Genomic DNA, 144,179 nt, shown 5'->3' with positions numbered 1-144,179 from the left:
AACCCATCTTTTCTTATTCAGATGGGGCTTGTGTGCAACTCCATGCCAAAGCTAGAAACCAGTTACCACTAGGGGCTTTTCGTATTTCAGGACAGGTTTTGATCTTCCCTTTTTATATATTCATGGAGCTCTCCAAATCATTGGAATGACTACTGAACAGCATACTTCCCCATATCCCTGTGAGATTTTCTGATGTATAGTAGATTTCTCATCCTCTAAGATGAAAATTTAACTGTAAAACACATATTTCCTATAGGACCTCACAAATCCTTCTTCTTGAAGATTTTCACTTTTTCTCACTGTCTGAGAGACAAGCAAATCTCTAACACCCCTTGTCCTCCAATGGTCAAGCTTCCTTCAGAGACTTCTGGAAATAATTATCTTTGTACTTCAGAGATGAAAGCTGAGTTAAATATGTGAAAGACCAAGCAGATGTGGCAGAACATCTTACGCTGCACATCGTCTTGTGTCACAGCTGTGTAGCTGATGAAGAGCTTGCCTAAGATGGTGTCATTTAGAGATGTTAGGAATGATGGCTGTTTAGCAAAGAAAATTAGCATCACTCTTATTACATGATCTAGCCATAAAATCTAGGATACTGCGTCCAAAGGATATGGATCCATTTTTAAAATAAACAGTAATATGTAACAACACTGTCCACAACTACATCTCATCTTATTTTTATTATTGGGCCTATTGTATAACTTTTTTTTTTTTTTTTTTTTGAGTCAGAGTTTCACTCTTGTGGCCCAGGCTGGAGTGCAATGGTGCAGGCCTGGTTCACTGCAACCTCAGCCTCCTGGATTTAAGCAATTCTTCTTACTCAGCCTCTCGAGTAGCTGGGATTACAGGTGCCCGCCACCACACCCAGCTAATTTTTGTATTTTTAGTAGAGATGAGGTTTTGCCATGTTGGCCAGGCTGGTCTTGAACTTCTGACCTCTCCTGACCTCAGGTGATCTGCCCACCTCGGCCTCCCAAAGTGCTGGGATTACAGGCGTGAGCCACTGCGCCTGGCCTTTTTAAAAAATTAATTGATTAGTTTATTTTTTGAGACGGTGTTGCCAGGCTGGAATGCGGTGGCACGATCTCGGCTCACTGCAACCTCCGCCTCCTGGGTTCAAGCAATTCTCCTGCCTCAGCCTCCCGAGTAGCTGGGACTACAAGTGTGTGCCACCGAGCCCAGCTAATTTTTGTATTTTTAGTAGAGATGGGGTTTTACCATGTTGGCCAGGATGGTCTCGATCTCTTGACCTCATGATCCGCCTGTCTTGGCCTCCCAAAGTGCTGGGATTACAGGCATGAGCCACCGTGCCCGGCCTATATAACATTTTTATACATGATTTGAGAAGTTCTTTTGAGGAGAACTTTTTATTTTTAAAATAATTCTACAAGTTAGAGTAGTAATAATGTACACTTAGATAGTACTTTACATTATTAAAATAATATCATGCCTACAGTATTACAAAATGCTTTAAAAATATTTTTTAACATGTGACACACAGTAAGGAAGAGTTCCATATGCACCTCTCATGTCCCATAGCACACATTAATCCTGCACTCTCATTCATAATTCACTGATGACTGAGGCGAAATCTTTTACTTTTTCAAGGCTAAAAAGAAGAAGGAGGAAACACAAATTTTTTGATATTTAGATGAGAAGTCTCATTGTGTGGCTTGGGAAACTGGTGGCCTCTGTTTTAGAGGACACCAAAACTTTGATTAAAATGGGCCTTCAGATGTTTGATAGAAGGCAGCCAAAGCTCCATTTTGATGGAAGATCAAGTTGTGGCAGACTTCCTGTAGTCATGGGAAAAGCTGTTCCTAAAAAATAAGAAGGAAAAAGAAGAGAAAGAAAAAGATAGAAAACCTGCATGTTTGTGCGTTTGTGTGTCTGTGTCTATGAAAAATGAGGAACGTAGGCATTACTATATTAGTCTATTCTCACATTGCTATAAAGAAAGGCTGGATGCAGTGGCTCATGCCTGTAATCCCAGCACTTTGGGAGGTTGAGGTGGGTGAATCACTTGAGGTCAGGAGTTCGAGACCAGCCTGGCCAAAATAGTGAAACCCTGTCTCTACTAAAAATACAAAAATTAGCTGGGCGTGGTGGCACGTGCCTATAATCTCATCTACCTGGGAGGCTGAGGCAGGAGAATCGCTTGAACCAGTGGGTCAGAGCTTGCAGTGAGCCAAGATCCCCCACTGTACTCCAACCTGGGTGACAAAGCGAGACTCCATCTGAAAAAAAAAAAAAAAGAAAGACTGGGTAATTTATAATATAAGAAAAGAGGTTGAATTGGCTTATAGTTCCACAGGCAATACAGGAAGCATGGTAGCGTCTGTTTCTGGGGAGGACTCAGGGAGTTTTACTCATGGCAAAAGCAAAGCAGAAGCAGGAACATCCCACATGGTGGGAGCAGAAGGAAGACAGAGTGGGAGGTGCCACACACTTTAAAACAACCGGGTCTCATGAGAACTCATTCACTCACTGTCATGAGAACAGCACCAGCACTGAGAGGATGGTGCTAAACCATTAATGAAGGACCATCCCCGTGGTCCAATCACCTCCCACCAGGCCCTGCCTCTGGCATTGGGGATTACATTTCAGCATGAGATTTGGTTGAGGACACAGATCCAAACCATATCAATTACTTTTCAACATGTCGCATAGTGTGTATTCATATAGAATGTTGTTATCAAATGATACACTTTTTGACAGTGTTCAGTGTTCATTCCTTTTTTTTTTTTCTGTTTCCTTTAATTGACCCCAACAAACTTGGGAATATAATGAAGAAGGTTTATCATCTCTGTTCTCTAGTGGAGACCCAGAGGTCAAGTAACTGACCTTGAGTCACTCAGCAAATGAATGGCAGAATTCATATTGGAATCGGGTCTACTGACTCTAGTCCAACTTACTGTGTACACATGAAAATGAATACAAATTTTAAAGTAAAATTTAGAAAAAATTTGTGTTTTATAAACTTTTATTTTAAAATGACTATGTTGGGTGCTCACATATTTAATTTGCATTTTAGACAGGACCTCCCTTGCCTCAATATTTGCAGGATTTGTCAGTATTTGAGGATTCTGAGATTTAGGGCATTTTGCATTTTCTAGCTGAATACTTTCTCATTCATTCTGTCTCCTTTTCAGTTCTCTTTGCTGGAAGGTGTCCCACTTTGCTTCACTTGATCACACATCCTGACCATCCTTGGAGGCCCAGCTGAATGGGCACCTGCATTATAAAATCATCCCTTTACCCTTCAGGCAAAAACCATGTTTTTTTTTGAGCTCATGTGACACTTTGTCTTTACTACCCTTTATCCAATCTATCTCTTAAAATGTTCCTTCATATTTTATTTTCTTTACATATTTTAAATTACTGTATGTTTTTATATCCTCCTACAGAGTTTATTGCGACTTTAGTAAGTGATTAACACATATTTGTTCCCTAGATATAGGAGAGAGATAATTGTTAACGTCCTTTAAAGAATTAGTCTTCTCTTTGCTATTACTGTAAAAAATTATAAGGTGATTAATAATCCATAACAATAATAGCTAAATTGTTTTGGGAATTTAAAAACATTTTTGGAAGTGTTTAAATATAGGATCAATAGTTACCTACTTTTTACAAGTATAAATGAGTATTAATTAAGCCAGATTTCCCATGGAAGTTTCCTGATTGGCATAGAAAGTTGTATATTCTTTGAAAGACTTTTTAGCACTGAGACATTTAACGTATGCTGCCAGTAAACAATTCCATTTGGGCTAAATCTTTCTATGTTTTACTATGAAGGATACTAATGTCAGCTGTTTCTTTGGCTTGTGAGTTATCAGCAGTTTGGAATATACCTTTCTGGAATCCTAGACCCTCTCTGTCACCCTCTTTCAAAGAAGAGGAAGAATATTTATAGGCATATCTATCGACCAAAATAAACTTTCCTTGACATAATTTACTTTAGCTTGAGGCACAAAGCCAGTTTAAATTGTTGGACTGAAAATACTTTTCCTTCTTACAACTTATTTTTATGATCAATTTGGAAATTCCTCCAAACATTGGAAAGTTTTATAAAGAATAAGGAAAAGATGATGCTTTGTTTTCAATAGAGATGTACTAAAGTGATGGTATGCAAAATGTTTTTATTTTTTTTGAGACGGAGTTTCAGTCTTGTCACCCAGGCAGGAGTGCAGTGGCCCAGTCCCGGCTCACTGCAACCTCCCTCTCCCAGGTTCAAGCGATTCTCCTGCCTTAGCCTCCTGAGTAGCTGAGATTACAGGGGCGCACCACCATGCCTGGCTAATTTTTGTATTTTTAGTGGAGGTGGGGTTTTATCATATTGGCCAGGCTGTTCTGCAGAATGTTTTAAATGGGTAATATTAGGATCAAAAAGTTGAGATAAAATTAGTTGGCCTTACTTTTCTACATAAAGATGCATTTCTAATTACTATGATTAATCTATAAATTGCTATAGTTAACCTAAGTAATGGCTGGACATGAGAGCATCAAGGCATAAAATCCGTTTGGGGTTTGAAGTCTGTTTTGAAACCTTTTACTAAGAATAACAAAAACAGAAATAAGTTATTCAAGAGCTAAAGGAGTCATATTATATTGATAATTGTCATGGAAGTAATTTAGTGTGTGGGAGATAGATTTTCAATAATGTTAAAACTGGATGTTAAGGTTATGAGATTCATTCACAACTCTAATCAGTACAACAAATACAAATTTCTTTATGGCATCAAATTTCAATCATCAGAGTAGAAAGATATAATTTCAGCAACACTTTGCAGATAATAGTGTACTAAAAACCTTACTGATAAGTGTTCAAAATAATATTCTTTAAAAAATTAAAACAAGCAATAGAGTGATTAAAATTCACTTATGTGACATCTCACCAATGTACATAAAGATCAACAGATTTAGAAAGAGATGAAAAATAACATTCTTACCTTAATGCTAAAATGTGCAAAAAACTTATAATGAAGCTACTTTGTCCTTGATTGTTTAATATAAGTCCATAACATCTTCAAATTATATTAAGCAAGAGAGGAATTAGAATGAGAGAGGCTGAAATTCTAGTTTTTTAAACATATTTCAGACTCATGTGCACAAGAGTTTTAGTGATGCCACTTAAAATCTGGTTGTGAGTATCTTATAATCCCTTCCTCGTTTTTGCTGTTGTGCCAACTGAAAACATTTCTAGCTGCGTCTGGAAGATGTAGGAAAGGTTTAGCCATTTGATTTATGAACTCTACAAGTGGAGTGTCTAGGGCAGGGTCTTTTAGTCCCCAGTAAAGTCTCTGAATTCATAAACATCTTGCAAAATCCTATTCACATACACAGAAAATGTATTTCATCAACATTGTGCAGGAACCAGAGCACAGCAAAAGCAGCTACTGAATAGTTAGGGCTCAAATACTCAGGACTGGGGAATGTTGTGAGCTTGTGGTCTATTTCCAGTATTTTCCTATCTGAACTTTCTTTTGATTGAATTTCCCTATTTTAGCTACAAAGGCAAAAGTTTAAGTTTGCCAAAGAGTTTCTTGGGAAATGAAATCTTATGGTCCTAATGACTGTCCAGCAAATTCTGAAGCTTAACTCACCATGATTTTTGTGTTTTATGAAGGTGTGTTTTGCTTGGTGAAAAGTGCTATTGCCATCAGGTGCCCCAGATGTGTCTAAGTGTTGGCAGGTGTCTGAGTCAGCAGGTGAACAAACACATTTATGCCAGTTGGAAGTTATTCTGTGGATGGGGTCAGCTGGTGGCTGCTTAGTTAGAATACTCCTAGGACATTTTAAATACAGTTGGATGGGGATGGGGCAGCTAGGATGGCAAGAAAGGGAATCATTTAGTGGCTGGGAATCAAGTAAGGATGTTCATACACGTGTGGAATCTGACATAAGTCCTATATTAGGATGGCGAATAGGAGATAGAGTGGTTTGATGGGAGTTAACTCTACCAATTTCTAGATGGTTAGTTTGGTCTTCAGGGTCATTTCCTATGCCTCTTTTTCCCTTTGCATTTTGTTGCTTTGTTCTCTATCTTGTTTGAGTGCCCACACTAGCATAAAGCCTTGTTTATTCATCTTTATTAATTAGAAATTTCACTTCCTTGATTTATCTGTCTTGGGGTACAGTGTAATGATAATGGACCCACAATCTAGAAGAAGGTGGATCAGAATTGATGTATGGTTTAATTACTCCTTTTCTGTGAGAACTTGGCCAAGTTATCTAACCTCTCTGAACCTCAATTCCTCAACAGTAAATTGGGGATAATACTAATATCTACCCCCTATGCCACTAAAGAGGTTAAATATCATAAAACATGTGGAACTTTTAATTCTGTAGGGTGTCTGGAACAAGAAGATTGGTCAATTAATGATACTATTTATTTCTTCTTTTTCATCCCCAAGGTGAATCATGTGCTTCCATCTCTCAAGCACCTTTTATTCTGTCTTCCTTCTCTGGTCCAGCAGTGATTTTCCTGAATGATTTTTCTTCTCAGCACTTCCCTCCTGTCCTTTTAGCAGCCCACCCCTTGCCTGATAACTTCACAGTCCTAGATTACTTTGTACCTTATCTAGGTAACCGACCCTGATTTGAATTTAGATAACTGGGTAGTCTGCAAGGAACTACGGTGAGAAGCACTGGTATAGAGAACCTTGGCTATCTTGGGAAGTTGAGGAGAGAAAGAGAGAGTGGAACTGAAAAGACAGGAGCAAAGAAAAGTAGATTTTAAGGGGTGATGGATTAATCTGCTAGGGCGGCTATAACAAATACTACAGGCTGGGCAGCTTCCACAGCAGAAATTAATTTCTCACAGTTCTGGAAGCTGGCAGTCCAAGGTCAAAGTGTTGTCAGAGGCATTTGAACCACAGCAACTCCATCTTGAACAGGGGTAGGGTAAAATAAGGCTGAGACATATTGGGCTGCATTCCCAGGAGGTTAGGTGTTCTTAGTCACAGAATGAGATATGAGGTTGACACAAGACAAAGGTCACAAAGACCCTGCTGATAGAACAGGATGTGGTATGTTCTCACTCCCAAGTGGGAGTTGGACAATGAGAACACATGGACTCAGGGAGGAGAACATCACACACCGGGCCCTATGGGGGGCGGAGGGCTTGGGGAGGGATAACATTAGGAGAAATACCTAATGTAGGTGATGGGTTGATGGGTGCAGCAAACCACCACAGCACATGTATACCTATGTAACAAAACTGCACATTCTGCACATGTAACCCAGAACTTAAAGTATTAAAAAAAAAAAAAAAAAAAGGACAGGATGCGGTAAAGAAGCCAGCCAAACCCAAGATGGTGATGAAAGTGACCTCTGGTCATCCTCCCTGCTCATTATATGCTAGTTATAATGATTAGCATGCTAAAAGACACTCCCACCCGCGCCATGCCAGTTTACAAATGCCATGGCAATATCTGGAAGTTACCCTATATGGTCTAAAAAGGGGAGGAACCCTCAGTCCCTGGAATTGCCCACCTCTTTCACGGAAAATTCATGAATAATCCACCCCTTGTTTTGCATATAATTAAGAAGTAACTGCAAGTATGCTCAGTTGAGCAGCCTATGCCACTGCTCTGCCTATGGAGTAACCATTTTTTATTCCTTGACTTTCTTTTTCTTCCCTCCCAGCTTTTGTTGCCCAGGCTGGAGTGCAATGGTGTGATGTCAGCTCACTGCAACTTCCACCTCCCGGGTTCAAGCGATTCTCCTGCCTCAGCCTCCTGAGTAGCTGGAATTACAGGTGCCCGCCACCACACCCTGCTAATTTTTTGTATTTTTAGTAGAGATGGGGTTTCACCTGTTGGCCAGGCTGGTCTCGAACTTCTGACCTCAGATGATCCATCTGCCTTGGCCTCCCAGGAGTGAGCCACCGGGCCTGGCCCCTTAACTTTCTTAATAAACTTACTTTCACTTTATTTACTCTATGGAGTCACCCTGAATTCTTTCTTGAGTGAGGTCCTAGAACCCTCTCTTGGGGTCTGGATGGAGACCTCTTTTTAGTAACAGTGTCCACCGGTCGTTTTCTTCTGAGAACCTCCGTGACTTGTAAATGGCCGTCTTCTGGGTTCTTCACAGGGCCTTCCCTCTGTGTGTGTCTGTACCTAATCTCTTCTTGAAAGGATACCAGTCATACTGGGTTAGGGCCCACTTCATCTAAACTTAACTCTTTAACGATTCTCTCTCCACAGTGACATTCTGAGGTACTAGGTTTTAGGACTCCAACATATGAATTTTGGAGGGACAGAATTCAGCTCATCACCCTGGACAAAACATAGAGGAAAGGAGAGGACTGAGTGTCACTTTAGAAAAGGTAAAAGCCTCAAGTGAAAGGCTGGTCAAACAAACTTAACCTGAAGATAGAAGACAATCTCTGCAGATTATCCCAGCGAAGGAAATCACAGTTCAGCAGGCAAAATAAGTGAAAAGTTAAAGCCTTCAAGAAATTGCCAAAGTGAGTTACACGTACAAAAGGTAATTTTTTTTGTTTTTGAGACAGAGTCTCGCTCTGTCACCCAGGCTGGAGGGCAATGGCGCAATCTTGGCTCATTGCAAACTCTGCCTCCCAGTTCAAGCTATTCTCCTGCCTCAGCCTCCCTAGTAGTTGGGATTACAGGCGCCCACCACCATGCCTGGCTAATTTTTGTATTTTTAGTAGAGATGGGGTTTCGCCATCTTGGTCAGTCTGGTCTCAAACTCCTGACCTCAGGTGATCCACCCGCCTTAGCCTCCTAAAGTACTGGGATTACAGGCGTGAGCCACTGCGCCGGGCATGAAAGATATTTTAAACTCTCCTTTTCCACCTCCCAATCTTCCTCCTGCAAGGTAGTTTCCCTCCATATTCTCTCCTCTTCCACTCCAAATTCCCTCAAACTCTACCTTAATATGACCAATACTATTACTATATAATATCACTAATACTATATATTAGTGAATATATAGATTTCTCTCTACCTCAATAGATGTTAGTATCCTTGAGTTTGATAATAGGATGGGTATATTTTTAATGGACAAATTGAATTACAACAATAAAGTGTCCATTGGATGCTAATTTCTTAACATAGTAGTAACTGAAAATGTAGGGATAAGGCAGCATGTCAGGTTTTGACAATGTGCTGAATATTGTAATATACTGAATATCATAACTCCAGATTTTTAATAAAATGTAAATATTATATATTAGTGATATTAAAATACCATAGCATGTAATATTATTATAATATAATAGTATATATACTAATACCAATCCCAGGTCTGTTTGTTTTTCCTCAGGTCTCTCACTGAGGCTGTTGGCCTATTTTCTTCCTGTAGTAACTCTTGGCCATTTTCAATGTAATCAATGTGCTCTCTAAACCTTCTCCGGTTCTCTCTTGATCAGCATAATAAATAAGCTCAAGAACCAAATGTGCTAAGTATGTAGGGAGAGAATGAGACTTAAGACTTCTGCCCTCCCTCCCCCCAACATAAGAGACTGAGCAAATGTTATTTGATATTATTGATAAACAACAGTTTCAACAACTGTTTGTGAATATTTGTGGTTGATGTTGACTTGCTTGATAAATCTTCCCCTGGGAGAGTCTGTCTCTGGATATAATCAAACTTATAACTACTGTAAAAGCCATTCCCATGTTCAAAGAAAAAACAGCTGTACTCGCTCCTCATTTGACTTCTTAGAAGAGGAAAATCTTAACATTTAAGTGAAAACAATTTAAGAAGGAAAATGATGCTTTCAGTTCAAACTATTGTTTTCTTTTAAAATTTTTATTAATGTACAAATTGTTTTGCCACTAAATATAAATTGGGGACTTTGAATATTACTTTCATCACCCCACTCTGGCTTTCTTTCAAACAGACATAAAAGCCACACAAATTATAGGTTTTCATCAGTGTTTAGAGATTTCTATTGGGTGCTTTTGACTGAATTACTAAGTGACTATCTAATTTTTATGTTGACCCATCCCATGTTCACTGAGAATATTTTTGCTAAATCTTGTGTACTTTATTTAATGCTCATTTTATTATCTAGTAGAGTCTTGGTCAAAAAACTGAACAGAATTAAAAAAATTAAAACCATTGTTGGGTAGTCAATGGGTAATTTACTTATTATTCTTATTTTGATATTCACTAAAAACATGCTATTATATCGATGTGACTAGTACAAAGTTCAGTGCTTCTAAAATGTTATATATAAACTGTATTTGAAAGCAAACACAATTTTTTGGTTGCTCGTGATTAAAGAAAATATTTATTAAGAGGTATATAAACACATTTTACTGGAGCTGGCATTATTTTATACACAACCAGAAAACACAACTAGTAGCATTTTATAAGATGTCTTTTTTCCTTAAGAGATGTCAGTATCCTTTAGTTTGATAATATATGGGTATATTTTAAATGAACAAATTTATTTACAACTATAAAATGTGCATTGGATGCTAATTTCTTATTAACATAGTAGTTACTGAAAATGTAGTGATAAGGCAGCAAGTCAGGTTTTGATAATGTACCGAATATCATAATTCTAGAATTTTAATAATGTTGACACTGATTATTTTGTTTATATGAGCAATATCTATGACTTATCTTCTTGACAAAATGATGCATGAGACTGTCAGCATTAATTTGCTCTTAAAGTTTTTATATTTAATTAAATTCAGATACTTGAGTGGTTGGCATAGTATTGTGATTTCTCATATATGTTGTTTTTCTCAAAGCTCAACTTATTTTATATAGATTTTTATTTCTTTATCAAAGAACTTATAAGGATGATAAAGAGTAAGTATATTTTTAGGAAATGAATCAAAATATTTGGGTAAAAAATACATAGTGACTCAAAAAAATGGTAAGCATAATCTTTTTGGTATATATCTTATTGTGCTCAGGATGTAGAGAAGATGGTACACGTGATTTGATGATATTTATTGCTTTGTCTGGCCATTAATCACTCTTTGATTCTTTATACATGGTTTGGTTTTCTGAATTTTCATTCATGTAAATGCTGGATATCCATTAGATATAGCAACTTGATCATATTTGTTCATCATTATAGAAAGAAACCCTTGAAATTATGTTTTTCACATATATATAGAAGGAAGAATTTTCTTTTTTATTAGAACTTTTATTCAACTAATAAATGTACAATCTTATAAAGTGTAAGGCAGTAAATGCTCTTTGACATGCAAATTGCTTAAATTACCTTAAATCTTTAAGGTAATTTTAAATCTTAGTATTCAATGAAGAAACTTCAATTTTTTTCATTAGATATTTAGAACTACAGTATATGCCTTTCTGTTTTGGGGTGATTGTTCCCAAACTCTTTTCATCCTGTGCTCTTGAAGGGATGGAAGGAACAAGAGAAAAGAAACTATAGTATCTACTGAGGGATGATCCATCTTTGTGTGCCGTGCTGCAACTGCGTTAAACTCCAGGAGACGCTGCATGTGAGGTGCACTAAATTATAACTGTGGGTCCATGCGATGCCTTTAGCTTTTGTTCTCCTCAGCTTAATTCTCCGTAATTTATTCATTTCTGCTTGTTTAGTGTCTTATGGGCCTGAAATGTAACTGGGATCTTATTTTCCCCACCTTGCCCCAGTCCATTTGCCAAGCTTACTCCAATACTTTCTCCCATTTCTCAACTACTTCTTCACAAATCGTAATTCTGTGTCTGTTACTCTTCAACACTCAGGTCTTTAGAACAAATGTTAGTTTTCTTTTATTCATATTTTGAACTGAAGTTAAGGAGTAAAGAGAATGTTAGTTGATTCTGTAGATTCTCTTGAGCTCCTGTCTTTTCATTTTATCCCCTTGTTTAAGCCTAAAAGTAAAAAGATCCAAGGCACACATGTATTGTTTGGTCAAAGAATTACGGCAAGTGAAACTTTACTCTCTGCATGTGCCAATGAATTGTCCTGACATTTGTGGTCCTTGTCAGATGCTGGGATTCCTAGTTTTGCCACTGGATGTGGAACACATAACAGTAAAAGTTATTGAAGATGATGAGATACAAATCTGCAGCTGAAATACAAATCTAGATCAATTAGATGAAAGTAATTCACTGAAAGTCTTTTAATGGACAGCAACAGTCATGCAGTTTCTACTTGTGTAGCTTAGGAAAACACAACAAACAAATTTTAAAACAGAAAGGTATAAAATGATAAATAGAGATAGAGGTGCGCATCTGGGAGTGTGCGTGTGTGTGTTGCCCAAACTCATCTAGTTCAAACGCAATATTTGTCCTAGGTGTATGCCTTATTTTAAGACCTTGGAAGCATCAGCTCATTTCCCAGGGTGAAATCCCTCTCCCTGTGTGGCAGTTTCAGACAGACCCAGAGAAATTGTAGAGCCAGACTGCAGTTTGACTGGTTGATTTTTAAAGAGGATCAATAATCCTGTCTTATAAAAAGGCAAAGAGCACCTCCACATTGTAGTGGCCCTTTTAAGGACCTCCCACTTGGCTGCTCCAACTGACAGGTCTGACATCCTCAATATTACCATAGCATTCCAGCTAATTACATAGAAACAGATAGACCCACTCGAGGCCAACCAATAAATAGGAATGTATGTGAAGAGATCTCATCCTGGGATTCTCAAGGAAACAACATAGATATGGAAAAAAAGAGGCAAAAATAGTAATTGATGGTTTTTCTTCCGACTATCTTCCTTCTTCCTTCCCTGCCTCTCTGTGCTGATCTTCAGTGTTTCACAACAAATGGACACTCTGTGAAAGAACGTTATTGTATACTGCCTGTATAGGCATTTGATTTCTTTCCTTTTTTTTTTTTTTTTTTTTTTTTTTGAGACAGAGTTCCACTCTTGTTGCCTAGGCTGGAGTGCAGTGGTGCGATGCCTAGGCTGGAGTCCAATGGCACGAATTCGGCTCACTGCAACCTCCATCACCCGGGTTCAAGTGATTCTCCTGTCTCAGCCTCCTGAGTAGCTGGGATTACAGGTTTGTGCCGCCACATCTGGCTACTTTTTTTGTCTTTTTAGTAGAGACAGGGTTTCACCATGTTGGTCAGCCTGGTCTTGAACTCCTGACCTCAGATGATCCGCCCGCCTCGGCCTCCCAAAGTGCTGGGATTACAGGTGTGAGCCACTGCGCTCGTCCAGGTATTCGGCTTTATTAAATGAAAAACTTTATCAGAAACTAAAACACTGTAATTTTAATAGGCATTATCTTGGAATGATATGTATACTATTGGAATGACTTTGGAAAAATTAAAAATCTTGATTGTAGGCAGTTGGTTAGGAAAAGATCTTATGAAGTCTGTGGATTTCAAGGCTTTTTAACATGAAAGTTTAAGCAAATTAATCTTTCTCTTTTTTGTGCCTTAAGAAATTATCTCCTGTCTAGATGTGTCATAAATCTTATAATAGCTTCTAGAATTTTGAGCTTTAATTTTTTACATTTACATAGTCAAAATCTAGAATTTATGTTTGTGTATGGAGTGAGATAGTGTTATTTTAATTTTTTCAATAAAGTAATGTATATTTTTACTATCAAAAATGATGTTATCTGCATCTTTGCTTTAATGATTTGTTATGGCAAAGCCGCATGTCATGAGTGATGCCTCCATGGATGTGTGGTTCTATTTCTGAGCTATTATGTACCTAGTTATAAACCTGAAGTCAGGCAACCAGGATTCACATTTTGGCACTGCCACTCACAGGTGGTGTAATCTGCTGGATTGCTAGATTGTGGCAATTTTCAGGGTCCTCTAGTAGAGAGGATCACAAATAGAATCTTATGTACTGCACTTACAGGCTGAGTGCGGCTGGTGAAACTGACTGGGGTCTGATCTGATGCCTTCTGTCCTCTCAAGAACAAGTGCACCCTGGCCGGGGCACGGTGGCTCACACCTGTAATCCCAGCACTTTGGGACGCTGAAGCGGGTGGGTCACTTGAGGTCAGGAGTTTGAGACCAGCCTGGCCAAAATGACAAAACCCTGTCTCTACTAAAAATACAAAAATTAACTGAGTGTGGTGCTGAGCACATGTAGTCACAGCTACTGGGGAGGCTGAGGCAGGAGAATCACTTGAACCCGGGAGGCAGAGGTTGCAGTGAGCCGAGATTGCACCACTGCACTCCAGCCTGGGCAACAGTGTTGGGCTCCATCCAAAAAAAAAAAAAAAAACAAAAAGAGAGAGAGCAGGCGCGCACCCTTTGAGTGTTTGAGTGTCAGTGAGTATCAGTTAGGACCCTTGCTGGCGTTAACCCACAGAGACCTCGTGAGGATCTTCAGCTCTGGAAGGACTATCTCCCAGGCTGCTGAGATCTAGTCTCTACTACTTCAATTACAAAGATACTGCATATTCCTGGCATCTTCTTCCCTAAATTTATGTTTAAATTTCTCCATCCCCCCAAAATATTTTGTATAGTTGTTTTTATTTTTATATTTTAATTACACATTGTATGTCTCTGTCTTTTAAAATATAGAACAGTCTCTCATGATTTTGGAGGTCAAAATGAATTTGCTCTATTCTTACCTGTCAGAGTTCACGTTTAAGACAACATCTCTCATTTCAAGGTTGCCATCTCTAAATTGAACCATGTTTGTATTTACACCAGGGAAAACGAATATACTGTCATTAAAATAGAACTCTCTATCCTACCAACAAACCAAAACCAAAAAACAAATAAAATACCCCCAAAAAAGACACAAGTGAGATTGATTTCTACCATTACAAAAATTCTTCAGACAGATAAGTATTCTAATATTTGTGGTCATTTTGCTTATTCAAATTTTATTAATTTTATATTTGCGTACTTCTATCAAAGTGTGCAAATCCTGGATGATTTTAAAGATTGCACAATAATAACTTTTTTTTTTTGTTCTGCAGTTGGAAGGGGCTGAGTGGCTCACTGTTGATGACATTTGTCAGTTTCCACCTATATGCCATAGCATATGGAAAAATATCAGAAAATAGTAAATATAGTCATTCTCCATCACAACTTTTGCTAGCTTTAGTCTATTTGCTCACCTATTTAAGAGCTTGAGGTAATTACATATCTTGTATTGTTTTGGGGATAATTACTGATCTTCTCTGGATATTAGTTTCTCTGTCACTAAAATAGTGACAATAATGACTTCGCAGTGTTCCAAAAGATTCAGTGTTTTACTGTATAAAGATTTAACAGTACCAGAATTGCCAATTCTGCCAATTGGCTAAAATTTGAAAACGTTATTAGTATTATAGTTTCCCACTTTGTTGCAAATAGTAGGGTTTGAAACATTTGTGTGTTATATTCTTTATATTTCCATTAGATGTTTATTTAATGAGAAATATTTATAAATGCCATATACACATTTCAATATTTTAAATTATTAAACATTAGGAGTTCAAAATCTCTGTTAGTCGTGTTTCTTCTACTAAGTACATTATTCAAGTTACTAATCATGATATTGAGTTTTTGAAGAGAACAGGCAAATTGCCTTGTAGAATGGCTTGACTTTTCAATCACTGAAAATGACTAAAGAATTTCATACAATAAGTTAGAATAGGGTGGGTTGAATGGCAAAGTTTGAAGAAAGAATAAAGTAGTGTTCTGTTTTCTGTTTACCCCTTCCTGATTCCAGCTCTTTTGATAAATTGTGTCCAATGATATCTCACAAAAATATATTATTTACTTAATTTCTATAAGGTATTTAGCAAGTAATTATTCTTATATACGGTTAAGGAGATAAATTTACAATTAACCCTCACTCAATTTGAGCGTTTTGTGCTTGCTGATTTTACAGAAGGCAAGTATGAAGCTCTTTCCAGAAGTATACTTTAGGCCACATCGATTCAACCTTCTCCTCTGAAACAGAACTTGAGTATCATCTTGTAATAGGGTGGAACCGGATTGAGGTCAGAAGGAGGGAAGAAGATAAACTTACTCAAGGATAAATTTTTCATTGAGATGAAAAGATGAGCATGAGGTTTTTTAAAATTTCAAAGAAATGTAACTTTTTAGTGAAGATACTTGGGGAGCATGGAAAGATGGCAACATCTCAGAAGCTGTAGAGTGAGTCTAAGTCCTAGGCCTTGTGGAAAATTGGAATAATCTTAATTTTGCATTCACTAGAAGCTCTAGTGACCCAGACATTTTGTCTTTCTGTAGCTTTCTACTACTGTCCTTTTAGGCTCCTGTGTGAATCTTATGTTTATACTCCACTATGACAAAGGACTTTCAAAGGGAAAGAAAAGAGAAAAAGGGAAGCAAGTAACTTCCATAGCACAGACAAAAATATTCAAATATGATTTTACATTATACTTCCCTTTGAAAAGGCAAAGGTGGAGAAAAAACTTTAATGGAAAAGAACACATTGAAAGGTAAAATCATGTGGTGAAAATCAAGTCCTCGTGAAACCAAAGCTTGAAGAGACTGAAAATAACTAGGTTACCATGAATATGTGGTTGATGAGGTAGCAAAAGAAAAATTGAGGAGAAAAGTGTGGAAGAATTATGGGCAAGGTCTGATGGAAATGAAATATCTAGATGCCATAAAGTAATACGATTGGGTTAGCTTGTTCTATCAAAGTGGGCAGAGCACTTCATGAAGACACCATTTTGACCACTAAACTTTCTATGTTCAGCCTCTTCAGGGCTATGTTTTAGATGAGCCAGTCCTTTGTCAGATTAACAAGGTAACAGTTAATACAGCACGAGGAATGATATCTTTATGTGAGCATTATCCAAAGAATGAGGTTGTAAATAAGACACTTAGAATTTCATGGATTATCCAGAACAGCTATAGTATCACTCAGAGATAACTGCAATCAATTGAGTTTAAAACACATTCAATGAGGCAACCAGGCTGCTGAAAAAAAGAAATAAAATAGCATTAAAAGAGACATCAGACTGAAGGCTGAATTTGATTTGAGCTAAGCCAAAGAGACAGAAAGCTGTGCTGAAAAAGTATTAGATAAACTTCCTTTCTTTTGTGGTAATTCCTTCCAAATTTCTATTGGTATCATCTGGAAAGGAGCTCAGTATATTAGACATTAGTCTGACACAAATATCTGTATGAAAAAAATAATAAAATGTTTCTTAGGAGAAAGTCAAGGAACAAAGGGAAGCAAGAATCTTTTGCAGCAGAGACAAAAATATTCAAATAAGATTTTTTTTTTTTTTTTGAGATGGAGTCTCGCTGTGTCGCCCAGGATGGAGTGCAGTGGCACGATCTCTGCTCACTGCAGCTTCCACCTCCCAGGTTCAAGAGATTCTCCTGCCTCAGCCTCCTGGGTAGCTGGAATTACAGGTGCATGCCCAGCTGATTTTTGTATTTTCAGTAGAGACAGAGTTTCACCATGTTGGTCAGGGTGGTCTTGAGCTCCTGACTTCGTGATCTGCCTGCCTCGGCCTCCCAAAGTACTGGGATTACAGCCATGAGCCACCGCGCCCGGCCCTTAGATAAGATTTTACATCAGTTTTCTCCACTCTGAAAGACAGAGAAGGACAAAAACATAAAGGTAACATTGGATGGAGAAATCAAGTCCCTTTCAATGCCAAAGGCTGAAGAATTGGCAATAACTTAAGTAATTATCATACGGTTGGAAATGAAGCGAGAGAAATATTGGGGAGAAAAAGGGTAGAAGAGTTTTGAGCAACGTCTGAAGGAAAGAAATAGCCAGATGTCATTAATTTTAATAAATACTCAGTGTCTTCAGCCAGTGTCAATTAAATTTTTGAATATATATTTTTTCCTTAAGAAAAATATAGCAAATTAAAAAATAAGTCCTTCCTTCCAGTTTGGACAGCTTCTACTATAGTTATGAGAAAACTTGCCATTACTTTGTTCTGTACATTGTCATTTAAGATATTTATTTAAAAAACCTTTTTAATGCTGACCTCTACAAATATCTTAGGTGCAGGCTTTTTTTTTTTTCTTTTTTTAATGAGAAAAGTCATGTTGTTGAACATGCACAACCACTTTCTAATGTTCTTTAACCTCATACCATTTAGGCTTGCCTCTCCAAAGAGATATATTTCAGTAAGTGGCCCATTAACATTACATAGAGGAAGAGCTTCATTTTTTTTCATAACCACTGAATCCCTTGTTAGACATCCCTGGAGTTTGTACTGATAGAACAATCCGAAGCTCTTTAGCAAATGGTAACTTCAAATCAGTGCCAGTTCCAACGCTCAATCATGCAACCCAAGCTCACAGAAGACATTGTTTACACAATGGTAATCAACAGAGTAAATTTAGAATATCCTAGAATAAATTATGATAAATGTTCTGCTTTAGGATGATAACTTAATGGATCAGACACTGACTATCTCCTACAGGGAGAGTGAATTGATGAGCTCTCTTTTCAGCGAGCAATTATGATCCAACTTTCTGAAGCTGTAAAATTCAAATTGGATATTTTCAACTAGTTTTCCTTTAACTCAAAGCTTATATTTTAAAAGTTAAGAATAATTGTGGTCTTTTGTGGATCAAGGAATAAACTGCTTACAGCAAAAGAGTAGCAAGGTCTTCCTGGCAAGATGATGCCTTTCTGGTGTTCTTCCTACCAACCGAGTAAATTCCTGATCTCTAGAAGGAATCCTGAAGCATGTGCCAGAGACACAGTTCCTAAAGTCTTTTTTTCTCTATGGTTAGAGTGACTGGCCAACATCCCCACAAATCTATTAAAGCAGTTTTTTTTTTTTTAATGTGTCTTGTTCCTTGAGATTTCATTTCCACATGTGAGCCTGAGTAGTCTGTACGGAATCCATGGTTCACCTTTGACTCAAAATCTGCTGCCTCTAGTAAACAAAAACAGCATCCTAACAGATAGATCTAGTTCATTTCAATTTCCATGCATCTCTGACCCTTTTCAATTCTCATCACTTCAGCTTAACAACTTCATTTTTCACTCTCATGCCTTTATCCATTTGATTATAGATTGCGTTTCTCAAAGTGGACTTTTTCCACAGCTGAGTTTTTTTTTTAAGACTGAAATCATGGAGCAAGGCTTTTCTTATTTTCAGTTCTTAGTTCCCCAAATCTGAGTTGTTGGAGCAGAAACCGAAAGGGATAAAGTCAGTATTAATTAAACATATCTGCTGTGATAACATATGTATTCATCCAGTTTGAAAAGTACATTACTACCATTGGTGTTTCTTTAAGGAGTTCCATGAGCATGATGTGTTTCTTATTTGTTTGTTTTTGCTTTTGTGACTGAGACAGCAGTTGAACATATTGGTTAAACAGTCTGTTTCTAGACTCAGGTAGAACTGAGTTTTTGTTACAACTCTACCACTTAACAATCTTGGTTGAGTTACATAATATCTTTAAACTGTGTCTGCAGATAGAATCAATAACATTGACTTTGAACAAATGCTAGCAGTATAAATGAGAATCAGAAACTTAAGGAATTTGGTGTTAGTGGGCAGTTAATAAATATTAAATATATTGATTATTCTTCTGTTTTTAATCCATGATGACCATGTTCCTCTGAGATTCATGTTTCTTAAACTGTTCCCAATAATTGTGAGTTGGTTATAAGAAAAGTTTGGTATGAGAAAGCAAAAGGGTACAAGACAGGGGTTTCTAATGTGAAAGGCCTTGTAAACCATAAAGCACTATATAAATATTATAAAAATGAGAATGTATGTTTTCTTACCAAATAATAAAGGCAGTAGCCCATCTTGAAATGTACATGACATGCAGCAGCAACCCGGCACCTCCTACAGTGATAGGAGGAGTAGTAATGTCAGAATGGAAGTGGCAAAATGATCCCAGAAGAAAAATGAACATAGGCCAGTGTAGCAGGTTTGCTCTTTTGCTTGCAAATGACAGAAATCTAACTCACAGGGACTTTTTGATGCTCTGATTCACCAGGACTGGTCAAATATTCACTCCCGAAGTAAGGGGTAGAATCAGCTTCACCAGAACTACATAGGTTGTGTGTTTTTTTTTTTTAGATGGGGTTCTCCCCGTGTTTCCCAGGCTGGCTTCAAACTCCTGGGGTCTAGTGATCCTCCCACCTTGGCCTCTCAAGTCGCTGGGGCTACAAGAATGTGCAACCATGCTAACCAGAACTACATAGATTGACAGTAGAATAGCAATGCTTTCCCAGGGAAGATTGGGGTGCCCTTACTCAAAAAAGGAGGAATGGAAGACCCTCCAAAGATCCTTCCATTTCATAGAGGGTCCTTAGAATCAACAGTAGTATCCTTCAACAGCAAAACATTTCTATGGTTCAAGATCTTCTTTATTCTGTAAAACAGTATGGTGCTGCATTCAGGCATGACAAGCCTGCTTGCAACATCAATCTGTTTTATTTATTTAAAAACTGACAATAATAAAACATTTTCAGGTTTAAAAATCACTGTTCAGATACTGAATAAATACATTAAGAAAATTAGCATGTTAGGAGTTGCTAATGAAGAAAATTAGGATTATATTTCACATTTATATGGAAAGATGCAACCTCTAATTGATGAAAAAAATCTTATTGCTAAAATGGAAACTTCTTCCTTCAATGGAATATAATATATGCTCCAACTTGTTGGGTCAGAAAACTTGTTAAATGCAAATTGTTTTATATAGGGAGCTTCAATCACCATAGAAATTTTATAAATATTTGTCGACATTCGTTGTTACTCATATTTACCAAGTACCATTATTTCACAACTCACAGGATAATTATCATGTATTTATAAATCACACTCATTATTTAGCTTTCTTTCAAATTATATATACATTTTAAATTTAATTGAATTTTAACTACATATTCACATTGAATTTTAACATATACCTTGAATTTACAGCTTTCTCACTCTTTCCCTGAGACCACTTTCTGTATTACATATGTTTAGTATGTAACTACAGCTCTTTAAAAACATCAGAATGGTTTTCCCAAACAGATCCTGATCTGTAAGCTATTTATGTGGATAATTGTGAATTGTTGTGAGATGGTATTGACGAATAAAACATGGCCTCCATTGAAGTGTAATGCCATGGTGCTATTTGCTGGGAGGGCCGTGTATTGTCTGGCAGAACTACGTAGATTGAAAATAGGATATAGAATAGAGTCTTGGGCCAGGCCTATGGCAGTAGTTCTTAATATTTTGGGTATTACAAACTCTTTTGAAAATCTAACGACAACTATGAATCTTTACTTTTAAAATATTCGCATGCACACACCTTTACAAATACTTGCTTAGAATTTTGAGACCACATGAAGCTATTTATGTACCTTGAGGAGCCCCTAGGATCTGACAAGACTTGAGCCCCTCTAGGGTTTACCTCTGTATTCTGGAGAAGGTCTGTGAGACTTTCACAAACCCAAGAAATTTTACAGTTTTGGGCTAAGTCCTAGTCACTCATCTGTTTTATTCATTTATTTATCTATTCACTTAGTCATTTATTTATTCTGCAAGTTGATGAATGACACTGCTCTGAAAAGTGCTGTAGTAAAGCATAGCATGTTCAGGAAGAGCCATTCGTTCAATAATAAGCATTTACTATAGTCATACACTCAAATGTCACTGTTTTGGAGGAGAACTAAATGAATACCAGCCTTCCTCAGGAAATGACACAGAAAGGAAGAAAACCTAATAAACAGCAATAAGCTATCAGATGAGGTCCTAGGTAACTTACCTACATTTTCTCTTTTGATTCTACAACAACTTTGGAAGCTCAACATTATTTTCACCACTTATCAATGAGTAAATTTAGTTTAATGGAGTTTTAATAACCTGCTTAAGGTCATAAGTAGCAGGGTTAGGGTATTAATCCAATCAACTGCATTTCCAAATCCTAGGATACTCTGCTGTCTTCCTAGGGTAGCATACATTCAGATTTGCTAACATGGCAGAGTCAAGTCAGAACTCCTTGCCTGGTGGTATGTAATGCATCCATTTCATTGAAAAATACTATGCATATCACCTACCTTCTGAAACATAGGAAAAAAAATAAAAAATACTACATATATTATGCAGAGACAGCCTGCCCAGGGAAAAATATATTTGGCCCACCAACCAGAGGACTTTGAATTAAGTTTTTTCATTGGCTATTTGCATTTATGTGACTTTGATTAGTAACTGACCCTCCAACGGTTTTAGTATCTGAATCTTTCAGGTCTTTTGAGCTTTAGGCTTTTGTGATAGCTGCACTCAGATTATCCAACTATTAATGAAGTTCAATAATTTAAAGATTGATTGGTAGATTATATCTGTGCACATATTTTTCATCAACCTAATTAAAAAGAGAACTATTTATATCAGTGGACCTTAACATATCAAAAACACTGGAGACAAATAAAAGGCAGAGAGACTACTCACATATAATCTATCAATTTCACGAAGAATTCACTACTTAAGTGCCCTTCATTTCTCTCTTTACAAATGAAAAGATCAAATGTTGAAGAGAAAGAAAGACTTGCCCAAACTTACAATCTAGTTAGTGACCCTTATATGAAACTGAAACCCAAAATTCTGCTTTTTCAATATCACATAGCAGGAGCTCTTTCCTAGGCCACTACCCAGGGCCAGATCCTTCCTTTCACTCCAGTATATTTCTTCCCTGGTGATATGGTTTGGCTGTGTGCCCACCCAAATCCCACCTTGAATTATAATAATCCCCACATGTCAAAGGCAGGGCCAGGGGGAGAGAATTGAATCATGGGGGTGGTTTCCTCCATGCTGTTCTCATGGTAGTGGATAAGTCTCACGAAATCTAATGGTTTTATAGATGTGAGTTCCCCTGCACAAGCTCTCTTTTTTGCCACCATGTAAGGTATGACTTTGCTTCTCCTTTGCCTTCTGCCATGATTGTGAGGCCTCCCCAGCCATGTAGAACTGTGAGTCCATTAAACCTCTTTCCTTTAAAATTACCCAGTCTCAAGTATGTCTTTATTAGCAGCATGAGAACGGAATAATACACCTGATTTGCCTGAAGGAAGGCTCTCCAACAAATTTATTCTGCTCCTCGGCACCCAATTACCATCCAGAAAACCTAACTTCCATACCTCTACTCTACTGCTTTACATCTCTAACACCCCTCACTGAACACAGAAGATCATTTAAGCCCATTTTATTATATTTAAAGCCCATTGAGTCTGGCTCTATCTCTCTCTTTTGGGCCATCTCTCCCTTTTGGGACATCACTCCATCTTCAATCCCACACGAGTTTCAGTCCCGACAATCGTGCCTCCTCCTCTGTTGAGTTTTCCTTATTTCTCCTAGCTTGAGGAGCATCTCTGTGCTTGGAGTTTTCTAACATTATAACTCTCATACAGCAACTCTTCTCCTTTACCCAGTGCTGTAGTTATTGGTATGCTTTGTGTTTGTTTCACTACAGACTTCCGGAGTAGGAACTCTAGGGCAAAGTGATTAGCATGGGGTCTGGTGCTTTGAAGAGAGCCATAAGCATGAATTCTCCTTCTCAAACATTTTCTTCCCTCACACCTCTTCCCACAGTGTCTCTCAGACAGAAAGAACTCACTAGGTGTTTATTTTTGGAACAGGTGGGTGTAGTTGGTCAGTTCTGGAATTGAGGCCATCTCTGAACCCCATCCTCTGTGCCTGCCTGTCCTGACTTTCCTACTGACACCCACTGGTGTATGTCCCAATGTCTCTTCAAGGTCAGCCTGGATGCTGACTCCTTTCCATCCATACTGCTATTCCCGCCGCTGTTTCTCCTCCTTCTGAACTCTGTCAGTGTAGATGGTCTGTTTTAGTGAATTGGCATTCAATCCTGCATTATTTCTGCTTTTATAAAGTTTTCATTTGTCCGGTTTCTCCAGCTTTAGGACATGAGACCTTCCTTGTATGTACCTTTCAATATATTTTCACACATGGAATTAGTCAAAATTAGATAATTCAGAGAATTTTAATAATACTTTTGAACCTACTGGCACACAATATTTTATAAACTTACTAATACTCTGGTCTCCAGAAATAGTTACTGAAGCTTCCCAAAGTTGCTTGATTTCTCTTTGTACACAAAGCATTTGAAAAATTTTTTTCCTCCTCAGTGTTAAGTCCCAACATATTTCCCTTAAAATAAAGGACACTGGGATGTAAAGCCACCACCTAATTAAGGGAAACAAACATGAATTACCATTGCTGGACCTCCCTTCTCCCTGCTTTTCCACAGCTGTGGCCCGTTGGGATCTCCTAACAATGTGAAAAAGAGACCGATTGATATTACTCATAGAAACATGGAGAATTTTGTTGCTATCATGACACATGGCTGGACACCACAAAATTTGGGCATGAACCTTTTCACCTGGTTCCAAATACTCTTTAAGTCTCTGTCCCCTTCTCTGACTAGAATAGCCACAGTTATAAAGAAGCGTGTAGCCTTCCATGGTCACTCGTATCCCTAATGGTGATCTATTTTGCCTAGAAAGTCTCCCAGCAGCCTGTAATGAATTTAACGTTAGTGCCCCCTGCCCGCAATTCAAGTGTTGAAATCCTAACTCCCAATGTGCTGTTATTAGGAGGTGGGGACTTTGGGAGGTCATTAGGTCATGAGAGTGGATCCGTCATGAATGGTAGTGCCCTTATAAAAGAGACCCGAGAGCTCTCTCACTCTCTTTCTACACTGTGAAGATACAGCAAGAAATAAGACCATCCACAACCTGCATGAGGGCCCTCACCACAACCCAGTCATGCTGGTAACCTGGTCTCAGACTTCCAGCCTCCAGAACTGTGAGAAAATGAATTTCTCTTGTTTAAGCCTCCCAAGTCTAGGGTAATTTAAGAACCCTAACTAAGACAGAGCTTGTCCCTTGTATGGATTTTCAAGCCTAAAACTACTGACTTTGAGAGAAGTGATGAAAGGAAAATAGCTTTCTGTATGGTTTGGGAGACTGGGGACATATGGGTGATGTTGGTGAGTTAGTGACTGCAGGGATCTGTGTGTGGTGAGGTGCTTGACGAAAAAACTTGGAAAAGAATTGCTTTGTTACTAAATAGAACTGAGACAACACAATTTTTAGGTATAATTATGAAGCTTAATTATTACCAGGAAATCCTAGCTACAATGTTTTATTCCGGCCTTTAAGAACATATTTGTAGATATTTTCTTTTCCCCTTTTTGAGTGAAGAATTAGCATGGGTCAAATTTTCTTCAGTTTCATCTTTCAGTAACCCCTTTTTTTTTTCATTTTTCTGCTAGTATTTTCATGCACTTATTAAAAAGTCACCTAGTCCATTGTATTGTCATATTTTAATCAGTGCCTTTGTAATATGAACACACATGGCCAAAGGAGCAACGACTCAAATATGAGTTTGTGAATAATTGATCATTTAGGAGGAAAACACCCTCAAGAACAGGCGCTCCATGTAAAGATAGAAAATGATAAAATATGTGGCTTATGTGATTGCAAGTTAGTCTCAAGAAAATAAATACCATCTTTTGTATTTTTAAACGCTCTGATTCTCACTTTGCATGACTGATTGAAAAAACTAAAGAGAATTTACTCATTCGCAGAGAGTTAACATTATTCATACACATATGTATTTTGCTCTATAAAATAGTCTCAAACTCTCCTGTTGCTATTTTTTTCCATTCCACAGACCTCATTACACTAAGTAAAAAAATAAATGGAGTAAGCATGTACGTGAGGGAGAACTTTACAAGCAGATAAGTCTTCCACCGTTGAAACTCTGCCAAAGTCAAACTGTGCAGTTTATTTTCAAAGAAAGAGTGGTTATCACTTGCATACACCACTCCAGCTTGCCTCATGCCAGATAAAATTAATGGCTAAAGACTTCAACTTGACTTTAAAACAAAACCTTAAATACTAAAACCTGATCTTTATCAGGCTGTTATAGGAGAAGATGACATCTCTATGCCAACCGCAGATATCTATTTATAAAAGAAAGGAGTTGTACTTTGGCAATCATATTGCAGACCAATAAAACAATCTAAACCACTCCTCAGACACTGTAATCTACATGACTGCATTATGCTCACAACATGAAAAGGATGAAAAATAACTGACTATTCAAATATGTATTGATTTGGATCATCAGATTACAGTTATGTTGGTGCATATCTCCAGTAACTTTTCACTACCATGTTTTCATTGCACAGTTGAAGCTAGTTAAATCTGCTCCATTGATTTCTTATTTCAGTGAACTGCTGGACATTTTTGCGGGGAGGGAGATTAAGTAGTTTATACAGTGACACAATAAACAATTCAATTTCTAAAATTAGAATCTAATTATCAGGTGGCAAAAGCCTTGAGGACATAAAATGTGTTAGCCAAACTAAATAGATTGCTTTATATAAAGTAAAAAAAAAAGTCAAAAAAATTCATAGTAATATTTTAAGTAAATATCAATGGAGTAAGTGTGACAGATACTATTTCTTGTTTCATCAGGAATTATTCTTTCTAAATAGTTATACTGATCCAAAATAATAATGGAATTAATTTCAAATGTACATATATATATCATGATATATGCACAAATCACCATCTTCATAAATATCACCCTTTAATATGTGAACTTTTTGGTATTTTTATATATACACCAGTTATACAGTGACAGGAGGTTGACCATAAGAAAAAAAGACTGAAATTCTTTGACTGGAAAGTGCCGTAATTACCTTTCCCGTTTCAGAGTCTGTTTCACATTGCGTGACTGCTGTCATGTTCAAAAATAAGTCCATTATAAAGTTAGACACTAGGTGGCAATAGAAACCCCCCCTTTGCTGCCTTTGTCCATTACCCTTGCATTTGAATTCCACTCTCTCTCATTGACTTTTAAGTTCCACATAAAAATCAAAAACAGGAAAACAGCCACATTTTTATCACTCCTCTCTCATCATAATATTCCCTTTCTTATGATGAAAGATTATGTTTCAGGTGAACCAAAGTATTTCATGTGCCTATGATGCAGGATTTAGAAAATAAGTTCATTACATTTGTTACATTTGTTACATTTGTCATTTGCATATTTAGCACTGAAGATGGTACATTTGTTTATAAATGCTAAACAATGTATTAACATGTTATTGAACCAAAATAAGTTGTATGCTTTAATGCAAGCATCTGAGTATGATACATCAAATTCAATTCATGAAATATCGTAATATTGATGATTTAGGTACCTTTTTAGCACTGCATTTCTAATAAAGATTTTCTCCTAAAGAGAATAACAAGAAGCGAGCTTATTGCCAATAAAGATTAAAGATGTGCTTTTCCTAAAATAATGTAAACTGGGAGGAAGAGAAGTATTCAGAGAAGGAACAGAAATTTAATATGATAGTATTCATTAGTATTATCCGTAAAACCACTGTCAGAATATGTTTAAATTTTTATATAAAATGGCATTGAGGGTTTCAGGGGGAAGGAAGGGCAGAGTATTTGAATAGTGAAGTATCAGTCAAAATGAACATATATTTTGTTGGCTGGCTCTACTGTATTGCTAGCACATTTACCTTGTTGTACTACACAAAGTAGGCTGACCACCAATTCAATTCAAACTGCTGATCTTGATGAATGGGGTTTGTATGGTTTAAGCCCCTGGTTACTTTCAAGTTTGCTTCTCTTGTTCTTTACCTTGCCGAGGTTTACGTGGGTTGAATTTGGAAGGAATTTTTTTTCCAGTGAAATGATTATAGATTTTTTTTTAAAGTTTGGTATATGGCCAGGTTTCTAAGATTGTCTTCCTGATTATTTGCTGACAGTATTAATTGATGATACTCTAGAGACTGAGTAATTTTGAAAATATGCATTTTCAGTGTATCAAATTAAAAACTCATTCCAGATTAAAGGAGTCGAAAGAGACAACCAAATTCACTGCGTAATTTTTTATTGGATCCTGGATCAGAAACAATAAAGCATTGAGGAACGACTGTCTACTAGATAATACGTTTCTTGGGTATGTTATATTATGGTTTCGTAGGAGAATATTCTTGTTCTTAAGGTGATATATGCTAAAGTATTTAGGGCTACAATGTTATGTTGACTGCAACTAACTTTCAAGTGGATAAGCACAAAAAAGTATACACAGAGATGAAGAAAGAAAAAAGCAAATGAAGCAAGTTGTTAAAAAAAGGATGACCCTAAGATATGTTGATGTTCATTGTATAATTCTTCACATCTTTCAAAATAAAAAACTGGGAAAAAAATCAATCAACTTTATCTCTAGAAGTACACAATAGAAAATATGTATTACTATTCTTTTATTTCCTACTTGTCCAGAATGAATCTACCATTTTCTCTAGATGAACTGTACTCCAGATATTCTAAGGTCAATATTTACTTGATTTTTTGTGGCTGACAAAAATTTTGTCTTAAGGGTAAGATAAGAATGATATTTGTTTCTTTAACAGATTGTAAGGCATGAAGAAGGAAAAAACCCACTTGTTTTTTATAAGAAAATCTGTTCCTTCTTCTATAATCCCAACTGTCCCAAGCTGAATCACTAGGCATTGGATACACAGTGTGCTATCGGAGGCTGAGTCATCCCTGCTGCAAATCGAAACTGTGGATCTAAAAAGAATTTTCTCATCTAAACCAGAGCTTCAGTCTCCCAGGTGATGTAGTTTTTATGGTGTTATCAGTTTAAAAAATTTCCTCATATAATGTATGTTCATAATAATCTAAATGCCAGTAAATAATTTGACAGAAAAAGCATTTGGAAATATGGAATAGGAATTTTGATGACCACGTTTTGCTATATAGAAAGTTAAACCAGCTCCTGGGGGGAGAATGTTAATGAAGAAAGCTGTTAACTGTTATATTTTTATTCAGCAAAACAGCCGTTAAATATTGTTTGTTTATAGTACTCCACCTTATTCAAAAAAGAATTTGAGGCCAAACACATAGTAAAAGAGCATTTAAGATATGAATGGTTTGAAAAAGGAAATTATATTTATCACATTAGCACAGCGTAGGGACATAAAAAATATCAAAATCCATGTGTCAGGCTTTTAATAAACAAATAGAAATTCAGTTTCCAGATGTATCACATGTCTTCTGAATGGAATCCTAGAAATAAAATATGCATTTTGCTTTCTTTGTTGAAATAGAAAAGTTTAAGTTATATGGTTAAAAATAATAAATATATCTCATTTACATATAAAATACATGCAATATAATATACATAACATATAATTATTATATGTAGATATATAATTATATTACATATAAATATTGTACTATATTTAATTTGTGTATAATATATATTTTAAATAATATATTTAATAATATAATTAATATATTAGTATATTTTCATTACTCATTTACTTATCATATATCTACAAATGTAGCATTTTTAAATTAATTTGGCTTATAAACATATTTATAACTATTTAAATAATGTAGGACTTTATTTTAGATAAAATATTAATTTTTCCAGAGTGACCTTATACAACTGCCATTCTCAAACCCTGATATGTGTGCTTATAACTTTTTTCATGACTTTATAATTTTTTCATTAGGTTTCTTAAAAATTGAATGTAGCTCCCCTGTTTCAAAGTATGGCCACATCAGGGGGTCTCCTGGGCTCTAAATCACTTTCTGAATGTGGATGGGGTGTGTCTACTTATTCGTAGTTGGATCTATCTGAGAAAAACCTTTGTAGGAGCAAAACATACATATATATTTTACATACCATATACTGATGATCATATTACATAGGACACGTGATAAATTAGTAAAGAGAACAAAACTTTAAGACAAAAGTTTAAATAATCTTAAGAACATATTTCAGTCATATTTAAAAGCTTTCAGTCATATTTAAAAGTCATATTTAAAAGCTGGCATAGAAGTGACTGAGTAAAAAAACATGAATATTTTACAAACCACAATGTATATCTTACATCATCATGCTTATTCTTGAAGACAGTTCCACTATGCATAAGTGACAGTGAGAAAGGGGGGAAATATCATATTACCTCTAAGGAGGGAAAACCCTCTATATTATAGTTAGCTGTTTGTTAAGCAAAGAGAGGAGGTTACAATTTATATCTTCCTAATGGAAAGATAAACTCAAGATTCCAAGGGAAAGAAGCTGAATTTTTTATTCTTTTACATCTTGAAACTACATGTTGGAAGAAGTGCAGTGGGTTTTTTATTTTCTTCTGTTTTTGTTTTCTCCAATTTTAAGCAGGCTGTCTTCAGTGGCCAAAGATCTATGCCCCCAGCCATTATTCCCAGGCTCCAATTGCTGCTTCCTGCTAGGTTTGCTATAAAACCAGAAGGACGGACAAGTAGAATTGGCAGCACCCTGGTGTCCTCTTGTTGCTCCTCTATCTGGGGCTGAGCCACATTATTCTTAGAGACTTCCTACAGGAGATGCTCAAAATTTTAGGAGAGCCAAGACATCCACACATAACTCTGCCCTCTATTTTGATTATATAGAATTTGTTTTCTGAACTTCAGAACCTAGTTCAAGAGATTGCTCAAAGTCATGCATGTAAAGGCTGAATTCTCTTCATAAAAGCCTTTTCAGTTTTTCTTTGTGAAGCTTTAGGCTAGGGATCGCCATTCAGGCCACACTCTCTCTCTCCATGTGCTCATTTTTCCTACTCACAGAGCAGAAGCATATTTTCCTGCATTAAGAGCAGAAAAGAAAACAAGATTTTGGAGAGTCTGACTTATTAAAATCTTGAACTCTTTTCAAACTGTCTCTTTTGAATTGCTCATCAGGCTGAAAAACAGTGATTATGGATAAGAAAATCAAAAGAGGAAACTGGAGCTTGAGGGCTAGTTTTGAGGAGTGTGGTTTGGGCAAGGCTATGCCCATTTTAGCATTTCATTTTCACCTTCAGCACTTGCCTTGTTTCTAAGCTTGCCACTTCTGTGGGTCAACATTTATTGTGCAGTTACTATGTGCACATTTATATGACATTCTGGGCACAAGTTTTGTCAAGCAGCAATCTGTCTGACCTTTCCTTAATCCTTTACACTGCCAAAGTTTTTCTATATTAAATGCCTACTGTGGATTGCTCCTCAAGCAAAAAAGTATTTTGATAAACATGATCATTTTCATGAGGACTGTGGTACCGTAAACCAAAGGAATGATCCAAATGGTAGAAGTTTATGATATTAAGGGTGACAACTAATTTAAGCTAAGTCAAACTTCAGCTTTTTTCCTGTTGAAATACTCAGAGAACTTTCAATCAAGCCCCTCTTGATTTTGGCCAAGGAAAGTACAAATTATTAACCAGTCAAAGAACACTGGGTCTTTGTCCCATGTTCCTAGTTATTCCTTGGTTAAGGTATCCTCTTCGATCATTGTTATCAATTGGACAGGAAGGTAACATTTAAAAAAATGGTGTCTTTAATAAAATTAATTAAATTAATCCTTATGCTAGTGCTTCTCCAACTTGAGGTGAAAATCTATCCCAAAGTTCTGATGCCCTTTATAGCACACCAGAAAATATTACATCATATGAAGTAGGAACATTTTTATCACAGCAGAAGTCTGACTGTATATGAGTTATACATCTATAGCCTTAAACGTATGAGTCCATGGTAACAAATATTCTTGTGCTAAGTTTTTAAGTTAATGTCTTTCCACTGGTTATTTATTTTGTCCTTTACTAGCAGTTGCTGGCAGCCAGGCAGTTGCACGTTCCACAGGTTAAAGAAAAATTTATATGAGTAAAATTTAAAATTGAAAACATATTATCCATGGATGATATGTCTTTCCTGAGAAATAGAAAAAGACGGCAGCTATTTTATCAGTAGGAAACCTGTGTCACCCTTGGGATGCTCGTGTCCTGCAGCGGCTTTCTTGAGAGTTACTCACCCAGCTGGTTGTTAGACTGTGGAAAAGAAGCAGATGTGAGTGACACAGAGGTGACAGCTCTGTGCTGCTTCTCAATGTATCTTGATCTTTGTTTATTTTTTTCGCATTAATTGTTTTCAAGTTTTTTTTTTTTTTTTTTTTTTTTTTTTTTTTGCAGTGGGAGAAATCAGTAATTCCTTTTCCCATTATGCCTCTTCCTATATTATTACTTTAAATATTTTAAATTTTGTTTTATATTTTATTTACAACAACCCTGGCATCCCACATTAAAGAAATGAAAAATCACATTTTCAAAAGATGAGAAATGAGGTAAAATGAGCAACTAAATGTATCTCAGCTATGTATTTATATATTTTTCTTTTATATTCATTTAAATGACTTTTAATTTCACTCTCTATTCTTCCACGCATTTATTTTACTTTTTTGTATAATTTTTCTTTTTCCAGTTTCATCCCAGTAACCCACCCCACTCCTGTCCAAATCCTATTGGTTATCACAAGCTAGTGCAGTTAAAAGAATTGCACTGTAGAACTTTCAGTTAACTGACATTAAGTGCCTGTTCCTCTATGTCATAACCAATGGTCATTTGTATCTTTCTAAAGGAAGAAAAATGGGTGTTTCAGCAAAACTGAATAAAAAGTCTGACATGTTCAATGGATGGCCAAGCTCAATTTCTATCTTTCACCTCTTGTTCAGGAAAGAAATATTGAGTGCATTGAGGGACCAGTTTAGGCTTCAAACAAAATGCAAAAATGTCACAGATCTTGTTTGCAAAGTTTCTATTGAAAGCAGTAAGTGGGCTGTTGCCAGTGTAATGAACTCTGATCAAAAAGTATTCAAGAAGGTTTAAAAAATGAGCTTCACTTTAAAAGACAATAAAAGTAAGATAGATGGAGGTTGCACGGTGAGGGAGGAAATGGGCGAGAAAGGAAAATATTTCAACTTTTATGCCTTTTGATCCTTTGCTTTACCTTACCCATCATTGTATCGGTATTTGGAAGTGAGAGAAAGCTGTCACTCAGATTTTTGCCATGTTTTCTCCTTTTGTTTTATTAGGAATGTTCTGCTGTTACACACTGGAAATATTTATAGTAGAAAAACATTCCGACGTGTAATTTGAAGTATAAATAGAATTAAAATAAAAGAGTAAAATCTAACGTATGTCCTGGTTGAACACAGATTTACCTTTCACTTACTTTTCATCCTATCATTTTTTGGGTTTGCTTTATCTTTTTTGTATTGTCTTTTAATGTTATAAAGGCCCTGTCCTTCACACCCACCTTTCCAGTTTATTCTGTAACAAACTGATAATATTCCATTAGAACTAGTTATTATAAGAAAATGACTTTCATAGGCTTTAAATTTTAGTTTTTTTTCCACCCAGAGAGAGAAAAAAACAAACGAACTCTATTCATTAATGGAATTCTAATTTGTTCATCTGTCTGGTAATGAAAAGCAGTTGTTTTGTTTGTCTTTGTATCCCTCCAAGAGATTTTCTTTCTCTGTCATTGAAAATGTTGCTTACATTCCGGGTTCAGAGACTGCCTGCAGGATCTGTGTGGTATCTTAACCATCCCTAAGCAGCAAGTACAGACGTTTTTGGTGGAGCTGATTTCCATAATGTGCAACTGGAGAAGTGCTTTTGAAAAATAGTTGCAATGAGTGGTTGAGTGTTTGTTGTCTTGTGGGCATGGACAGATTTCTGTCACTTGCATCTCGGCCTGCTCTAGGACGTGAGGAATAGATCTCTTGTTTCTACCTCTAAGATCTCACATTTGACCATTGGATGAAGTTTCAAGAGAGTTTAAAAATAAGTAAATTTTACAAAAAGTTTATATTATAAAAAAGATAAAAATAAAATGATGGTCCCCCAGAGAGGCCCTTAACAGAAGTGATGGCTCAGATTTATTTTGATGTAAGTTCGCTATTAAATAAAAAATAATTAAAAGAAGGGTTTGTGGCCAAGAAAGCATGACATGTCATTCAGATTATGACTCTTGATGGCTGTAGTTTACAGCTGCATTTATTGTCAAATAAAGCAGATGATTCTCCAGTGTATTATCAGGAACGATCAACAAAATAAATTTAAAATATACTATTTAAATGTTAATAGAAAGCATCCCCACTTACTAGATAAAGAATAGCCCAGAGAAGAAAGGCAGTGTTTATGTGGTCACTACAGTTTGAAACAAGCTTGTTGGATTTTGATCAAGTGAACTTTCCAAATATCACTTTGGATATAGGAACCATAAATTTTTATCTGAGCAGAACATACTTGTTTGAGTTTTGCATTATAGTTCATTTTCCACTGGACTAAAATGAGATACAGTTATAACGTTAGCATACATAGCTCAAATCATGAGGAATTTTACTTAGTCTTTACAAGCACAGAAGAAACAACTTAATAGTATTTTTCCAGTTTCCCTGTAGAAAATATATTTTCCAGTTTCCCTATAGAAAATAATAATATTTCATCTCCTTCCCTGTGAAATCCTTATCAATTTAGGCATTCCCTGGAGATATTTAGCCATTGATAAGATAAATATCTCCATTCCCTGGAGATATTTAGCCATTGATAAGACCTTCAGTGAAAGTTTGGAAAACTTATATTGTAGATCTCAGGTACATATAATACTTTCAATAATTTTTTTAAGTACCTTTTTTTTTTTAGATTTATAAAATCTACGTTTATAGCATGCTTCTGTAGTCCAGCTGCTTCTGAATAGCACAGTATCAGCCTATGTGACATCCTAACATACGTTAAATGAATCACCCTGAAGTGGCAGTATTTGTCAATCTGAAATATAGATTTTATTTTTGTCTTAAAAAATAGATAAACTAGCATGAGAGTATCAGAACATCATGGAACCCATTTTCTGAGGAGCAATGTAGTTGGATGAAGCCAATCTTTGATATTTGTCTTTGAGGTATCCCCCAAAATGTGATTTGCCAAAGAGCTCTGTGAATGAATGGCGTGAATTTATTTATTTCGCTTAATGTGCAAAATAAAAAGCAGTGACACAAGATAGGAAGAAGAATGGTTAAAAAATTCCTCACTCAAATCTATTAACAATATTTTAATATTCAAATCAAAATGGTAGTATAAACGAATACATAAAACCTGCTATTTGTTAGTCATTTCAGAAAATAAATGCCATGTTGAACTAAGTCCATCATTGTCCAATAAATGTGCAAGAAAGAATCAACTGACAGTATTTTAATTAGTGAAAAATGTATACTACTTATTGCTTTGTTTGTAACTTAAAAAAATGACCAAAGCAGGGAAACTCTATAAAAGAAAATGCTAAAAATATTTTTTAAAAAGCACAGGGCAAAAGCTGACATCTCAGATTCAAAAGAAAGTTACATTTGGCAAGAGTCCTACTCCCATGATGTGTTAGTTATATTTAACTCTTTTTTTTTTTTTTTTTTAACAGATGACTAAACCTGGACCCTGCATTGCTTGGGCCAAGACATCATCTTTTATGACACATTTCTACACAAACGTACTCCCACCAAGGTCATCACTCACCTTCTTAAACACCAGGGGAGCACAAGCCAACATTTTAATTTACAGAGCAAATTTATACATGGGACTAAAAGATATGGTGCTCCTATTGAGGGCTGCCACTGAGCACCAGGAACATATGGAGTGGCTCAAGGCAGTTTGGAAATTCTTTGTATTCTGCCCATGCGCTTTACACTCTCATTCTCACTCTCTGTTAACCTCTTCTCTTTCTGTAATTGTTGTAACCAGTGCTGGCACTTTACTTGAAAAAGTACAAGGAGTTTAGTTCAAAAATAAACTAGTGGAATAGTGGGTTCTTGCTGTATATGAAGCAAAAAGAGAAAACCTGCATAAGGAATATGAACAAATGAATTAGTTTTAATTGGTGTACTCCACCAACAGTCTATTCTGGGCCACGTGTAGATGTAGGGCCCTATGAAATTAGGAAGAAGACAACATTTACAGCTGCTAGTTTAAAACGTTCCATGACTTAAGAATATTGCTGGGTGTAACTTTATGCCACACACCATTTTTTTGCTTCTAATGTTCATCTGAAAAGCTCTTTTACCAGAAATATCTTTGATCAATTTCCCGCTTTTCCGATTGCTTTCTTTCTCTTCTCTTTTAAAAACCTCCAACCCTACCTTTAAGGGCATCTTAGTAAGAAAACACAGGCCAAGTTGAGAAATAACCAGAATAGATCATGGAGAAAAACAGAGTAGGAGGCAGAGAACAAAAGATTTGTGAAGAAATGAAGAAACAGAAGAGTATTAGAAAACAATTATTCATGAGCCAAATTATCAATTGTTTTTTCCCATTTCCCTTTCTCTTCTACCAACCTTGTGGTCCAACACAAACTTGAGATATTTGTGGCTGGATAATTCAAAATCATATCCAAAGCTCCCCATGTGGTGTATGTTCTCTTGCTTCCAGAGATTTCTGTTTCATAGAAATGGATAGTGAAAATACTCAAATGTTTCCTTTGGGAGAGTAAGAAAATTTCTTTGAAGGATGCCAGGGATTGTGTGTGTGTGTGTGTGTGCACATGCATGTGTGATCTTTATTCTCAAGGGTCTGCTTCTTGGTTCTGCACCAGTGTCTCCTTAGCCACACAATCCTCCTTCCTCTTACTCTGGGTAAACAACCTTTTAAATGTTTTTTTTGCCTAAGTAACAATATTAATAGAGACACTAACATTTTGAGGTCTTTTGTCACTTCTTCCTCCTTCCTTTCTGTAATTTTGATTCCACACAGGATGAGAAAAAGAATAGAGCAATGCATTTTCTTTGAACAGAATAACTGGCTTGTATTCACTCATCATTTAATATATATCCATTGACTTTCTATGACGTGTGGGTCTAGCTACTGGCTTGTGAAAGCTACATTGTAAGTGTCTCTATTAAAATGCTGTTCTTTGGTGTCTAGATTCCTCTTGATAGTTTGACATTTGTGTTAACTTGTTCTCAACTTTTATGTGCTTCCTCATGGTGTCTGGTCTTTTTTTTGAAAAGGCAGAATTTTCTAAACCATGGTCTATTGAAGGCCATTAGCTTGTGAGATGTTAATGGGTAAAATAAAAAAAAAATCCTGTAGTAAAATAAACTTGGCACTGTAGCATACCCTCTAATCCTCAAGGAAATATATGACAATATTAGAATATTCAAAGTTCTGAGAAGTTATGCAGCAGAGCAACCAATTTAACATTGTCTAATCCAGCATTTATCAAATATTTTTTGACCTCAGAACTGAGTTTTGGAGAACATCTATGATATATCCAGTTGGATTCCCAGTTTCAAAAATGCTACTTTAGATCCTTATAGCTAACAAGTGCCAGTGGGTTCACACTCAGCATAACACAAAGTATGATACTTATGATCAGGTGTCCTTAGAAAGAAAGGACATAGGTAGATAGATAGGTAGATAGACAGATAGATGCCATGCACTAAGTTGAGGGTGCCACAGCTATCAGTGCTTTTACTTAGTTTTAGTACATTTCAGATGTAGAAATTATGCAAAGCCAGATTTGGTAATGACCAAAAGCATGTAAAAGGCAAAATCTTTTAAAATTATTTTTTGAGCCACTGCTATGCCTGGTTGTCAAGAAACTTATATTTGATCTTATTTTCTCATTTTTGAAGTGAGAAGTAATACCCGGGGAGAATCATACCCAACTCATAGAGTCTTTGGAAGATTAAATGGCAAAATTTATTTTAAAAACATCAGTACAGTGCTCAGATTATTGGAACTATTCAATAAAAGATCATTTCTTTTCTTCCTTCTAGCCTGCTTTCCTGCATGAAACACAAATCTCTACGGCATAGTATTTTCTCCTAAGAAAACATTGTTAAGAAAAGAAATCCAAATATGAAAACTAAATTACAAAACAAAATAGATTTATTTTTTTCCACAAATATTTACATTGTTCTTATTATGTGCTAGGCATTGTTCTAAGAATTTTAGAAAAATTAGCTCATTTAACTCTTGCAGCAACCCTGTGAAGAAGGGATTATTATCATTCCCATTTTAAAGATGAGGAAACTGATGAATATTATTTGCTTGAGACTGCACCAGAGATTTCACAAGAAAAAAAATGTTATTGTGGGGAACATAAAGCGTAGCTTAAAAGAGCAAGCATCAAATATGGAAGCAGATATATACTGCTAAAAATTTTAATGGAGGATCAAACTATAAACAAGCTTGGACTTTAAATATCTCTACACAGGGCAGGAAGTTAGGAGAGCAGGTGGCATACTGCATATTCATGCGTGTGTGTGTTTGTGTGTGTAAAATCCTTCAATGTGTAATGCACTTAACACATGGCAACCACTTTATACATATTATCCAATATTATTTCATTATCTGTGTGTCCTGGTTTGTCAATAGATGCTACCTGGGGAAATTTGGGAAGATTTGTTAAGCAAGAGGCTTTCTCTTTTCCCCTTCCATTTGAATATATCTTATTTCTCTCCCCACAATTTCCTGCAACTCTCCAAAGATTATTCTTACATTGAAAGTGATCCTTGAATGGTTAATTGTCCATAATCACCCAGCTAGAAAGAGGCAGACCGAGGATTGTATATCCAGATCCACATGACTAAAAAGCAAAACTAGCAAATCACCCCCCTTCATTACACTTGCTGTTTCATGTTCAGGACTTTTTTCTCCCCAGGTCCTTACCCTAGCATGCTTCCCCCAAATTCGAAACAATAGGACTATCTATTGGAAGAGATAGGGCTTTTCATTGAAAGAGATACAATGTCTATCCTCCTCATTTATGGCTAAAGGCGCAGACATGAGAGAGGTGAAATCTCATGAGGACTAGAAGTCATTATATCTTTCCAAGTTCAGGGCAATTCATTCCTCATTGTTGTGAGCTTTGGATTAGTTAAATTAAAATAAATAGTACAATGTTTCAACAACACAGTATAAACCTCATAGAATGTTTACCACATGAATGTGTGTATATTTTTAAAAGCCAGAAAAGCCATTAAGCAACTTAAAATTCTGGCCTCCAATTTTGATAATTTGTCTCTTGGGTACTGACCGTGTCTCTGTGCATCTTGCAGAATTCAGAATGCTCTGTTGGCTCCACAAATGGAACTGTTTTGCTCTATCTTGATAGTAAGCTGGGAGACCAGTTTGAATCATGTTCAAAGTAGACAGCACAATTATTACAATAATGTGCATAATAAAATTCTATAACTAGGTAATCTCTTAACAGACCATCATATATCTGGCCTGTCAACTGTTTCCACTCATATGACATGACAGATTTCCTTTCTGCCTTTTCTCTGTTTCTCAATTTCAACATTGTCTAACTGAAAGAAGGTCTTATGTGTTTGAAATGTACGAAAAGACCCAAGAAACCTAGATGAACAATTTAATTCTATTCAATTGAATTCATCAGAAGAAGTGTGCGGGTAAAATGTGAAGCTGAAGCTTTGTGTTGCTAACTTTAACTTAGTGATGTAGAAATGTCAAATGCAGTAATTACTCAAACGTCTGTGGAAAGGATTAGTAATAGTGTAAGTAGATATGGCTAAGGACCCCTTGGTTTTGATTGTAGTAATTCTATTCTGTGATTTTATGAGTTGCCTGGCTGAGACCTTACTATCATGTATAATGTGTCTTCTTTCCTTAGTAGGGTTATTAATTGTACTAAGGACCTGTGAGAATAAATGCAAATATACTTGTCACGTTTTTTCTTTTAAATATTCTTTAGTATATATCATTGGTTAGTCCTTTGCTCCTGACAGCGTTGCCTAGATTCAATATTCCAAGTGGAAAGATGATCAACTTAAAGAAAACGTTGGGTTTAAATTCTAGCTCTGGAAATTATGAGCTGTGTTACCTTGGATTAGTGATTCACCCTCTCTGAGACTCAGTATTCTCGCCGACAGATGAAGAAGGGTAAGTAAGTGAGGCCTATCTGATAGAGGTGTGAGGACTGAGTGAGCAATATGTGGTTTGGCACAGGACCCTTCTGAGTTGGTTCTACAGATATAAATTTTTTACCTTAAAGGAGAGAAAGGTGAACTAATTTCAGCAAAACTAAACTATGAAAAGACTAGAACAAATATGTCACAAAGGAGGCTATTCAAATGGACAATCTACCTGTGAAGAGCTATACAACCTCATTAATCACTGCAAAAAACCCGCAATGGTATAACACTATATACCCATTAAAACAGCTAAAATGAGAAATACAAATTCAAGTACTAGTAAAGATGTGAAGCAAACTGCTGGTGGGAGTATCATTTGTTGTGACAACTTTAAAAACTTTTTAGTATTGTTTATTAAAGTTGAAGATATGTATCTTTCATGACCTAAAAACTCTACTTGTGTGTATACCTGTAACAGAAATGCTTCCAAATGTGCACCAAAATACAAGCATAATTGTATTTAGAACAATATTGTTTGCAATAGTATAAAACTGGAAATTACCCATGTGTTTGACAGCAGTAGAATGGATATGTTGTGGTATCCATTATATAATATTCATTATATTGAATATTGTATAACAATGAAAAAGAATGAAGATCTTTGACATGCAACAACCTAGACAAATGTCACAAATGTAATGTTGGGCAAAGGAAGACAAAGGTAAAAGAGTGTATATTGTATAATTGCACTTATAAAAGTTTCCAGAATAAGCAATTTATGCTCTTTGAAGTTAAGCTACTAATTATTTTGTGATGAGGATGAGGTTGTGACTTGGAGGGCTCATGGGGGTGTCATCTAAGTTACAGGTAATTGTCTATTTCTTGATTTGAATGTGTTACTTAAGTGTATTTATGCTGTAAAAATTTATTGTGCTGTGTATTTATAATTTGCATTGTTTATGTATGTTATAATTCCAGAAAAGAGCTTAATTAAAAAAAAACCCATGATCTAAATCCTGCTAATGACCTCCAAATTCTACTAGGTGGAGTTACTAATTATGACTGAGTTCACCAGTGGTCAGTAGACTATCAATATTGATTTCACTTCCTTCATTGTTTACATTCTCAATAAAAGAGTACTTTTTCTATTGTTTATTGTAAAAAGACTTTTTTTGTGATGTTATGTTCATCCATAATAGATTTCTAATATTCCCAGGATCTCTTTTTCTTCTTTCTGTAATTATGTTTTGTAAGATTAACCAGTCCTTATCAAAGGTAATGCAGTGAGGCTTCTGTGGTGGATATTACTGGCACCCAGGAAGAGTTTAGATGTTTTGGAAGCAAAACCTGCTGCACTGTGTGATTTACAGGCCCTGTTTTTGGAAAGCAGTTTGTTTTATTCTTTATATCATTCTATTATTTATATATGGCTGCAGAACAAGTGAAACGTATAGTCTGGTTATTGTCAGGATATGAAGGAAGCCAAAACAGTGTGGAAATGTAATTTTGTAAATTCTTTCATGTGACAGTTGTAAGCATCATTTTTTCAGAGTATGTATACAGTGTGCTTGGATATCCTGTCTTGGAGAAGAGGCGCTGTCACCTTCTAAAGGAAGAAGAAATAAAATCAGCTCTGGAATTACGCCAAATTATGTTAGGTCCACCTCTTGGTAGTGCCAATTTATTCAGTTTACAATCTCCAGTGATTCTTAAGACAAAATGTCAGGAAATTTGACCCTGGTGTTCTGAAAGATAATTCCACTTGCAGAAAATTCATGATTTATTTTCCCTCTTTGATTATTAGTTATGTATTTCATAACACAGTAGAAAATATGGATTTTACCAGGCCAGTTTGCCAATGTGTCAGCCAGTCAAACACACAACCAATTCTAAAATACTCCAAGTTCAAAAACCTCTTTGGAAATTGGCATTCTTAATTAAATTAAACGTTAAATTTAAATTGTAGTTCATTAGACAGGTGCTTTAGGAACAACTTATAGCTAGTAATATTTAACTTTATTAATATTCCTTGTCATATTCTAAACAACTATCTTTCCAAAAACATTTTTAACAAGACAGTATTTCATTACATAGAAACATTACAATCACAGAAATCTAAAACAAGCTAGAAAAATTAGTTTGTGCATTGACTTAGTCTCAAAATTCCATGCAGGCATAAAAAAGACTCAGATTGTGAGAATACTGAAGTTGAAAACAAAACTCCCTCCACACAGCCTGGCAAAAGTGCAGCATTGTGTTTTTTTTCCCTGTTGCCAGATGAACCATGGCTATGGGCTTAATGTAAACATTCAGTTTCCTTACAAAAATCATTTCATCATATCGTCAATGTTCCCAATAGATGTAATGCGTTTCCATTTCGTTGTGAATTCTAAATAATGAGCGCAGGTAAACCTTTGAGGTTCAGCTTGGCTTGAACCAGGATACACATGATTAAATGCTTATTCAAAACTCTTTCATCTGGAAGTCTTACAAGAAGGCTTGTTTTTGTTTTACTGCCTTTCTTAAAGTGTTTCAGTATTTCCAGTTTGACTTCCATCTCATACCAGAAGGTGAAAAGACATTGGAAATGATTGCTCTTTTAGTGAATTTCAAAAGAAGTTCTGGGTTTGATTTTGGGTAAACATTTGGCTTTGTTTTCAATTTTCTGACCTGGATGGCTCAGCCTTTTGAGGTATCTTTATAATAGATATAATTTTATTATTCTGATGGTGACTATATTTGCAAAATAAATTAGAGAATTGAGCCAATTATCCACATAGTTCAAGCTGGAAGGTCATTTCGTCTTAATATTGCATGAAATTGAGCATTTGGGGAGGACATTTCTTTTAATGATTGCTTGAATTCTTCACTTTGTATGAAAACAACTTTCGTTGCTGATAAAATTATTTCATATAGTTTTACTTTCTCATATATGGACTGAAGTCATTATGTATAAAAAAGCTTAGAAAATCTCAAGCAATGAACCATTCTTCTACTTTAATATATTTCTCCCTCAGAGATCATTAAAATGTTGGAGAAGGTTATCATTAACTCGTTTCTTTCTTTTAGGTGGAATGATTTCATATAGCTTTTTTTTTTTTAACATGAAGTAAGAACATTCTAAGGAGTGATCTATATGCTATGAATAAAAGCATGTATTGTAACAAATGAGGTGTCTCAGGTGATCAATTGCATAGCAATAGATAATGGTGAAACACGTAATTTTTTTTTTTTTTTTTTAGACGGAGTCTTGCTCTGTGCCCAGGCTGGAGTGCAGTGGCGCGATCTCGGTTGACTGCAAGTTCCGTCTCCCGGGTTCACGCCATTCTCCTGCCTCAGTCTCCCGAGTAGCTGGGACTACAGGCTCCTGCCACCATGCCCGGCTAATTTTTTGTATTTTTGGTAGAGACGGGGTTTCACCATGTTAACCAGGATGGTCTGGATCTCCCGACCTCGTGATCCGCCCTCCTCGGCCTCCTAAAGTGCCGGGATTACAGGCGTGAACCACCGCACCCGGCGGAAACAAGTAATTTCTTACAAGTTTCAGAAACCTCTCACCAGCAAGAAATTTCAGCATTTACTATTCATTTGGAATTGTCGATTATTAAGGAATCACCCCTTAACTCTTGGAAATGGTAACACATGAAAACATAGACTCATACAGTATTTAAACTAGATAGTCCCTTAACCACCTCATCAGCTAGTCACACTAATGAATGAACTGTCAGATACTTTTCCAGGCAGTGGTGAGCAGCTTTCAGTAGTAAGATTCACAGGGAATATATTCTAGTGGAGGGAGCTCTGCCCTGGGTAGTGTGCTGCAGAGCATCAGAGGATAAAATGGGGTTGCCACACACCAGGGGACACACATGACCGAAAATAAAGAGGAGGGATTAGAGGAAGTCGTGGGTACCAGGTATGGTAACTTCTTAGCTGGCTCTACATCAAAGAATGTAAATCTAGCTTTACTTGAAGTAGTTCGATCATCCAAAATAAAATTACCCCAATGATAATGCCCCGGTATGCTTCTTTTATGTGTTTCTATGCTGTTATAATGTGTATATTGATTATACTACATGGATAACTTTTGGAGTGTTACACAAGCTTTATCAATACTCCTTTAGAAATACCTCAATCAATATTCCCCCTTAAAAGGACATGAAATAGAATTTATTCAAATCAATACTAACATGCTCTTATTTTAGGGAGACTTTTTTCCTTTTCTGGTTATTTCATTGGGTGTCTTTTAAATTAAGTTTTTGCCAATTATTATTTGTCATAGTATATATTATTATTTTGGGTTTCAGGAGCTCGAATACATGCTTTGTTAATATTTCAGTTGTCCATAATTTTCCCCGTTCAGTACTTAGGCCTCTGATATTTCAATATTTCAAAATACTGCCTTCAACTTTGTGCAACGTTGGCTATAAAAATACACAAAATAATATAACTTTATTTCCAAAAAAGTATTTGATGCTAATAAAATATTATTTCAAGGAAAATAACTAAGAGAAATGTCTTGATTAATAATATGAAGAAAAGATGAAGAATAAATGTTTGCATCACGTAACATTTAAAATAGAATTCTTAGTGTGGTTCTGAGAAGTCCAGTCATAAAATGCTTGCATGTATTTCCTTAGTGTTGAAACCCAGCTATTTTCACTCTGATGGAAAAAATTCCACTGGTGATATGAATTCCTGAGCTTAAGGATAAACTATTAGATATGAAACCTCTAGAGATGATGAACTAGTTAGGCTTTTAGACTAAATAAATACTTTCATGACGGTTTGTGGAATGCAGCAATCAAAGGATTTCCATTGCTTTCCTTGGGAGATGGGTATCTTTTTAGGAATTCTGAAGGCAGCCTCTTACAACTTCATATCTATCAACCAAAAAGTAAATTTTTCTTCTTTTCCAATTTTGGTTTCTAATAGTTATTTATTATTTTGAAGTCATATCTATTTTTGTTCAGGAAAGCAACAAGAGCTGTCTTTTTAGGGTGAATGCCAACTAGAGATATGGAATAATAATATCACCCTATAATTAATGATCTTTATTTTGTAGCTTTAATGCTATTCTCTCACAGACCTGAATGCTATTTATGGTGAGGTGATAATAATAATATGTTATGCTTATTGAGCAATTACTATATGCTAAGTACTGTGCTAAGCACCCTTTACATGCTTCCTCATTTAATTCTCACAGCAATCCTACAGGCAAGTATTTAAGTACTTGTATTAGAGAACTTAAGTAACATCTCAATGGCACACCCTTAGACAGTGGCTAAGCCAGGATTGGAATTCGGGCAGTGCATGTGATTCTAGCATCCATGCTTTCAATTGCCGAGTTATACTGCCTCATAACTGTACCATTTATGGCTGTCTGAAAACTCAAGAATTAAGTGGGTCATCAAATTAAGAATTTTATCAAGAGGGCTGAATGCTTGGAGAAAAAGGAAAGGGGAGAAAACAGAAGAAAAAAAAAAACAAGAAGTAGTTTCCAGATCTCCTGAGCTGGGTTAGAGACTCCTATTCATCCATTGCTGTGCTGTGGTAGCATGGTCTTCAGGTAGAAGTCCTTTTGAACTTTCCTTACAGCACTTATGAAACGTGTCAGCACCTGAAATACGGACAGAGGCAGAAGTTTCCTCCTGCACTGGAAGGCGTGAAGGTGGCATAGCTGTGATTTGCAGATCTTTCCTACATCTTTCTATAGTTAGGCCATGGGGTTGGTTGGGGTAGGAGGTTCCAGACCCCATTTACTCTTAGAAGGAGACTCAATGGCACCTGCCTTTCCTGGCAGTTGGCACTCTTTCTAATGGGAGTGGAAAAAAAGAGGTGCTCATCCATCTGGCGTCTTTCATTTCTTCTATTCTGTATTTCTTCATGTTTTGGGTTTTCATTTATAAAACCTATCTGGATGATGAAAAACAACGAAAATTAAGTGAATCTCTCCAATAAACATTAAACTCCTTCACCACTGTCTGTATAATATAAATTCTAACTGAAAAAGTTTAATTTAGCAGAGAGGACTTTCTTAAGATTCTATAGAGTTATAAAATGCTATCTTCTATTATATATTTTAAGTAAGAAAATTATAATCTACATTAATTTTTTTCTGTCTACCTCTCTAACAAATAATGTAAGAGATTATATAAAATGTTGATAGCAAGAGATACTGGAATTATAGGACCAAAGTAAATATTTTTTAATTCTTATCTAATACTGTAGCAAAGTAACTTATTAAAACTTTAAAAATTATTTTGTGTTGTTGCATTCAGTAATCAGCACAAAATGGGTAATGACTCATAATGAACTATCAACAAAGGTGAACTACTCAAAATCAATAAAAATATTATACAGTATGAACATCTTCTATAATCACTTGCATTATTAATGATATTATTTTGAACCAAATTTAACTAAGCAAAGCCATTGCATTAGTTGATTATAATTCAATGTAGCAGAAATAGTACCTATATCTACTTAATTGTACCTACTTATTACATACATTTTTGAAGTGATGATCATTGATTAACTTTATATGTTGTAGCTTAATATTCTTTTGTATACAACTAAAGTGATAAACTGGATAAAGGTCCTGGATCATTATCTTTTTTAAAGAATTAGCTTTTAGGGGGAAAAATGCCTTTGTAGTTTTTCTCGAGGTTAAGTAAGATGAGGGTTACAGCTGTCATGAGACCAAAACAAAGGTAAAAGATATAGGGCACATGGGTCTACACTTTAAAGAGGAACAGAGAAAGCATGACGAAATATCAGGTGGTTAATAACAACCAATAAGACGATAACACAGGCCTTGCGTCTTGTACAAACCACAAAATGATGTAGTGAATGGAGACTTTATATTTTTTAGCCTAAAGTATTTGGATAATTTATGTAAAGTCTTGTTTTGATCTATTTTGTTTTGTTGCTTAAATTATCTGTATAATTGATAAAATTATTAGCTCAGCTTTTGTGGGAAGATGCAGTCCATAAGCTGAGACAGAAATGCTAATTTGGGACACTAAATTAGAAATAAAAGTTCCAAGTTGAAAAATATTGAAGTACACGCAACATTAAGAAGTTTATATTTTGGCAGAGGGACCTGGTTGTAATCTGTTTTAAAATAAATAGATTGTGTACAGCTGTCCCTATATCCCTGGCGAAATGATGATTTAATGTTGATTAAGAGAGAAAGCCTTTGAAGTGAGTGAGGCAGCAGCCCCGAGTATGTCTTTAGTGATCATTATCAGTCTTTTCCTGAAGGATGACTTGGTGCCAAAAGCTCTTTTCTCGCAACTGGTTAAGGTGGATTCAGGAGCGAAGGCTTTGTAAGTCTGAAAAGGCCCTCTTATTCACAGGCCTCTGGTGTCTTATTCCTTTAGGATCGTGAATGTCTGAGAATAAGCAGATGCAGCCCTTTTCACAGAAGGGCAAGGTCCGCAGCTCCTCGGCATCATGGCATTATTTATTCATCATGAGAGCCGCGAGTGAACATGTACCCTGCAGAAAAATCAAATCAGTGTTCGGTTTCTCGAGCAGCTGCGTTTGGCAGAGAAAAAGCATTTGGATCTAACTTTGGTAACTGGACAATTATAGGCGTTATTAAATTGGAGATGCAAATGAGTAACTATGTTTTCTTCCGAGTTTGTTCTATTTCACTTGTAGTGTTTAAATTAAAACCAGCTCAGCATTTGTAAAAGCTGATTCCTGAAAGCTTAGAAAAGTTCTGTGCTTGTCTATATACCAGTAGTTTCACTAAAAACATTTACATATTAGCTAACCTCAAAGGACCAAATCTGCATTTATTCATGTTTACAGGTTTAAATGGTCTTAGCCCTAAAGTCATTGTGTTCTTAGATACCTAACACTGACGATTTGCTCACAAGTGGAGATTCAGATAGAACAAAACACACAAGCTTAGAAATGTTAATGTGTCTCTATGTATTATAAAAATACCTACCGATAATTTAAAGCCTGAGTAATTTGTATATATATTTCCTGATTTGTGGAATAGACTAATATTACATCATAGTCCGAGAACTTTTTATAAATTGCCTAGTTTTTAATTTCAATTCTTCCATTTACAAACTCTGGGACCTTGAACAAATTATTTTACCTCAGTCTCCTCACTATAAAATGGAGACAATAACAGTGGTACCTCTTAAATTGTTGAAGGCATTAAACAAATTAGTATATGTTAAATAAATTAATATATATGCTTAGGATAATGCCTGATAGTAATTGGAATTCTGTAGATGTGTGTGTATATGTATAGATTGAATGTAGTTTTATCAAACAGTAAATTAGCATATCATAATAATCCCTCATTATCTGTCTACCTTTCCCTCCATATTTCAGTTCAATAAAATTATAGTTTTATTCACTTTGTAGTCCACAACGCTTATCAATTTGTGTTGATGCAACATGCTAATGTACATTTTATAATAAATATTGTAGCTTTTAGACTGTTCACTGTCTATCCTGACTTGATGTGTCCAAAATTCAAAGCTTGCGAATTTTTTGGCTAGTATTTTATCCACACATCTTCATTATTGGAAGTCTACTACAATGCATGAAAAACAATAAAAAATTACTTAATGTAGGTGAAATCATAGCAAAGTAAAACTGCCAAGCCAGACAGCAGGAGAGCAGCCCCAGGCTTCCTGTCTTCTGCCATGGACATCCACCATCACACACGCCACACATGCCACACACGCCATCTTCACCAAATTCAAATAATCAATCCCCACTAAATTCCTTGAAGTGATTGGCTCTTTTATTCAGGCTCTGTCCATGGGGCATAAATCTCTCCTATACATTTTAAGTATTTTTCAATGTCTTTACTTTTATATAGTTTATTTCTTGTCCACAACAACTAACCTCACTACTTAATTTTTTCCCATTTGCAGCATTTTTGGCCTCCTCTCTAAATTTGTCGTGACTCCATTTTACTTTCACTTTGAGATTAAGCTTGAAGCATATTACTATGTAAAATTCCATCCAAGAAAGTGTATATTGCTGAGCTGTCTACAAGACGTGCTTAAATCGTGGAATGCCAAGCATTTTCTTATGTACAAATGGAAACATTTCAGAATTACACACAAATTAAAATATTAGCGCATCTGGAGTCCCTTTGTGGGCAAGTGAAGAGAGGCTGCAGTTTAAATCTGTGTGGCACTGGTCGCAAATGTGATGTTCTATGAACAGCTCTTAAAATTGCTGTCTGTAATATTATTAACATTTTGTATGATTCTTGGATTTCTCAGTGACTTCTCTTAATGATATCACATACTTTTGTGTTTTCATATGCGCCTCATAAAATTTGATTTCATTTGATTTGTTATATTTAGCATTTTAAAAATTAATTTAAAATGGAAGCTATTTTATCCTTATTAACCCCTTTTACATTTTTATATGTTCTAAAGAAAACCCAAATTATTATTTAAAAAATACATGCAATGTGGAATTGAGGCTTATTACCTCAACAAATACATTTTATTTAAGAGATATACATTGGAAGATGATTCAGACCTTCTTTGTTTCAACTAGATATAAAGGATAAATGATTTTTTAATTATCCAATGATTTAAAAAAAAAAGTTCAGCAATACAAATTCCACATCTGCTTCAACTGCAGACATATAAAACCAGTGTGACAAAAAAAGGATCATTAAACAATCTGATTTTCTTGTTGGGAGGGTTTAATGCTGTTGGGCATAGTATTAAAATGTAGAATTTGATAGCATGTCTTAAACTTTTAATGATGTGTTCATGAATATAAAACATGCTTCTCCCAGTGACTTTATGGCTTCTTCTCTGCATAATTAGTGGTATCTGTTTTATGAGCTTACTGTTGTTTCCTTGATCCCATGAAAATGTGAAACCACTGTAATGATTTACACCATTCCAGAGCTTTAAAGATACGAGCTGTTTCTTAAAATAAATAACAAAAAAAAATCCAAAAATATAATCCTAGAATTAAAGTCGTAGTGGGATCTTTGAATGTTAAAAAACAAACAAAGAGGATTTGTACATAAATACATTTTCAACATTTTGTTTGGTAATATCTGATTTTCAATAAACACTAATATAGAATATGTTCACCATTTATTACCTACACAAAGCTCTCCTCTTATTATATATATATATATTTTTTCTTCCTCATGGTTGAAACATTTGGGAAAAGTCTCTTTGGAAAAATGTATGAATAATTGTTTGGATCATTTGCAATTTTGGGGAGTTACTAATTGAAGTAACAAAGAGACATTCATTGCTAAACATTAAAGATCCACAAAATTCCAAGTAAATTATATTATTAATTCTTTTAAAGTTGTCATTAGTAGAAGCACAAAAGAGTGTTTGTACTGTTGACTTTTAGACTTAAACTGATTATTTTACTTGTCATAATACAGTGTATATTATTTAACCAAATATAACTTTGTCATATTGCCTCAATAACTGAAATAACCTTGATCTTTTTTATTATTTCCATTATTTGGTATCCTGAAATGTAACTTTCTCAATGATCCTCAATTATTTTATGTTTTTTTTCTTAGTTTGATTACTGGTAGGAAAATTTTATACACAAATAAATTATATGTTATATATTCATGTAAAAATTGTATCCAAAACAGGAAAATAACAAATAATTGGCATAAGTTGCATATATGTCTGGATTATTGCTAAGCTTTTTCTGTTGCTGTTGAAATGGAGCTGTGGATGTATGTCTCAGAAGAGTGTCTATAATCAACCAGGTTTCCCACTGTAAAACAATTGGTTTGGATTCTCTTCTTTAATTGGATTGACTTTTAAAGTATAAATTGATCAGTTATTTGATGGCTCATGCAACCTATTTAAGCTTAAAAAAGTTTTTGTGGCTAAGTTAAGTAGCTATTTCTTAAGGTAACACTGAGTTAGTAAGATGATACCTAAAGAACAGACTTAAAATGTTGTATTTTCATTATATCCACTAAATAAATATAGCATTCTAATTATTAAATTTTAAAATAGAGACATTTCAACATCAGTGATTCTTATAATTTGAGGACTTGCATTACTTTCCTTCAGTTTTAGTAAATAATTTGTTTTAAAGTTATCTTGAAGTTGTTTGGTAGAAACAATCACAATTGTTAAGAAGTGGAGCAGACGTCACTTTAAATAACACAAGCGTGTTAATGACTGTAAAGCAAATATTGGAAATGCGAATCCATTTTCTATTTGGATTCTAGTGAAGATGATTTCCAGTGGAAAAAATCATTTCCAATAAATTGAGTTAAAAACTTTTTGATATACAGGCTATTAAGATAGAAGTATGGCCCACCCATTCTAGCTGTCTATTCCTGGAAGCATTTTAAAACATTTTTTGCAACATTTCTCTAGTTTTTGTGCTGTATCAACCGAAGGCAATATTCCAGTGCCTGAAGCCAAAAAGATGTCTTGCTTTTACACTAACAGCTTGATTTCCACCCATCATTTATTTGGAGTTTTACTATAATAGCACATTTACTAATAACACATCTGAAAGTTTCCCCTTTGAAATTTAAAGAGATTAGTGTCCTACATTTATTTAAAGGAAACATACTCCAAATTTAGTGATATTAAGATCAAACAAATTTGTATGAGCTTTTATTTTTTGGCTCCAACCTACAAGAATTTATTTTACTACTCTTTGACCCCTTTCTATATGAACATTTAGTAGTCATTTTTCACATTCACTGTAATACTCCTTCAACCAATCCAGTTCCTGACCTTAGATCCTAAATGAGCAGTTTTAACTGTGATTTGAGAATCAATAAGGAGAAAGAGAAATGCATCGCAAGTGAAATTTGGGTTCAGTTGTAGTTGAAGTGGTAGACTTCTATAATAAAAAATTATCTTCAGATCACTCACACCTTGGGTTCAAATGCAAATTTAAATGATAGAAATGACTTACATTTAGTACCTTATGAGGTTTTCATTTTAGCCGGTCCTTTTTTTTTTTTCTTTTTCTGAGACAGAGTTTCACTCTTTTTGCCCAGGCTGGAGTGCAACGGTGCAATCTCGGCTCTCTGCAGCTTCTGCCTCTCAGGTTAAGTATTCTCCTGCCTCAGCCTCCCGAGCAGCTGGAATTACAGGCATGCAACACCATGCCTGGCTAATTTTTTTTGTATTTTCAGTAGAGACAGGGTTTCACCATGTGGTCAGGCTGGCCTCGAACTCCTGAACTCAGGTGATCCGCCCACGTCAGCCTCCCAAAGTGCTGAGATTACAGGCATGAGCCACCGTGCCCTAGCCAGTCTTTTCATGTTAAGCTACCATATTATCTCATTTTCTAATACGTACCAGTTTCCTCTCATACAAAGTTCATATGTATTAAAAACATACTCTTCCATCACACATATGCTTTTCAACTTTTCTAATCCAGTAATTATTTTTGGAACAGCTCTTACATTCAATTTTTTAAGCACTGAAAAGTATGTTGAAAAAAATTACAAAAGTTAACTTCTTGTCAACACTGATATGGGTCATAAACCTGAGCTTGGACCTCCTGTTCCCCAAGCAGCAGCCTAATGAACAATGCACCAAAATGTCCCAATAGTAAGTCAGAGAAGTAGAACCATGTCTTATTCAGCATCTATTGTAGTGTCTGGCACATGGTACATTTTCTTTTTTTTTTAGATGGAGTCTTGTTCTGCAGCCCAGGCTGGAGTGCGGTGGTGCCATCTTGGCTCACTGCAACCTCCACCTCCCGGGTTCAAACGATTCTCCTGCCTCAGCCTCCTGAGTAGCTGGGATTACAGGTGTGCACCACCACGCCTGGCTAGATGGAGTCTCGTTCTGCAGCCCAGGCTGGAGTGCGGTGGTGCCATCTTGGCTCACTGCAACCTCCACCTCCTGGGTTCAAACGATTCTCCTGCCTCAGCCTCCTGAGTAGCTGGGATTACAGGTGTGCACCACCCCTGGCTAATTTTTGTATTTTTAGTAGAGACCATCATGTTGGTCAGGTTGGTCTCAAACTCCTGACCTCGTGATCTGCCTGCATCAGCCTCCCAAAGTGCTGGGATTACAGACGAGCCACCACGCCCGGCCACATGGTACATTTTCAATATATTTCTGGCTCATTAGTGTATGAATAACATAATTTGTTCATCTTTGTATTCCTTGAATGAGCTTAGTGCCCATAAGGGCTTATGTGAGGTAATCAATACACCCACCTGATAGACCCACAGAACTATATGCAGTTCTGTTGGACCTCACGCTGTCCTACTTTTGTGCATTTTAACCCTCCTACCTGGAAGAAAGCACCTTTCCATGCCACCTTAACTTTTAAACATTATCCTACTCTCTCCTTCAGAAATTACCCCCAAATTCACACTTTTTGAAACCTTACATTTTATTTGAAGAAAAATTAGAAAACTACGCTTATTAATTGAGAAAATCTTCCTAGACTGAGAATCACATGAAAGCATAGACAAACCATTCAAATGGCCATTAGAGGTGGTGGCTCATGGCACTGCTAGCCCACCATGGGATGGCTGTGGTTGATCCATCCTTGCAGAGACACTCTACTCTCCAGCTGCAAAGAATGAAGATCTCACTCACATCCCTCAAAACCCATGATGGGAACCAGAGGTTGATGGTAGACTCCTATGAGCACCTAATATTTGATGAATGAGAAGAATATACATCAGAAAAGAGGCCATGATACATGAAAATGGCCCATACTCCCCTAGACTTGGCATCTAGTGAACCCCAAAAGCCCTACATCATTAGAACCTCTTGAATTCTGCATGTTTTCTCATTTATCTAGTCTTTCCTCTCTTAACTGTGTGACCTGTCTTATAGGACTGTTTCCCGATTGCTGCTTCAGCACCTTTGGTTGGTGCCTGGCTAGGGCCAAAGGCACACCACATGGATGATGGGCTTTGAGTGAGGAAGGACAATTAAGAGGAAGGTATTTCATTTGCTGAAGGAAGAGATAAAAGCCCAAGGACATTAGTGGGAATGGAGAGAAGTGGACAGATTTGAGAGCATTTAGGAAGTGGTATCTACCTGGCACGGTGTATTTTAGACCCAAATACACTGGTGTTAACTGCAACTTTAAAAAGTCAGTATTTCTTTTACAAAATTTTTATTTTGAAATATTTTCAACTGAAGACAAAAGTAGAGAGAGTAGAACAATGAATCACATTTAATACCTTTTCCGGATTATGCAGTTAAGATTTTGCTACATTTGTTTTATCTATTTTTTTTAGCTGATGTTTAAAAAGAACTCAGTAATTATATCACTTTATCCCTCCATACTAACGCATATGGGTATAAGCACAATCTAACCAAATAAAATGAACAGTAACATCATATCTTCTAATATGCAGTCCATAACCAAATTAACCTGTCTGAAAAATGGCTGGAAATATAATTCATACAAGAACTGTGCAAAGATAATTTATACATTTAAGTCAGCTTAAATCTTGATTTTCATATTTTAACAGTGAAGATTTGGTGTTCTAGTTATTTCCTATGCTGCCTACAGGTTGTTTTGAGTTGTTTGGTTTTTCATTTATTTGCAGTATTACAGAAACATAAACTTTTAAAACGCATATGTATTCAATGTGTATTAACTGATTTCATTTACTTTTTTGATGCCCATGTTGTCCCAATTTTGGCCAATGGAAGCAGTTTTTCTTAATTAATGCTTATTATCTGAATATTTTCCTTTAATACAGATTGTGTGAATGTAAAATACATGGCATTGTATACGACTACCATAGAACTTGGTTAAAGAAGAAACAGTGGGCCGGGTGCGGTGGCTCACGGCTGTAATCCCAGTGCTTTGGAAGGCCGAGGCAGGCAGATCATGAGGTCAGGAGTTCAAAACCAGCCTGGCCAGCATGGTGAAACCCCATCTCTACTAAAAATATAAAAATTAGCTGGGCATGATGGCACATGCCTGTAGTCCCAGCTACTCAGGGGGCTGAGGCAGGAAAATCGCTTGAACCTGGGAGGCGGAGGTTGTGGAGAGCCGAGATGGTGCCACTGCACTTCAGCCTGGGTGAAAGAGCGAGATTCCATCTCAAAAAAAAATAAAAAAATAAAAAGAAGATGAAACAAGAAACAGTATGTTCCCCATGATCCACACATGATCCCAAACAATTTGTGATCATTATTTCAGCTTCAAAACTTTGTTAAGATTTTGATTAAAATTAAATAATTTGGGCAGATAAAATAACCAATTTGGAATACTTTTGGATATCGTTACATTTGACAGTTCTAAGCTTTGTTAAGTAAATTTCCTACAAGATCTGATGTTCAATTTTTCCTAAAAAAAATGGTGAGCTTCTATGTCTACAATCATGTCAGATGTTCTATACCAATCCCTTCTTTTGACCAAAGCTGCTAGTCTAGATATTCATTTTAGATAATCATTGTTTGATAAATCTATAAGAAGTAGAACGTGAAACAAAATTAAGCACAAAGGTCTGTGTAACTGGAGCCTCACCTTTCACTCTAAAAGTATAATTCATTTATTCCAAACAGTCCTGCTAATGCAAATATGCAAGATCCCCACTATGTAAGTAACAGAAAGTTCAAAATCCAGTCAAATCCCATCCCAGTTTCCAAGCCTTCCCTGTTACCTGCCGAGTTCCATCGTAACTCTGATTGCCGATGGCAGTAGAAGGTAAAGGGTAGCTTAGTGGAGGTGTGTCTAAATCATGAGAGCTGGGTGTGGCTCCCAACTCTCCACATTGCCAGCATTCTGCCCATCCCTGTAGAAACTCATCTTCAGAAGGTGATGCTCATTTCTTAATCTGATGTTCCATGAAAGGGATGCTAGGTTATGAGGCTAGGGCCCTGTGATGTAAAGCTTTTTCAATTTCCTCTTGGCTGACAGTACAGATTTTGATGGGGGCAGGCCGGTGGCCCTAGGCACTGAAATGCCTTTCTTGGTAGAAAGGATCACCTCCGCAGTTGTGGGGCTCCTCAGAGATCAGCGGCAGCTGAGTCTCTCCAGCAGGAGGTGTGGGTTACAGGAAGGTGGAAGGAGTGCTGCCAGCAGGGCAGCGTGTTCTCTGAGGTTTGGGAATGGAACTGTAGAGGCTGGGGGTGAGAGTGGACTGTGCTGGCTCTCTGATCTCTCTGCTCCTGATGGAACCAGAACAGCCCCAATTGCCATGGGTCTTCCAATAAGGTTATTTCCTTAGTTGCAATTTCAGGTGAAGGGCTAATGCTTTCTGTGAGGCATGAATCCAAAAGGTTACAACTCCTGGTGATCAGCTTAAATTCACGACCATATTTCAGGTCACAAACTGGCCTCAGGGGTGCAGTGACTCCATAGACTAATCTACGTCAGTCCCTCACAGACTCAAAGCCAACATCCCTGATGTCTCCTTGCTATTAACTTAAAAAGTGATGAGGAAGCATTGATTTTAAATGAGCATGATATAAAGTAGCTTGTTACACACTGCTTGAGGCTACTTGCCTTATACCTATTCTTCTAAGGAAGGTGAACCATCACTACTGCAAACTGGAAAAACAGAACTATGAAAATTAAACTTCAAGGCAACATATTACAGCTATAATGCATGGTCTTCCCTTCACTACTTGAAATTTGACAAGCAACAGCAGATTTAGGGGGTAGATAGTGTTGCCTTTGTAACATTCTTTTGTATCATTTCAGAGAATCATAAAGACTAAAGGTTAAAATGGAGAATTTAAAGGTTCTTTTCCATTTAAAATACTGGGGCAAAATGATATTTGTTCTTCAGGTCTAACATACACTCCATTTTATTTATTCAAAAATTAAAAATAGCTTTTCTAAATCAGGTAGTTGAATCATATGAAATTGCTGTTTTTATAAGGCAAAAATAGTTAAATTGTGGCAATTTCATACAGTTCAATTCACATATGGATACCATATTTATTTACTAGCCCAAAAGTTATGAATACATGGTTTGATGCCATCTTTTTCTTAATAAAGCTTACTTGAATTTATTTAATTAAATGAAAGTTTAAAATAAAACATTTTATTAAAGGATGACATTATATAAAAATAAAAGAAAAATACATCTGATATATATCAGCCATAATAGGTGACTCATTTTGGTGCTGTTGAAATTGATGGCCTATTGTGCTGTTTTTCATTATTTGGAGGACTCAGCAGCTCAGTGAAGCTCCATTCTTTTCAGTGATTTCAAATATTTCTTGGCATGTCTCTGCAAAACTCATTTTTACAGTTCTATCAGGCCCTGGTGACTTTTTGACCCTTCTCACTACCTCTGATTGTAAAATTAATGAGCAATTACTTTTGATCACTGGATTCTTAACAGGCCATGAAAGGGAAAGATGTGTCTATTTTTTCATGTTTGGGATCTTGATTTTCTCTCAATGAAAATTGTTGATTATCTTCAACCATATCAACCATAGATGATTATACTTCGTTTCATTCAGAAAACAATTTTTCATGATGTCATGATTTGGAGGAGCAGCATTTCTTGAAAAGGGTGTTGTATGGCTAGGGTTTCCAAAGTGTCTATTCCTTCTCTCAATCACTCCATTCAAGGCTGTTTTTTTCGTAACTGAATCTAGGCCAGGAGGTATTGTGGTCAGTTTTATAGAGCACTAGATGAGTGTTGCCCAATGTAGCTGTGTGCGGTGATGAAAATGTTCTTCATCTTTGCTGCCCAGTACAGTAGCCATGAGCCACATGTGGCTACTGAGTACTTGAAATATGGCTTGAGTGAATGAGGAACTAAATTTTTCATTTCATTTCATTAATTTAAATTTATATTCATATAGTCACATGTAACACAGCAAAATGCACAGGACAAAAAAAGTGAGGATCCCTCTAAGTGCAATCAACTACGTCCACTGGCTTCAGAATTGACTGTATGTGAAAAAATACAGTGGGAGAAGTAAGTACCCTCTGATCTATTGTCAGAGGGGCTTATGCTCCCTGTTTTCTACTCAGGTTATTTACCTTCAAAACATTTCTGACTATGAAGGATTCATTTTAATATCTGGTCAGAAAAGGGCACGATTCATTTGACTGGAACATGTGAAACTCAACAGAATGTAAGAGTGTAAATTGTAAAGGAGTAGTACTGACTTAGAAAAGAGATGTTATGCATATCATAGGCCTTGATTTCATTATCTAAAATGCAATGGTTGGCTTAAATGGCTTTTAATGTTTCTTCTAACTGTAAGATATAGTGTATTAGAATGAGATAGTAGAGTCAGTTACCTGCCTGTTCTCTTCCTTAGTATACTCTCTGCATGCTCCAGCACCTCTACCCCAAACAGAGAATAGATGGAAAGGATCTATTCCTTTCAAGCCTGGAGGCAAGAGGACCATCTAAGGTGCGGGGCAATAACATGTGTGAAAGAATTTTGGCGATAAGGGCGTTGAACTAGGAAACTGTGGCAAAGGGGATGGTATTAAGTGGAAAGACTCAAAATGTTTAGGAGATGGGTAAGCAGGACTTGTGAAGGGTTTGGTGTTTAGGCAGGGATGGGAAGAGTAAAGAGGAGAGATAAATATGCCACTATGTTTCTGGCTTGTTCAATTTTATGAATGGTAATGCCATTTAAATATTGGAGGAAGTGCACATTCTGAGGAGGAAAATAATAAAATTTTGCTTTAGAGATCTTAATTTTTGGGTATCTGTTGAAGATAGAGAGAGAGAGAAAATTCTAGGATGGAGACACAGATTTAGGATTTATTAGCATGTTAAGATGGTATGTAAAGCATTAAGCATCAGTGGACTTACATAAGGAGAGAAGAGAGAGACAAGAGAGAAGAAAGCTGAGTGCAGGAACACTAGCATGGAAGAGACACATGCAGAGGGAAACTCCTAAAAAGGAGCTGAGGAGGAGGGGATGGAGAAATAGGAGGCAGAAAAGTCAGATTGGTGAGGAGTCTATCATAGTCAGGAGTTAAATAACATTCTCAAGCTTCTGTCTTGGAGGATTCATTTTTGTTCCCCCAACCAAGATTAAGAATAAGGAGGAGAGGAAGGGGACATGGATGGGATGAAGAAAATTAGTGCTTTGTTTTGGACTCATCAAGCTCCAGGTTTTTGAGACATACAAATAGAGCTATGTAATAAGCCATTGAATATTTGGATCCCCAGATAAAATGAATCTTGGTTCTATAGTAAAAAATATGGCAAAATATACCCTTGATTTAAAAATATTTTGTTGGGACCTTACCATGGCATTGTTTACATTGGAATATCGTATCTATCTCTATTGTCACATTTCTTAAGTTATCTTGAGTAAAACTACAATCCCTCTCACATAAACAGATACACATACTAACAAACAAACAACCAAAACACACTCCTGGGGAAGCACAGAAAATGTTTTTCTTTGTAGAAGCTGAAATCAGGAACTCGGGGTCTGACAGATCCAGGTTTGAGTACCGGCTCTGCCACTTACATACAGAATGACCTTGGGCAAGTCAGTCCCTCCAATCCAGGCTAGTAATATTCAATATTATAAGGTGTTTGTGAGAATGAAATTAGGTGACATATGAAAATGATCTAGCATGGTAATTTGCACTTAATCAATGCTCGGTAAATAGTGACTATTATTATTATTTAAAAATCATCAGGCACAAAATTTTAATTCTTCACGCTTGCCTTAATTACCTCCACATTTCATCATGACAGTTATATTTTCTCCCACCCTGCTGCACTCTTTAAACTCCTTCCAGTATTAGCATCGTTCTGTGCACAACAAACTCAAGAGTTTATCCACATATAGAATTTGTTTTGGGGAGAAATACTATTTGTGGATGACACTGGAAGGTTAAGATTGCAGAGGAGATAGAAGGAAACAACAAATATCACCATGTCTTCAGCTTGTCTTCAAGCTGTGGACAATCCACTTGAGGAATCAACAAGCGCTCTTTCCTTTAAAGTTCTAAAAATATTTGACAAAGCAATGCATCCACAAGAAAACTAATGTCAGACAAGCTGGCTACTAGTTGGATAGAAAAGTGTGAAATGGCTCCCTTCCTTCCATATTAAACTTGCTGATGCCTTAATAAACACCACCCCCCAGATTGCTGTTCATTCAGTTTTGTCTAGAAATCCAGTGACTGTAATCACTTCATTATTTCCTCCAACATCTGGAAGGATATGTGGATATAGACCATTATCAGAAAGATGATTTTACTGGAAAATAATCTTAATGTTTGCTTATTATAAAGATGCATAGAATCTGGAAAGTGCTGCCAAGTATTTTTCCATCACAGCACATTTTAGTTCAGAGAGTTCACTTCAAACAGAAGTCAAGGGGCCATTCTCCTGTTTTTTGTACCCATCTGCCCACCCCATCCCCTGCTCCAAGGTCCTGGCTTCTGTTTAGTAACATGCTAAAGTCAAAGGCTCTGAGACTTTTATTCTTGGCTCCATTTATAGGAATAGATAAATTCATTCTAGGAACAAGCTCAGGTTGTCTTTGGAGATTTTTCCAGAGTGAACTATTCGAACAGTAAAAATATCAACGACAATAAAACAAACATCTTTCTCTAAATTTTACCATGTCTAATTGTTTAATTTCAGTGTGTTATTATGCTAAAAGTTCTTCTCCTTATTATGGGTGAAGAGGGGAAGGAATGAAGCGTTTGAAGGAAATTTAAAATTTTGTCCTGCCATATAATATGCTGGAAATGAAGGGAATAACATCCTCTGATTCTTGCCTCTGGCCTCACTGAAGAGACTTCCTAGCTGTTGCCCAGCTATCAGAAGTGTTTCATAACAGTATGAAAAGAAATTTGCTGTCCATACTCTAAAAAAAGCATGAGGAAAGCAATGTTTTGTAATAGTTCCAAATGAAGTAGAGGCTGCTCCCTTTGTGACACTCTACTACTGAGAATCCACAGCTCCTTAGCAATGAGACATAGGAGGAAGATAGACTCATCTGGTCCCAGTATTAATAATGCACTCTGTTTAAATTAACACAGTATATTCAGTTCAATCAAGGGTGTCAAAGTGCCTACTATATGCTAGTCATAGTAGTAAGTCCTAAGTTTAACAAAGAAAAGGTCCCTGCCTGCTGTAATTAACAGTCTAGTGAGATAGAAAGACAAGTAAACATATCATTTAGAGTTAAAGGCTTAAATAGAGGTGTTATAAGGTACTGCATGAAAAAATGAAGTGTTTGGATATGTTTGTATGCATGTCTTTGGGGGAGGTTGGAGGCTTAAAGGATGTCTGGACAATGTTAAGAAGGGAGTTGAAAAAAGAAACAAATACATTGATAAGCATGTTCTAGAAAATACTCTCTCTTATATTTGTGAGTTTGCATCAGGGGAATGTCAGCAATATTCACCATGAATCTAATTGCCAGTCCCTCTGTGTGTTCATAGAGTGCTAATGTATGTACTATCTCATTCCTATGCTTGACCCATTTATTTTCTAATCTCCAGTTTGGAGAAGGAAATACTAATTTTACCCCATGCATAATTTCATCTGTGACACACTGTGTTGTCAACAGTGAAGACGCAATCTGGGTAGAGAATATAACCTTAAGACAGTTTCTTAGAGCAAATAAACATGTTCTTGCATTAACCACTTATTCTCTTTGGAGAGCTAATTACTCTTCCCTCAGCTGACTGGGGCGGAGGGTGAGGGGCAAGGCTTTGCTGCAGAGAAAGTCAAATATCTGACTAAAAAGACTTTTCATCTATGTATCTGATACTTTTTAAACAATTGCATCAGCTAAGTGTTATGGGTTTTCCATCACATTTGGAATAATGAAAATATCATGGCCGGGCACGGTGGCTTACACCTGTAATCCCAGCACTTTTGGAGGCTGAGGTGGGTGGATCACGAGGTCAGGAGTTCGAGACCAGCCTGGCCAACATGGTGAAACCCGGTCTCTACTAAAAATACAAAAAATTAGCCAGGCGTGGTGGCGGGCACCTGTAATTCCAGCTACTTGGGAGGCTGAGGCAGGAGAATCACTTGAACCCAGGAGGCAGAGGTGGCAGTGAGCCAAGACCGCACCATTGCACTCCAGCCTAGGCAACAGTGTGAGACTCCATCTCAAAAAATAAATAAATAAATACATAAAATAAAATAAATAAAAAAGAAAAGAAAATCTTACATTTTAAGAAAATTTTATTTTTTTTTGAATTAAAACAAAATGTTCACACTTTTGTCTCTAAGTTACAAGGACAGATTAGTTAGTAGGAGATTATGTATTCTGGATAGCCCAGATTAATTGTTGCTTTTAATGCCTTTTCTAAATCTGATTCACAGATGTAGATCATTATGGATGTATATTATTAGTGAGAGTGGGAGAAAGGGGCAGTTATACTTCACAATGTCTGAAAAATATTGCTACATAATTCCGAACTATTTCTTTTTCTCTTGGAGGAATACTTTACTTGATTTCAAAGGGGAATTTGTGGACATTCAGGTAAATTAGAAAAATACATTACAAATATGCACCATTGTAGTTCACAGAAGTTAAGAATTGTAATCTAGGGACTCTCAGCAGCAGGCATCCAATAATGCAAAGCAGTAATAAAGAAAGGCTTGCTATGAAGCATGAACTGTGTAAAATGTGACTGGAATGAGGCTGAAAGAGTAGAAGGCATGTTATGTCATCTGGCGTTTAGTCAGTGAAGATGGTGGCCTGACTTTGTCACAAGGAACTGCATTAGATAAGAGTACCCTGATTATGTGGTCTATTGCATACTTTGAAACATGGAATTGAAGAGCTAAGAGTTCATCTATTCTGGCCCTTTATGGAGGAAACTGAGCTCCGGGGTGGTAAAGTGACCTGGTAGAAAGAGAAGGAAAGATATCCTGCTTCTGACTTCAGGGCTCTTTAAAGTTCACCATATTTGTTAATGCCATTGGTGGATGAAAAATTAAAACATAGGCCTGGTATTTACATTTTAACTACTGTGTAGTTTGCCAAATCAAGATTCCACTACGTGAATGAATTCATCTGATTTTCTAATGAAAGGCAAAGTTGCTTTGTTGGGTTAAAAGGAATCAACTTAATCTCTGCCACTAGGTGGCATGATGCATTTTTTTCCCCCTCTGGACACTTCCTGAAAAGGAATCTATCCCTCTCCCTACACCACACACACACACGCATGCACGCGCACACACGCACGCACGCGCACAGACACACGCGCACACACACACGCACGCACGCACACGCACACGCACGAGCGCGCGCGCACACACACGCACACGCCCGCGCACACACACTCACACACACACGCACGCGCGCGCACAGAGAGAGAGCGATTGGAGAGAGAGAGGAGAGACATACGTTTTCATCTATCCTTTGTGGACTTCTGTTGTTTTTACTGCTGTGAAATTTGACTTGGGATATCTGCTTGTAAAACATCATCAAATCCAAATTCATTATATTCCACTTTTTCTATTACATGGTTTCTGCTTCACTGATTCATATCTGTTTTACCTATTCTGTAAGGGAGGAGAAGCTGAGTTAGGTTTCATCTCTTGTTTAAGTTCAGTTTAATAAATAGTAGATAATGTCTCTTCTTTTTTCCTTTTGAAGAGCAGAAAAAGGAAAGAATTGTAGTTGATTCTCATGTAGCAACTTATTCATTCATTCAGTAGCTATAGAAGTGAATTATTTTGTAGGTAGTTATTAACGATGCTTTGGATAATTCCCTAGCTAACTATTCCTTCTTTTCCATCCCAAAAAGCAATGAAGAGAAAAGCTGAAGTCATAGTGATTAGGAGTGTCTGTGTAAGTAAAAGCAACAGGCAATCACTGAGTGTGGTGTGAGAGGCACGGAAAGATTGGGAATTCAGCAGGAAAAGGAATTGAAGTCAAACCTCACCTACTTCCCAGAGTCTTCCGGATTTTCTGAATCGTCAGAAGCTTCAGTATCTGAGGTAAAGAAAAGAAACTGCAGGACTTACAGAATATACCCTTTTCTTTCCATCCTCTGTATTACTTAATAGGTAGGTATTTTGCTTTGTTTTCATTTTTTCATTCCTCCTCTTATCTTCTGCCTTAATTTTCAACTCCATATTACTAAGTGGCATGGTTTTCAAGTTTTCTGTACAGTGTTTTACTGTTTTAAATAAAAAAAATTTTTATGTTTTAAATTGATTTATTTTTCTTTTAAAATTTTAGATTCAGGGGCTACACATGCAGGTTTCTGACATTGAACCCATCACCCAAATAGTGAACATAGTACCCAAAGGAAGTTTTGCAACCCTTGCCCTCTTCCTCCCTCCACACTTTTGAAGTCCCCAGAGTCTACTAAGAAACATCTTTTAGAAAGTAAACAAGCAAATACTTTTGTGGAAGAGCCAGACACTTCAAATGAATTTTGTTCTCAATCCCATCAACAAGGACTGTTAAAAACACTAATACACAGAATCACTCCTGACCAATGGGTTCATCATCTCTGGGGCTGAAGGAGGGGCAATTGTATCTTTTCAAAGCTCTCCGAAATATCTTGATGTACCCTGAGAATGGAGACTTTCTGAAATGCAGCAATATGCCATGCATCATTTTTTTTTCCTTTAACCAGCATCCTGGTCTTGCGCCATTTTCCTAGTGACTCATGCTTGAAACACAGCCATCCTTGGTTCTCCCCTCTGTTGTTCTTGTGTGTAATTAGTTCCTAAGTTCCGCATCTTTCATCTCACTAATGTTTTATATCTTTCCACTTTGTCACATCACCATTACCATCACCCTAATTCAAAGTTTCCCACCTTTCTCTTTTCAACACAGATGTATTCGACTTCTTTTTCCGATATTTAAATTTACAATTTTTGTTACACTTTGGAACCGCAAAATAACAAGAGAAAAAACATTAGGAGAGGAGAAAGTGATGTTATCATGAATAATAAAACTCTTGTTACATGTGTAACATAAATGAAAATCACCTCCAAATCTTTTTCTTCAAAAGGAAGGAAAATTAGCATCTGAGAGGGTTGAAAAATAAGTTCATTTTTTTTCCCTTGAAAAGTTACTGAATTGCCATCTGCTGGTTTTACCATAAGGGTAAGAGCTATGTATCTCTTGTTCATCATTGTATCCCTGGGAAAAGCAAAATGTCTTGTTTTATTAATTAACATTTTATTAGTTGCAAGTAACAGAAGCCATCCTGACATAGCTTACACAAAACAGGTAATGTATAGTTAAGCTATAGAGCACAATGGTAGAATTCAGGCTGGTCTAAGGAAATAATTGCATACAGGCCATGGAGAGCCTTCAGGGTTTTACTTTTTGGGGGTGCTTATTTTATTTTTCTTCTTTGCTCCATACGTTTTTGGGCTTCTCAGATCAATGTGGCATTACATAGCTGCCACTGCTTTCAAGTAGATAGAGTACAATTTCAGTCATGAGCTAGGATTAACTAGCTATTTCCCAGCAACTTGCCTGGGGACGGGATCTAACTGGCCTAGCTTGAGTGAGATAACGTACTCTGGTCAAGTCAGCCACAAGCTTATGCACTGAGACTATAGTCGAAGTTCACTCTTTACGAGTGGGGAGTTAATGTGAGCTGGGAAGGTATCCCAAAAGTGTCTAACGCACTGACAAGTGGCAAAGATGCAACAGATATTTTGGATAAATACACGAATAAAATAATAAATGAATGAACCAAGAGACTGTTAGTTTTGGGTAGCATAATAAACTCAGATTGACAGATAAAGGGCAATTTATTAGGTATCTGCTTATTACCAGAGGCTGTAAGGAATAAAAGCTGAAAAAAAAAAAGAGGAGTTCCTGACTTTAAGGAAGTTTTCAGAAGAGGTATCATTAACAAATAAGGAGAATATAGACAGTGGCAAGAAAAACACAAAATATTATGTATATTCTGTCAACTGAGAGATCATAGTTTTGCTTACATTAGTTAAGATATTGTCAGCTGCTGAGAAACGGAGACATCTCAGTGGATAAACACAGTATAATATTTTATGCTATGTAAAGTTCAATAGGAAGGAGGGCTGGGTTTGGGGTTGGGGGTGAACAGGAGGCAGGCTCTACTTCATGGAGCCATCAGGAACCCCAGAACTACCACCTCCAGCACGGACTTCCGCCACGATCATACTGCCAATCAAATGCAGCCAGCACAGTGAAAGGAAATACCCATACAGAGGGTATTACTACTTCTGTGGACAGCCCATTGGTCAGTCTACTTTCACATGGCCATAACTTACTAAAAAAGAAAACCGGGAACTGTAACCTTGCCGCATCCAGGGAGAAAGGCAGTAATGTTTTGGGAATTTCTAGCCAGTGACTGCTATAGCAGTATTGTAGTTATGGCAGAGTGGGTGGGGGGGGAATAATTTTTAAAAAATTATGGAAGAAATGCTATAGTTAGACCATCTTTGAGGTGTAGATCTTAACTGTTGGAAAGAGAACAGCAATTTTTGAAAGAAAAAAGTAATGTGGGCAAAGATCTGGAGTTGGGGAATAACTATGTTTGAGGAGTGGTGAATATGAAATAGTTGTCTTGAAAGTATAATAAGAACTGAAAAGGTAGTTATCTTTATTTGGCTATTTCTTTTGAACGCATCTTTCTATTAACTTCAGCACATCAGTTTATTTTTCCAGGAAGTGGATTTTGGTTAAAAATTATGCTGATAAATAAATAATGAGGAGAAAAAAAAGTTTAGAGGAAAAGTAATAAAAATTTGATATAAGTATCTATACTATTTCTTGTCTTCCTATTCTGATCTTCTGCATTCTAAATTGAAACAACCACTCTAATTTTCTTTGTAAAATATCAAGTTGGCTTGAAAATTGTGTGTAACAGCAATACAAATGTGTTTTTCAAAAGGAGGATTTAAATCAATAAATATTAATATATTTTTATTTTTATTCCCTGCATCTTTCTTAAATCATATATATTCAGACTAATGTATTCATATGTTAATATTATTTTTTTCTGGGATGGCATTAATTTCAAGTAAATATCTTAAGAGAGTAATGGGAGGGTTTTTTCCTTCTTGTTCAGAATTTCTTTTAAATCAGACATCTGGTATTTGGCACTTGACTTTTACTAGACCAATCGAGCACTTTTAAAGGGGAATAAATCATATGACTTTCATTTTAATTTTTACTGTAATGGTTTAACGCAGCCAACATATGCTGAGTAATTGTATTAAAATAAAATCAGTAAATGAGGGATTAAAATTTGCCTGAGTTCAGTTTTGCAAAGACACTAATTAGAGAAAGGTTTTTCAGATCAGAATTGGATAAGCCAGCAATTTTTTAAAATCATAATAATATAATGAGAAATATTTGGGTTTGAGCATGCTGTTATTGAGAAGGAAAAATTACAAGGGAAATTAACACCTTTGCTCTAATGCGAGGCTGTGGGGAGAATCTGGGAACTCTTGCATGCCCGTTTCTCCACTGCCAGAAAGCATCCAGACAAACACTGAAAACCAATCCACACTTACTTATTTTAAACAGAGATACTAACTTGAAAACTGGAAATATTTGTGTTGGATTAAGCAGGAAGGAGATTTCTTAACATCATAAGGAGCATTCATTTAAATTTCTCATTTCAGAAACTTGAATACTAGAAAGACTTTCTATCCCACGCCTTACTTTTTGGCAGCCAGCCAGTTATTTTCTATGGTTCTAGTTACTGGGGTACGGAACAGTTTGCAGAATTAAGTTAAGAGTTTTATTTATAGCTTTGAAACGTCTAGCTAAATGTTCCTAAATATGGTAAACAAATAAAACCGAAATTATTTCTACATCAAAATTGAGCAAGGAGAAAATTAATGGGCAATATTTAGCAGTTTCTTTAAATTTCCTTCAGTTATGAATAGCATAAATAAGAAAATTAAATGGGTTAGTCTTACTACAGAGACCTTAATTCTAAATACTTTGGGTTCATATATATGACCAATTTAATTAAAGGAGGTTTTGACCAGCAACCTAAAACACGCCATATCATACTATAAGAAATGGGTTTTCTGACTTGTTAGATAATCTGGAAAGGTGTTGTTCTGATTAAAAGGATAAAAGGCTTTTCTGTTCTGTGAGGTATAAAAAGGAATTCTTTCAATATCATGAATAGAACCACTCATGTCACGTTCACTTAGTGGTTTTCAATAAATAAGAAACATGATTGGTTGCACTTTGCTATTTTTAGACATTCACTGTAGTCATAATTTCTTTATATTACAGAAATCCAGAACAGGATAAATCAAATCACTGGTTCAGTGTGCTAAATTAGCATATTCAGCTCTTGAAGAATTTATGGAAAACGGCTTTCAAAATGCAAGCATATCTTTGTTCTCTTATATTTCTTCAAACCAGTCTCTCATTCTTTTCCAAATATCTAACATTTCAGATTCATTTTTGCTTTCATTTTTTGCTCTCTCCTTTTCTAGACAATGCCAAACAGACTGGGTAATATAGGGAGAAATCTCAAGAAGTACCATGAAGTAATGCTCATCTCAAGGCCTCTGCTGTTTGCCAATTTTATTTCTTTTCTTCTTATTGAGATAGTAATTCCCACTATGAGATTCATTAGAAATCAGGCATTAAGGTTGGAGTCTTTCCTTAAAAGATATTAATATACACAATAAGAAAGGAGGTATTGAGGCTGGTGTGTTTCTTCTGTTTTTCAACTTCTTTTTTTTGTTTTGTTTTGTTTTTTGAGACAGGATCTCACTCTGTCTTCCAGGTTGGAGTGCAGTGGCCCAATCTTGGCTCACTGCAACATCCTCCTCTCAGGCTCAAGCAATCCTCCCATCTCAGCCTCCCAAGTAGCTGAGACCACAGGCCTGCGCCACCACACCTGGCTACATTTTTTGTATTTTTGGTAGAGACGGGGTTTCACCATGTTGCCCAGGCTGGTCTCAAACTCCTGAGCTCAAGTGATCCACCTGCCTTGGCCTCCCAAAGTGCTGGGTGTCTTTCAACTTTTGTATTACTTTTTGTTTGTATATTACTCTTGGTGAAACAAAAAAAAAATTGTAAATTGTAATATATGTTATTTGTCCTCAGGAGTTTATCATGAAACAATCTAGGAACAAACTAAAGCTAATAGTAAGTAAAGAAATTAAATAAAACCACCTAAAATAAATGTGATACAGATACTAGCCAGGACAAGGGGGCTCTGATGGGCAGAAGTTTGTAAGACCAATTTATGTGTAGAAGTGACTTGAGTTGGGCCTTGGCTTATAATATAAATCAAGAGTGGGTATCTTGAGATGTAATTGAATGGATGTAACAGAGGTAAAATTTCAAGTACAGTAATGACTAATTTGGCAGTGATAAACTTTGGGGAGGCTAGCGTACCACCTTAAGTGCGCCAAGTCATGAAGGAAATGCTTAAGTTTACTTAGCATCTTTCTGAGACTCATACAAGGAGGATTTGGAAAGATGTGTAATACAACCAAAAGAGGAGCATCAAAAGATCAACAATGATTGCTTTAAAATGTTGGCTTCTGCCAGTGTTGCCCCAAGTATATTTATCCCTCTTCCTTTCTACTCCCCAATTTTCAGACACTTTGATGAAACAGAATAAAACTGGACTTTTTTTTTTAGATATTCCTATGCATTCTACTGCTTTAATCGTACCTAAGTAGAGATGTCCACAACAGAGAGAATGGAGCTGTCACATCGTTTCAACTGCCCAGGTAGTTCCTACTGGCTGAGTGGGATTGTCACCTTCACACCTGCCAGAGGCTTGGAGCATGCAACAGTTTTATTAAATGGCTTCACGTTTCTTATGAAAATGCAACCACTAGTACTCTTCCAATAAAAGCTTTTCTCAAGTGTGAGTATACACTTGGCTTGGAATATTTTAGCTATTTTCTCTCTCAGGACTCATGTTTTATTACGTAGCATTTAGTCTCAACATATTTGGATACATATTTTCTGTCTAATAGTTATTATCCTTTTGTTTCTTAATATCTGTTTTATTCTTGATTTGAAAAAATTAATTTCAGAGAAACCTCTAGACTACATGCAGGCCAGTGCAGGCATTTGATATCATGAAGCTATGAGAATTCCCAGTTATGGGAAGCCATGATGTCATAAGACAATTAGACCAGCTTAGCTCAGAACAGTTTCAATGAAATACATTCATTTCACACTGTATTAATATAATCCTTGTGTTACTTCTTTTTATCAGTCTCACAAGTCTTAATTTTTCCAGTCAGATATAAATAAGACACAATGCAAAAGAAAGCTTAAAGAGGGAGAGGCGAGGAGATTCCTTGAGGCCAGGAGTTCTAGACCAGCATGGGCAATATAGTGAGACTCTGTCTCTTAAAAAAAAAAGTAAAAATAACAAGAAAGCTTAAAGAATGGTAAATGTCCCTTTAACGTACATTTTTTCCTATGTCAGTCTCCAGATTTTCTATCCTAGTTGTCACTGATTAACTCAGAGTGTTCATATTTGTGTTAAATTGAGGAAAGGTGAAATTCATTCTGAGAATAACTATTCAGACATTGATAAAAAGATTTGCTCTCTCTGTGCAACATTCTAGGTCAGTGAATTTAGCATTAAATAAGATGTTATTTTGTATTCAAATAACAGCTGTATCTGGTTTACCCCTTGTGGCGCAGTGATGAAAATTAGGCAATGTGTAAACATAATTTTTGTTATTTACTATGCTACATATTCAATTAGCTTGAAAACAAAAAACAAACACCAAACCACTGATTCCACCATATAGCCCAGAGCTACTACTTCCCTCTCTAAGGGGAAGAGAACCTAAGCATTGGCTAGGAGCAGCTGCAATTAGAATTTCTTTCATAGACTTTCCTGAAAACCCAATAAAAGAAGTAGAAAGGAGAGGCTGGGCCTATTACATTTATTGGAGGCCCACAGCCTGGTTTCTATTAAGTTTGACAGTATTTATTTTTGAAGCTAGAATCATGTACTTACCTATGATTGCAAACATTGTTTTCAAAATATCAAATAACGAATGTGCAAAAACTGAATAATAATGTAATGGATGGAAAGTGACAAAACGGAAATTCTTCTCCCCCACAGCAAAGGCTCAAAAATTCCAGAGGGTGGACAAACATGAATACTTCCTGTCTCACTGTAAAGGTTTTTGGTGCTTAAATTTTAAGTCTCCATTTCCAGTCTGTGATTGTCTATCAATTATATTTAATTAATGTTTTTATTACAATAATATTGTGCCATCAGTTACAAAATATTTTATTAAAAAATGCATATTTGTATTATTGCCTTTCAAGAAAATTCCAGAAAATTCATAGGGATATTCCCCTCAAATTTTAATGTTATAACATTTCCTGTGTAATAATATGTCTTAAAAAGTTGCCACTTACAAAATAGTTTTCCCATAAGACATATCCAAATTCTGGGTCTTGTCCAAACCTTTATGTTTCTATCCTACAACATTTTCTCTTTTGATAGTTGGTCATGTGAAAAAAACATGTTATGTTTTCATGTTATGTTTCTCTAAGTAGAAAGATTTTTCCAATGAACAAAATCTTAGCTCAATGTTCCCAGCAAGAGTCTGAACAAGTAATCTTGGTATGTTGTAGAACTTCAAGTTCTGTTATGAACAAAATTTCCTCACAAATATAGCAAAATTATTGCTCTTACTTTTCAGTTTTTCTTGTCTTTTTCTTTTTAATGAAGGACTTGAAACGACCAAATCTTATTTTCTTTCTTATGGATTCTATTAATTATAATGCATATTTGAAAATTGAAGCTTTGTAGTTATTAAACTACCTATTACTTCTGATGTTACCTTTCGGACAAATGGTATTCATTTAAATTTGGGTTCTGTGAATTTTTGATTTTACAAGAACCCTTTGGCTTTAGAAAGAGAATGAGAACATCTCTGGATTCTTTCACCCCTTTTTAACGGTGGGGCTCCGTGTACTTTCCACTGAAGGAGTGAGCATTGTCAAATAGTTAACACAAGCTATTGGAAAAATCCCTGAATTTTGTATGGGAAGAATAATTGCACACAAATGCACTCAGGAATCCTATGGAAAATATAGTGCTGTTAACTGGCATGGTTACAGCACAATTTAGCAAGTATGTTAGAACAAATTACCCCCTTTAACCATAAGCCATTCTGTTTCACGCTTTTTAATGAAGGTCTGTGCCACACACTAGAATACTTCTCACCTCATTACTACTCATAAAAAGCAATGATCCATTCAAAGTCTCCTCATATCTCCCATATGAGTGGTAAAGAGCTTCGCCTCTCATTCTGGCAGGAGGACAGGGAGGCTTCTTCCCAGCCTGCCTTTGAAGTGGGTCATTAGAATGCTTACTAGATAAAAGGACTCAAAAATTTATCTGCGTAATCTCACTGTTGTCATGTGTTAATGTTCTATCCTTCCTTTAAAAACAAAACAAAACAAAGCAAACAAACCCCAAAGACATTTCTGTCCCTGTTTAGAGAATACAGGAGATTTGTAAGGCTTGGTGCAATTTTTCTCCTGCAGTATTCACAAAATATTTTCAAAGAAACTCTAAAAAGCAGGAAGAATTTAATGGGCCACTGAAATACAAAGTATGGATTCAATAAAAAGGCAGGAAGAGAAGCAAGCTGATAGGTCAGTTAAGAAGAAACAGTCCAATTTTTGAATTAAACAGCTTTTTCTCTCCACAGAGTGTCATCAAAAGGAAAATAAAGTTGAGTGTCCTTGGAAATAACATTATATCAGTTACTAATGAACACGATTTTCATCTAGACTGAAATATTTTTCCTCTATTAATTTCAGGGACAATATATGATACTACTTAAGATACATTGTGCGTGCTCAATAAAATTTGAGCTGAATGCATGCTTTTTAGATGATGATGATAAGTGGAGAAGGAGGAATTTTTTCATAATTTTTTTGAAGACATTCTAGGTCTAATCCAACTATAAAAGTATGTGTGTATATGCATGTGTGCATATATATATATATACATGTGCACATATTTTAACATCTGACTGTATAATAAGAATGAAAAAGCCTATAGAAGAGTAAACATATCTGAAAATACTATTTAACAACATCAGAGTATTTCAATTAGCAGGAGAAATATTTGTCATCTCCATGACATACGAATTTCCATTTTGGCTATTAGCTTAATAGTATCCAAAAGAATAGCAATGTTTGCAATTCAAGAAAAAGCCCATACTAGGTACCAAAACAGTTTGAAAACAGGGTACTAACATCTAACTTCTGTAATGCAATAAAACACTGAAATCTGGCACAGATTATAAATTTAAATGGTGTTTAAAATCAATTTCTTTGTAGGAAAACTACGCTTAATATAAACTCTCTGACGACATTTCCAACTTCTCTTTGTGGTGTCTCTGAAAATTTATCTCATCACCTGATGCAACACCGTCAAACCCTACCCAACACTTACGCTGAGCAGTTTCTAAATTAAATTGGTATTCTCCAGGCGCTTTCCCAGAAACGCAAGCTCAGGTCAGATCATACTCACAATGCTACAAGAGGGAAATGCTGGTACTGTATGTTAATAGGCCAGAGGAAGCACGTGCTCCTAGAGAGCAGTCGACTCCTGCAATAATAACTGCACAGCTTTGTTTCATTTGAAAACATAAATCTGTACACACATACTTACTCAGACATATATATCCATGTGTACAGAAAAAAGTTCAGCTAATAACAAAAGAAAGGATGAACATTGGCACTGTAGATGTTGACAGCATTATGCAAACTTTTCAATATTCCCTTGGATGCTCAACTTTAACTTTTGTTTATAAATTCCACTTAGACATAATTTACAACTTCTGTTAACTTAAGCTGGGTTCTGTAAATCTGTCTAAAAAAATCAGGGCAGAGTGCTTTGAGATGTTACAAATATATCTAGATATCAAACATGGAGCTGCACAAATTATATCCACTTTGGAAACTCTAAGTTTGTATTTATGTCCACAATATATTTTAGTTCTGATGTTTTTAAAATGATGAGGCAAGTCTTACTCTTTTTTTCACCCTGCCTTTTCCAATCCTTGCTGAAATATCTATGAAAGAGACTTACGAGCCCAAGACAAATAAAATAAGAAATTCTGGAGGTTGTCATGATTTAAAAACACTTTGTAAGGTGATTTGAGGAGAAAAAAATACAAAGGTCAGGCAAAACTTCTTGCTAACTACCTGAAATTTGTAACTGTATTCTAGTATAGTTTAAAAACTTCAATACATAAAAATGTTATAAAGCTTTGTATCTGTTATTTCACCCTTGTAGAGCTGTTGCAGAGATCTTACCTTCTCATCTTTCTTTAGAAATAGTTGAAAATGTCAGAAAAATCTGGATTAAAAGAAAAGGATAAATCCCACCTCTTTAGTAATTCTTCCTATTTAAATTGCTTTTGAGATCAAAGACAGAAATTGAAGCTTTTCCGAGAGTTTGAATTTTAAAATAACAGAAAAACAAAACACTTGGCTTCAGTTTTTTTCATTTTTTTTTTCACTTTCCTTGAAAGAAGCAGCTGTACTTTTCACTCTACAGTTTTGGGAAGAATGGAGAGTCCTGACTGATACCCCTTCAACCTGAAAAGAGAACACTTAGCCAGTAGCATACATTTACAATAGGCTTTGGTTGGAGTGAATTACTCTAATTTGGGGCAGGAATTAAAAAGATTAAGTGAAAAGCAAAATAATGGAGAATAAAATAACTTGATATACTTTAATAAAATGGTAGTTTTTAACTATGAATATATGGTTGTAAATCAAGTATTAATATTAAAAAGGGGGGCAATTCCATATCAAAATGCAGTTGGATATGCACGTGGAGACTTTCTTAAAGAGAGTGTCAGATTCAATTGCGTTATTTTCCAGTGGTGGAAGATAGCAGTTGATAAAAAGGTATAAATTAACAGGTAATTTTATTGAGAAGTAAACTTATGCTTCTATCAGATTTAAATTGCTTAGCAACAACCAGAATAATTTCGACTGATAAGGTTATTGTCTTTTCTTCTGCTGGTATGTTGCTGTCTCTCATATTTCAGTGATAATTCTCCAGTTCACAGCTGTACATGTGGATGATCAAAGAGAAGCATTTTAGCTCATGTATGGTACAGCTTCCTTTAAAAGTTTGCTCCAGCATTGTCCAAGCCCTCTTTCGTGACCTAAATACCCTCCTAGGCCAGATTACTCATTTCCATGGCTTCAACTACTATCTGTCCTACCTACGTTTTCCAAACTATATTTCTAGATCACATATGTCCCCCAAGCTCTAGCCCCTCTTCCTGCCTGAATGCCTTATAGGTGTCCCAAATTAAACTTCTGTTCTTCAACCCCTCCTTTCTTACTTGGAACCCTGTATTGGTTCATGGCCTTAGCACCCACCTACTTGCTCCGGTGAAATCTATGAGTTGTCCTTGTTCCTCCCCTTTCCTTCCATTTCCAACTTAATCCATCACAAATTCTTCAGACTTTATATACTAAATAACTGCTACACATCACCCCAGTCCAGGTCACCACCTTCTCTCACCTAGACTAGGGCAAAAGCCTCCTGATCTTACAACAGCAGCATAACAATGAGATGCTGCTGGCAACCATGAGGTGGAGGTGATTGCAAGCTCCTTTGAGTTTTTCCCAAGTATGCAGATCACCCCAGCAGGAGCTCTTCACCCTAATAGCAGTGGGCTCCAGCCTCCCTTCCAAAACCCAAAACAGCCTCACTGTGTCCCTGCAGATACCATCAGGATCTGCTAGCCAGAGTCCCTTGCTCTGAGGCCTAGGTTCCAGCTCTGGCCCCTCCTCCAAACTTCTAGGTTCAAGTAACCCTATTCTCTTCTCCTTGTTCTCCTAGCCTTAGGGATTCCTGCTTCTTGAAGTTACAGTCTTTTGCTGTCTCATGCCTATGAACCAATTCTCAATTCTCTTTGTTAGACTTACCAATGTGGTTTTCCTCTTTCTTACAGACTTAGGCTGATAACTCCCTCTCAGCTCCAGACAGACGGGATTTTTAAATTCCTCAGACTCTTTGTCGTTCTGCTTCCTGAGTTTCCCACATTCAGTTCCTTCTGCTAGAAATGTTTTCTGTTCCTATTCTCCTTTCAGCTCTCTCACCCCTTAACTCACAGCTTTTGCCTCGGCAACCCCTTTTGGAATGCCACTTCCTCAGGGAGCCTTCCCTGACCCTCTAGACCAGGTTGAGTCTCCACTCATCCTTCCTCCTCCTCTGAAACCAATCACATCACTTTCTTGCCTGATTCCATCTTCTCTCCTGATTAAAGCAACAATAGGGCAGAGAACATATTTTGTTGCTACCCAGTACCAATTTCTATGCCAAACATATTGTAGGCAATCAATGTTGATTGATTATTGATTAAATTTAGTTTCTTATAGGCAGAAAAATATTGGGTAAAGTTTTTCAGCTAAGTATATAATTTTAGATTTTTTTCCCTTCTCATTTTAGCAGTTGCAGGTACACGGGCAAAGAAATGTGAGACTTTTTTTTTTTTTGTCTTGTATGGACTTTATTTCCCTCATAATCTCCGTCAGGGCCCCCTCCAACTCCTGGTACCAAGTTACTCTAAATAAATATATCCTGTAAGCAAAAAATCTGCAAATACTGTATCAAGGGAAATTCCCTAGTTTTCTTTCCACCAAAAAGATGACCCCTATGCCTCTCCTTTGGAAACATTCTGGAACTGCCACTGCTTTTGCTTTTGGATTTTAATTTCCCACTTAGCTGTTGTTTCTGTTACATGCTATTTCCAAAATTCTAGCTCATACATTTTTTCTAGAGTCCTACAAGCATGAAGAGGTACTGTTAATTCAGTTGAAGCATTTCTTTTTGTTCATTACCTCACAAGATGACTTTGCAGTTAAAGGTCCCAGTAATTTCTTTAAAATTTACAAAATTGTTACAATATTTCTATATTAATGAGAATAGCCAAGAAAATATTGTGTGTCTCAAAGGAAGTGATTTTATGACTGTGGAGAAAAGTGTTTTCACAGAAAACTAGAAAATGAAATCACCTTGTTTGGGGCAGCTCTTCCCTTGTCTTGCCTCCCATTGCTCCGCAGTGGCTGCCGTCTGCCCAAGCCCATCACTGCCTCATGCCGGGAAGACTGCCCTCCCAGGTGGTAGGAGTTTACCATTCTCACCTAAATCAGTTACCTGTTCTTTGCTCCACCTTCTCTCAGAAAAATGAAATGGAAAAACTAATACAGATTAATAAATTAGTGGCTACTGAGGGCTAAGGAAATCAATTTCAGGTAAAATATGCATCTAAAACAGAATTTTCTAATCTCATCATACCTAAATTGTGCCTTTTGAATGGTTTGTATATCTTTCAACAGCAGATAGCAGATACTTAACACCTCTGCTTTATTATTGTTTTGTAACAGACTGCAGAGGTTTAGCAGTACTTCCAAATATCTTGTATTTGATGGTGATCAAATACTGTATAGCTTCAGAGTCCCGTATTTCATGTGCATTGCCTTAACTCGAAGGACAAACTCTAACTGTGTGTTGTAGATATTTGGGGGCTGAGGTCGCCTCTGGAGCTAATGCTAGTATTTGCTTACTTCACCTTTGAATAAAATCTGCCAAGAAAAAGAATCTTGAGTAATTACTCACACGTATTCGCAATGAGGTTCCCACCTGAGTCTTCGCCTTTCTGGTTAGGCAGAAGGGAGTATGTTTTCATGATACTGTCACTTACTGATCTGCTACTATGTGCCAGGTAATGTTCAAATAGTCTCTCATATAATCCTGATAGTACTGCAATGTCTAATTTACCTTTGAGGAAATTGAAGATTAGACTGATTAAATAATTTCCCAAAGTTACATGGTTAGTTTAGCCGCTTGACTGGAATTTGGATTCAGACCATTTTTGAGGCCAACTTCCTGGCCCTCTTGGTCCTTTTGCTTTGTCACTGTCTCTTCACTTTTTAGAGGCACAGTTTTATTCACAACTAAATATATTACTTATTTTAATGTATCTTTTAGCTAACTTTTTGATAGGACTCAAGATCACTTAATGGAATTCTGGCCAAACTCTGGTCTGTACATCCAAGTATCTGTTGCTTACATTCTTAAAGATGGGGCTTTGGGAATTTTATAGGCCTTGGCATTTTATAGTATAAATAAATTTTGCTCTGAATGGCTTCAGTGAGAATAAGCAGACTATTTGCCTGCTACCTCTATTCCAATCACTGAAATCTGTTTTGGAAACAAAGAAACAGAAAGCCCTTAAGCCTATGCAGCATGTCAACCCATGTAAACTACCCTCTATTGTTCTTCAGTGATGTGTAAATACACATTGATGTAAGAAGTTTATAATGTTAACAAATTAAGTTTCAAAAGCATTTGTCAAATTTAGGACTTATTAAGTGGTATAGTCTTAGATGAAGTTAAACAAAATTCTTTTCTGGTAACTCCAGTCATCTTTTACCTGGACAGGAATTTAGATTCATGAAGCTGTAACAAAATGTTCAGTACTCAAGTTCCCAGTAAACTTTGAGCAAGAGGCAGTGAAGTGCCATAGCTGGTTCACACTGGCTCACAAGAACAGATTATTAAATAGTCAGGTATTTTGTGATCTGGTTGTTAAAGACAGCCAATAATGAAAACTGGAGTGGATAAACTTACAATTAAATAAATAATATCAAAAGGAAAGGTAATAATCAAAATTCACTGGTTTCTAATTAACTTACATCATAATATTATCTGTGCTCTTGAGATTATTTACAATTATTGTGTCTGTCTGGTGGAAATACTATATAATGCTGTGCTATTGCATATCTCTTCCAAACTCCATGTTCAGGGATTTTGGTAGCTTAAATTCGGTCATTGTGGGAGTACTTAAACCATGGAAATCAGCAAACACTAAGAATCAAGCCTTTAATATTTATTTATTTATTTATTTATTTATTTATTTATTTATTTTTGGTAGTCTAGACTTGAGGAAGCGATGGAAGAAACATTAAGAACACAGATCAAACCTAAAAGGATGTGGATGTTGTAGCTGTAGCTGCTACCTTGTGAATAGCACACAATTTGATGACATATCCTTCCAGTACTGTTTTTGCAAACTATTATCTGATTCAGCAAAGGAACACATCCCTGATAAACGAATAAAGTTCCAACATACTTTGATGTGTTTACTTTCACCTTTCTTGTTAAGGTAAATGGAATATTAACCAACATTCACGTTGATACCACATTCATTAATTGTAAAGAGATTGATTATGGATTTAAGAATCTGGCAAAAATAAACAAAAGCCTTCTGTGAGAATAGATTGGCTATATAAAATGTAAAATAGTTTTAGGTATTTCATTATTACTTATAATTTGTATACTATACATTGTGTATATTAGTAAAATTTATAAGAAATAATAAACACATGTATATAATATATATTTTATATATATATTATATATACATATATACATATTTATTTATTTTCCTTCTGGAAAGCCTGGTGTTAAGCCTGGCACATGCACCAGCACACCATTGACAGAAGCCAAGCCTTATTTTGATTCCAATTTATTCTCTGTGAATTGTAAAGTCACTGCCTGCCTTTAGAGGGCTGAGGCTTGTCCTTGCCACTGTTAATTAATGTATTAATATAATTAGCCAAAGAAATACAAGTGCTATAGATGCTATGGGTAGAATCTATCATGGCATACTTAAAAGTCTTCTGAATGTTAATGGGTGATTTGCCCAGAATGAACAAACACCTACCTCATTCTACAAATTTTTGGAAAACTTCCTCCCTTTTGGAAAACATGTAGTGTGGGCTGTCTATGACATCCAAGAGAGCTTCATATTTCAGTTGAATTTTGTTTCCCTCTGGATATAGCTAGTGAGTTAAAAAAATAAGTGAAATTTTTCAAAAGACTTACTCAAGCCTTAGAAGTTTTTGTTATCACAGTCAATGCTGAAAATCTTGAGCAATAGAGTCTAGAAGGGAAGTTTTACCTTTTATTTTAAGAATGTGAAGTTCCTATCTTTCTTTTTTATTTCTTCTCTCTTCTCTTGTAGCTTCTGTCTCTTTTTCTTATATTTCAGTCTTTCCATTCTTTGGAGATTTTAATTGAGAACAGAGGCATAGATAATCCAGAGATACAGGAGAATTCCTGGAAAGTTACAAAAAATCGGGCAGAGAACAAAGTATAACTGTAAACATTTTATTGTTTTAGATATTTAGTGTAATGGGGAATTGTAAAATGACATCTGAGTCATTATCTTTGAAATATTTCTAACTTATTTCTGTACTGAAAACCATTATTACTTTGAAGATTGTAGGTAACATGAAAAAGTAGGAGTTATTTCTAACAATAATCAATGACTGATGAGAAGGGTCCATCCTGTTCAAGATTTCACCTTCCACAGGTTCCTATGGTGATTCACCCAAGATTAATGAGGCATTTTCTACAGAAACTGTTAGACTACGTTTTCGCAAATTTCTGAGATAGGTTGTGTGTGGCGGTGGGGTGCAGGAGGGTGTGCACCCCTGTCTATCTCAGAATGTTTATGCACGAACATTCACAATAACTATCTTGAGAAGCCTCACAAGAATCTGATTTTCTTTCTGGCTATTTGTGAAATGTTTTGTTACATTGTAGGGTGTGAGGAAACTTTTAATGACAGAGAAGCTAGATGCTCATCATATGGCCGGCAACAAACCCCCCTTTTGTTTATCTGGCTTTATGAATCTAAATACTTATGATTGTCCGAAGACTCGAGCAATCAAATAACAGTCTTCGTTTTCTCTCAATGATAAAATTATCTAGCAGATCTAAAGAGATCATCTAAAGCAATAAAAAAAATACTGTTATTATGCAATTGAACCACCTAGACTAATAGGATGTTTGGTATGTGAAATCTAACAGCAAAATAGATTTAAATGAAAATGAAATTTCTCACTACTATAACATTCAGGAAATTTTCTAATATGACTCTAGAAAAAGTTCCTGCTATGAGAATATTTCTGAGTATGAAATCTCTTTTTTTAAAAAATTCCTGTACCTTAAGTTCTAAGAGCAATATTAATCTTTGCTGGAAATTATTTTCATTTTATTTGGAATAATTTTTTCAATATATATTATCTTTTTGCTTTCTATGAAATAAATCTATTACCTGAAAGTTTGGTACATTTCAAGTTGAGGCAAGAAACTGAGATTAATTTCTCTTAAGAAGCCTTTGGCCCCCCCCACCACCCAGTTTTGTTGATCTAATTAATGATAAAAAGAAATAACGAGTTTCCCATGTTTTCATTGATCTAGATTACACACTTGCTTATTTTTAAATTATTCTACCTATAAACTTTGCTGGCTTGAGATCTGTGACATACGATCTTAACTCATTCTTTTATCTTCTAACCAGGATGGAAAAGTTTTTCTTTTGCTCCTTATAACAGTGGTGGTAAATCCAAAATAAGCAAGAATTCTGGTTCCTAAGAAAACTTTGCTCATGAGCCTTCCTACTGCATCTAACTGGGATAGGCTTTCAGTATTATAAGGTTACTTCTACTTCTTAATTTAAGTCTCATCTTTCATAGAGTCAAGAAATTCCATTGTTGCCAGACATCCTAAATACCAACAAATCCAGACACTTTATTCTTCAATTAATGAACTGGGATTTAAAGATCTTAAGTCACTTGCCAGTATCCTACAAATGGGTCAGAACAGAGAATAGAATAGAATATAGATTTTCAAGCTTCTATTTCTGTGCTCTTTTCACTACTTTATGTGGCTTCTTTTGAAACCTAAATCATCTTATCTGTGGTTAATCCTTATAAATGAATTAGAGGTGACTAGGAAATTTTAATATTTTTAATATTTATTTGATTGTCTTAGCCATTGAAATGTTACATCTTGTCCCACAATCAATAGGTGCAGGGTAGATTAGGTTATAATCTGTGGCAATGTTTACTGACTTTCTGGGCCCCAAAACAGAGTCAGCCCCTGTCCCCCAGAATGGAGTGCAGTGGCATGATCATGGCTCACTGCAGACTCGACCTCCTAGGCTCAAGTGATCCTCCCACCGCAGTCTCCCGAGTTGCTGGGACTACAGGCACGTGCCACTATGCCCGGCTAATTATTTATTTATTTTATTTTTTTTGTAGAGGCAGGGCCTCATTATGCTGCATAGAGTGGCCCAAATAACATCTTGTGGGGAGAAAAGAAACAACTAATTTTCCCTGGGTAGAGTTAATTGTACAAATTTCTACAAATTCCTAGGGTAAAGAAGAATTTTGGTTCACTTTAGTTTCTTTCTCTCCCACCTTGCCTCCCTTACTCCCTCTCTTTTCATTTCAATTGACTTTCTGACACCAAAGTATTCACTTCTTGAAAGATAAGACACTTTGACCCAAATGGGAGCCAGCTAGCTTGAGTTGATGGCTCCATAAAGACTCTCAGAATACCAGAAACGGAAAGTACCTTGGAGATCATCTGGCACGCGCTTTTTGCTTTACTGGTGAATTCCAGAGACATGACCTGGTTTGTCAAGGCCGCAGATATTGGGAGCCAGAGCTAGAGCCTGGGATCCCTACTTCTGTTTCTATCACATCATGATATAATGAGGTAGTCAATACGTACTTTTGTCCTAGATAAGAACAAGAAATAAAGAAAATAAACAATCAACTATACCTATTGTACACATTTTTGTTTGAACTTATCTGGAAACATGGATTCAGATATTTATGTGTAGTCATATTTATACACATGGGTGCAAATGTGGAAACTTTCAATTTTCATTAGATGTCAGTTTTATAGCATTTTTTGATGATCACAGCAAAAATTTAATGATCTCCTTTCGTAATGGTAAATATAATAAAGTACTGTGGAAAGTTTTCAGTGTACAGAACATCCCTGTTATTGAACTGGTTATAATTTAATGACAAGGTGGTTGGGTGTGGTGGCTCACTCCTGTAATCCCAGCACTTTGGGAGGCTGAAGTGGGGCTATCACCTGCGCTCAGAAATTCAAGACCAGCCTGGTCAACATGGCGAAACCCCATTTCTACCAAAAATACAAAAATTAGCCAGACATGGTGTCACGTGCTGGTAGCCCCAGCTACTTGGGTGGCTGAGGCAGGAGAATCACTTCAACCCAGGAGGCGGAGGTTGCAGTAAGCTGAAATCACACCACCGCACTCCAACCTGGGCAACAGAGCCAAGACCCTGTCTCAAGAATAAATAAATAAAAATAATTTAATGACAAGGAAAGTGTAATTGATTGATTTATAATTCACTTTGCTCCAAAAGATTTTAGGCAACTAAAATATATGTAGTACTAAAGGAAAACGGTTAAGTATGTGTTCTCATGGTCACTGTAGTAGAGGCAATTGTATATGCTCACTTGCTTCCTTTTCTTCCTGTGCATATGGCTTAACTACATTTCCCTGCCTAGGGGTGTGGCCATAGCATTGAGCTCTGTCAATAGAATGCAGGCAGAAGTGATGTACCCCACTTTCAGACCTTGCAATTCAAATCGATCTTGTGATTGCCACACTCTATCTCTGCCAGTCTTCCAGCTAGGTCCGATGCAATAACACGAGGCCCTATAAAGGTAGCAAAACCACAGGAAGCAAGAAGATGAAATCTTCAAATGACAGCATAGGGCAGAATCATCCCTAGACCCTCTCAAACTGCAACTGACTGTGACAACAGTAAGAAACAAACTTCTATTGTGTTAAAATATTGGGTTATTGGCTTACATAACCAGATTTAATACAGACCATTTAACCACAGAGGAATTACTTGCTTTGGAAGTTTTGGATTAAGAAATAATTGCTTCATTCCACATCTGAATGTGTTTTAGAAAAAGATATAATTGCTTCAATACAAAATAATTCTCGCTGTAAATTTTGTACTTGATTAAACTTATCTCCTAAGAAAAGTCAGTTAGACTGAAATGCTGTTTGAATGAATAACTCATGAGTTAATGAGTCTATGATACTGGAAGATCATCAGTTATGTATTGTGCAAATATTTTCTCTTAATCTGTGGCTTGTCTTTTCATTTCTTTATACTGTCTTTCAAAGATTAGCTGTTTTTGATTTTGACTATGTCCATCTGATAAACTTATTCTTTTATGGTTTGTGCATTTTTGTTATCTCCTCTAAAAATTTTTTTACCTAGCCTAAGGTCATAATTTTTTTCCTATGTTTTCTTTTGGAAATTTAATAGATTTATCTTTGACATTTGGGTCAATAATCCATTTTGAGCTCATTTTTATATCTGGTATGAGGCAAAGCTTGAAGCTTATTTTTTAATATGCATATCTACTTGTTCCATTATGATTTGTTGAAAATACTATTAATTCACCATTGAATTACCTTAAGCTTATTTTATTTCTGTCCTTTGCTAAGTCCCTGCTTTTCTGGTAATTCGTCTTTTATTTATTATATTTCAACTTTTATTTTAGATTCAGGGTGTATATGGGCAGATTTGTTATACGGGTATATTGTGTGAGGCAAGTTTGTGGTGGGATTTTTCTGTCACGCATGTAGTGAGCATAGTACCCAATAGGTCCCCATCCTACTTTCCCCCCTTCAGTAGCTTCCAGTGTCCATTGTTCCCAACCTTATGTCCATGTGTACCTAACGTTTAGCTCCCACTTATTCATGAGAACATGGGGTATTTGGTTTTCTGTTTCTATATTAATTCACTTAGGATAATGGCCTCTAGCTGCATCCATGTTGCTGTGAAAAACATAATTTTGTTCTTCTAAAATTATTCCATGGTGTATATGTACCATATTTTCTCTATTTGATCCACTATTGCTGGATACCTAGGTTAATTTCATGTTTTCGCTATTGTGAATACTGCTGTGATGAACATATGAGTGCGTGTGTCTTTTGGCTGAATGATTTGTTTTCTTTTGGCTATATACCCAGTAATGGGATTGCTGGGTAAAAAGGTAGTTCTATTTTTAGTTCTTTGAGAAATCTCCAAACTGCTTTCTATAGTGGCAGAAGTAATTTACATTCCCAACAGTGTATAAGCATTCTCTTTTCTCTGCAGACTTGCCAGCATATTTTTTTTTTACTTCTTAATAATAGCCATTCTGACTGATGTGAGATGGTCTGTCATTGTGGCTTTGATTTGCACTTCTCTAATGATTAGTGATGTTGAGTGTTTTTTCATATGATTGTTGGCTGTGTGTAAGTCTTCTTTTGAGAAATATCTGTTCATATCTTTTGCCCACTTTTTAATGGGTTCTTTGTTTTTGCTTGTTGAATTTTTTCTCTTTTTTCTTTTTTCTTTTTTTTTTTTTTTGAGATGGAGTCTCACTCTGTCACCCAGGCTGGAGTGCAGTGGTGCAATCTTGGCTCACTGCAACCTCCACCTCCCAGGTTCAAGTAATTCTCCTGCCTCAGCCTCCCACCATGTCTGGCTAATTTTTGTATTTAGTAGAGACGGAGTTTTGCCATGTTGGCCAGGTTGGTCTTAAACTCCTGACCTCAGGTGATCTGCCTGCCTGTCTTGGCCTCCCAAAGTGCCGGGATTACAGGCGTGAGCCACCGCACCTGGCCGAATTGTTTAAGTTCCTCATAGATACTAGATATTAGACCTTTGTCAGATGCATAGTTTGTGAGTATTTTTTCCCATTCTATAGATTCTGTCTTTACTCTCTTGATAGTTTCTTTGCTATGCAGAAACTATGTAGTTTAATCATTTCCCGCTTGTCAATTTTTGTTTTTGTTGCAATTGCTTTTGAGGACTTAGTCATAAATTCTTTGCTGAGGCTTTCCAGAAGAGTACCTACTAGGTTTTCTTCAAGGATTTTTATAGTTTTTGGTCTTACATTTAAGTTTTTAATCCATGTTGAATTAATTTTTGCACATAGTGATAGATAAAGGTCCCGTTTCATTCTTCCGCATATAGATAGCCAGTTATCCCAGCACCTGCTTTATGGTAATTCTTAAAGTCATGGCTTATAAGCCATCTAACATTGTTGTTCTTCAAAAAATTGTATTGAGAGTGATGTCAGCAGGATGGCTGAATACAGACACCTGGTGTTCATCCCCTCCTCCACAGGAAAGGACTCAGGCAACAAATAAACAGCTAAGATTTTACTAGAGTATGAAAGGGAGAGCACTGGAGTGCAGTGTGGGGATGGAGATTCAGCTGTGGTGTCTGGAAGTGCAGGAGGGCAGCTGGAGGCACCTGGCCTCTGAAGCCTGTCTTCTTCACCTGGGTGAGATCTGCTGGAGTCAGGAAGGACTTCCTGCTGCAAGGATAAAGGTAAGCAGAAGATCCCCACCAGTGCCCACTGCCATCACAAACACCTACAGTCCTTATAGCAGGTGAATCCAGCAGTCCTCACAAGTCCTGAGACAGGTTTGGAGTCTTGCTGGGAATTCACACAGCTGCATTGTCCCAGATTAGGAGAACAAGGTGTGGATCCCCAACCCTCTATTCATCCCCTGTGAGCCATGGTGCTATAGCATGGCACCATCCTGAGACCAGAGCCACTTCTGCAATGTGCCCTGCTCTGAGGGCCAGTAGCCACTGCACCTCTCCAGCACTTGGGCTCCATCTTCATTCCACCAAGCCCATATAGGAAGCTGAACATCTCAATCCCAGATTCGTAAAGCATGGGCCCAGGATGGGCTGTGGCTGTGGTCCTGTTCTGTTCAGGGTGAACCTGTCCTTGAGCTGGCCAAACTGCTGCATACTCTCCCCAAAGCAGGAGAGGCCCCCAAGCCTGTGAGCAGCTGATATGCTCCAGGGCCAGTGAAGTGGCTATGTGGTTGCACCCAGGAACTGAGAAACAGTCCCGCAGCACACCTGCACCCTCCAGAGAGAGCCCTGGCCTGTCCCAATGGCCCTGTATCCCCAATCAGGGCCTGAGAAACAATTCCTCAGGTCACTCTTGGCAGGTATGATACTAAGCTGACCAAATAGCCAAAAGTGCATATCCCAGACCTGAGTATCAGCCCTGTGGGCCAATCCAGGTGGACATGCCCCAGGCTGGCCAAGCAGCCATGTACCCACATTCTGGGCCTGAGAAACAGTTTTTTGGGCTGCTCCTAGTGGGGACACCCCTAAGCCAACCAAGCATCCTTGCAATTGTGTTTCAGACCTATGAAGCATCGTGACCTGAGAAACAGTTTCACAGGCCACTCTTGGTAGGTATGATCCCAGGCTGGCCATATAGCCAAAAGCCCACATCCTACATCTGAATAACAGCCCAGGCTGACATGACCTCAGGGCAGACATGACCTGAGGCTGGCTGCCTATTAAGTAATTTCTTGTCCTTTGCTTCCTAACAAATGAAATGCTATCATTTGTGAAAATATGAATAGAATTGGAAGATGTTATGTTAAGTGAAATAAACCGTGAACAGAAAGTTAAACACTACATGTTCTCATTCATATTTGGAAGGTAAAAAAAAGTTGAACTCATAGAAGTAAAATAGAACAGAGGATACCTGACACTGGGAAGACTTGGGGGAAGGGAAGGACAAGAAGGGATTTGTTAAAGAATATAAAAGTTAAACTGGATGAAAGAAAGTTCTTGTGTTCTCTACCACTGTGGGATGACTATAGTTAACAATAATATATCATGTAGTTTAAATAGCTAGAAGGAGGATATTGAATGTTCCTAACACAAAGAAATGATAAAAATGTGAGATGATGGATATGCTAATTATGCTGATCTGATCACTATCTATTATATTTATCAACACCTCATTATATATCCTAAGAATATGTACAATAACTATTTGTCAATCTAAAAAATTAGATAAAAATTGTTTTGTCTATTCTGGGTACTTTACATGTTCATACATATTTTTGAGTCAGCTTGTCAATTTCTACAACAAAAGCTTGTTGGGATTTTGATTGAGATTATGCTGAATTTATAATTTGTGAAGAATTGATTTCTTTACAATATTGGATCTTCTAATACATGAACATAGTATACATCTCCATTTGTTTAGGTGTTCTTTAATTTTTTAAACAATGTTTTCAAATTTCCAAGATTTTTCACTTATTTAATTAAATTGATCCCTAAATATTTAGTTTTTGATGCTGTTATTTTTATTTGAAAATTTCTAATTGTTACATTCTAATACAAGAAAACAGTATATATAGTGAAATTTCAAATAAAAATTATATATAGAAATATATAATATATAAATATACTTTTTGTATTATATGTATGTCATATATTTATATATTGTATATATGTATATATATTTATATATTATCTATATATTTATATATTCTCTATATATTTATATATTATATATATTTATATATTCTCTCTATATTTATATATTATATATATTTATATATTCTCTATATATTTATATATTATATATATTTATATATATTTTACATATATATATTTTACTGGTCAGGTGAATTTCTCAGAGGCAGTTTACAATTTGATCTTTTTTAATGTCATATATATATATAAAATTTTTTTTGAGACAGGGTTTAGGGGTTTTGCTGTGTCACGCAGGCTGAAGTGTGGTGGCATAATCATGACTCACTGCAGCCTTGAACTCTGGGACTCAAGCTAATCTCTTTCCTCAGCCTTCCCAGCAGCTGGGACTACAGGTATATGCCACCAAACCTAGCTAACATTTTTTAAAATTTTTTCTTTTGTAGAAATGGGGTCTTGCTATGTTGACCAGGCTGGTTTTAAACTCCTTGCCTCAAGTGATCCTCCCATCTTTGCCTCCCAAAGTCTTGGGATTACAGGCATAAGCCACTGCACCCAGCTACAATACATTTTGGATGCTGACTTTATATCCTGTGACTTTGCTATGGTCACTTATTATTTCTAGACATTTTTGTTTTTGACAGAGTCTCACTGTGTTGCTTAGGCTGGAGTGCAGTGGCACAATCTTCATTCACTGCAACCTCTGCCTCCTGGGTTCAGGCTATTCTCCTGCCACAGCCTCCAGAGTAGCTGGGACTACAGGCATGCAACACCATGCCCGGCTAATTTTTGTACTTTTAGTAGAGACGGGGGAATCACCATGTTGGTCAGGCTGGTCTTGAACTCCGGACCTCAAGTGATCTGCCTGCATCGGCCTCCCAAAGTGTTGGAATTACAGGCGTGAGCCACCATGCCTGGCCACATGTTTTTTTGATCCTTTAGGATTTTCTACCAAGGCTATCATGTCATCTATAATCAAGTACTCTTTTATTTGTTTTTTTCCAATTTGTTTTGTATTTTATTTCTTTTTTCTCAAAGCTTATTGTACTGACTAAGATCCCCAGAATAATGTTGAATAAAAGTATTGGAAACAGACATCTTTTCTTGATTCTAATATCTAGGGAGAAAGCTTTCACTGTTATACCATTAGTAATAAGATTAGCTGTACAGTTTCTGTAGATGCCCTTTATCAAGTTGAGAAAGTTCCATTTTATTTATACTTTCCTGGGAGTTTCTACCATGCACTAATGACATTGAATTTTGTCAAATGGTTTCTCTACATCTATTGAGATGATCATATGGCTTTTCTTTTGTAATCAAATTTAATTTATTGATATGATGAATTACACTTATGGATTCTTTTTCAATGCTCAAATAAATGTTTATTCTCTTTTATTCTTGACATTATTATTTGATCAAACTAGATGAAATTACAACTATTTGAATTTTTAAAGTAACAAAAGAGCAATTATATGTAGTATAACGACAACAAAAGTATAAGTCTAGTTCATTTAGCAATACCAGAAACGCATTGGTGGTTATATTCTACTACGCAAACCACATAAAGATCAGACTTTTCTCCAAACTAGGGTTATACTTTAGTGGTATTGGTAATAAAATTAGATGGTATCTCTTTTACAGTTAAATCTATAATTCAGGCAGGGGGTATGAAACTCATTCATTTCCAAGTCACCAAAAGCTCTTTTCTGGGGAGAGTGGGCTACAATATTAGTTGAGAACAGGAGAGAGAAAGGAAAACAGCATACCAGAAGCCCAGAAATCCAACATTAGATAGGGTCAGTGCATCCCAATAATATAAATACCAGGTCAACTATCCAGTCACTTTCTTCTCTCTTTTTTTTTTTGAAATGGAGTCTCACTCTGTCATCCAGGCTGGAGTGCAATGGCCTGATCTCAGCTCACTGCAACTCCACCTCCTGGGTTCACACCATTCTCCCGCCTCAGCCTCCCCAGTAGCTGGAACTACAGGCGCCCACCACCACACCCGGCTAATTTTTTGTATTTTTAGTAGAGATGGGGTTTCACCATGTTAGCCAGCATTGTCTCAATCTCCTGACCTCGTGATCCGCTTGCCTTGGCCTCACAAAGTGCTGGGATTACAGGCGTGAGCCACCGCACCCGGCCTCTTCACTCTTTCTGAGAGACCTGACCACATCCTTTCAAGGATCAGTATATGGTGCCTCCAAACTGAGGCATTTAAAAAACAAATAAACTTAAAACTCTAGAACAGCTTTAGATTTATGGAATAATTGTAAACATATTATAGGTAATTCTTGTGTACCCCACACCTGGTTTCCCTTATTAGCATCTTATATTGGTATGGTATATTTGTTACAATTAAGGAAACAATGCTGACAAATTATTATTAACTAAACTCCATATTTTATTTGGATTTTCTTGGTTTCGATCCAACATCTTTTTCTGTTTCAGAATCCCATCCATGCTAAGGCATTACATTTAGTCATCATAGCTCTTTCTTCACAGAATTAGAAAAAACTACTTTAAATTTCATATGGAACAAAAAAGAGCCCATATAGCCAAGACAATCCTAAGCAAAAAGAATAAAGATAGAGGCATCATGCTACCTGACTTCAAACTATACTACAAGGCTACAGTAACCAAAACAGCATGGTACTGGTGCCAAAACAGATATATAGACCAATGGAACAGAACAGAGGCCTCAGAAAAATGTCACACATCTACAACTATCTGATCTTCAACAAACCTGACAAAAACAAATAATGGGGAAGAAATTCTGTATTTAATAAATGATGTTGGGAAAACTGGCTAGCCATATGCAGAAAACTGAAGCTGGGCTCCTTCCTTACACCTTATGCAAAAATTAACTCAAGATGGATTAAAGACTTAAACATAAGACCTAAAACCATAGAAACCCTAGAAGAATACCTAGGCAATACCATTGAGGACACAGACATGGGCAAATGACTAAAACACCAAAAGCAATCGCAACAAAAGCCAAAATTGACAAATGGGAACTAAACTAAAGAGCTTCTGAACAGCAAAAGAAACTATCATCAGAGTGAACAGGCAACCTACAGAATGGGTGAAAATTTTTGCAATCTATCCACCTGACAAAGGGCTAATATCCAGAATCTACAAATAACTTAAACAAATTTACAAGAAAAAAAACAAACAACCCCATCAAGAAGTGGGTGAAGGATATGAAAAGACACCTCTCAAAAGAAGACATTTATGTGGCCAACAAACATGAAAAAAAGCTCATCATCACTGGGCATTAGAGAAATGCAAATCAAAACCACAATGAGATACCATCTCATGCCAGTTAGAATAGCAATCATTAAAAAGTCAGGAAACAACAGATGCTGGAGAGGATGTGGAGAGATAGGAATGCTTTTACACTGTTGGTGGGAGTGTAAATTAGTTCAACAATTGTGGAAGACTGTGTGGAGATTCCTCAAGGATCTAGAACCAGAAATGCCATTTGACCGAGCAATCCCATTACTGGCTATATACCCAAAGGATTATAAATCATTCTACTATAAAGACACATCCACCTGTATGTTGATTTCAGCACTGTTCATGATAGCACAGACCTGGAACCAATCCAAATGCCCATCAATGATTGACTGGATAAAGAAAATGTGGCACATATACACCATGAAATACTATGCAGCCATAAAAAAGGATGAGTTCGTGTCCTTTGCAGGGACATGGATGAAGCTGGAAACCATCATTCTCAGCAAACTAATACAGGAACAGAATACCAAACACTGCATGTTCTCACTCATAAGTGGCAGTTGAACAGTGAGAACATATGAACACAGGGAGGGAACGTCACACACCAGGGCCTGTCAGAGGGTTGTGTGCTATGGGAGGGATAGCATTAGGAGAACTACCTAATGTAGATTATGGGTTGATGGGTGCAGCAAACCACTATGGCACATGTATACCTATGTAACAAACCTGCACATTCTACACATGTGTCCCAGAACTTAAAGCATAATTAAAAAGAAAAAAATTAAATGAGGAAGAAGAGTCAAATTTTTGTGCAGAAAAATTTGAAAGAATTTATGTAGATACTACTTCCTCAATAAAGAGCATAGATTTATGCTCTTCAAGTGGGACATGAACATACTCATTTCTTTCAAAAGAGTACAATATAGAAAGAGGGAAAAAGAATAACTGTACAGTAAAGAAACCTGACAATTCCTGCCTTGGCCAAGTGATCCAGGTCAACATCAACAGTGATAGTGACGTTTACGTCATGTCCACTTGATATGATGTGATTAAAAAGGTACTTTACCTCTGTGTTCTTCTTCCCATTCCCATAATTCCAGACTAATTATTTAAAAATTGTAGTATGTATTCCAATTAAAGAACATTCTAAAAAATACCCCACTGGTAATTCTCAAAACTGCCTAAGTCATCAAAACAAGCAAAATTTGAGAAACTGTTACATTTATGGATTTTTAAATATTGAAACAAATCTCATATTTCTGGCATGAAATCTACTTCATTATGAAGCATTATCCTTTTTAATATATTGCTTGAATCCATTTGCTAAAATACAGTGTAGGATTTTGCATCTATATTAATGAGAGATAGTGATGTTTAGTTTTCTTTTTTCTTTTGTTTTGTTTTTTGAAACAGGGTCTTCTTGCTCTATCACCCAGGCTGGAGTGCAATAGCATGATCATAGCTCACTGCTGCCTCAAACTGAAGCAGTTAAAGACTGCTCAAGTAATCCTCCCGCCTCAGTATCTTATGTAGCTAGGACTATAGGCATATACCACCATGCCCAGCTAACTTTTAATTATTTTATTTTTTATTTATTTATTTTTTGTAAAGACAGGGTTTTGCTATGTAGCCTAGGAAGGTTTCAAACTTCTGGCCTCAAGCAGCCCAGGAATGTGCCGAAACACCTGGCCCAGTTTTCTTTTCCATAAGGTCTTTGCCTGGTTTTAATATCAGTGTACTAGTGAACTCTTCAATTTTTGGAAGAGTTTGTATAAAATTGGTATCACTTGTTCCTTAAATGTTGAGAGGAACTCACTAGTGAATAAATCTTTCTTTTTTCTTTTTTCTTTCTTTCTTTCTTTCTTTTTTTGAAATGGAGTTTCACTTTTGTCGCCCAGGCTGGAGTGCAATGGCACAATCTCAGCTCACTGCAACCTCCACCTCCTGGGTTCAAGTGATTCTCCTGCCTCAGCCTCCAGAGTAGCTGGGATTACAGGCGTGTGCCACCATGCCCAGTTAATTTTTCTATTTTTAGTAGAGTCTGGGTTTCACCATGTGGCCAGGCTGGTCTTGAACTCCTGACCTTAGGTGATCCACCCACCTTGGCCTCCCAAAGTGTTGAGATTACAGGCATGAGTCACTGCGCCCAGCCAACAATCTTATTTTTTTAAAGCAAAATTACAGCAAAACAAAATTTTTAAAACAAAATAATATATTAATAAAATACTAATTTTATTTTTCTTGAGAGAGCATTGGTAGTTTGTGTGTTTCATGAAAACCATATGTAATTTTAATTGCTTATTTACTTGTCTTCCTCATTAGAATGTTATAGACTGTTCTTGGGAAGGGAGACTGTCTTTTATTTTTAAGATTCTAAAGCTTAGTAAATATTCAATAAGTAGTTGTTAAGTAAATGAAGAAAAGGATAAATTTTTAGTAGGGCCATCAGGAGTTTCATGGGAGGAAATTAGAGGTGGATTGTGAGGGATTAAGATGAGAGAAGGAGAAAAAGCCCACAAAGAAGGGATAGCACAAACATAGGAGAGGCAAGGGGAGGGCGTGATTAGGGAATGGCTGCAAATGCCTCTTGGAGTATTGAAGTAGAAGTTAATCTGTGCTAAGATAAGCCAGAACTAAGTCCAGGGGTTTACTGATACTGGACATCTGTTTACATTGGGAAGCCACTGAAGGTTTTTGAGGAGGAGAGTTTAAGAACTGGTTCTGTGTTTAAAAGGATGCTTCTGGTGATACAATGTGGGACTGATTAGTGAGGACAGAGACAAGAGGCTATGCAAGCAGTTAGGAGGCTGCTGCATTATTACTTTGGTGAGTAACAATGGGGACACAAAATAGGCCATACGATAAGTACAGGAAAAAAAGATTTTTTCAAAGTGGAATTCATGAGACTTTTTTCACCTGAATGAGTGGTGAATTAAAAGATGAAAGATAATCCTAAATTCTGAGTGGATGGTGCACCATCAACTAAGATGCAATTACAAGTGGAAGGGCAGATTTGACAGAGAGGACAGAGTCTCACTCTGTCACCCAGGCTGGAGTGCAGTGGCTCGCTGGGTTCAAGCAATTCTCCTGCCTCAGCCTCCCGAGTAGCTGGGACTACAGGCACGCAACACCACGCCTGGCTAATTTTTGTGTTTTTAGTAGAGACAGGGGTTTCACCATGTTGGCCAGACCGGTCATAGCCTAGTTGGCTAAGCACAACCACAGCCAAACAGAGCGTTCAGGGATTCAAGAAAAGTGATGAAGATTTTAGAACTACACCCATAGTAGTAAAATTCAAAGCTAATGAAATAAAGGAGAACAGTGAATTGGAAGAAGCCCTGGGAATGGGAAAAATCTTTCGTGTATGTAGAGACAATAATAGAAAGTTGATGAAGTTTTGGCAGAAAGAAGGAGAGCCAGGAAATCATAGAAATGGGATTGTCTTTCAAGAAAGTAACTTGGGAGGTGGTGTAGTGGAGTGATTTAGAGTCTGGAGCCAGGAGTCAGAAAGACTTCCTGTTGAATCTCTGCTTTCACATTTGTAGGCTGCATGGCTTTGAGCAAGTTATCTGACCTTTATCTGTAGAGTGAGGGCAATTTTATAATCTATCTCATAAGACAGTTGCAAAAAATAAATGAGAAATAACGCCCTTAAAGTGCTTCTCATATTGTATGGCATACACTAAACAATCTGTATTAGCTACTATTACCAATATTAGTGACAGATCCTTTGGGAAGGTTAAAAAGAATGAGGGGCATGCAGATCTGAGATCCTCTCTGGAGGCGAAGGCAAAGATTACAGACCTGTAGGAATTCCTCTTAGGCAGATGTAGAGTTTTCAAGTCTTTTTGCAGTAGAGTCATCTTTATACCTGTAGAATGTTTGGATGGGGCGTGTGTGTGTGTGTGTGTGTGCGTGCACTCGTGCATGCACCTGAATAAAAATGGTTAATTCTAAACAGGCCTGATAATTTCTATAAAAAGAGCCTCCAAAGAAAATGTCAGGAAGGCTATTTTTCTTCTCTGGAAAGACTGATGAAGAAATGCTTCAAAGAAATGAATCAAAGGCAAATGCATGCTAACTTGGTTTCATTTCTTTGCTGAAAATTACTTAATGTTGTTTTATCACAGTGTATTATGCTTGTTTTTATTTCTTTAAAACAAATAAATTGGATTTTGATTGTGATTTAAACTTAAGCCCACGTGGCTTACGAAATTAGCCTTTAATCAACAAAAACCAGATGACAGAATTTTAATGTTCAAATAGAATTACAGAATTAAAGATTAAGCCAGTATTGTTTTTAACATTTTTATTTATTTGATAGTCTTATCAAATTAACATTTATAAATGTTTCTGTGGAGTTTGGAAAGGAGATTGTGAAATATCAGATACAATCTCAAAATTTGAGCATGGCTTTGGAAAATGTGTCTTAAACATCGTTGACCAACCCGGCCAACGTGTTGAAACCCTGTGTTTACTAAAAATACAAAAATTAGCTGGGTGCAATGGCGAGTGCCTGTAATATCAGCTACATGGGAGGCTGAGGCAGGAGAATCACTTGAATTCAGGAGGCGGAGGCTGCAGTGAGCTGAGGTTGCGCCACTGCACTCCAGCCTGGGCGACAGAGTGAGACTCCGTCACAAAACAAAACAAAATCAATGATATGTTAGGAAAGACATTTTAATCAGAATATAGTAGCAAACATAATTAGTTATTCCATACAGTGCATACATAATTTACACACATGCCTATGGTAACAAGTTCCTTTTTATAGGGAATGTCCATAGAGTATCCTTAACCAGCAGTGAGCTTTAAACTTTCAAGGCACACACACAACCGCTGACTTACCTTTCTTTTGACTGGGTCCAAGCTTATTTCAGCAGAACGAAATGATTGACTGACTTCCTCCACGGCCACCAACATAATGCTTCCAGAACTAAACCCTTAATTTCACTCTGCCAGATAAAAAACATATAAACAAAAGCTATTTTAAACTTTCTTCTTTGCTAACCTATCAATGCCCAGTAGCGGAGCCTACCTTTGATTACTGATGTGGGCCTACTGTGGTCATCAAATATTATACAATAAACTGTTTACATAGCAGCCCCCTTTACAGCTTTTAGATCTTCCCAAGCTGCCAATTTCTGAAGCTCAGCCTGCCAGCTGGCAGACAGAGAGATGCTTGTGATCTAGTTGATGGAGATAATTAACATCCTAAACTGTCAGAAGGTGACAGCAGGCAAAAAGTTCTTGCCCTGGGGTCACAGCTGGACTCCAACAACTTACTCCTGATTTACCAGTAAAACTAATAATGTAAGTAATATTGGTATTAAATTATAAAATCAAGGGTCAAACTGAAATTCTGATTTGTACCACACATTTACTGGCAGCAAATTAGTGATAACGTCTTGCAGGGACTGCCCTCCTAAAAAGACCCCTGGAAAAATGAGCACGTGTCTGTTTTGGCAACAACATGTGGATTTTGGTAATATGAAGAAGTGAAATGGTGTCTTTTACTTTGATTTATCTCAGCAATTATAGGTATGAATAGGATAATCTTTTTTTTTAACGTTTAAGAAAATGTTATTCTGGAGTATAGAAATCCAGAATAAGAAACCTGACAGGTTATCTTGTTTAACTACCTTATCTTTGGCATCTGAATAAAGTAAAATGTTAAGCTTACTCAAGTGAACAATGATATTATTGACCATATGTTTTCATGTCTTTATGCAGATTTAAAGGTTTTATTGTGGTCAACTTAATATCAGCATGTTTGTTAAATTTCTGAATACTGTGTAATTAAATTGATTTTTTTGTGATGGTGATTAGCGCATACCAAAAATCCAATGAAAAAATTATTTCTCTCTTCTTAACTGGAGATCATATTTGTGAGCTATGGTATCCATTATCAACAGTGTATTCATGATTCCATTCATATTTTGTGTATCTGATTATAAATTTCATATGGCATTTAATTTGACACAATATAAATCCATTTGAATTGACTATAATGGTGTGTGTGTGTATTAGGTATGTATGTGTACACTTTAGTTTCATGAGCCTTGGGAAAACGATTCTATAAATATGTAGATATAAATGTATCAGCCTAATTTTTTTGCAAAGCGATGTATGCATTCCTTTCACTTATTAAATCACTGGCTTTAGTGTTTATGTAGAGATATCTGTAGACCTCAATTAAAACATTGTGAAAATTATAGCTTGATAAATGTGTACTGTAAAAATGAATCTAATTTGTTGACTACACATTATAACACTGTGTTAAGAATGCTGAGGGAGAAAAATAATTTTAAGATATAGTTTCTACTGTCTAAGAAGTTTAGCGTCAAGGTGGAGGAAGAAAGAATACAATTTTAAAAATAAATAAAAGCCTGATACCTAAGATGGGCCACAGGCAATGCACAGCTTTTTGGATGAGGAGTCGGCTGAGCAAAGGCCCCGAGGGAGGTAAGTTTGAAGTGTTCTGTAGATAAGGGATAGGCTACCTTGAAATGTGCAAAGGTTACAGGTAGATGTGTCAGGTAATGTGGAATTGTAAGGAGCTAACAATTTATTCTATGAGAACAATATTCCATTGAAGGTGTATTACCAGGGAGTAGTTTGATCACAGGGCTATTTTAGGATGATAATTTTAGGACAAATTTTGTAGGAAGTTGATTGGAGCAGTAATTCTCAAAAAAATGATTTTTTCCCTGAACTTGAGGAGTTGTTACACTCTGATCAGTTAACAGTGGTTTATGGCAGGATGATTGTCATGTGGAATGGCGGCTTCTTGCTGAATGTTGAAATCACTGGCATAGAGGAAGAAGAGATTTCCTTTAATAGTAAGCATTCCAGTTCAGGAAGGAAGTGATGAGACACTTAACTATTATTATGCAGTGAGAATAATGGGAAAGCTGGAATAAAGGATGGATATGAGTCAGTTGAAAGGGGAATCTAAAGGAATAACTCTGAAGTCTGGAAATAGTATATGAGATGAAACAAACACTTGAAATTTATAGTGATGAGTGGACAAGTGGAAATTGTTATAATGTGTTCAATGATTGATAATCTTGTTCTTTTGACACACTAAATGCTCTCACACATTTTGTGCCACTTAAAGAACCATATAGTAGCTTGTGATGGTATCTTCATTGACTTGTCCTGCAAGAGTCATATTCCTCACCATGAAATTCTACAGCTTTGACTCTAAGAATCAATAGATGTTATTGAGTGCCCAATCCTTATCCTAATGCTGGATTCAGGAAATACTGAGAAAAAAATCTCAAAAATCTGGACGGGGACATAAGACATTTACTTTTACAAATGTCGAGCATTGTATAATAAGCAGAAAAGCAACTGTTCAGAAGAGGATGCACTTTAAGTACAGGTTGGCAGTGAGAATAACATAGACTAGGGAGAAAACGTTTGAGGGAGGCTTATAGCCACAAAGGTGAGACCAGAAGCTTCTCAATTTGCCTAGATTGAAAGCAGTGAATACCACACTGTGAATTTTAATCTACAGCTAAAGATGTATCATTTTCCAAAAAGGGAATATAGCAATAAAGGCCTTCTTGAAAAATAATTTTGCAGTGAAGTACAGAGTAGACTTTACTGGGAAGCAGTAGGAGATGGTGAGATGGTAAAGACGCATCTGTCACAGTTGTGTAACAGTCATGTGTATATGGTATATACCAATATTCTGGGCCTGCCTTGGCTTCAAGGCAGCTCAAATGTGTGGGCCTGGGCCTGGGCCTGTGAGGTGTCTAGCAAGGTCTTGGTTTAGATGATGGCCAGAAGTTCAGCTTAATTGAGTGCAATCATGACAGCTGGGAACCATTCTGACACGTTCAAGCTTAAGCTGAGATTTAGGAAGCTCAATCCCTAATTCAGATAGCATGTCCTTGAATGTTGCTGACCCTTCCTGAAACAAAACATGCTAGATAAAATTTCTTAGCTTTTTATAGAGCTTAGCATGTAGTGATTTCAATCCCAAGTGAAAATTATAATATCGATAAAAGCTTTTCCTAGGAAATATATTTTATGAAACTGATAAGTAAGTGTTGGAATTCAACTAGCCTAACCCTTCAAATGATTGCATAATTTTCTTCCAATGCACTTCCAAAGCTTTTTTATTATGGCAAGTTTGCACACAAAAGTAGACAGAACAGCAGAATGAGTATTTATGAATCAACTGCGTAATTCCAATGCTATCATTTTGTCAAACTTATTTCACCTACCCCCCTACTTTTGTGGAAAGCGAGGGCTTGTTTTTTTGTTTTTTTGTTTTTTCACAAAACAAATTTCAAACATCATATTGTTTCATCTAAAAACACTCCAGGCAGGAAAAACCCACTATTCTTTCATTTTACTTATCATATTTTAAAATAAGCACCTTAGGAATAATAAATCTTTGCCTATTGTATAAGTAGGATTTTCAAAATTGTATTACAATTTGTTTTTTACTTTGCTTGTGTTTTTATTTTTGTCATGCAAAACTTTCATGTATGAATGTATATATGTGTGTATTTATCTATACGTATTTATATTAACATTTATCAATCTTTTCCCTTACTGATTCTAGATTTTGAATCATAATTGTGAATGCTGTCCCCTTACTCAGGCCATAAAGGAGTTAGCCCATGTTTTCTTCTTGTACTAGTATGGTTTCATATTCTACATTTGAATATGATTAGTTTGGAATTTATCTGGTGAGAAAAAGATAGAGTCCTAAGTACTTGCATATGACCACGCACTTGATGATTGAGACCCTTAGACCGTCCTCTTGTTCTCAGATTCATCTAAGTCTACAGAATCTTTATTCCTGCTACTTCTCCTTTGCTTATTATCTTCAGTCACTGTGTGATATGGTTTGGGTCTGTGTCCCTGTCAAATCTCATGTTAAATTGCAAACCCCAGGGTTGGAGATGGGACTTGGTGGGAGGTGACTGGCTCATGGGAGCAGGTTTCCTCTTTGGTGCTGTTCTGGTGATAGTGAATGAGTTATTTCAAGATCTGGTTGTTTAAAAGTGTGTAGCACCTCCCCCCACCTTTGTTGCTCCCGCACTGGCTGTATGAAGAGATGCCTGCTTCCCCTTCACCTTCCTCCATGATTGTAAGTTTCCAGAGGCTTCCCCAGCCATGCTTCCTGTACAGCCTGCAGAACCATGAGCCAATTAAACCTCTTTTATTTATAAATTACCCAGTTTCAGGTATTTCTTTATAGCAGTGCAAAAGTGAACTAATGAGGCTGGGCGTGGTGGTTCATACCCGTAATCCCAGCACTTTGGGAGGCAGAGGCAGGTGGATAATTTGAAACCAGGAGTTGGAGACCAGCCTTGCCAACACATTGAAACCCCATCTCTATAAAAGATACAAAAATTAGCCAGGCATGGTGGTGCATGCCTGTAGGCCCAGCTACTTGGGAGGCTGAGGCAGAGAATTGCTTGAACCCAGGAAGCGGAGGTTGCAGTGAGCTGAGATCACCACTACACTCCAGCCTCCTAGACAAAGTGAGACTCTTTCTCAAAAAAAAAAAAAATGAACTAATGATACAGAGACAAGTAGTTATATTGTTGACCTCCAAAGAGCTTATAACCCACGTGGGGTTATAGGCAGTTAGGCAGACAATTGCAATATAACCTATAAGGCCCTAGGGTAGTGTTATGCATGGACTACTCCATGAGTATATGAATTCAACCTAGATGGCAGAAAGTGAGGAAAGGCTTTTAGGAGGACATTCAATCTCCATGATTTTTTAAAGGTTAAATGTGGGAATCAATTAGAGAAAGTGGTGTTGGGGCCATGGGAGAAGACTGGTTTCCTGCCTGAGGAAGCAGCACATGTAAAGATAGCATCCAGAGGCAGAATAATGTCTTCAGAGAGTGCCAGCAGTTTGTTTTAACTGTAGAGAACACAGGACTCAAAACATGATAACAGATTATTTTTATGGAATGTGTACTATGTGTGTGCCAGACACTGGACTAAGGGCTTTATAAACATTATCTCTTTTAATCCCAACCATATTAATGCGACACTAATATTACATTAATTATTTTACAGAAGGAAAAATTGAGAAGCAGGGATATAAAATGAATTCCCAGAACCACATTTGGTGTTAGAGCCAAGAATTGTACCTAGACTGTCTGGCTTTAGGGCCCAAGTTCTCGATGGCTCCACTGTATTGCCAGATTATGAATAGCCTTGAAGAATATAGTGGACCATCGAACAGTTTTCAGCAGAACAATGATATATTTATACTATTAGAAGATGCCTCTGGATGCAGAGTGGAGAATGTATTAAAGAGGCATCAGTGGGTGTGTGGAGCTCACTTAGGAGCTTAATGGAACTGAATGAGAAATGTGAATTCAAGAGTTGACCTAAGTGGTAACAATGGAGATAGAGACACATGGATGGAGATATTAAATAGCTAGGACTTCTCCACTAGATGTTTAGGGGTTGACTGGGAAAAAAACCCTTCTGGCTTGGGCAGCTGGCTGGATGGGGCGCATTAATTCTGAATGTTAACTGATGATACTCTACAGAAAAAACCAGAACATAAGATTTTTGGTATCATAATAAACAGATTACACTGTTGTATGATCTGTATATGATCATTTGGGCAGCAATGTAGCTCTGTTAATTATAATATATTAATGTTTAGTGCATACATCTATCAGGTAATACTGTTTATTTTGGCCTGAGACATGTTACCCAATAGTTACTTAATAATAGAACATACATGGCAATGACCAAACACAAATGTTCATTGGAATTCCACAGGTTGCTGAGCTGTCTTTCACAGTTCCAATCTTCTAACACCTTTTAAGTTTGTTATTTCCAATAGTATCTGATCCTCAAAGATATCTGGGGAAGCTTGTTGGGGATTAATTTTGTAGAATTAGAAGTGCCGCTCTTTTGTTAATTTACTCTTTGACAAGCATGTCAGAATAAATACCAGCTTTTACCATTAGGTTAAAGAGGCAATTTTCTATTTACAAAGCAAGGCTTTTCAGTTGCTAACCACTTGTACTTACCAAATATGGTATTTGTTTAGCACATGTTTTCTTGTGAACATCCATGTCTTTGTGACTCAGTCTAGGCTGTTGCAATTTGCTCCTTATCAGGCTTTAGAAGAAAATGTAGTAGGTAAGGAGGATAACTGTTGAGTCATTTAATGTGCTTTCATGTAGAGTAGTGGTTCTAAACAGTTCCATAATCAGATTTTTAAATATTAATTTTTATATTCTCTAGGCACTTCAAGTTTTTAAACTATCTACCAAACTTTATTTTAAAGTTATAAATTTTATTTCCATTGTGTATCAGAGAGTATTTCAACATGAAATAACCAGGGTTACCCAATTAGGCAATAAAATTCCAGTCTAAAGCAAAGAAACATAACACTAGAGTTTGTGCAACTCCATTTGGGTAAATGTAATATTTCAATTAAAAATATTCACAGTTATTCACTGTTATCAGTTAAGATTCATTATGATTGAACTCAGCAAGGCCCAGAATAACAGTGGCTTAAAATAGGTTTATTTCTCTTCAACCTAGTATCTCAAAGTAAGGATTTCCAAGGCTTGCATGACTGCTCTGCTCCATTAAGTCATAAGGGAACTATATTCACTGCACCATTGTGCCCAGTCCTCAAAAGATCTTAGGCCTCAAAAGATATCAGGTCCTGAGAATCCGTAAATGCTACCTTATTTAGGAAAAGAGTCTTTGCAGATGTGATTAAATTAAGGATCTTGAGATGGGAAGGTTATGTTGGATTATTCAGGTGGCCCCTAAATGCCATCACCTATATCCTTATAAATGAAGGCAGAGGGAGATTTTATAAACACACACACACACACACACACACACACACACACTCTGAAGACAGAACAGGTTTGAAGATGCTGCACTTGAAGACTGGAGTGATGTGGTCACAAGCCTAGGAGTTCCCGTCTTGAATTCTGAATTCAAGGAATGGATGGATTCTCCTCTAGGACCTCTGGAAGTAGTGTGGCTCTGGATACCTCAATTTTGGCTCAGCAATACTGATTATTTCTTGCCTCCAGAATTGTGAGATAATAAATTTCTGTTTTTTTAAGTCATCAAGTTTGTGGTGATTTCTCATAGCAGATACAAATGGTAATACACTAGGGAATGGTATATATTCTCCATGTTCAAGAAAACCAAATGTCTCATTCACCTTCTAAGCAGGACTGTGTAGAAAGAGGAAGGCATTTATTCATTCATTCACTTCGTCATGCAACAGATATATATATATGGGGAGCCTGTTATATATTCGACATTGTTGTGGATGTTTGGAATACATCTATGAAAAACACAAAGACCCCTTTCTTCTTGGGACACATATTCTAGCGGTTGAATACAAATAGAAATAAACCATAAAAATAAGCACATTTTACTTTAGAAGATGAAAAATTCAATAGAAAAAAGGTAGAGCAGAGTAAGGGAGATTGAGAGGGCCATGCAGAAGTTGGGGAGAGTTGCAGATCTAAATAGATTGATCGTGGTAGGGGTTGTTGAAAAGGTAGAATTTCAGCAATGACTCGAGAGGGTAAAGGTTTGCCAATAGATTATAAGGCGGAAGAGACTTCCATTCAAAAGAAACAGCTAGAGCGAGGACTTTGAGATGTGAGAATGAAAATGCCTTTTACATTGAAAAACAGAAAGAGGCTAGTGTGATGGAGCACAGTGAACATGGTAGAAGATGAAGTCTGAGGCAAGGAGGGGATGATCCAGGAGGACCTTGCAAGTTATAGTAAGATCTTTGGCTAGTCTGATGGGCAGGCATTGGGTGGTATAAGCTGATAAGTGGCATAATCTGATTTAACCAGTAAAAGTGTCATTCTAGCTGCACTGTTGGGCATTCTGTGGGGGTCAAAGATAGACTCAGGGAGACCTATCAGGGAATTATTGTAGCAATTCAGAAAAGATATTATAGTGATTCGGATCAGAGTTGTAACAGTAGAGATGGAGGGAAATGGTTGATTTCTGGACAAGTCCTGAAGATAGAGCCAACAGTTTCTGACAGGAATGAAAGATGACTCCAAAATTTGGGGTCAAACAACTAGAAGGTTGGCATTATCATCAAGCAAGATGGAAGTGATATGGGTGGAGTGAGATTTTTGTTGTGGAGGGGGAGGGGAAGACCAGGATTTCAATATGGTTTGAGCTGTTAGACATCTACATGGAGATGTCTAGCAGGTATTTGAATATATGAATCTCGGAGAAAGGTTTGAGAGGGAGATATTTTATGAAACTTTTGCTTCCAGCAATATCAGACAAGCTTATTTCAGACCAAAAGTCCTACCAATAACAACTAGAAAATCTAAACAAAAATTTAAAGTAATTGTTTGAAGGTGTTGATTATCTACCAAAGCAGCAAATATTCAGGAGGATTTCTTTAGGCAGAAGTGAAATGATCCAGATGGAACCATGTAGCTGCATTAAGAAAAACAAGCAAAATAAAGGGTAAATATTTGAATATATAGAAATGAAAATTAATTGTATAAATTGTTTTAGGAGTGTTAAAGCAAACTAAATATGGCCTGAGAAGGACTCTGTACTTTTATATTTGAGTTCTTGTGGACAAACTGCAACCTAACTTAGTAGGTAGACAAGATTGAAACCCTAACTTTGGAGTATGTGCCTGTAACAGTGGCTGAGTCTTGGTCAGTCCTCTCAGCCACATTTCAACCATACACTGCTGAGTGCTCAAACTGTGTTCAAATAAGGTAAACACCAACGTGCAACCAATCCAGCTGTTTCTGTACCTCACCTCTGGTTTCTGTACATCATTTTTATTTTTTGTCTATAAATTTATTCTGCCCATGAGGCATCCCTGGATTCTCTGTGAATATGCTGTGATTCTGGGGTCTGCCTGATTCACAAATCGTTCATTGCTCAATTAAACTCCTTTAAATTTAATTCAGCTGAAGTTTTTCTTTTAACAGGGGGTTTGAAATATATGTCAGTTTAAAATACATAATAATAATTGTACAACAAGTAAGCTAGGTAATTGCAGTTATACTATTTTCAGCTTCTAGCAATATCTGGAAAGTGGTAAATGCTAATTTATATTAGAATTTAGTAAGTCAAGGATTCATGCTGTAATCTCTGACTAATGACTAAAAATATTAATGTTACCAGGAAGAAACAGAATGATAAATAAGATGAGACAAAATATTAAATTAACCATAGAGAAAGTAAGAGAGGAGGAAAATGGAATGTCAGACACGTTGGATGCAGAAAAAGAAATAAAAAGCAAGGCATTGATTTAAATCCCAATGCAGCAGGAATTATATTAAATATCAATATAATAAAGACTCTAATTAAAAGGCAATAGTTGTTAGACTCCTTAAGAAATTCAATTATGTAATACTTAATAGATATATGCCTTAAAAAAGGAAAAAAGTGTTGAAAGTAAAAGGATGGAAAGTCACGCACAGTACAAACTAACCAAAGGAAATCTGATATATTTAAATGAATAACAAAGTTGATTGTAGGCAAGAAACATTACTAGAATTAAAGAAGGACATTTTGGAATGATAAAATTTTCCATTCAGGAGAATGACTTATGAATTCTGAATTTGCATGTACTGAATACATAGCCTGAAAATTCATAAAGCAAAAATTGACGTAACTAAAAGGACAACAGAATATCCACAATATATTTGAAGATTTTAGCAGACATCCCTCAGTAACTGATAGAACAGGCAAGAAAAGATTATAGGGTTATAAACACAATTAAGTTACTTGATATAATCAATAGATACAGACCACTGTACACAGTAACTGAAGAATGCCTATTCTTTTCAAATGTATTTTAAACATCTGCTAAAATTGGTCATAAAAATACAAAATTTGAAAAGATTAACTGGAAAATCTTCAATATAATCCCCAATGTAATTTTACAAAAATATACGGGGCAATAAAACATAATTGCAATTAGAATATATTTAAAACTGAATAATAATGAAGATATGATATATAAGTACAAGCATACTTTATTTTGTGGTGCTTTGATTTATTGCACTTTGCAGATATTGTGTTCTTTACAAATTGAAGGTTTGTGGCAACTCTGTGTTGAGCAAGTCTATTGGTGCCATTTTTCCACTGGCTTGTGCTCCCTTTGTGTTTCTGTGTCACATTTTGGTAATTCTTGCAATATTTCAAACTTTATTATTAGTAGTATTATATCTGTTATGGTGATCTGTGGTTAGTGATCTTTGATGTTGTTATTATAACGGTTCTGGAGTACCACAAACCACACCCCTATAATACAGCGAACTTAATCCATAAGTGTGTGTACTCTGAATGCTCCACCGACAGGCTGTTCCCCTATCTCTCTCCCTCTCCTCAGGCCTCTCTTCCCTGAGACACAAAGATATTGAAATTAGGCCATTTAATAACCCTACAATGGCTTTTGCGTGTTCATGTGAAAGGAAGAGTCACATGTCTTTCACTTTAAATTAAAAGCTAGAAATAATTAAGCTTTTGAGGAAGACATGTCCAAAGTTGAAATAGGCTGAAAGCTAGGCCAAACAGTCAGCCAATCATAAATGTAAAGGAAAAGTTCTTGAAGGACATTCAAGTGCTACTCCAGTGAACACACAAATGATATGAAAGCAAAACAGCCTTATTGCTGATATGGAGGAAATTTGAGTGGTCTGGATAGAAGATCAATCCAGTCACAGTATTCCCTTAAGCCAAATCCCATACCAGAGAAAAGCCCTAACTCTCTTCAATTCTGTGAAGGCTGAGAAAGATGAGGAGGCTGCAGAAGAAAAGCTGGAAGCTAGAAGAGGTTGGTTTATGAGGTTTAACAAAAGAAGACGTCTCCATAACCTAAAAGGGCAAGGTGAAGCAGCAAGTGCTGATGGAGAAGTTGTTGTAGCCAGTAATCCAGAAGATCTAACTAAGGTAATTGATGAAGGTGGCTGAACCAAAGAACAAATTTTCATTGTAGATGAAACAGCCTTCTATTGAAAGAAGATTCTAGTCTGCGGTATGGTGTCTCAGACCTGTAATCCCAGCACTTTGGGAGGCAAGGGTGGGAGGATCGCTTGAAGCCAGGAGTTTGAGACCTGTCTGGGCAACAAAGTGAGACCCTGTCTCTATGAAAAATACAGAAGTCTCTATGGAAAGTCAAAGAGCCATGAATATCTAAGACAATCTTCAAATGCTAAATAAAGTTTGAGGAGTCATTTCTCTTCTATAAGTTAGTGTAAAGTTAATACGATTGAGACAGTGTAGAATTTAGGCAGACATACACAAATATACCAAAGGCACAGAATAGGCAGTTCAGAAACAGACCACACACATAAGGATAATTAATTTATAAAAAATTGACATTGCAGGGCGCTGAAGAATGATTGTACTTTCAGTAAACTGTACTACATCAATTGAATATCAACATGGGAAAGTCACCATTTAATCTCTATCTCACATTCTTTAGTCAGAGTTCTCTAAAGAAATAGAACTAATAGGAGATATATGTATATAACACATATGCATGTTTATACACATATATTTATAAATTTATTATAAGAATTGGTTAATACAGTTAAGGAGGCTGAGAAGTCCCATGATCTCCTGTTTGAAAGCTGGAGACCCAGGAAAGCTGGTGTTGTATTAAATAAATGGCAGTCTGAGTCTGAAGGCATGAGAACCAGGAGCATCAATGAAGTAAGTCCCAGTCCAAGGGCAGAAGATCCATGTCTCTCATCAATTAGTCAGGCAGAGAGAGAACTTTTATATCCTATTTTTGACCCAGAAGGCACTGAAGTAATATTGCTAAATAAATAATAAATGCTTAGATGAGAAAAAAATAACTTCTAAAAGTTGGTTAGACAAATAATGTGCTAACCCTTCAGGAAAAAAATTGACAAATCAGATTCCACTAAAATTAGAAAATATTATTAATCTAAACATACGATTAAGAGAGTACTACAGAAATTGCCAGATGACAGAATGTTTTAGGTGTTTCAACATCTTGGTAGAAATTCATATTGCTTTAAGAATTTGGGCAGAGATTGAGCTTTTAACCCAGCTAAAACATTTAATTAATTGTAAAACGACAGATTCCATTGCAAGGAGGGCATTTATCTTGTCAGAGATTATACATGAAATTGTTCTCTCAGTCAAAAAAACATAGATTCATTCCTACTGAGACATTAATACTATTTAATTTAAAAATTAATGTGCGTTAGAATACTCCATTGTCATGATCTCTTTTTCATTGTGCCTTTATTTCAGAATAAATTTTAGTACTAAGGGTAAAAAATAGGTTTTAGTTATTTCCTTTGTGATAGAAATTTAGAGAATTTATTGGAATTATTGGCTATTACATAACTACATATGACTACATAGTAACTTATGACCATTTCCATTACAAAGTTTAAGCTTTGCTGTCCTACATAAAATTGTGAGTAGAAGAGTAGCTTAAAGAATTCTAGCATCTATTTTTTCTAATTTTGATGAATGGACTTTATTTGACTTTAACGGAATTGGTTAGTTAACTATATTTTAAGTTTTCTGGTGAGTTGGGAAAAGGGGAACAGAAAGAAGGTCTACTGAGTCACGGCAAGATCTTTCCAATATATTACTGTGTTGAATCATTCAACCAGCCTGACTGTAGGCGCTATACTCCCATTGCCAAGAAGAAAAATTTGAGACACAGACGATTTAAATTTCTTGCCCAAGGTCATATAGCTATTGATAGGGACAGGAGGCAGGGAAATTCTGGGCAGAAGAGGGCAGGTCCCTGGCGAGGGCCCCACCCTTCAGCCGAAAAGCCTGATACTGCAGCCCAAAGTGAGAACTTACATCCCTGTTTTCCTGCTCGAATGTTGCCTTTCCAAAACCACCCATGGCGCACCCCACCCCCATTCTGTGCGCATAAAGACCCCAGCCTCAGCCAGCAGAAGGAGGGGAAGTGGCTGGACGTCAGAGACTATGGTTGGACGTCAGACAGAAGAGGCTTTACTTCAGAGGGACAGTTTGACAGTGTAGCTTTGGAAAGGAGTCTGGCCATCCACGGGGAATCTTCAGGGGAAGATTACCTTACCGCTCCATCCCCTTTTCAGCTCCCCTTGCTGCTGAGAGCTACTTTCAATGGCAATAAAATCCCCCTCGTTTACCATCTTCGATTTGTTCATGCGATCTCATTCCTTCTGGATGCTGGACAAGCACTTGGGTGCCATGAGTGCAGGTGCAAAATGTTGTCATAATGAGCCTCCGCTGAGCTTTTATCACTTAAGCCTTCCATGGACAGTAAAGCTAAAAGGGCACTGTAACACTCCTTCTGGGGCTTCAGGGGTCATGGGCACCTCCCCAGATGCTGCTGTGGAGCCGCACAGAGTTTTGCTCCTGCCAGTGCTCAAAAGCACTCGCCCCAGCTCCTGCACCCACTCACCTGCACACTCCCCCTCCCATGAAGGGTGAAGTGCAGTGGATCCAAGTGAGTGGAATTTTCCCCTGCCGGTGCCAAAGCAGCCAGCTAGTTCCAGCATCCCTGTACTCAAGTTCTCACCTGCAAAGGGGCAGAGAAATATCCTGCTTCACTATTAAGTTGTAGAGCCTGATTTTTATTTTACTTTTATTATTTATTTATTTATTTATTTATTTTTTGAAATGGAGTCTTGCTCTGTCTCCCAGGCTGGAGTGCAGTGATGCAATATCAACTTACTGCTACCTCTGCCTCCTGGATTCAAGAGATTCTCCTGATTCAGTCTCCTGAGTAGCTGGGACTACAGGCATGCACCACCACACCTGGCTAATTTTTGTATTTTTAGTAGAGATGGAGTTTAATCATGTTGGCCAGGCTGGTCTCGAACTTCTAATCTCAGCCTCTCAAAATGCTGGGATTGTAGGCATGAACCACCACACCCAGCCTGAGCCTGATTTTTAAATCCATAGATGTGTAACCTTAAAGTTCATGAAACTACTTTTGTCAAGGTCATTAACTTCTATTTTACCATCATCTGCCATCAGTTTTCTCTACCAGTCAGTAATATTTGGCAAAATTGATCACTCCTTCCATAATATCAAATCATGTGGAATTTCTTCCTCTCAATCACCTTTGTGGATTCTTCTTTCTTTCTTGAACCTTTTAATGTTAAGGTACTTTAGAGTTTAGTCTTAGGACTTCTCTGCATCTCTATTTATAATGTCTTTCTGGATAATTTCATCTAATTCCTCATGGCTTTAAATACCATCTCTATATCAATAACTCTGGTCCTGATCTGGCTAGTTAGACTTGAATATCCAGCTACCTATTTTGTATGCTACTTGGGCATATAATAGATAACTGAAACTTACCATAGCTGAAGCCAAATTTATTCTACGCCAGTCAGTAGTCACTACCTCATTAATGCAAACACTATCCACCCAGATGCTTAAGTCCAAAACCTAGGAGTCATTTCGATTTCTCGCTTCCTCTCATTTTCTACATCCAACCCAAGAGCAAGTCCTACCAACTGTCTCCAAAGTTCATTATGTTAGTCTTCTCTCCATCTTCACTGCCTAGTCCAAGCCAATATTACTACTGCCAGCCACTCCCAATCAGTTGCCATAGCTGCCACTCTTGTTCTCAATTCTCTCTCTAGATGCTCAATTAGTTTTATATATTAAATTAGATTACAGTGTAAGCCTACTTAGCTTCAATTACTGCCCATCCAACCTAGAATATACTTCAAATTGCTTATGGTTTTAAAAATGTATGATAACAACTTTACCTACTTCTCTGACCTCATCTAAATACTTTTCCACTACTGCACTTGGAAATTACAGCAGCTTACACTGGATTCCTTTCTGTTGCTTAGTCACAACTTATTTATTCCCACTTGAAGTCTTCTATTTCCTATTTCTCCTGGTAATGCTCTATTCTCAGATCTTTGAATAGTTGGCACTTTCTTGTCACTTAAGTCTCAACTCAGATGTTACCTTTCTGGAGAAACCTTCCCTGACCTCCCCTTTCAAGTTGTCCTCCAGTAACTCTCTGTTACTTTCACTTGTTTTATTTTTCTTCTCTCAGCCTATTATGATCATTTATTTGTTTATTTGCTCATTCTCCCCTCCCTCATTTTGGTGGATCTCAGCAACTGAAAAAGACATTATTATAATCACTGACTTAATGGCACACTGTTATCATTAGTCCTGAAGCATATCTACTTTTATCTTGCAGTTGTTAGAGTAGGCTTCATGGGAACAAAGATTTGTCTTACTTGTTGCTGTTCACCACTATTTTCTCAACACTTAGCACAGTGCCTGTTTAGCACTCGGTAAAATTTTGTGGAATAATGAAAGAACTAATGAATGCATGCCTTTCATAGTACAGGTTGGTCTATAAGGAAAGTGAGACTCAAAGAGGTCAAATGATTTATCCAAGGCTATTAGTTAAGAAAGAGATGACCTTAGAAAAATCCAGATTTCCTGGCAGTCTAATGTGTCTTCTATGTCCCATCTTGCTTTACAGTCTGACTAGATTCCGAGGATTTTCTGAAAGCCTTGGAAATATGTTCTATTTTATCTTCTCAAAGGTATACAGTGTCTTGAGAGAATTAATATATAAAATTTTTTAATTAAAAGAATACAAACAGAAATATTTGTCTTAGTATATTCAGGTCCTTTGTTTTTAAAGAAACCTAGAACCTATTCTTTTACATGCCAGTGATGCAAATTTCATTTAATTTACCCTGAATTAAGTTATTTTCATTCTTTCAGAAATATTAACATTATTTTGAGTGAAGTGGTATTTTTATCTTATAGAAGTTTGTTGCTTTATTTCAGAGGTTTAAAGAAAATTCTATTTTGAATGTAAGAAATCTCATAGTTCTACAAAATAGAACCTATATGCAATTTAAAAGAATGCTTTCTAAAAATATGAAAAGAACAGCTAACACCACTTTCTGCTTGTGGTTGAAAGATGGACAGCAAGAAAATTCTCCATAGACTAGAGTTTCCAAGGGGGTTCTGCAGTAACCTTTTAACAGGGCTTTGAAAACAAAACCCCACTATTTATCAAGAAAGATATTTTTACTGTATTTTTATAAATATTCATCTGTAACAGTAATGATTACTTTGGCTCTTTTAGAATCATAGATCTTTTGAGAGTAAAAGAATTATCCAAGAGGGAGAACTAAATAAACTTTTGTGCATATGTAAGAAATGAATCCCAATTCTTCCTTGCTTCTGTTTCTTTTTTCCCAAAAAATTGTTTAAATGAGGAAATAGTGCCAAGGACCTATTAGTAATAGTTATTTCCTAATTGCAGAGGGAAGCATCCTGCATGTTTAAATAAATATTGTTAACTCTGACCTCTCGCTTTGCCAGGACTGATAAGGCAATTGTTTGACCTATATGAAGTACATACAGTATACACAGAGTGGAGTGCAGCAGGAAAACAGGAAACAATAAATCAGAAATTAGAGCACTGATTGTTGTAGCTAATTACATCAGGCTTCTGCTTAATTTCTCACTCTGTCATGCTAACCTGATTTTCTTGCCAACAGACTTTGCAAATTGCTGGTGTCACGTACATTCAGCAAATAATAATCCTTAGTTACTGTGACTGACAAATGAATGAGCAGGAGAAGATAGTTTATTATGCAAGGATGAACTGAGACATTCACCAGATACCTGCCTAGATGCTTTTTTAATTCACTTACCTAGATGTGCTGCATGATGCATTTCTCCAGGAGCAGAGATTTTGGCATCAAGACAGTTTAATTAGATTTGTAGCTTGGTTTGATAATATTGAGCAGGAAAAAAGATGATACTGTAGAAGGAAAGAGAGGGAAGACATTGGTTTGGACAAAGAGATAAAGTAGTAACTTAGCTATTTAAGTCAAATCTGAAAATAATATGTTTAGAGTGAATGAGACTAGTCAGCACGTTATTGAATCCTAATCTTGTCTGCACATAGATTTGGTAGCTAACTTGGTATTTTTAAGCTATTATGGTTTGATTACTGAAATTCTAAACCACACGTATTAAGAAAGAGTGATACAAATGAGATGCTCTTATTTAAAATTAATTGTTTGATTACTCCCAGATTCTACTTCTGCCTCTAGATAGTACATGCCAATTTAGTTTTCCATGATCCCAGTCCTGGTGTTGTCCATGTAGGCAAAAATCAACTTTCCTTCTACAAAATTTACAGAGATTCCATACTTTAAACAACTTTACTATGGCTTCTGAAGATGGAACAGGAAGGACAGAATTAAGGAGAATTTGCACACTCTTATTATTTAGTAAATTTTCATATTCTGGATGTATTTTCTACTTTATTGTAGTGTTCACTGATTAGATCATCCAATTATAAAGCAGGTCCAGAGCTGGCTACACTTCACCCAGGCTCTCTGCTTTTCTGGTGCTTAATAAAAACCATATTATTTTGTTTAGCTGAAGATACCATATAGGCAATTTCTTGAGAATGAAAACTTTTCTCAGTTGAGAATCAAATGTTCTTCATCTTTCCATCTCCAATGAACTCTGAATTTACCCCTGCCTTACTTTAGTGTTATTTTCAGAGAAGAAGAAAGTAAATTCAGTATAGGGATGCGAGGAGATTATAACAGAACCTTTCCCAAGTAACGAAGGACATGGCAGAGCTGTGGAGTCCCATTTTTGGAAACCGCTGTTCCATTTGGTAAAGCCAGAAGAACGATTTAACTATTTACTTAAGTGTGTAGGTGATAGCTTACATTCCAGTGATGAAGTTGGAATGCAGGCCAATTAAGCAGCCCAGAAAGCTGTGGAAGAAGGGCCAAAAATGAAAGAGTAGAATATTGCCAGCTTTGCTGCCAGCCCAAAGGTCAGAGGGAGCAGGATATTTCAGTCCTGTGTCTTTAAACTAATTCTTGTGCATAAAATGTTTAAAACTCTCCAAATCCCAAGATGACTTTCCCAGAGTCCTTTTTAATATAAATTTTTTAAATCTATGTTCCCGGACAAATTTTATAAATATATATATTAGGCATCTATTGGGTGCCTACTTTTCCACAGTGTGTTCCCCAAAGGGGAAAAAGCTCAAGGCAGGAGAAATGTATCATCAAGGCAATACTCTCAAGAGTTAAAGAGTTGAGGAGGCAAACAGGTTTATTTATAAAACAAGCATTAAGTAACCTCAAGTCAGAACATAATCTTCTAGATAATATAAATGTGAAGTATCGGCAGTTAGAGCTATGGAATTGAAAGGGACCCAATTTTTCAGAGAAGACTTAGTGGGGGATGATTTGGCATGAACTTAGATGGATAGCTAGTGTTTGGGTAGCTGAGGAGGAATGGGGAGACATTTTACGCAAAGAAAATTGATTAGTAGAAGTGGGGGAAATGGCAAAACTGGAGATAGAGAGATGGGTGATAAGAAAGAGTAGGAGGGAAATGTGGTTGGATAGAGAAGGTGGGCCAGATACTGAGAGTGGCAGGAGGAGTGTAGACTTAGCATTACAGGCAATGGGACCTCTCAGGAACCCCTGTGCTGGGGATTGATGTGTGAATAGGTCAGGGCGGGAAAGGCTGGAGCCAGCACATCTAATGAGAAGAGTTAATGTTAAAACAATCCAGGTTTGATGTGACCAGGGTCAAGACAAGGTGGTGAGAGTGAGAGAGAAAAGGAAAACATAAATTCAGAAGCTCTTCAAAAGCAGATATTGGCAGATTTGATGAGATTCCATGGAAAAAAGAAAGGGGAGGAGGTTGAGTCAAAGATGAGAGATTTGGCACCTGTAAGAATTATCTTGGCTTAAGCCAGAATGAAAAATTTGGAAGAATAAGTGTTAAGATGGGAAGACGAAAGGGCATCAATTTCCAAAGAGAGGAGGAGAAGGAACAGAGCTCTTTTCTGGTCTTAGCTGCCACAAGTCTTCCAGATGCCTCATTCTTGTCAATTGCAGAAATATAAATATGTATGAGCACAGCTTGGTTTGTCTGAAGCTCATAAACTTGTCTGAGGACAGTGGGTGTGATAACTGTCTGAAATGTATCAAAACTGGAAAGTGTGTGCAGGACATGACAGCTGATGAAATATAATCAAATGCTGCTCCGGGCATACCAGAGGCAGCGCGGCATTTAGGGATTGGGAAGAAACTCCCACAAAGAACGTCACCCAGGAGGAGTATTTCTTAGTTTCCTCTCTTCCTCTTTAACTCTAGTCATTATAACCTTAAATGTGCTCCAGGACTCTGGTTCTTGCACCTGCCCAGCTTTGGTTTGGCATCTTCTGCCAGCTGTCTAGCCTGTGACTGGCATGGCTCCCACTCTGCTTTTGCTCTAAATGCTAGGATTGGGATCCAGTGTCTGACCTCATCCCATCCCCTAGAGATTTGCTTTGCAGTTTCTACATCGTCATTCTCCATTGGAAGGAACTCAACAGTCCAGAATAGTAGATGTATAATCTTCCATTTTCTCCCACTTTTTTCACACCCAAAACACTCAAAATGGGATATAAAAGGCTAATACATTTGCTTGTCAGTATGCTTACTCCCTTCAACTCACTGCCAAATGGCTTGGAGCTAAAAATCCAAGTGGAAGCACATTTGCACTTTTTTCATGCATTAGCATCTATGACAATTTCAAACTTTAGTACAGCAGAAAATGGTATGAGTGTGAATTGTGTGTCTTCATTATGTTGTGTGAGTACAATAAGGAACTCAGGCACATTTCCTTATCCATGACAGTTCATACTAACTCAGATACTGTTTGTGGTGGTGAATACATTTTAAAGATTCACGTCAGTCCCCCAAGAAGAACCACTCATAACTACCTCTGATGGTAAGGGGATCCAAATGAAACCAAGATAACTTTTGAGGTTGACTTTTGTAAATGAGCCAGTTAGAATTTTAAGGAGCTGAAGGCTTGGTTTGCAGTGTCCATTGATGCTAAAACTTGATGTGAGTCATTAATTGAATTTCATTTTTAACCTTGTTTAAGTGCCATTCAATATTAACAGAATTTACATAAAGATCAATGCATTGGACCAATCTTTGGATCTAGCGTCAAGGTTGGTCAAGGTTTCCCCAGACTAGACCAACATTACAGAAAAATGTTTTCCCCCCTTTTCCATAGAATTTAAAATATTCTTTCTCCATATAATTTTCACTGGTAAGTGATTTGCTATAATTGGGGTACACCACAATAGTTCAAAGAAGTTTTGATTTCAATTATGATTCCCAGAATATTTAAAATTAAAAGAGCCCCAGCATCTTTCCATTTTTAAAAACTTAAACGTGTAATATGGTTGCTTTCTTGGGCCCTGATGACACCATAAATGAGAATGTAACTAAAAGCATATGCTGCTCATTAGTGCGGCTCTGCCACACCTGTGCTGGCCATGTCTGTAAAAGGCTGGCTTACTGCCTTAGGAAGCACCATATAAAAGAGGTTGCTTCAGGCAAGGTCCCTCTTAGGAGAAGTATTGTTTTTTTCTCCTTAAAAAAAATTAGTTCTAATAGTTTCTTCCTATAATACCGTGAGAAGAGAAAGAAAGCAGCTAAAAGGGGGAAAAGCACAATTCTGCCAAATCCAGTTAGTCCCCCTCATGAAGAAGCATTATTAATAACAGTCGTGAGCGTTATACTTTACTGATTTACTGCAAGAGCGAAGAAGCTCGATTTTAAGTGTTTGTGTCTGGAGATGTTAAAAGCATATTTATTAGAAGCGGTGGTTCAACTGAAGACTAGAGGACTTCAGAATTCTCCTCACCCGTCAGCTCCATCAACTACTTCTCTCACGCCCACACCCAGTGCCCCAAATAAACATGCCATTGCAGCAAAAGCCCTGTACTGACATTGCACATAGGCTTAAATAAAACCAGTTACAGAAACTCATTTCCTTCAATATTGTCATCCTAAAATCATTTCTAGGTAGGAATTCTGAAGCCATCACACACCAGAAAAACAAACCTTGACTCAAAATATGGAGGTCCTGGCCGGGTGCAGTGGCTCATGTTTGTAATCCCAGCACTTTGGCGGGTCGAGGTGGGCAGATCACAAGGTCGGGAGTTCGAGACCAGCCTGGCCAACACAGTGAAACCCTGTCTCAATTAAAAATACAAAAAAATAGCTGGGTGTGGTGGCAGGTCCCTGTAATCCCAGCTACTTGAGAGACCGAGCCAGGAGACTCACTTGAACCCGGGAGGCGAAGGTTGCAGTGAGCCAAGATTGCGGCACTGCACTCCAGCCTGGGCGACAGAGCTAGGCTCTGTCTCAAAAAAAAAAAAAAAAAAAAAAAAAAAAAAATGGAGATTCTTGTGGAATGCATAAAATGGCGATCTCTGATGCTGTCTTTGCAGTTTCTTCACTTAATACTTTTCATTCTCTTCATTTTCCTTACTAACAGAACCTCATTTTCTTTTTCCAGGGGCACACCCAGCTCCAAGATCACCTTCCCAGGCCTCTCTTGCTATGACAGATGCCATGTGACACAGTTCCAGCCAATGAGAAGTAACCAGAACACCCTGGGTAAGACTTCTTGGAAAATTATTTAAAAAGGGGGAGCTGACTTTGCCCTTTCTCTTTTGCATAGCTAGACTGAAAATATAATGCTAGATATGGAACTGTCATTTTGTGACTAGAAATAAAGGGTGTGAGAGACAAAACTACCTACTGAAGATGGCTGGATAGAAAGAGAGAAGAGATTCAGATCCCTGAAGCCATCGTTGAGTCAACACACCATTTCACAGCAAGATATAATTCTTTTTGTGGAGCCAAATATATTCCAGGCTGATATTCACTGCTGAAAAATTCAGCAATGATTTTTTCAGTAACATTACAGGACATGATAAAAAGCAATTATGCATATGTTCGTATTGACGTAGTAAATCTGTTCCAGGATAAGATAATTACTATTTATTATTGTGCACTTATTAGAGATATCAGGCACATATTTTTTATACCAACTCATTTACCCTTCAGAATTTCACCAGCCAGCAAGTGTGATTATCCATCATGTTACAAATGGAGAATCTGATGTTCAGAGAGGTTAAAAAATTTCTCAAGGATGCACAGTTCATGTGCCAGATCCCAAAGTCCATTTGCTTTCCACCATACAATATTGAATATATTCACTGTTATTGTGTTTCTTAAATGAATTTTATTTTAAAGATCTTTATGGTGAAAAATCTCAAAATGAAAGAAATTATAGAGGATTATAGTCTAACTAATACCGTGAGGTCACTCTCCAACTTTAAAAATGTTTAGGCTGGGCGCAGTGGCTCATGCCTGTAATCCCAGCACTTTGGGAGGCTGAGGCAGGAGAATCACTTGAGCCCAGGAATTTGAGACCAGTCTGGGCAACATAGCAAGACCCTATCCCTACAAAAATACAAAAAATTAGCTGAGCATGGTGGTGCATGCCTGTAGTCCCAGCTACTAGGGAGGCTGAGGTGGGACGAGTGCCTGAGCCCAGGAGAGCTATGATCGTGTCACTGCACTCCAGGCTGGGCAACAGAGCGAGGCCTTGTCTCTAAAAAAAAAATAAAAAAACAGGATTAGCATTTTGCTAAATTTGCATCAAAAATGTTTAAGAAAAGGAAAATATCATAGATCTATTAAAAACCCTCTCTGAACTTTTCTAGTTACATTCCCTTCCTTTTCTCCCTTCCACTTCCAACTCTAAATATTGTCTTGAAGTTGCTCTGAGATCCTCCCATCTCAGCCTCCTGAATAGCTAGGACTACAGGCATGCGACACCATGCCCAGCTAATTTTTTAAATTTTTGTAGAGATGATGTCTCACTGTGTTGCCCAGGCTGGTCTCGACCTCCTGGCCTCAAGCCATCCTCCTGCCTCAGCCACCCACAGCGTTGGGATCACAGGTATGAGCTACCAAACCCCAACCAAAACTCTTTTTTTAACAAAAGACACTATAAAATAAAATGACAAGCCAGAATGCAATACATATGCGTAACAATGCATAACAAAAAAAGAGTTTGTATCTAAAACATTTAAAGAACTCCCAGGATTTAGAACTCCAAACATTTAAAGATAGAGATCCCAATGGAAAAACATAAATATGGTGTGAATACACAATAGAAGGGGGAACTCAAACGGTTAATATTAACAAACATTAAACTTTTGTAGTAATTAGGGAAATACAAATAATAACCACAAAGACATAATATTTCCCACCCCATCAGATTTGCAAAACCTTGAAATGTCTAACCCAAACAACTATTGGCAAGAATGTGGAGCAAACTACTTTTATTTACAGAGGTATGTAGCAATATCAAGCAGAGTTAAAGATGGTATGTATTTTATGACCCAGTAGTTTTACTTCTAGTGTATATATCCCAGAGAAACACATCTATATGTTTATAATGGAACATATCCAAGATGTTTATTACAGAAATATCTATGGGGGCAGCTTTTAAAACCTTCTGAAATGTCCATCTGTATAAGCAGATGGATAAGTAAATTTTGTTACATTTACATAAGGAAAAATCATACAGTAGATAAAACTCAAGTTTCTTGTATTAACATGGCTAAGTTTCAAAACATAACATTGAGGGAAGATTGATCCATTTAATATATCATTTATAAAATCCTTGAACCTTTTGTAAATGTGTGCAATAAAAGTATAGAATATTGCAGGGATATTCTCTGTGCAACCATCAGCACAATCTAATTTTAAAACAATTTTTTTTCACCTCAAAAAGAAACCCAATGTCCATTGGCAGTTGCTACCAATTCTCACTACTTCCCAGCCCTAGGCAACCATGAACGCTACTGTTGGCTGTGTATTAGTTGAGGCTCTCCAGAGAAACAGAACCAATAGAATATATACAGATATGTAAGTGGATATTTATTCTGGAGACCAAGAAGTTCCATAATATGCTGTCTATAAGCTGGAGAACCAGAAAAGCCAGTGGTGTAATTTAGTCCAAATCCAAAGTCTTAAAAACCAGGGGAGCTGATGGTATAACTCCCAGTCTGAGGCCCAAAGCCTGAGGACCTGGGAAGCTGCTGGTTCAAGTCACAGGCTCCAAAGGCCCAAGAACCAGGAGCTCCAATGTCCCAGGCCAGGAGAAGATGGATGTTGTAGCTCAAAAATGGAGAAAGAAAAATCACCTTCCATCCACCTTTCTGTTGTATTGGGGCCCTTTGTGAATAGGATACCATCCCGCATTGGGGAGGGTGAATCTTCTCTACTCAGTCCATTGACTCAAACTCTAATCTCTTTCAGAAGCACCTGATAGGATTTGGTATAATTTGTCTCTGCCCAAAGCTCATGTTTAAATATAATCTCTAATGTTGGAGGTGAGCCCTGGTAGGAGGTGTTTGGGTCCTGGGGGTGTATCCTTCATGAATAGCATGAGCCATTCCCTTGGTGATAAGTGAGCTCTTGCTCTGAGTTCACAGGCCTGAGATCTGGTCATTTAAAAGTTTGTGGCACCTCCCCCATCTGCTCTCTACTTCTCTCTCTTGCTCCTGCTCTGACCATGTGGTGTACCTCTCCTCCTTCACCTTCTGCCATGATTGTAAGCTTCCTGAGGCCTCCCCAGAAACAGACGTCACTATGCTTTCTACAGGCTGCAGAATCTTGAGTCAATTAAACCAAATAAATTACCAAGTCTTGAGTATTTATTTAAAGGAATTCCAGAATGGCCTAACACAAAAAAAAGGTACCAATTTCTGTTTGGAAAGGAGTGTAACATTGCTATAAAGATACCTGAAAATGTGGAAGAAGCTTTGGAACTGGATAATGGGCAGAGATTGGAAGAGTTTAGAAGGCTCAAAAGAAGACATGAAGCTGAGGGAAAGTTGGGAACTTATTAGGACTAGTTAAATAGTTGTGACCAAAATGCTAATAGCGATATGGCCAGTGAAGGCCAGAGTGCTGAGGTCTCAGATGGAAATGAGGAACTTATTGGGAACTGGAACAAAGATCACATATGTTATGTCTTAGTAAAGGGCTTGGCTGCATTCTGTCCATGTCCTGGGGATCCGTAGAAGTTTAAACGAAACAGTGATGATTTAGGGTATCTGGCAGAGGAAATTTCTAAGCAGCACAGTGCTCAAGAAGTGGCTTGGCTGCTTCTAACACTCAGATGTGGTAGCAAAGGAATGACCTAAAGTTGAAATTTATATTTAAACAAGAAGCAGAGCACAAAAGTTTGGAAAATTTGGAGCCTGGCCATATGGCAGAGAAAGAAAAAGCTTTCTCAGGAGAGGAATTCAAGCAGGCTGTAAAGCCACCGCTTGCTAGAGATATTTGTGTAACTAAAAAGGAGCCAAGTGCTAATAGCCAAGACAATGAGAAAAAGGCCTCAAAGGCATTTCAGAGACCTTCATGGCAGCCCCTCCTGTCACAGGTTCTGAGACCTATGAGGAATGAATGATCTTGTGGGCCAGGCCCCGGGCCCCACTGCCCTAAACAGCCTTGGGGCACTGCTCCCCAAATCCAGGACACTCCAGCTCCAGCTCCAGCTGGGGCTTTAAGAGGGCCCAGGTACAACTCAAGGTGCCACTTTGAAGAATGCAAGCTGTGAGCCTTAGTGGCTTAAACATGGTGTCAAGCCTGCAGGCACCCAGAATACAAGAGCGAATGAGGCTTGGCAGCCTTCACCTAGATTTCAGAGGATGTATGGAAAAGGCTGGGTGTTCAGGCAGAAGCCTGCTTCAGAAGCAGAACCCCCACAGACGACCCCTACTAGGGCAGTGCCAAGGGGAAATGTGAGATTGGAGCTCTGACACAGAGTCCTCACTGGGGCTCTCCCTATTGAAGCTGTGAGAAGGGGGCCACTGCCCTCCATACCCAAGAATGATAGATTCACTGGCAGCTTGCACCTTGTGCCTAAAAAAGCCATGGCACTCACTGAAGCCCGTGAGAGCAGTCACGGGGCTTGCACCCTGAAAAACCACAGAGATGGAGCTGCCCAAGGCCTTGAGAGTCCACCCCCTTGCACCAGTGTTACCTGGATGTAGGATATGGAGTCAAAGAATATTATTTTCGACTTTTACAATTTAATGACTGCCCTGCTGGGTTTCAAACTTGCATGGGAACTTTAGCCTCTTTCTTTTGGCTGATTTCTCCCATTTGAAAAAGGAATATTTACCTAATGCCTATACTCCCATTGTATTTTGAGAGTAACTAATTTGGTTTGATTTTACAGGCTCATAGATTTTCCTTATCTCAGATCTGACTTTGGACTTTTGAGTTAGTGCTAGAATGAGTTAAGACTTTGGGGGGATTATTGGGAAGGCATAATTATGTTTTGCAATGTGAGAAGGATACGAGATTTGGGAGGTGTCAGGGGTGGGATAATATGCTTGGTATTGGTCCCCACCCACATCTCTTGTTGAAATGTAATTCTCAATTTTGGATGTGAGGCCTGGTGGGAGGTGTTTGGGTCGTGTGGATGGATCTGTCCTGAATAGCTTTGGTCATCCTCTTGGTGATAAATGAGCTCTCACTCTGAGTTCATGTGAGATCTGGTCATTAAAATATGTGTGGCACCTCCTCTCACTCTCTCTTCCTCCGTCTCTGGCCATATGATGTGCTTGCTTTCCCTTCACCTTCTAAAGTGATTTTAAGCTTTCCAAGGCCTCCCCAGAAGCAGATGCCGCTATGCTTACTGCATAGCCTGCAGACCCTTAAGCCGATTAAACCTCTTTTTTAAAAAACATAAAATAAATAGCCCAGTCTCAGGTATTTTTTTTAAAGCAATGCAAGCGTGGCCTAACACACCCCCTCATAGACATACCCAGAAATGTGTTTACCAGATATCTGGTCATTTCTTTACCCAGTCAAGTTGACACAAAAAATTAATCAAGACATGTCTGTATATTTGCCTTCTCTGACCACTTTAAATAAAAAGGATTCGTGCAAAAACTGTTTGTTTTGTGACAGGCTTTTTGACTTTTTGACTTAGCATAAGATTTTTAAGGTTCATCTATGTTGCACATGTATCAGATTTTTGTTCCTTTTGATTATACCATACTTTATTCATCCATTCATCAGTTAATGGATATTTGGATTGTTTCTACTTTTTGCATATTGTGAATAATGCTGCTATAAACATGTACAATTTTTCATGTACAATTTTTTGTGGACATATGTTTCTATTTCTCCTGAGTATATACCCAGGAGTGAAATTTCTGGGTAATATGATAATTCTGTGGCTAGTCTTCTTTTCTTTTTTTAAATTATTATTATACTTTAAGTTTTAGGGTACATGTGCACAACATGCAGGTTTTGTTACATATGTATACATGTGCCATGTTGGTGTGCTGCACCCATTAACTCATCATTTAGCATTAGGTATATCTCCTATTGCTACACCTCCCCACTCCCCCAACCCCACAACAGACCCAAGTGTGTGATGTTCCCCTTCCTCTGTCCATGTGTTCTCATTGTTCAATTCCCACCTGTGAGTGAGAACATAAGGTGTTTGGTTTTTTGTCCTTGCGATAGTTTGCTGAGAATGATGGTTTCCAGCTTCATCCATGTCCCTACAAAGGACATGAACTCATCATTTTTTATGGCTGCATAGTATTCTATGGTGTATATGTGCCACATTTTCTTAATCCATTCTATCATTGTTGGACATTTGGGTTAGTTCCAAGTCTTTGCTATTGTGAATAGAGCTGCAATAAACATACGTGTGCATGTGTCTTTATAGCAGCATGATTTATAATCCTTCGGGTATATACCCAGTAATGGGATGGCTGGGTCAAATGGTATTTCTAGTTCTAGATCCCTGAGGAATCGCCACACTAACTTCCACAATGGTTGAACTAGTTTACAGTCCCACCAACAGTGTAAAACTGTTCCTATTTCTCCACATCCTCTCCAGCACCTGTTGTTTCCTGACTTTTTAATGATTGCCATTCTAACTGGTGTGAGATGGTATCTCATTGTGGTTTTGATTTGCATTTCTCTGATGGCCAGGGATGATGAGCATTTTTTCATGTGTTTTTTGGCTGCATAAATGTCTTCTTTTGAGAAGTGTCTGTTCATATCCTTTGCCCACTTTTTGATGGGGTTGTTCTTTTCTTTCTTGTAAATTTGTTTGAGTTCTTTGTAGATTCTGGATATTAGGCCTTTGTCAGATGAGTAGGTTGCAAAAGTTTTCTCCCATTCTGTAGGTTGCCTGTTCACTCTGATGGCAGTTTCTATTGCTGTGCAGAAGCTCTTGAGTTGAATTAGATCCCATTTGTCAATTTTGGCTTTTGTTGCCAATGCTTTTGGTGCTTTAGACATGAAGTCCTTGCCCATGCCTGTGTCCTGAATGGTATTGCCTAGGTTTTCTTCTAGGATTTTTATGATTTTAGGTCTAACATTTAAGTCTCTAATCCATCTTGAATTAATTTTTGTATAAGGTGTAAGGAAGGTATCCAGTTTCAGCTTTCTACATATGGCTAGCCAGTTTTTCCAGCACCATTTATTAAATAAGGAATCCTTTCCCCATTTCTTGTTTTTGTCAGGTTTGTCAAAGATCAGATGGTTGTAGATATGCGACATTATTTCTGAGGGCTCTGTTCTGTTCCATTGGTCTATATCTCTCTTTTGGTACCAGTACCATGCTGTTTTGGTTACTGTAGCCTTGTAGTATAGTTTGAAGTCAGGTAGTGTGATGCCTCCAGCTTTGTTCTTTTGGCTTAGGATTGACTTGGCAATGTGGGCTCTTTTTTGGTTCCATATGAACTTGAAAGTAGTTTTTTCCAATTCTGTGAAGAAAGTCGTTGGTAGCTTGATGGGGATGGCATTGAATCTGTAAATTACCTTGGGCAGTATGGCCATTTTCACGATATTGATTCTTCCTACCCATGAGCATGGAATGTTCTTCCATTTGTTTGTGTCCTCTTTTATTTCGTTGAGCACTGGTTTGTAGTTCTCCTTGAAGAGGTCCTTCACATCCCTTGTGAGTTGGAATCCTAGGTATTTTATTCTCTTTGAAGCAATTGTGAATGGGAGTTCACTCATGATTTGGCTCTCTGTTTGTCTGTTATTGGTGTATAAGAATGCTTGTGACTTTTGCACATTGATTTTGTATCCTGAGACTTTGCTGAAGTTGCTTATCAGCTTAAGGAGATTTTGGGCTGAGATGATGGGGTTTTCTAGATAAACAATCATGTCATCTGCAAACAGGGACAATTTGACTTCCTCTTTTCCTAATTGAATGCCCTTTATTTCCTTCTCCTGCCTGATTGCCCTGGCCAGAACTTCCAACACTATGTTGAATAGGAGTGGTGAGAGAGGGCATCCCTGTCTTATGCCAGTTTTCAAAGGGAATGCTGCCAGTTTTTGTCCATTCAGTATGATATTGGCTGTGGGTTTGTCATAGACAGCTCTTATTATTTTGAGATACGTCCCATCAATACCTAATTTATTGAGAGTTTTTAGCATGCAGAGCTGTTGAATTTTGTCAAAGGCCTTTTCTGCATCTGTTGAGATAATCATGTGGTTTTTGTCTTTCGTCCTGTTTATATGCTGGATTACATTTATTCATTTATGCATGTTGAACCAGCCTTGCATCCCAGGGATGAAGCCCACTTGATCATGGTGGATGAGCTTTTTGATGTGCTGCTGGATTCAGTTTGCCAGTGTTTTATTGAGGATTTTTGCATCAACGTTCATCAAGGATGTTGGTCTAAAATTCTCTTTTTTTGTTGTGTCTCTGCCAGGCTTTGGTATCAGGATGATGCTGGCCTCATAAAATGAGTTAGGGAGGATTCCCTCTTTTTCAATTGATTGGAATAGTTTCAGAAGAAATGGTACCAGCTCCTCCTTGTACCTCTGGTAGAATTCAGCTGTGAATCCATCTGGTCCTGGACTTTTTTTGGTTGGCAAGCTATTAATTATTGCCTGAATTTCAGAGCCTGTTATTGGTCTATTCAGAGATTCAACTTCTTCCTGGTTTAGTCTTGGGAGGGTGTATGTGTTGAGGAATTTATCCATTTCTTTTGGATTTTCTAGTTTATTTGCGTAGAGGTGTTTACAGTATTCTCTGACGGTAGTTTGTATTTCTGTGGGATTGGTGGTGATATCCCCTTTATCATTTTTTATTGTGTCTATTTGATTCTTCTCTCTTTTCTTTTTTATTAATCTTGCTAGCAGTCTATCAATTTTGTTGATCTTTTCAAAAAACCAGCTCCTGGATTCATTGATTTTTTGAAAGGTTTTTTGTGTCTCTATTTCCTTCAGTTCTGCTCTGATTTTAGTTATTTCTTGCCTTCTGCTAGCTTTTGAATGTGTTTGCTCTTGCTTCTCTAGATCTTTTAATTGTGATGTTAGGGTGTCAATTTTAGATCTTTCCTGCTTTCTCTTGCGGGCATTTAGTGCTATAAATTTCCCTCTACACACTGCTTTGAATGTGTCCCAGAGATTCTGGTATGTTGTTTCTTTGTTCTCGTTGGTTTCAAAGAACATATTTATGTCTGCCTTCATTTCGTTATGTACCCAGTAGTCATTCAGGAGCAGGTTATTCAGTTTCCATGTAGTTGAGCGTTTTTGAGTGAGTTTTTTAATCCTGAGTTCTAGTTTGATTGCACTGTGGTCTGAGAGACAGATTTTTATGATTTCTGTTCTTTTACATTTGCTGAGGAGTGCTTTACTTCCAACGATGTGGTCAATTTTGGAATAAGTGTGGTGTGATGCTGAAAATAATGTATATTCTGTTGATTTGGGATGGAGAGTTCTGTAGATGTCTATTAGGTCCACTTGGTGCAGAGTTGAGTTCAATTCCTGGATATCCTTGTTAACTTTCTGTCTCGTTGATCTATCTAATGTTGACAGTGGGGTGTTAAAGTCTCCCATTTTTATTGTGTGGGAGTCTAAGTCTCTTTGTAGGTCACCAAGGACTTGCTTTATGAATCTGGGTGCTCCTGTATTGGGTGCATATATATTTAGGATAGTTAGCTCTTCTTGTTGAATTGATCCCTTTACCATTATGTAATGGCCTTCTTTGTCTCTTTTGATCTTTGTTGGTTTAAAGTCTGTTTTATCGGAGACTAGGATTGCAACCCCTGCCTTTTTTTGTTTTCCATTTGCTTGGTAGATCTTCCTCCATCCCTTTATTTTGAGCCTATATGTGTCTCTGCATGTGAGATGGGTTTCCTGAATACAGAATACTGATGGGTCTTGACTCTTTATCCAATTTGTTCTATGGCTAGTCTTCTAAGGAACTGCTGAACTATTTTCCATACATGCTATATATGTCTCGTTATGTTTTCACCAGCAATGTATGAAGGTCCCAGTTTCTTCGTATCCTATTATTTTGATTAGTAATCTAGTATTCTGGAAGTGGTATCTCATTGTAGTTTTGGTTTGCATTTCACAAATGACTAATAATGATGAACATCTGCTCATGTGATTATTGCCCATTTGTTATGTTTTTTGGAGAAATAACTGTTCAAATCTTTTGCCTATTTTTAAATTGAATTATTTGCCTTTTTATTATTGAGTTGTAAGAGTTCTTTATATGTTCTGGATAAAAGCTTTTAATCAAATACGTAATTTGGAAATATTTTCTCCCTCTTTTCACTTTCTTGATGTTATCCTCTGATGCACACACTTTTAAAATTCTGATGAAGCACACTTTATTTTTTCTTTAGGTCTATGATTCATTTTGAATTAATTTTTGTGGATGGTGTGAGGTAGGGGTTTATCTTTATTCTTTTACATGTGAATATCCAGTTGTTTCAGCACCTTTAGTTGAAAAGATTATTCTTTTCCCATTTTATTGTCTTGGCATCAGTATTGAAAATGAAAGGATCATAAACGTGAAGGTTTACCCTCAGTTCTATTCTATTGATCTAGATGTCTATTCTTATGTCAATATTTGCACTGTGTAGCTTTGTAGTAAGTTTTTTAAATCAGAAAATGTGAATCCTCTAATGTTGCATTTTTTTTTCAAGACGGTTTTGGTTATTTGTTGTCTCTTGCATTTCTATAGTAATTTTAGGGTTATTATATCAAAAGCCAGCTGGGATTTTTAATAGGTGTTGATGTTTAGTATGTAGATCAATTTGCGGAGTATTGCACATTAACAATATTGTCTTCTAATCCATGAACATGAATGTCTTTTCATTTATTTATATCTTTTTAGATTTCTTTTAACAATGCATAGCTTTTATAAAGTTCATTTCGAAGTATTTTATTATTTTTGATGCTACTGCAAATACAATTGTTTTCTGAATTTATTTTCCAGATTGTTCATTGCTAGTGAAGAGAAATAAAATTGATTTTGGAATATTGATCTTGTATCCTGCAGCCCCTCTGACCTTATTTATTAATTTCAATAGGCTTCTAGTGGATTGCTTAAAATTTTTTATATATAAGATTGGTTTATCTTCAAATAGCAGCAGTTTTATTTCTTCATTTCCATTCCAGATGCATTTATTTCTTTTTCTTACCAAATTGCTATAGCTAAACCTCCATTACAGTGTTAGATAATATGGCAAAAGTAATACCCTTGTCTTGTTCTTCCGTTATTGATTTCCAATTTTTTTCCATTGTGGTAAAATAACTTACTTTGTATGATTTTAATTTTTTAAGTTTATTGAGGCTTGTTTTATGGCCTACCCTATAATCTATTCTGACAAATGTTCCAAAGTGCACTTGAAAAGAATAGGTACAGTAGCCTAGATGTCTATTAGGTATAACTGGCTTACAATGTTTTTTAAATCTTTCATACACTTATTAATCTTTTTTGTTCTATACATTTTTGAAAGTGTAATATTAAAATTTCCAGCTATAATTGTTGAATCATGCATTTCTTCTTTTAATTCTGTCAGTTTTTACTTCATGTATTCTGGGCCTCTGTTATTTTATAAATAAATAAATATATATATATTTTAAGATGACTATTTTATCATTAAAAATGTTGATGTTCATCTTTTTCACTAGTGACACTTTATTTTAGTCTATCTTGTCTGATATTAGTAAAGTAATTGCAATAAATATTATTTTCCTTTCTTTTTTTACTTTAAATCTATTTGTATCTTTGAATTTAAAATGTCTCGCCTGCTGGAAGAATTCCCCTTGAAAACTGGAACAAGACAAGGATGCCCTCTCTCACCTCTCCTATTCAATATAGTTATGGAATTTCTAGCTAGAGCAATCAGGCAAGAGAAACAAATAAAAGGCACTCAAATTGAAAGAGAGGAAGTAAAACTAACCCTGTTTGCAGATGATATGATACTATATATAGGAAATTCCATAGTCTTTACTTCAAATCTCCTTGATCTGATAAACAACTTCAGAAAAGTTTCAGTTACAAAATTATTGTACAAAAATTACTAGCATTCCAACAGTCCAACAGCAACCAAGCCAAGAGGCGAATCAGGAAGGCAATCCCATTCACAATTGCCACAAAAAATAAAATATTTAGTAATACACCTAAAAAGGGAGGTAATGTGAATCACAAAATACTGCTTAAAGAAATGAGAGATGACACAAACAAATGGAAAAAACACTTCATATTCATGTATTGCAAGAATCAATATGATTGAAATGGCCTTACGGCCAGAGGAATTTACAGACTCAATGCTATTCCTATCAAACTACCAATGACATTCTCCGCAGCACTGGAAAAAACTTTAAAAATTCATATGGAACCAAAAAAGAACCTGAATAGCCCAGGCAATTCTAAGCAAAAAAGAACAAAGCTGGAGGCATTATGTTACCCATGTTCAAATTATACTACAAGGCTACAATAACCAAAACATCATAGTACTGGTACAAAAACAGATGTTTTCTGGCATTATTCACAACAGCAAATGCATGGAATCAACCTAAATGCACATCAACAGTAGACCAATGGAACAGAATAGAGAGCCCAGAAACAGAGCTGCACTCCTACAACTATCGGATATTTGACAAAATAGACAAAAGCAAGCAACAGGGAAAGGACTCCCTATTCAATCAATGGTGCTAAGATAAGTGGCTAGCCCTATGCAGAAGATCGAAACTAGACCCCTCTTACACCATATAAAAAAACTCAGGATGGATTAGAGACTTAAACATAAAACCTAAAACTATAACAACCCTGGAAGATAACTTAGGGAATACCATCTGGACATAGGACTCGTCAAGGATTTCATGATGGAGACCCCAAAAGCAATTGCAACATAACCAAAATTAATAATTGTAACCTAATTAAACTAAACGGCTTCTGCACAGCAAATGAAACTGTCAACAGAGTAAACAGACTATAGAATGTGAGAAAATATTTGCAAACGATGCATCTGATAAAAGTCTAATATCCAGCATCTATAAGGAACTTAAATTTATAAACAAAAAACAAACAACCCCATTAAAAAGTGGGCAAAGGACATGAACAGACGATTTTTAAAAGAAGACATGCAGCCAACAAGCATATGAAAAAATGCTCAATATCACTAATCATTAGAGAAATGCAAATGAAAACCGCAATGAGATACCATCTCACACAAGTCAGAATGGCCATTGTTAAAAAGCCAAAAACTAACAGATGCTGGTGAGGTTGTAGATAAAAGGAAATGCTTATACACTGCTGTGGGAATGTAAATTAGTTCAGCCGTTGTGGAAATAAGTTTGGTGATTTCTCAAAGAACTTTAAACAGAACTACCATTTGATCCAGCAGTCCCATTACTGGAAGAAAATGTTCTACCATAAAGACACCTGCACACATATGTTCATTGCAGCGTTATTCACAATAGCAAATGCATGGAATCAACCTAAATGCACATCAACAGTAGACTGGGTTAAAAAAATGTGGTACGTATACACCACAGAATACCATACAGCCATAAAAAATAATGACATCATGTTCTTTGCAGCAACATGGATTAAATTGGAGGCCATTATCCTAAAAAACTAACACAGTAATAGAAAACCAAATACTACATGTTATCACTTATAAGTGGGAACTAAATACTGAGCATACGTGGACACAAAGAAGGGAAGAACAGACACCATGGTTTGTGTGAGGGTGGCAGGTGGGAGGAAATGAGGCTTGAAAAACTGCATACTAGGTACTATGCTGATTATGTGAGTGATGAAGTAATCTGTATGCCAAATTCCCGTGACATGCAATTTAGCTATATAACAAACCTGCACATGTACCCCTGAACCTAAAATAAAAGTGGAAAATAGATAAATAAATAAACAGAACGTGTCTCCTTTAGACAGCATATATTTGGATCTGTATTTTCCCTCCAGTCTGACAATTTCTGCCTTTTGATTGGATTGTTAATACATTCACTTTAATGTTATTATTGGTATGATTGAATTTTTATTTTTTGTTTCCTATACATCTCATATTTTTTCTTTGTTCCTCCTTTACTGCCATCTTTTGTATTAACTGAATATTTTCTAGTGTACCATTTAATTTCTTTAACGATTTTAAAATATATTTTTTTAAAAATTTAATGGTCATTCCAAGAGTACAAAAATATCTTAACTTATCAGACTCTACTTCTGATTTATACTAACTTAATCATAGGAAAATGCAATTTACTTATCGAATTTTATTTCCTTCCCTCATTTCTGCTACTATTTTTGTACATTTTAAGTCTATATGTGTAACCTACCCAAAAATTTATTGTTATAATTTTTACTACAATTTTATATATTTTGAGAGAAGAAAGGAAGACGATTATATATTTATGGAATTTGTTACATTATTTTGCATTTTATTTGCAATTTCTAGTTCCCTTAATTTCTCCTTGTGAATTCTAGTTGCCACCTGGTGTCATTTTTGTGCTGTGACACAGCTTTGTTTTCATCCATGTCTTTTTTGCTGTGGTTGCCAAGTGCATTACATTTTTTACGTTATAAGTCCAATAATAGTTGTAAACATATTGTCTTATAAAATTTATTTTTAAATCAATTGATTCATAAAAGAAATATGCAATATACTGTCTTTTACAATTATTTTATAATTACCTTTACCAACACTCATTTACATTTCATATAAACCTTACACACTTGCCTGAATTTAGTTTTATATAACATTTTAAATAATTTTGCATATAAAACAAAGTTGTGACTGGCCTATCACATGAGGTTAGGTGTGAATTTTTCTATAGGTGGCATTATGTCGGTGCTCAAAAAGTTTCAGATTTTGGAGCATTTTGGATTTCAGGTTTTTGAATTAGAAATGCTCAGCTGGTATCAGCCACCTCTTAACTGCTGAGCATCAATATCTTCATTGTTTTCCACAATACCTTTTGGCATGGACTTCCTTATACTCTGTTTCAAGTATAGTCAGTTCTCTTAAGCACAGTTGTGGTGTTGTTTGTTCTTATAATCTGTTGCTCCCCTTAGGCACAAACTCTGGAACTCTGGCCAAGAAGAGACCCCACTTCTCTCAGAGTAAAACCCCTGCTCTATGAACAGAGCTCTGGGTGGGAACAGTAGACCCTGGTCTTTCTTTTTTTTTTTTTTTTGAGATGGAGTGTTTTTCTGTTGCCCAGGCTGGAGTGCAGTGGCACTATCTCCACTCACCATAACCTCCACCTCCTGGGTTCAAGAGATTCTCCTGCCTCAACCTCCCCCAAGTAGCAGGGACTATAGGCATGAGCTACCACGCCTAGCTAATTTTTGTATTTTTAGTAGACACAGGGTTTCACCATGTTGGCCAGGCTGTTCTTGAACTCCTGACCCCAAGTGATCCACCCTCCTCAGCCTCCCAAAGTGCTGGGATTACAGATGTTAGCCACCATGCCCTGCCGACCCTGGTCTTCTTAAATTTCTCCTACTAGTACGGAATCTTTACAAGTGAGTTTAATTTATTTTATTTTAATTTTATTTTTATAAAAATACTTTTGTAGCATTCGTTGACTTTTCAAAATTTTCAACTTTTATTTTAGGTTGGGTGGTACATACGCAGGTTTGTTACATGAGTATATTGTGTGTCACTGAGGTTTGAGGTACAAATGATCCCGTCACCCAGGTTGTGAGCATAGTACCCAATAGGTAGTTTTTCAGCCTTTGCCTCTCCCTCTCGTCCCTCTCTAGTGGTCTCAGTGTTTGTTCCCATCTTTATGCCCCTGAGTACCCAATGTTCAGCTCCCACATACAAGTAAGAACATACAGTATTGGTTTTCTGTTTCTGCATTAATTTGCTTAGAATAATTGCCTCCAGCTCCATCCATGACCCCGCAAAGGACATAATCTTCTTCTTTTTTATGGCTGCACAGTGTTCCATGGTGTATATGTAGCACTTTTTAAAAAAAATATGATCCATCACTGATGGGCACCTTTGTTGTTTCCATGCCTTTACTATTGTGAATAGTGCTGCAATTAACATGTGAGTGCCTGTGTATTTATGGCAGAACAATTTATTTTCCCTTGGGTATATACCCAGCAATAGGATTCCTGGGTCAAATGGTAGTTCTGTTTTATGTTCTTCGAAAAATCTTCAAACTACTTTCCACAATGGCTAAACTAATTTACATTCCCACCATCCACGTGTAAGTGTTCCTTTTTCTCCATAGCCTTGTCAGTATCTGTTATTTTTTCACTCTTTAATAATAGCCATTGTGACTGGTGTGAGATGCTGTCTCATTATGGTTTTGATTTGCATTTCACTATTGATTAGTGATGCAGAGCATTTTTTTCCATATGCCTATTGGCTGAATTTATATCTTCTTTTGAGAAGTGTCTGTTCATGTCCTTAGCTCACATTTTAATGGAGTTGTTTTTCGCTTGTTGAATTGTCTAATTTCCTTATAGATGCTGGATATTGGACCTTTGTCTATGCATAGCTTGTGGATATTTGTGAATATTTTCTCTCATTTACAAGTGAGTTTTGACGGAAGCATTTAAGGCCTTGTATTCTCAGCCTACGCTCTTTCTGGTAGAGCTTCTCTGTTAGTGGGGGGTTGAGTGGAGGAAGGGAGATAGATTCTTTCAGCCATGTCTGTCTGGAATATTGCTTCTGAAATATGGAACAGAAGATAGGGATGAAAGATGCTAGTGGTCTGTCCCTCCCAGCATGAAACCATATCTCTATGTGGGAAGCAAGGTGGAGAGAGACCCCTACCTTCTTGGCTGCACATGCTAAGAGTAAAACTGCTAACACACTGAGCTGGAGGAAGGAGTTATGAGTGGGTCCTGGCTCAAATGCCACAGATTCTCACTGATCATATTAAGATTTATTAAATCTTTTTGAACATATGTTTCTTCATTTACTATTTGAAGCAGATTTCTCCTTGGCAAATTTAAAGAAACTTTAAATGCTTGTTTTAAAATAATCTTTTAGCTGGTAAATTTTTTGTTCTTGGGAAATTATGTGTCACACTCTCACACCATCATTTTTGAAATGAATTTTACTACAGTTTTTAGATAAGTTTGTTTTGTCTGGTTAGAAAACTGTTCCTGTAGTTTTGACTCAGAACTTTAAAAAGTCAGTAATGAATGTGATTTGAGAATCAATGCTATATTAGTTTTATAAAAAGGGGTCCAGTTTCAATTTTCTGCATATGGCTAGCCAGTTTTCCCAACATCATTTATTAAATAGGGAATCCTTTCCCCATTTCTTGTTTTTGTCCAATTTGTCAAAGATCAGATGGTTGTAGATGTGTGGCATTGTTTCTGAGGCCTCTGTTCTGTTCCATTGGTCAATATATCTGTTTTGGTACCAGTACCATGCTCTTTTGTTTACTGTAGCCTTGTAGTACAGTTTGAAGTCAGGTAGCATGATGCCTCCCGCTTTGTTCTTTTTGCTTAGGATTGTCTTGGCTATATAGGCTCTTTTTTGGTTCCATATGAAATTTAAAATAGTTTTTTCTAATTTTGTGAATAAAGTCAATGGAAGCTTGATGGGTATAGCATTGAATCTATAAATTACTTTGAGCAGTATGGCCATTTACACAATATTGATTCTTCCTATCCATGAGCATGAGCATGGAGTGTTTTTCCATTTGTTTGTGTCCTCTCTTATTTCCTTGAGCAGTGTTCTCCTTGAAGAGGTCCTTCACATCCCTTCTTAGCTGTATTCCTATTTATTTTTTTCTCTTTGTAGCAATTGTGAATTGGAGGTCATTCATAATTTGGCTTTCTGCTTGTCTATTGGTGTATAGGAATGCTTGTGATTTTGCACATTGATTTTGTAGATGAACTCATGAAGGTGAGAAAGAATCAATGGAAAAATGCTGAAAACCCAAAAGGCCAGAGTGCCTTCTCTCCTCCAAATGATCGCAACAACTTTTCAGCAAGGGCACAAAACTGGATGGAGGATGAGATGGATGAATCAACAGAAGTAGGCTTCAGAAGGTGGATAATAACAAACTTCACTGAGGTAAAGGAGTATGTTCTAACCCAATGCAAAGAAGCTAAGAACCTTGATAAAGTTTAGAGCAGTGGCTAACTAGAATAACCAATTTAGAGAGGAACATAAATGACCTGATGGAGCTGAAAACACAGCACAAGAACTTTGTGAAACATACACAAGTATTAATAGCCAAATCAATCAAGGGGAAGAAAGAATATAAAATATGGAAGACTATCTTGCTGAAATAAGACAACTGGACAAGATTAGAGAAAAAAGAATGAAAAGAAATGGACAAAACCTCTGAGAAACATGGGACTACGTAAAAAGAACGAACCTATGACGGATTGGAGTACCTGAAAGAGATGGGGAGAATAGAACCAAGTTGGAAAACACACTTCAAGATATTATCCAGGAGAACTTCCCCAACCTAGCAAGGCAGGCCAACATTCAAATTCAGGAAATACAGAGAACTGGACCCCTTCCTTACACTTCATACAAAAATTAACTCAAGATGCATTACAGACTTAAACATAAGACCTAAAACCATAAAAACCCTAGAAGAAATCCTAGGCGATACAATTCAGGACATGGGCATTGGCAATGACTTTATGACTAAAACACCAAAGCAATGGCAACAAAAACCAAAATTGACAAATGGGAGCTAATTAAACTAAAAAAGGCTTCTGCACAGCAAAAGAAACTATCCTATAATCAGAGTGAAAAGGCAATCTACAGAATGGGAGAAAATTTTTGCAATCTATCTGTCTGACAAAGGGCTAATATCCAGAATCTACAAAGAACTTAAACAAATTTACAAGAAAAAAAACAAAAACCCCATCTAAAAGTGGGCAAAGGATATGAAGAGACACTTCTCAAAAGAAGACATTTATGCAGCCAACAAACATATGAAAAAAATTCATCATCTCTGGTCATTAGAGAAATGCAAATCAAAACCACAATGAGATACCATCTCACGCCAGTTAGAATGGCGATCATTAAAAAGTCAGGAAACAACAGATGCTGGAGAGGATGTGGAGAAATAAGAATGCTTTTAGACTGTTGGTGGGAGTGTAAACTAGTTCAACCATTATGGAAGACTGTGTGGCGATTCCTCAAGGATCTAGAACCAGGAGTACCATTTGACCAGGCAATCCCATTACTGGATATATACCCCCAAAATTATAAATCATTCTACTATAAAGACACACCCACTCATATGTTTATTGCAGCAGTATTCACAATAGCAAAGAAATAAATGAAATTGAAAATAGGAAATCAATAGAGAAAAATCAATGAAACCAAAAGTTGTTTTTTTTAAAAGATCAATAAAATTGATAGGCCTCTAGCCAGCCTAACTAAGAAAAAAAGAAGAAGAATACAAACCATTCATAGCTGAAATGAAAGATAGGGTATCATTACAGGTTCTATAGTGATTAACAAAATAATACAGTAATATTATGGATAACTCTACGCCTACAAATTTTATAACATAAATAATATAGACTAATTTGTTGAAACACACAACCTGCCAAAACTCACACTAGGAGAAATAGACAATCTGAATGGGCCTATATCTGTTAAATAAATTGAACTTAATTAATAATTAATGCTGAATAATTTTCCAAAACAGAAAGCACCAGGCCAGATGGGCTCACTGGTGAATTCTACCAACGATATTAGGAGGAATTGTACTAATTCTATATAATTTCTTTCAAGAGATAGAAGTAGAGGAAATATTTCCTAACTTAATCTATAGGCCAGCATTATGCTAATACACAAACTAGGCAAAAATATTATTAGAGAACTACAGACCAATTTCTCTCATGAACATAATGCAAAAATTCTTAATAAAATATTAGCAAATTGAATCCAACAATGTATAAAAAGAATTATATACCACAACTAAGTGGGATTTAGCCCAAGTATGCAAGGCTGATTTAATATTCAAAAATCAATTAATTTAATCTACCACATCAATAGGATAAAGAAGAAAATCACATTACCATATTAGTAGATGCAGCAAAATCATTTGGCAAAATCCAGCACCTATTAACGATAAAAACTCTCAGTAAACAAAGAACGGGGGGATCTTTCTCAACTTAATACAAAATATCTACAAAATACCTACGACTAACATCATACTTAATAGTGAGAAACTTGAAGATTTTTCACTAAGATCAGGAACAAGGCAAGAACATCTCACCACTGCTTTTCAACATCATATTATAAGTCCTAGTTAATAATCCTAGTCAATAAAACAAGAAAAAGAAACTTGTAATCAAATGCGGTCCAAAAATATTATATATTGAGGGAGAGAGCACACATTTATATAATTTTTATTACACTATATTGTTATAATTGTTCTTTTATTACTAGTTACTGTTAACCTCTTACTGTGCCTAATTTATAAGTTAAACTTTATCATAGGTATGTACATACAGGTAAAACATATTACCTGTACGGTTAGGTATATCCAGGCTTTCAGGCATCCACTATTGTACATGGGACACCTCTGTACTTTTCATCCAATTTTGCTTTGAACCTAGAACTGCTCTGAAAAACTAAAATCTATTTTTAAAAAAGTCATGTTACCCACTTTTGAAAATGTTTCAAATTGCTGAAATAAATATACCTTTTCCACTTATTGGCTTCAAGGTGCTCTTGTTATTTTCGTTGTTTAAATCATTTATGTCTTATTTTGTCAATTTGTGGGTATAATAAAAACTCTCACTGTAACTATGAACTTGTCAATTTCTCCTTGCAATTCTGACAATTTTTCTTAAGTAGAAATCTATTTTGGATGATAACATTGTGATTTATTTTTCTTTTTAAAATAATGGAATGCCACTATTCATAGTAATAATTTTTTCATTTTAAGCTTATTTTGTCTGATATTAACATTGCTGTATCAAACTCATCTAATATCTGCATAATATATTTTTCATCACTATATTTGCAAATTTTCTGTGCAGTTTTGTTTTAGTTGCAATTGTGTGTGTATGTACATGTAATCAAGTGTGTGTGTTTTGTAAACATCACGCAGCTGATTTAAAAAAATCCATCTGCTAATCTCTTATAGTATGCCAGGTTAATTTACTTGAATTGCTTATATATTTGGACTTCATTGTATCAACTTACATAAACTTCATTATATCAACATCATTATGAATTTATTATATCAACTTCATTATATCATTTAATATATCAACTTGTATCTGTTTATCAATCATTTGCTGCTTCTCTCCCCTCCTTTCCTGCTGTATTAGTTTGCTAGTGTTACCATAACAAAATAACACAGGCTGTGTAGCTTAAACAACCCAAATTTATTTTCTCACAGTTATGGAGGGTAGAAGTCCAAAAGTAAGATGTTTGTAGGTTTGATTTCCTCTGAGGCATATCTCTGTGGTTTGCAGACGGCCACCTTCTCCCTGTGTCCTCACGTGATCTTTCCTGTGTGTGTGCGCGTTTCTGGTATCTCTCTTGCTTGTCCAAGTTTTCTCTTTTTATAAGGGCACCAGTCACATTGCATTAGGACCCCGCTCCCATGATCTCATTTTTACTTAATTAGGACCCCACCCACATGACCTTATTTTAACTTAATTGGCTGTTTAAAGGCTTTATCTGCAAATACAGTCACATTCTGAGGTACTGTGGCTTAGGTCTTCCGCATATGAATTTTGGGAATCAAAATTTAGCTGATAACACCTGACTTATGTTTGCTTGGCAGTGTTATATTCAGTTATTTTTTCTGTGTTTGGAAGATATTGATTGTATTTTTGTTCTTAAATTTAATGGGCACACAAGATTATAAACTTTTCTAACAAGTTAAACAATGCAAAGTGTCTCTTATTTATTCCTTCCTTGAAGATTTACTTTTCATTTCGCTGTTTTGTTCTTGTAAGAAAAAGCGTGTGGTAGATACATTTCTTTATCCTATTTCGGAAAATATATTGATGTACCTTTAATCTCTAAAGACAGATAACCAGGATAACAGTTTTTAATTTAAGAACTCTATTTTCTTACATCCTTAAAAATATTATTGTGTTGTCTTCTGGCATCTATTGATACTGGTGCAATTTGTTTTCCTCCTAACATAGTATTTTTTTTTCTACGTGATGGCTTTTAGGATTTTTCTTTTTACCTTTTTGTTTCTACATTTTTACTATAATAGGTTTTAATGTACTTATTTTTATTTATCTTGCTTATATTTCAAGTACATTTGCAGTCATATAATTCATTATTTTATCTATTTCCTTCAGTTGGAAAATTTTCAGAGACTGTAAATTATAATGTTGTTTCATACAATTCACACCATTATACTTTCAAAAACATCTAATAGGCACCTATTGCAGCTCTCCATTTATTCTCCATGTCACTTAACTTTTCTACTAAATGTATGTTTATGTATTTTTACCTTTTCTATCTCTCTGAACTAAGTTCTGTGCTTTTGCTGAAGTACTATGTAATTCTTTTACTGTGTCCAGTCTAATATTTATCTATACTATTGAGTCATTTCAATTATAATCTTTTATTTCTGTTATTTTGAATTTTATATCTGACTTTTTATTTTTTCCTCATTTATTTTCTTCTTTTTCTGATTTTTTCTTTCACAAATTTTCTTGTAGTTTCTTTTCTTGTTTTTGGAAAATTGCGTTTTATTTTATTTTATTTTATTTTTATTATTTATTTATTTATTTTTTATTATACTTTAAGTTCTAGGGTACATGTGTACAACGTGCAGGTTTGTTACATATGTACACATGAGCCGTGTTGGTTTGCTGCACCCATTAAGTCATCATTTACATTAGGTATTTCTCCTAATGCTATCCCTCCCCCATCCCCCCACCCCACGACAGGCCCCATTGTGTGATGTTCCCTGCCCTGTGTCCAGGTGTTCTCATTGTTCAATTTCCACCTGTGAGTGGGAACATGCGGTGTTTGGTTTTCTGTCCTTGTGATAGTTTGCTCAGAATGATGGCTTCCAGCTTCATCCATGTCGCTATGAAGGACACAAACTCATCCTTTACATGTACGCTAAAACTTAAAGTATAATAAAAAAAAATTTTTAAAAACCCCACTCATCCGTTTTTATGGCTGCATAGTATTCCATGGTGCATATGTGCCACATTTTCTTAATCCAGTCTATCACTGATGGTCATCTTGTGGTTTATTTTCTTGTATGTATTTGGAAAGCTTAAATGTACTTAAATCATCTTTTTATGTGATACTATTTTAATTTTTTGTAAAATGAATTTATATTGTTTGTCAACTGTCTTCCCAGTCAAAGGATTTCTTTGTGTGTTTTGGAGTTGAAAAATGAAGGAAAATTTCCAGTGTACTCTTTCTCTTTTTCTCCCTGTCTTTTCCTCCCTTTCTAGAGTTAGGTGGCTGCTTCCATATGGTATAGCATCCTGCTTTATATTATTAGGTTGGCATCCCTAGTCATTAGTGATACCAGGGATATATATGTCAAATCGCCAAGGTCAGAAGTGAATGGTCTTGGTTCTTGTCCTGTCCTGACAACATCTGTATTCTCAAGGTCCTCCTACGTCTTCTAGTCTCATATCTTCCAATCAGTCTTGATTCCTAAGTGGCTTACTGGGGCTTTTATTCACTTATAGGAAAGCTACACCAAAACCTAATTTCAAGTACATTTTAGACCCTGTTCCCTTCCAGCTGCTACTGGCTGCTGCTAGCCCAGGCCTCAGCCTGACCACAGTTTTGTGCTTTGGCTATGATTTTAATCAATTTCTGCAATAGTCTGAATGTTGGTGCTCTCTTCAAATTCGTACATTGAAACTTAATGCTCAATATGACGGTATTAAGGAATGTGACCTTTTGGGAAGTTATTGTTATAAGGGCTCTCCCTCATGAATGAGATTAGTTCTGTAAAAGGGGCTTGAGAAAGCCTGTTTGCCCCTTTCACCATGTGAAGACACATAGAAGCCATCATCTATGAGGAACGAGTCCTCACCAGACACTGAATCTGCTGGCACCTTGGTCTTGGATTTTTCAGCCTCCAGACTGTGTGGTCAAAAAAATTATATTTGTAATGTATGCAGTCTAAGGTATTTTTTATGGCAACCAAAATTATGGATGACTGTCTTGCTTTTGATTCCTTCTTTAACCTTCTAGGAGAGGGTCTTAGTTTTTATATTTTCTATTATTTCTATGTGTCCAGTGAGCTGGATATGATTCACAACTTACCCTGTGGTCTTGACTGGAAGCCTTTCTTGATCTTCTTAAGGAAACTGCTTGTATTTGGCCTTCAGCTCCTAAACTAGGAAAATAACTCCTTATTTTTTAAGATGTTTGCAAGGCTTATTTTACTTACTCATGTAAATGTAGGTATAGTTGCTATAAATATATTCAAACATTGGAATTAGGACATGTTGGTTTTTATTTTATATACATAGCAAAACATTATTAAATTAAATTGATAATACACTATCTGCAAGCATGGTACCAGGAAGTTTTATTACTGGGTGGGATCGTTCCACTGAATATAGGTCTTGGGAAAATTTAGACATAAATATGGTTGCTGGGAGAGAGATATAGAAACTTCTCTGAATCAATTTTTATGGCTAATGTTCCAGTAGAATGAGAATGCTATATTACATGACTTTCTATTTGGATTGGTAAAGAGGACCAAATCAAGGAAGAACATTTAAATTTACATATATTCATTACTGAGAACACACAGGGAAATTCCTATATCTGTGTGCATAAATTTTCTTTAGACCAATGCATACTAAATTTAATCTAAATGATTAAAAATATGAAATTTATCAGTAGGATTCACTATAAAGTAAGAACTTGAAGTAATACCTAACCACACCAAATATTTTATAGTACAAATTATTTTGAAGATAGTAGTAGATTATTTTCCACTCTGCTGTCTGTACCCCTTCTTCCAAAGGTCAGCATGTTGAAATATACATAAATGAAATCCACTTTTGAATAAATTGGTAATAGTTGTATTTTATTGAGCAGTTACTATGTGCAAGCTTCCATTTAATTCCTTAAGTGTATTTTCTTATTAAAACCTCACATCCATGTTAAGGAACAGGGGTTATGACTATTCCTGTGTAACTGATGAGGAAACTGGGTAACAGGAAAGTTAAGTTGCTTGAGTATGCAGAACTAATAATTAAGGTTGGGCTGGGGATGCAGTGCGAGCGCATCTGACTCTAGCACCTACCTTCTGAAACACTGACCTCCAATATCACACACTGTAGTTTTCCTAGGAGAAAAAGTTACATGAATTTTTCAAGATGTGTTTTTCGACAGTTTTTTGAATAAACAAAAGATAATTAAGGGCATAGCATAGAATTGTCATTGCATATTAAAGATTAAATAGGTATAAAAACTTTAAAGACTGTGTCCTTTGAGACAAAGGCAAGACAGATGTGAGAATAACAAGAAGAATTCACCAAGTGGAAATTTAAAAAGCCAAAGTATGAAAACAGCAGCAATAAACAATTGGTAAACAGAGAGATTTGGGGCATGTCATGTTAATAAGGAAAGACTTCTTGATGGAAGTAGGAGTTCGAGATGAAAGGGAGAGAATTACAATGTGTAGAATGGCATGGAAGAGGCTATGACATGTGTAAGTGGAAATCTAGGGAACGCTCAGAAAGAGTTCTGCCAGGCCCTTAGAGACCAACAAATTGGGCCATGATGGGAGATAAAGTCACACCCTAAACTGTTTCAGGGAAGACTTAAATGTGATATTAGAATGAGGACTGAATGAAGTGGCTTATACAGCCCATTTTGGGGAGCTATAAGCCTGAAAGCCATTGAAAAGAGTTTCAAAATGAAGATGATGTGGTATGAATGATGAACACAGGGTAATTATGTTGGTGGCACTTTGGGGAACCTTACTGAGAGATGGAGCTGTTTAGTGGACCTCTAAGGGAGTGGGAAATGTGAGAAACGTTTTATACATAGAAATGTATTGCCTTTCTGTAAATGACATATATTTAAAAAAAAAAAAAAGAAGGAGGTCCAGAGACTCAAGAGAATGTTTGTCACTGGCACTGTTGGAGAAGTAAGGCAGCGTAAAATAAAACACTGAAAGGAGCTGTCAAAGTAGACTTCTGGAGTCATGGAATACATCTAGATGGAAATTTTACATATACAGTAGTAGATTCTAGAGTACCCTAATGGTCTTAGGTACAGGTTAAGAAAGACCTAGATGCAACCTGCGTGACAATGGAAACAGGTCGGTTACAGTGATCCAAGGAGGACAGAGGAAGAAGAAAACTAACTACTAGATATCCACAAGAGAGCTGTCAGTGAGAGAAGGGATTGGGGAAAATTAGAAAAGGGTAATTCCTCCGAATTTTACCTCCTTTTGTTATTAGGTTATATGTCAAATTTTTAGGTTTGTATTAAAATAAATATTTTAATTTCAGCAGATATCCACTAGAAACTGTGATAAAATATACATTTTTTTCTGATTTTATACTACCTGAAAAAATAAATCATAAACTTTTCAATTTAGCAATTTTTCTAAGAGATAACAGATAAAGTACCTCAATAAAAGTTGAAATTAAAAGTTTTTATCTAATATTTTATTTCTTAAGGTGTAATTGAGTTAGGTTTTAAACGACTGTGTTAAAATATATTAAAATAATGAGGAAATGATTTTACAAAGATTGAATAAGAGCTAATACCTTCATTATGTTTCAACGCATTTGATACATTAGGGAAATGAGGATACTTGTTTCTCTTCAGTTCCTCCTCCACCCTTTTCCCCCAGAAGTGTTTATATGTTAGGAAGAAGCACCATAGCTAGGGATAATTAGTTTGGTCTTTGGGATCAGTTCCCAGATAATAACACTGTGCCCCAGAGACCTGAGAAAAGAACAGTACATATGAAACTCTGAGTTCTAATTGAAGCCCCATCATTCACTCACATTCTGATACCTTGAGCAAATTACTTAACCCATCTCCGGGTCTCTGCGTAGCACCTCAGGAATGATGCCTGCTTTAAACAATGTGGTAAGTATTAGCAATTTAACGATGGCATAATG

The sequence above is a fragment of the Pongo abelii genome, chromosome 3, assembly GCF_028885655.2.
Source record: "Pongo abelii isolate AG06213 chromosome 3, NHGRI_mPonAbe1-v2.0_pri, whole genome shotgun sequence".
In the NCBI taxonomy this organism is placed as follows: domain Eukaryota; kingdom Metazoa; phylum Chordata; class Mammalia; order Primates; family Hominidae; genus Pongo; species Pongo abelii.
Note: the sequence above shows the minus strand (reverse complement) of the source record.